Raw genomic sequence first — 144,179 nt, 5'->3', positions numbered from 1 at the left:
GTACGGATCTAGTACAGGATGCCTTGGACAAGGTTAGGATCATTCACGATAGGTTTCAGACAACTCAGTCCAAGTGAAAGAGTTATACAGATCGTAAGGTTTGTGGTATGGCATTCATGGTCAGCGAACGGGTATTGTTTTGGGTGTTGCCCATGAAGGGCGTGATGTGATTTGGGAAGAGGGGCAAGCTTAGCCCTAGGTTCATTTGTCTTTTCGAGATTCTTGATCGAGTGGGAGAAGTGGCTTAGACTTGCGTTGCCGCCGAGCTTATCAGCCGTGTATCCAGTGTTTCATGTGTCCATGATTCGAAAGTATCACGGCGATCCATCCCACGTAATAGACTTCAATACTATCCAGTTGGACAAGGACTTGTCCTATAAGGAGGAGCCGATAGCTATTCTAGATCGGCAGGTTCGTCAGTTGAGATCGAAGAGTTTTTCTTATTTCGTGTTCAGTGGAGAGGTCAGCTTGTTGAGGTAGCAACCTGGGAGTCCAAGTCCGATATGTGGAGCCGTTGTCCCCATCTTTTTTCCGACTCAGGTACTTCCTTCTTATGTCCGTTCAAAGACGAACGATTGTTTTGGAGGTGGATAATGTGATGACCCAAAATGTCATCACTTGTTTTAGAACTAAATTTTATGTTCTGAGGATTTAAAACCTCTTTTTTGTCTTTCCTCGATTTGCGTGCACATTTGGGCATGTATCCGGAAAGCCATTATGTGAAAATTTGTGGAAATTGATGAATATATCTTTAAAAATGAATACAGGTTGACTTCGGTCAACATTTTGGGTAAACAGACCTGAACCTATGATTTGACGGTCCCGGAGGGTCCGTAGGAAAATATGGGACTTGGCGTATGCCCGAAATCGAATTTCAAGGTCCCAAGCCCGATAAATGAATTTTTGAAGAAAATTGTTTAACTGAAAATTTTAGAGTTTTTGGAAATTTAAATGTAATTGAATTTGATGATATCGGGCTCGTATTTTGGTTCCGGAGCTCGGTATAGGTCTTATAAGGTATTTTAGTTGAGCCTGCAAGTTTTGTAAGAAACGGACTTGAGATGGCATGAATCGGACATTCGGTTGTTAAAATTTAAACTTAAGAATTCATGAGATTTTTCTTTGATTTTGATGCTAAATTCATAGTTATTGATGTTATTTTGATGATTTGATCGCACGAGCAAGTCCGTATGATATTTTTTGACATGTGTGCATGTTTGGTTTGGTTCGCCGAGGGCTCGGGTGAGTTTTGGATAGGCCATAGAGTGAAATTTGGACTTAGGAAATTATTGGTATGTTGCAGGTCTGCAAGCTTAGCAATTGCGAAGCTTGACTTGCAAATGCGAGAATTATGTCACAAATGCGAAGAGCCCAGGGCCAGTATTACCTCGCAAATGCGAAGTCTTCAGTAGGTGCCAATTCTCACAAATGCGACATTCTCATTGCAAATGCGAGTTTGCAATTGCAAACATCCAATCACAAATGCGAAAAAAACAGGGTTCTTAAGGCTTCGCAATTGCGAACCCTGATCGCAATTGCGACATCTGCAACTTGATAAATTATAACTTAGACGCATTTTCAGCCATTTTTCAAACCTTTTCAAAACCTAAACATCTTTGGGCGATTTTTCAAAGACCTGTACTCTTCCAAATCGATTGTAAGTCATTTCTAACTTGTTTTCATTAATCTTTAATATCTTTTTACATGATTTCAAATCAAAATCAGGGGTTTTCATGTGGGAATTTGGGTGTTTTGAGTAGAACTTAGATTTTTCAAATTTTGGGGATTTGGACCTCAATTTGAGGTCCGATTTCAAAATAAATTATATTTTTGGGTTGGTGGGTGAATGGATAATCGGGTTTTGGTTCGAACCTCATGTTTTGACTATGTGGGCTCGGGTTCAATTTTTGATTTTTTGGGAAATCATTGGAAAACTTATTTTAATGCATTAGAATTGATTAATTTAGCATTTATTGATATAGTTAAGTAACTTGTGGCTAGATACAAGCGAATTGGTGGTGAAAACAAGAGGTAAAGCGGTAGTTGAGGCTTGAATTGTGTTCGTGGCATCGAGGTAAATGTTTGGTCTAACCTTAGCTTGAGGTATTAAAAGTTGCGTCTTAATTGTTATGTGTTAAATGTGGAGTACGATGTATAGGCATGGTGAAGAGTATCTATACGTCAGTGTCAAGCATGCCCATAAGTCTCGTATTGTAATTGTTGTGATTCCATTATGATTTATTCATGCTTACTATGATGATCATCATTGTTGGTTCCCTTGCCAGGATGTTATTATTTATGATATTTTCTCCCTTGATAGGAGATTATTGCTATGACATTGTCTCCCTTGCTGGGATGTTATTGTTTACGGTATTGTCTCCCTTGCCAGATGTTATTGTGATACTCTTATTCCCTTGTTGGGATCCTTTTATGACTGATGTTGAATTGAAATGAGAGCGGGTTGCACACCTGCAATGAGATATATGAAATAGGAGCAAGTTTCACGCCTGTAACGAGATATATGAAATAGGAGCGGGTTGCATGCTTGCAAGGAGATATATGAAATGGGAGCAAGTTGCACGCCTGCAACGAGATATATGAAATGGGAGCAGGTTGCATGCCTAGAACGAGATATATGAAATGGGAACGGGTTGCACGCCTGCAACAAGAATATATATATATATGGGATCGGGTTGCACGCCTGCAACAAGGAAGAAATGAAAGTGAATTTTGTGTTTGTTTTCCTTATCCTTGTTAGCAATTGGATTTTGGTTTCTTTACATTCCGCTTTGGTATTCTGTTGTTACCTTTTACTCCCTGCAGCATGTTTTCCCCATCCCATTTTTAGTTGTAATTATTTGCTTTTATTTTTCTGCTATATATGATATAACACCACAGATTTATTTAGTAGTCTGGTCCTAGCCTCATCACTACTTCGCTGAGGTTAGGCTAGACACTTACCAGCACATGGGATCGGTTGTGCTGATACTACACTTTGAATTGTGTGCAGATCCCGGTGCAGCAACCTTTGGACCATAGTGAGGGTGTTGTCTTCAGTCCATTCAGGTGACCCGAGGTAGTCCTGCAGGCATCCGCAGACCTTGGCGTCTCCTTCTATATTTCCATACTATTTCTTCTATGTATTTCTGAAACAGTTTATATTTATCTTTCGGACCTTTATATGTAGTACTCTTAGACAGTTTGTGAGATTGTGACACCAGATCTGGGTAGTTTCAGTTTATGTTGAGGATTTGTATCGTTAATATTAAACTTGTTATATGTCAGTCTTCCGCTTTATTATTTCCGTTGTTTGTATGATATCTATTCACCACTGTTAAGGGCTTAAAACTGAAAAAGGTTAAGTAATTAGAATAATTGGGCTTGCCTAGCTTTCACTAGTAGGCGCCATCACGACTCCCCAGGGTTGGTAATCCGGGTCGTGATAGTATGTGAGTATGGAACTGACTTGGAAAAGTCCGAAGGTAGTCTGGCAAGAGCCCCGACAAAGTGGACGAAGAATGCAGAAGCACGGACAAAGTTTGTTCAACAATTAAAAGGGAAATATGATAGAGAGGTCGCAAAAAAGGTAACTACCCTCGAGAATGAAATGGCTAAACAAACAACGAACTTAAAGGCAGAGAGGGAACATTGTTATGCATTGATGTCCCGACTGGAAGAGGACATGCAACAATTGCAGGAGCAAATCCATAATGACACCCAAGTTCTGGAAGCTATATCTCAACAAATCAGGATCCTGCTCCAAGAGAAATGCATCATTAGAGAGAGGATTAGATGGATTGCTGACTATATTGTCATGAAATGCCATGAGTTTGAGGATATGACTAGATCCACTTTCTTTGCTGCAGTGATGACTTTTGTTCGCCAGATAATGGATGACCTGGATTGTCTCCAAGGAGATCTGGCACGTAGGCCCGCGACATGACCGACTGAGGTCCCGCGGGCCCCTGGAGTAGTTTTGAAGGTGCTTATGTACTCTTGATTTTTTCTTTTTCGAGTCTATATTTCAGTTTTCTTCTACAGTCTGTTAGTCTATTTTGAGTTTTTTGTCTTTGCTTTTTAGTTCTGAAGTTCGTATGATGGAGTCGTAGTAATAGAGAAAAATTAGAAGTTTTTATTTTAATGAAAACTTGAAAAACCCCAAAATTGTTTCTTTCTTTTTATTTTGCATTTATCCCTTGAACTACGTGATGATCTCATCCACGCGGCATCGTGATACGTAGGCAATCCCCATAGGATCCGGTCATGGTTTTAGATAACACAAACAAGAGAGAAAATGACGAAAAAAGGGCACAAGAAAAAGAGAGAAAACAAGAATAAGAGAGAAAAAAATGCAAGAGAGAGTGCAAAGAAAAGAGAGCAAATAATAAAAATCGCAAAAAGAAAAGAAAGATGCAAAGATCTGGGCGATAAAAAAAATCCGGGATGAGACACGCAACCGTTGCAAAACATCCAGAAAAATATTTAACTATTTAGGTGCATTCCATTCCCAACGTGCGATTCCTTATGTGTTAATTGTCCTAAACTAACCGATTTGTTGTGTATGCTTTGAGACCAGGTTCTACTTTTAAGGTGGTTGGTTTTGTGGTAACCTAGCTTCGCATCGTTACTTTACAAGATCACAGGGAAGTGTCGAAATGTCGTCAGAGAGTCATCTACCAACAATTCCCATCCTATAGGACAACCCGTTGTCGGTTATCCCAACGTTAAAGTCAGCAACTGCTGAAGAGAACAAGGCAGTGCACCTTCGCATGTTAGAAATGTGGGACGCTTGGTCTAATGGTAGAGAGCCGCCTAGTGCAATACTTGGTTTCCTCGAGCTGATTACCAGAACAAGTAGAACCTCGAACATACCTATAAATTACCCGAACACCCCACTCGGATACCCTACCATGTCAGCCCATTTCACCGAAACGCCTTCTGAGGTTCTCCCCCAGGCACTAATTTAGGGAGTGGCCTCTAACATAATCACCGCACCACCAACCTTGGACACGACACAACCAACATTACCCAGGCCAAGCTTTGAGCCATCATCATTTACTTTCCAAATACCACCATTTCCATCGGACACGGCTTATTTCACTACAAATTTTTACCTTCAACAACCTTGGTGTGAGTTTACTACGGGATAAGAGAGAACTGTAAAGAATCCCGAGAAAGAGGAGATCACTCGGAAATGAAGAGCATAGAACAAAGTCTCAAGAACATACAAGGTCTGAATGGCCAGAAGAGTGTCTCTTATGCTGACTTGTGTATGTTCCTGCACGTTCATCTGCCCATCGGTTTCAAGACTCCCAAGTTTGAAAAGTATGACGGACATGGAGACCCCATAGCTTACCTGAAGAGATATTGCAATCAGTTGAGGGGAGCGGGGGGGGGGGAGAAGAACTCTTGATGGCTTACTTCGAGGGGGTTTAGCCGAAATCGCATCCAAATGGTATATGGATCAAGACATCTCCCGCTGGCACATATGGGATGACTTGGCTCGAGACTTTGTTAGACAGTTCCAGTAAAATGTGGACATAGCTCCAAATCAAAACTCTTTATCCAATTTCAAAAAGAAGTCTTCAGAGAGCTTCCGAGAGTACGCTATCAAGTGGCATGAGCAAGATGACAGTGTAAAACCCCCAATGGATGAGACCGAGATGGACTGTGTCTTCTTGCAAGCCCGAGAGGCTAATTACTTCCAAAACATGATGCCTGCTATGGAAAAGCCATTTGCTGAGGCTATCAAAATTAGGGAGAAGTTAGAAAATGGTTTGAAAATGGGTCGCATCCTGAGCCAGTCAGCTATAAGAGCTACTTCTCAAGCAATTCAGAGCGGATCGGGGGGTATATATAACCAAAAGAACAAAGAAGAAGTGGCAATGATGGCCTCAGGTTTGAGAAATCCCCGTCAACCCCAAGGTTACTTCGGTTCCTCTTCAAACACCCCGCAACATTATTAGCCTCACCAAGATGCAGCATATGCCATGAATCCTCAGCCTTATATAGTGATGAATGCCCAGCCATACGCTTGACCACAATAGCAGTATAACCAGAACCGAGCTCCACCTCATAGAAATAAACCTCCTCACCAAGCTCCATCCAATCCCCATCCCCCACAGATTAATTTTCCATATAACGCCCATGCCCGTGAGCCACCCAGAAAGACCAACTTTACACCCATTGGTGAATCATATTCTAGCCTCTTCCCAAAGTTAGTCCAAATGGGTTTGTTGCAGCCCGTACCTCCAAACATCCAAAACCCAGGGTCACTTTCCTACAAACCTAGTACCCGATATGCTTATCATTGAAGGGAAGAAGGGCACGACACTGAGGATTGTTGGACCCTTAAAAGGGCGGTTGAAAACTTAATAGAACAAAAACGGGTAGTGGTGAGAGATGAAGAGGTCCCCAATGTAACCAATAACCCATTGCCATCTCACAACACCGGGCAAGTTATCGGGATGATTTGTGAGGACAAATAGTTTGACCCGGCTTTGAAGGCTATTATTGCTATCGCCGATGTTGAAAAGAAGCCCAAGGCAGCAGCAAAACAAACTAAGGATGAGAAGAAGAGAAACTCCATTCCTCAAAGCATATAAAAGGTTGTGGAAACCAAGACAGGCGGAGTACCTCCTAAAGATGTCATTCTTTATGTTCCTAGCCCCCCCAAAAAGGAACAGTTTGTGTTGAGTCCTCCCAAAAGGTTTGAGCAAAATAAGGTCACGCTTACGGTACCAAAGATGTACATACCAAAGGGTACTTATGTGGCGCGGGGCCCGGTAATTTCACCCAGGCTGACTGAGCATGTGGTTATCAGTTGCGCACCACAGAAGCCCATGAAGGACCCCACTACCATCCCTTTGAACTAAAACAACGCATTAGTGACATACAAGGGCAAAGAAATCACGGGGGAAGTGAATGAAACAAACCCGTCTGGGAAGTATCTCAATCTGAAAAATTGAACAAGACCAAATAAAAGCGTTTTCCCCTTAAAAAGCTAGTCAGTGCTGAAGAGGCAGAAGAATTCTTCCGAAAGATGAAAACCATGGACTAAAACGTAATTGACCAACTCCGGAAGTCTCCCTCCCAGGTCTCACTTTTGTCTCTACTAATAAGCTCGAATAAGCATCAGAAAGTGCTGACAAAAACTCTTAATGAGGCATATGTTCTGGTCGAGATCACTATTTAGCAATTGGAAAGAATGGCAGAACGATTTTTTGAAGTCAACCGAATCTCATTCAGCCGAAATGACTTGCCTCAGGAAAGAGCTGCCCACAACAAAGCTCTTCATTTAACTGTTAAGTGTGAAGGATACTACGTTAAAAGAGTTATGTTGGATGGCATATCCGGGGTTGACATCTGCCCTCTCTCGGCCTTATAGAGAATGGAAATTGGGATTGAAAGAATTAGATCCAACAATGTTTGCGTACGTGCTTTTGATGGCATCAAGAGATATACGATCGGGGAGATTGATTTGATCTTAACCATCGGCCCTATGGATTTTGAAGTAACATTTCAAGTTTTGGACATGGACACCTCCTACAATTTTCTCTTAGGAAGGCCTTAGATCCATGTTGAAGGGGCTGTACCATCTATCTCCACCAAATGGCTAAGTTTGAACATGAAAACTAGGAAATCGTGGTCCATGGAGAAGATGAGCAATCCATTTATAGGGACCCGTCAGTCCCATGTTTGGAAGCTAAGGAAGGTTGTGAGCACATAGTCTACCGAGCTTTTAAGATCGTGGTCGCTGACCAGTGTGAGGAAGGAACCCCGTGTCCTCAACCCTTCTTGTCAAACGCGTCAATCATGGTTGCCAATGAAATGATCAAATATGGCTACAAGCCCAGGAAAGGGGTCGGGGCATCTTTGCAAGGATTACAGAGCCTATTACTTTGACTGCCAATAAGAAATTTTCGGTGTGGGTTTCCAGGCCACAGAAGCTGACGTAACATGGGCTAATGAACGTAAGAACAATGGGTGGGTCTTTTCTCAGCCGGTCCTGCATCTCTCCAAAATGTTTCTCAAGCCAAGATACATAGAGGAAGAATATGAGGCCTTCACAGCCAAAGAAATTGAGGACATATGTGAGGAAATAAGGAAAATGTTATATGAGGATCATGTGGTCCAGTCGGGTAAAGGCTCAAGCACTGCTAAGGTGCAATATATGGGGCCTAATGCCAAGCTTCAAAATTGGAAGGCTACTCCGTTTCCAGTCAGGCGGGAATCCTGGTAGTTTATTCTTGCCATCTTTTCTGCATTCCGAGTTATTTCAGGGTTTAACTCAAATGTCTTTAGTTTATTATCTTTAAAATTCCAATGTAAACCCTTTTATCTTCAAAGTTAATGAAATGAAATCAATATTTCATTGTCTATGAATCTTTTTCTTTATTCTTTCAGATTTTTGTTATTTTTCTTATTTCTTCTTTTAGATCTAATAATGCAGACTTAAATAACATGACATGCTTGCAATCTTCATGCCTAGATCCTAACACATTGTCTAACTGTGAAACAATGAACCACGAACCAGAATACGATGAAGATGAGGCTTTTATGGAAATAAATCGAGAACTAGAACAATTTGAGAATAAGCCTAAGCCAAACTTAAATGAAACTGAGCCAGTTAATTTGGGTAGTTCGGAAGAGGTCCAAGAAACCATGATAAGCATTAACACTGATGAAAGAACTAGGGATGCATTGATCCAACTTTTGTTCGAATTCTAAAGTTGCCTGGTGTGGTGTACAAATTGCCAACTTAACTAAGAAACCAGGCGTGTTTGCCTGGTCCTATGATGATACAGTCTTTCGTGGATTGTTATGCCGGGTATCATCAAGTTCTGGTGGATAAAGAAGTTGCAGAAAAGATAGATTTTACCACACCTTGAGGTAATTACTGTTACAGGATCATGCCGTTTGGTTTGAAGAACGTCGGGGCAACTTACATGAGAGCTATGACTATCATCTTTCACGACATGATGCACCAGGAAATTGAGGTGTATGTGGGTGATGTGATCATTAAATCAAGAACGCAGGACGACCATGTGCGAGATCTGAGGAAGTTCATTCAGCATCTGCGTAAGTATGACTTGAAATTAAATCCAGCTAAATGCGCATTCAAAGTTCCGTCTAGAAAAATTTTGGGGTTTATAATCAGTCGGAGGGGCATTGAGCTACATCCAACAAAGATAAAGTCTATTCGGGATTTGCCTCCTCCGAAAACCAGGAAAGAGGTTATGAGTCTGCTGGATAGGTTGAATTATATCAGCAGGTTCATTGATCAGTTGACTTCCACGTGTGATCCCATATTTAAGTTGTTTAAGAAAGCTGCGGCGATTAGATGGACATATGAGTGTCAGGAAGCGTTCGATAAAATCAAAGAATATTTGTCGAATCTGCTAGTGTTGGTCCCACCCAAGTCTGGAAGGCCTTTGTTCTTATACTTGACAGTGTTGGAAAACCCTTTTGGATGTGTTCTTAGACAACATGATGTTACCGGGAAGAAAGAACAAGTCATATACTATTTGAGTAAGAAGTTCACTAGTTATGAAGCCAAATACACTTTGTTGGAAAGAACTTGATGTGCCCTAACTTGGGTCGCTAAGAAGCTTAGGCATTACTTGTTGGCGTACACCACCTATCTCATCACCAGATTAGATCCTTTGAAGTACATATTCCAAAAGCCGATGCCTATATGAAAGTTAGCGAAATGTCAAATCCTGCTCACCGGGTTTGACATAGTCTATGTCACCTACACGATAATGAAAGATCCAGCATTGGCGGATCACCTAGCTAAAAATCCTATTGATGAGGAATATCATCCTTTGAGTACTTACTTTCAGGACGAGGAAGTAAATTCAGTTGAGGTAATTCTAGAAGAGATCAATGCTTGGAAAATGTTCTTCGATGGAGCTGTGAATGCAAAAGGTGTCTGGATTGGGGCAATTTTGATTTCACCCACTAGTTAGTACTATCCGGCTGCAGCCCAGCTTTGATTTTTCTATATGAACAACACTGTCAAGTATGAAGCCTGCATAATGGGCATGAACATGGCAATCGATCAGGATGTGGAAGAATTGTTAATCATGGGAGATTTCGATTTGATTATTCAACAAGATCAAGGTGAATGGAAACTCGGGATGTCAAACTTATTCCATACATGCAACATGTCGAAGATCTTAGCAAGTGGTTAAAATCCGTCAAGTATAGGTACATTCCTCGGTTTCACAATGAGTTAGCCGATGCACTAGCTACTTTGGCCTCGATGCTGCCATATCCAGGCAATGTCCACATTGACTCATTGGAAATTCACATTCGAGAAAGACATGTTTATTGAAACACAGTTGAGATAGAACCAGATGTTCCGCCATGGTATCATGATATCAAAAGATTCTTGAAGACAAAGGAATATCCCGAACAAGCTAGTGGAGACCAAAAGAGAACCATTAGAAGGCTCTCTAGTAGTTCCTTTTTGAGCGGAGAAGTCTTGTAAAAAGGGTCTCCAGATTTGAACCTTTTAAGATGTGTAGATGCCTAAGAGGCAGGAAGAATCATGAATGAAGTGCACACAGGAGTGTGTGGACCCCATATGAATGGATACGTCCTTGCAAAGAAAATCCTTCGAGTAGGTTATTACTGGATAACCATGGAAAAGCATTGTTTCAGTTTTGTCCGAAAGTGTCATTAGTGTCAGGTACACAGTGACCTGATTCATGCACCGCCTTCGGAATTACACCCTATATCAGCACCATGGTCGTTTGTTGCTTGGGGTATGGATGTCATTGGGCCGATTGAGCATAAAGCTTCAAATGGGCACAGATTTATCTTAGTTTCCATTGACTATTTCACAAAGTGGGTTGAAGTAGTCACTCTCAAAGCCGTCACCAAGAAAGCGGTGGTGGACTTCGTGCATTCCAACATTATCTGTCGTTTTGGTATTCCTAAAACTATCATTATAGACAATGCTGCAAATTTTAATAGTCATTTGATGAGGGAGGTATGTGAACAATTTAAGATCACTCATCGGAATTCTACCTCTTATTGGCCCAAAGCTAATGGTGTTGTTGAAGCAGCGAACAAAAACAACATGAAGATTCTTAGGAAAATGATTCAAAGTTATAGACAATGGCATGAAAAGCTACCTTTTGCATTGTTGGGATATCGCACAACTGTGAGCACATCAGTTGGGGCAATACCTTATCTATTGGTTTATGTTACTGAAGTCGTAATACGTGCAGAAGTTGAAATTACATCTCTTCGAGTCATCGTTGAAGCCGAGATTGAGGATAATGAGTGGGTCAAAACTAGGGCTGTGCATGGATCGAATCAAATCGGATTTAGCATATTTCGGATTGAAATTTTGGATTTCGGATTCCACAAAATACAATCTGAATCTAATCTGATTTATATCCCATTGGATCGGATTTTAATGTTCGGATCAGTTTGATGATCAAATTGTACGTATTATTACTACTTTACTTCATCATCTTTTATAGTAAAAATTCAAATGAACAAATAGACTTTTGCTATGAAAATTAAAGCATTGCCTGTATTGGAATTGGCGAATTGTAATAAAAATTAATACCTTCTAGTGTTTGAAGGTATTATTGAAAGCATCAAATATCAAATACTATCACATTTACAAAAACACATGTATGCAAAGTTCAAATATCAAAATAGAATAATACACAAAACTAGGCAGAACATAGTAATGAAGTCTTCAAACTTCAAAGACACTACAACTATACAACAGAACATTGATAAAAGAAGAAGAACATTGAAGCACCACTTTCACCACATTTTACAAGAGCTTGAACTTCATTCACCATCTCTACCTCATCTACGAAACAAACAAAAAATTAAAAGTAAAATCAGATTCAAAATAGTAGTATAGTATGGACTATTTTTGTTTAAGAAAGTCAAGAGTGAAATCCCCCAATTTATTTTATCAATTTCATCAAAGAAATAAAAGAGAACAAACACTTCCTTTAAGTTGTAAGAAAGGGGAGAAAAAGAGAGAGAGAAGGAGTAAGCCTTAGTGTCTTACCGTCGTCACTCGTCACTCGTCCGGTTGCCGGAACACAGAGAAGCGACAGAGGAAGTGACGAGCAGCTATCTCTAGAAATGAGCAGCAGTCTATGGACTCTGAAACAATGAGAGAAGAGAACAAGAAAATGAAATAACATTATACATAACCCTAAAACTAAAATTAGTATTTATACTTCCCATAATAAATTCGAATTTCGGATCGGATCGGGTTCAAGCTATAACAATCCGAATCCAATCCGAAAATCCAAAATTTTAACAAACCAAATCCAAATCCGATCCAAATATCCGAAATCTAAAATTCGAAATGAGAAATTGAGAGGATCGGTTCGGATTTCGGATATCCGATCCAAATGCACAACCCTAGTCAAAACCCGTCTAGAACAATTAACCCTGATTGATGAAAAACGGATGGCCGAAGTTTGCCACGGGCAGTTGTATCAACAAAGAATGGCCCGTGCCTACAATAAGAAAGTGCGGCCTAGGAACTTTGAAGTAGGGCAACTAGTTTTGAGATGTATTCTCCCGCATCACATGGAAGCAAAAGGAAAGTTTGCTCCAAACTGAAAGGGTCCGTATAGTATAAGAAAATTGTTGCTAAAAGGGGCATTATAGTTTGGAGACATTGAAGGGAATTACCCTATAACAGCTGTCAATGCAGACACAGTCAAAAGGTATTACATTTAACCCATCTAGGCACAGATATTCGCCGATTGGGATGACAAAGACTTTTATTCTCGCTACCCAAACACTATTAACCCTTTGCAAACCCTTTGAGCTGATTACCTTTCTTTGACTACTCTTTGGAAACCGAAAATGTTTGTGTAAAAAAAATTCAAAAACAAAGTTCCCTAAACTACGTTCGACTTAATTCTGAAAGAATACGTAGGCAGCCTCTCTCTGGGGTTCAGACACTCCTAAATAAAAATTCACATTTCCCCAAAAGTGAAACTACGACAGAAGTTATAATGGTTTGGCGATGGCTTGCCTGAAAGGTTCCAAAGTTGTAATTCAATCCAAATTCTTTTACCCCAAATCCTTTTCAAGTCCTTCCGATCAATCGTTAAAGATGTTCAGAATTGGATGATGTTGGTTATGTGAAATGATACAATCAAATTAGAGAAATAAATGAGAGAGTCTTGTTAGTGAAAACCCTTAAAGAGCACTATAAGGCAACGGTGAGAAGAGAAATAAGAGAGGTCGGTTGGCAAAAACCCGCAAAGGGTGCCACTGATCGAAAAAGGATCCTTTACAACCATCGGCACTGATAAAGTCCTAGCAAGGTTTCTCAGTTTCGAGGTATGGGTTATGATGTGTTTATGACAGTCTAGATGGTTTGCAAAGATCAGGTATCCATTCAAAGAAGCATGTCATGTCTATTGAAGTCTGCATACACTCCAGATAAGTCTTTCTTTCCTTTCCCCGAAAGGGAAACTTCTCGTTTAAATTCATTATCCCGTTCGTTGTTTACTTTTCTTTGAATCCCTTTCGATCTAATTCTCCTCCGAAACTTATACAAAGAAAAGATGGCAAGATTGGTTTTACAGGGTTTTGTTTGACAAAAGCTAAAATTCAAGAAAAGCACCCAGCCTCAGCAGGTGCATCAAGTCGACCTCGACTGTCCATGATGATTGATGCTCCAGAGTCAAAAACTCTCGAAAATAAAGAAAATCAAAGTCAAGTGCCCATAAAGGCAAAATAAGAAGTAAAAGGCCAAGCCCCACACGGGTTAATCATTAGGTGGAATTTCGGAAAGTCAAGTCCCCCGGGGTTTAGAAATGAAAGCAATTTCCAGAGAGCCAGCGAGCAATGGAGATTTTTATTGAAAGAGCTTGGCCGAGATCAAGTGATTGAAACAATCAAGGCTACAAAACTAACCCCCGTTTCAAACTGACAAGTTGTTCTTGATTTAAAAATAGGAAAATAGTTGCAGTCCAAAATAACCTTGCAAGTAGCAGGTGCAATAAAAGCAAGGTATGCAGAAACCAAAACGGATCTGCAGCATAAGTTAACCAAAAAGGGAAGTCCCTTTTTAAACTCTTCATTCAATCTCCTAAAATAAAATGAAAAGTGAAATAAAAAAAATTATTAAAAAAAGAAGAAGAAAAATTCAAAACCATGGTAGCTAGGATCTCCAATCTCTAGCTACGTTTTTCAAACATAGGGTCTCATTCCCTAGCTGATGCCAACATAACCTAGTAATCTTTTCCAGCATAGGGTCTCACTCCCTAGTTAATGCCGGCATAACCCAAGGACATTTCCGGCATAACCCAAGGACATTTCCGGCATAACCCGAGGACCTTTTCGACATAACTCGATGACTTTTCCGGCATACCACGATGACTTTCCCGGCATAACCCGAGGACCTTTCCAGCATAACCCAATGACTTTCCCGGCATTACCCAAGGACCCTTTCCAGCATAACCCGATGCCTTTCCCGGCATAACCCGAGGACCTTTTCCGGCATAATCTGATGACTTTCCCGGCATAACCTGAGGACCTTTCCGACATAACCAGATGAATTTTCCGGCATAACCTAAGGACCTTTCCGGCATAACCCTATGACTTTTCTGACATAACCCAAGGACCTTTCCGACATAACCCGATGACTTTCCTAGCATAACTTAAGGACCTTTCCGGCATAACCCGATGACTTTCCCGGCATAACCCGAGGACCTTTCCGGCATAATTCTATGACTTTCCTGGCATAACCGGAGGACCTTTCCGGCATAATTCAATGACTTTCCCGACATAACCCAAAGACCGCTCCGGCATAACCCGAGGACCCTTTCCGCCATAACCCGATGACTATCCCGGCATAACCTGAGGACCTTTTTCGGCATAACCCCAGGACTTACCGGCATAACCCGAGGACCTTTTCGACATAACCCGATGACTTTTCCGGCATAACCCGAGGACCTTTCCAGCATAACCTGATGACTTTCCAAGTATAACCCGATGACTTTCCCGGCATAACTCGAGGACCTTTCCGGCATAACCCGATTAAATTTTCGGCATAACCCGAGAACATTTTTGGCATAACCCGATGGATTTTATGTCATAACCCGAGGACCTTTCTGGTATAACCCGATGACCTTTCCGGCATAACTCAATGACTTTTCCTGCATAACCCGATGACTTTCCCGGCATAACCCGAGGACCTTTTCGGCATAACCCAGTAATTTTTCCAGTGTAACCTGGTAATGTTTTCTAATATAGGGTCCCACTCCATAATTGATGCCAGCATAACCTCGTAATCTTTCCAACTTAGGGCCTCCAATCCCCATTTGATTTCATTTTTAAATATAGGGTTTCCGCTTCCTAATCTCTTTTTCTCAAGGATATACAATCCTAATTTTATTGCTTTTAATAAAGAAATAACTTAGATTTTGTTGCAATAACTCACGAAATTTTCCTAATGAAAATTGGGGCACAAAATTTTTATTTGTTTGTTTGTTTTTGGTGCCTGAACAGGTTTTTACCATAAGGCACGAGGTTGAGATGACCAGAAGAAGAAGACTCAATCCAAATAAAAGAAAAGAAGAACAAGAAAAGAAACTGAACTCTAAGTATAGAAGTGGAGAAGAGATGCAGACTGCTAAAGATATGATTGAAGTCACAAGCTTTGAACATCCCGCTTTGATCCGAAAAGGTGAAGAAGAATGAACCAGCGATTGCAGCTAACGAGCATCAAGATTCAGATCAGGGTCTGCAAGAAGAACCAGTCAAGACTCAAGATCAAGCTTTAGAAGGTTTATAAATTGGGATCTTGTAACTCATAGTTGGTAGGCTTATCTAGTTTAGCTTTTCATATTTCATTTAGGTGTAATAAAGAGCTCAGCAAGCAGAAACATCAGCAACAACAATGAAATCACAATTTCTCGGTAGTCCCCAACTACCAAAACTTCCAGAACTACACTAACCTGATTCCTTTATAGTCAAGGATATGTAGTCAACCTCCGAAGCAAGGTTCGGTAAGACGTTTTCCAAACACTTCCTGTGGAGTTTCAAACGGGAAAAAATTTCTCGTAGTTGCTCATTTTATCTTTGCCCGAAAACTCTTTATGTTTCCGAGCAAAGAGGGGCAGCTGTGAGCATGTGATTTTTGCCCAATTCAAAATACTCCTATAAAATTAAAGAAATAATTTTTTCCCCAATTATTTGTAATTTTAGATGATTTTTTGTAGGGTTTTATTAATTGTCTGCATTTTTGTGCACGTTTAATTTTTATTAATAATCATGAAAATCTCCCTAAAATGTCCAAAAGACATCATGCATTGCATATTAGACTTTGCATGCCCATATTTTAGGATTAATTAGCTAATTAATTGCTTTATTAAAATAAAAATCACAAAAAATATCATTCATTTATATTTTTTAGCTTTAAATGCTAGAATAGTATCTTTCTCTGCACTAATTTTGGATTAACTAATTTTTGTAAAATTATAATAGATAACTAGTTTAGTTTTACAAATTAGATTTATTTAAGATTTAATTTAGGATTTTAACTAAACAACAACAACAACAACAACAACAAATCTAGTTTCATCCCAGCAGGTGGGGTCTAGGGAGGGTAGTCTGTACGCAGACCTTACCCCTACCTAATACAGGTAGAGAGGCTATTTCCAATAGACTCTCGGCTCAGGAAGGGAAAGAATAAGAAGAGGAAAGCAAGGAAAGAAGAAAGATGGAAGATAAAAGAAAAAAGGAGAGATAAAGGATAAGTGGTACCAAATAATAGCAATAGGGAATATAATACCTGAGGCGAACAAAACCACATAACGTAATAAAATTCTAACAATATGAAGGGACATGCATTCTACTAAGACTATGGGTGAACAACTATAAACTACCTACTAGCCTTCTACCTTAATCCTTGACCTCCACACCCTCCTATCAGGGGTCATGTTCTCAATGAGCTGAAGCAACGTCATGTCCTGCCTAATCATTTCTCCCCAATACTTCTGAGGCCTACCTCGACCTCTTCTCAAACTCTCCATGGCCAACATCTCACCCCTTCTAACAGGTGCATCAATGCTTTTTCTCTTAACATGTCCGAACAATATCAGCCTCGACTCCCACATCTTGTCCTCCACAGAGGCTACTCCCACTCTGTCCCGGATAGCTTCATTCTTATTCCTACCTCTCCTACTACACCCACACATTCATCTCAACATCCTCATCTCTGCTACTCTCATCTTCTGCACGTGGGAGTTCTTGATTGACCAACACTCAGCCTCATACAACATAGCCGGTCGAACCACCACTCGATAAAACTTACCCTTAAGTCTTAGCGGCACATTTCTATCACATAAAATAGTGGAAGCGAGCTTCCACTTCATCCATCCTGCTCTAATGTGATACACGACATCTTCGTCAATCTCTCTGTTACCCTGGATAATCGACTCGAGAAAAAAGGAAATAAGAAAAAAAATTGGAAAAAAAGTTTAATTTGAAATTGGAAAAGAGGTATAACACTGTCCGAACAACCCCCCAAACCCTAATTTCATTTTCACTCTTCATCTCTTTGTATCTAAACCATCAAACCCTAGCCGTCCCCTTGTCCCACACCGGCTCTACCCATCTCCGCCGCTCAAAAATTGCCTTACGGTAGTGGAGCCTCTCCAAACTACTATAAGTTAACACCATGCAATCACCTTTACCTCTCCTTTCCAAATCCCCAAACCATTTCCCTCGAATCCTTATCAAACTGCTCGAATCTCGGATCTGAGACTCCAACCCAAACCTTAAACCACCTGAAAAAACCACAAAATTATGCCAAATGATCCCTAGCCTTCCCTTACAATAGTTCTACCGCCGATTCCCCAAAAAACCCCTTTATATTCCTCAAATTTTAGATCTGGAAATCCGGAACCCTTTACCCACTCACTGATTTTCTTCTGACTCTTCGAGTTTCAAGGCTCTTGATTGGCTTGAAATTTATGCTAGTTGATTGTTTTTGGCAAGAACAACCGATTAGCGTTAATTTCGGGTCATTACGGAGGGATTCAGACCCATGTTTGACCCAATGCTATTTGGAAGATTTTCTTTTGCTTTTAGGTAATAACCGTCCTTTTTGTTCATCTTTTCTTTAATTTCTGTGTATCAACCTGTTCAGGTTTCAAATTTTTTTCTTTGCATGGTTAAAAACTGTTGGAATTATCACTTTGTTTCTTTATTTTTGTTTTCTTTATTTTGTTGTCTTTGGCTAGATTAATACCTAAGTTTCTTTTAAAAATGATTATATACTTGCATGACTATCCTGTTTCTACTTCCACTTTTGATTAATTGTTCCTCTCTGGTAATCTATAATTAGTTAGTTTTAGTGAGATTTCCAAATGTTAATTTAGTTGATTAATTTGTTTTGAGTCATAAAGTGAGTAGTTTAATTTCTAGGATTTCTTTGCAGTTTTTTTTTTAATTCTGGTTTGATTACTGTTTAGATGATTAGTCATTTAAATCTAGTTATGTTTAGGTTTAATTACATGAATACTTTTATTTACTGATTAGGTTAGCATTTAGGTTTAATTTGCATCCTCTCGATTCTATTTGCCATTTTGATTTGGGTTCTGATCCTTTGTTGGCTTTGCCTCTGTTTTGCTTGATTTGTAAATTAGTAGAAGCTTGTAGGGGCCTAGTTAAACTAAAAGGAAACTTATGAGAATTTCATAAACTTTAGAAAATAAATATCTAAAAGAAAAAAGTTCTAGAAGTGTACCAGCTGTCCAAAATTGGTTTTAAAAGATGCTGAAAATTGGACAGCTGGACATTATTCTCTGTCACATCAGTTGTACTATCCAACAAATTAGGGTAGAATATTCTTTGATGCTATTTTTGGATATACACTATAGAAAGAAAAGCATTCACTCATTCTCACACACACATCAGATTTTTAGAACCCTAAAAAGGCAATCAAAAGTTCATCTACTATTCCATTGATAGCTGATTAATTTCTTTTCTAATTTCGACCTAAGTTTAGAATAAATTTTCTTTCAAAATTTCAGGGTTTCTTGAGTTTCAAGATGGTTTGAGTTTGAAGCTGTGATACTGCTGGCCATTGCTATTGTTTCATTGATTTCCTGTCTTGTTTTTGTTGTTTTCCTTGAAGATTCACGGCCTTGTTTCTTATTCTTTGTAACCAGGTATATCTTGAGCCTTGACTGATGAATGAAATGCAAGCCTATTTTGAAGGGTGTACTACTGTTGTGAAGTTTAAGGTTCATGTTTAAATTTTAGCTTCTCTTGATGTTTTTTCAAGTCATTTGACTCTTGTTCTTTAGCTTCTTCCTCTCTTGCTTCTACTTAAATACATTAAAGTTGTTGTGTTGTTCCATGAACCAGCTAGGAGGCTTGGTATTGAAAGTGCTGAATAGTATCTCTTTCATGTGTTAAGTTTCAGTTTAAATAGTTTAGCTTAAAATGTTAAATTTCATTTTTTTACTTTTCATATGATTCTTTCGAGTTATTTAGCTTTATTGTTTGTAATGTATGAGTTCCCATGTTTAAGAATTTGGGATCTACCTGATAGTTAAAAGTTTAGTGGGGATCCCTTTATGTGTGAATGTTTAGATTAGTTCACCTTTTTATGTATTGTCCATAATAGCTTCAGCAACTTATTTGGGTTATTTATTAGAGGATATTGATTAACATGGCATATAGATGCATTGTCTGATTGCTAAGTATATCTAATTTAATAGTTAGAGTTCAAGCGTTACTAAAAGTAATTATGTATTTGATATTAGTATGATTAATGAGAAGCTTAAGGTAGTTTAGACCTATGTTTGTTGCTAATGGAATTTAAAAATCCATAATGAGGTTATTCAGCATATTTGAGTTTCAGAGTTTAATATACTTTCTTTTCTTTGTTTTGTTACATGTACATTTTTTTTGAAAATTGGTTTTATTTGGGGCCTCTTGTACGTTAATAATTTTTCTGTTGAATTGTTGGGCTTGATTAGCCCCCAAAATGAAAGAAAGCTCGGTTGAAACATGACCTGGCATAATCTCAGGCCTACACTCCCCCTGTTTTCCACTCCTGCGCTTAATTGTAGGACCAAGCAGCATTAGCAATATTTTCTTCATTGGGTTCTTTTTTTTAGATAACCTGACAGTCTCGCTACTGACCTAACCTTATCCAAAACTATTAAAATTCAAGCATATCTACCTAATGCATATCTTTAATTAGTAGCCTTATATTGAAATATCAAATTAGTTTTAAATATGAACATCCTTAGTTTACTATAGTCGAGGACAATTTTTTCTTGAATAAATTGAGGTGTGCCATCCACAAATGAATCCCATAATCTATGGCCCTCATATTAATACCAAAAGTAGTGTGAAAAATACATTGGAACATTCAAAGCTAGTATAGAAAATACTTTGAACATTCGTAGTTTGCTTTAGGCACATTTATAATAAATTATCGTGACTATGAGTACGATTCCCGTGACATAGTTACGATACCTAATTCTAAAATTCGGGTGTGCATTTCATGTGACCCGATCATAACAACATTGAACAATAATAAAATAAACATGTCGTGAATCGCGGGTGTATTTTATGTAGCGTGGTTTGCGGTGTGTTCCAAAAACGGCAAGTGTACAACAACCGTAACTTGTTCAAGAAATAATTCCATAAATCCTAAAAGTGGTTAAAATAATTAAAAGCGGTTATAAAGCTAAAAATACACAATAGGTTTTAAAACGTGTAGTAAATCAGATAATAGGCCAATTATTAATAGTTAAGTGACCATACTCGAACCACGGAACCCAGAAATGCCTAACACCTTCTCCCGGATTAACAAAATTCCTTATCTAGAATTTCTGGTTTCGCAGACTTTTAAATAAAGTCAAAATTCTCCTTGATTTGGGATTTAAAATAAACCGGTGACTTGGGAAACCACAACAAATATACCAAGTGGCAACTCTAAATAAATAAAATAATTTTATTTCGAATAATGTCACTTTAATTGGAAAAAACCCCTTATATATCCCTCAGGTGTAAAAAGGTGGTTTGACAATTATGACTAGTGTGTATTGTTGGTTTTGGTTTTTTTCCCCAGGTGTTTCGGGATTAGTTTGGAAGAATGAATTTCTTGTTTAAAATCTTAAATGAAAAGAGTTGACCGGAGTTTAACTTTTGTGCAAACGACTCCGGAATGGAGTTTTGACGGTTCCAATAACTCTGTATGATAATTTCAGACATAGGAGTGTGTTCGAATATTTATTTTGAAGTCCATAGAATAAATTGAAGCATTTTGGCAATAGTTGGAAAAATGGAATTCAGAAGGTTGATCGAGAGTTGACTTTTTGATATCGGGATCGAAATTTGATTCCGAAAATTGGAATAGCTCTGTTGTGTCATTATGACTTGTGTGCAAAATTTAAAGTCATTCTGGATTGATTTGATAGGTTTCAGCATCAAATGTAGAAGTTGGAATTCGTTAGTTTCATTTAAGCTTGAATTGGGGATGATTCGTGTTTTTAGTATTGTTTGATGTGATTTGAGGTATCGACTAAGTTCATATGATATTTTAGGACTGTTGGTATATTGGTTGAGGTCCCGAGGGCCTTGGGTGGATTTTGGATTATTAACCGAATGTAATTTAGAATGTTTCAAATTTTAGCTACTGGAAACAGCGCCACAAGTAGCGCCCCACGCCACCTATGGCGCCCGAATAGTAAGGCTTTATAAAACGGGGGTTTCGGCCATTTTTACACATTTAGAGCTATGGAACTTGGTTTGGGCAATTTTCAGAGGCTGTTTCACCACACAACTTGGGGTAGGTGTTGTTGACTCCTTCGTGATTATATTTCATGAATTAATCTTTGTTTTTGGTGTTAGATTATTGATTTTTCAAGAGAAATTTGAGGAATTCTCTAAAATTCCATAAAATGATTTTCAGAGATTTGAACATTGATTCAAAGTCAGATTTGTGTAAAATTAGTATGGTTGGAATCGTAATTGAATGGGTTGTCGGATTTTGTGAGTTTCATCGGATTCTGAGACGTGGACCCCATTGTCGAATTTTTGAGTGGAGTTGGAAAGTTTCATAAATTGTTAAATTGTAAGAATTTGATTATGTTTTGATGAATTTGCACGTTGTTTGACTAGTTTCGAATCCTTTGGCTTGGAATTGAGGAGATTGGAAGGAATTCGAAGATTGATACGTGCATAATGGAATTTTTGGAGTATTGTTAGTTTGCTCGGTATTGGAGTCGGCTTGTTCAATGTAAGTAACTCTTCTAAACTTAGTGTTGAGGGTATGAAACCCCGAAATACATGTTGTGTGATTGGTATTGAGGTGATGTACATGCTAGGTGATGGGTATAATGCACATTTAACTTAGGAACCTCTAAGTACCAATGCACATATAGCATGATCAATGTTATGTATAATACTTCCACTCACACTGCTCAACCACTCGGTACTGTATATGGCCCATTTGGCCCAGGGAATTCGAATCCTTTGGCTTGGAATTGAGGAGATTGGAAGGCATTCGAAGATTGATACGTGAATAATGGAATTTTTGGAGTATTGTTAGTTTGCTCGGTGTTGGAGTCGGCTTGTTCAAGGTAAGTAACTCTTCTAAACTTAGTGATGAGGGTATGAAATCCCGAAATACATGTTGTGTGATTGGTATTGAGGTGATGTACTTGCTAGGTGGCGGGTATAATGCACATATAACTTAGGAACCTCTAAGTCCCAATGCACATATAGCATGATCAATGTTACGTATAATACTTCCACTCACACTGCTCAACCACTCGGTACTGTATATGGCCCATTTGGCCCAGGGAAGATCCATCCCTAAATATATATATATATCACAGACTATAAGTCACCCAGTACCGAGGAAACAGGCCAATCCAGCCTCATGGAGAAGCTCCATCTCCATACAAATACTTCGGACAAGATCCACCCCTCAATATCATCAACTCCGCTCACTGGGGTGTCAAGACTTTGGAGTGGCTTCTTTGAGCCCAAGCGCTATATCAATGCCAGGGAAGGCATGATCAATATCTCGCTACGGCATGCATCCCGATCCCATACTGTCAATCAATATCAGGCTCTCGGCCTTACTTAGTCAATACTCTCCAGTCTCACACACACGGGCTAAAAATGTCATGATACAAGCCCGAACAATGATATGATATGTGAAGTAGCAATAATCAATACTGAGGCATGATATAATATGCATGAACAGGATTGAGTAAAGATTATGAATGAAGCTAATGACATAACAGCAAGAAACGACCTCTCGGGTCTCAACAACGTTGTCGTGAACCCTTAAAATGATAATTAGCATGATTTGCATCTTATTAACTTAATATCATAATTACGATGCAGATATCAATATAAAAGAGTTACTAGGCGGTGCCATGGAATGATCCACGATGCATTTCTCACGGTGCACGCCACACGCCTATCACTTGGCATTGCGTCATCTTAATAGTATTCATAGAACACATAATTCGGGGTTTCGAACCCTCAGAACCAAGTTTGGAAGTGTTACTTACCTCAAGCCAAGACAAACTCTAGCCTGTGATGTCTTTTCCTCTCGATTCGTCCTCCAAATGCCCCGAATCTAATTAAAATCAGAACCATAACATCAATATATGCTAAGGAAACAAAGCCCACACAAAAATAATCAAATTACATCAAAAATTCTGAAATTGGTCAAACCCAACCCCCGGGACCACGTCTTAGATTCCGATACAAATCACAAAACTAGAATTCTCACTCTCTCACGAGTTCATACATACCAAATACACCAAACTCCGACCACAAATGGCCCCTCAAATCCCCAAATCAAAGTCTCCAATTCCAAGCCCTAATCTCCCAACATTCCTCCTTAATTTTCCACTAATACCATGGTTAGAAAATGGTAAAATGGCCATAAACACAAATAATAAGGCTTAAGAAGGTTACCCAATTGAAACACCTCGATTTCCTTGAAAAATCACAGCCCTAGCTCTCTTTCCGTCTTCAAAATTTGTGAAACTTAGCAAAATTTCGCGAAGGCATCTATTTATATGTTCTGCCAGTGATACCGCATCTGTGGTCTAATTCCCGCACTTGTGGGACCAAATTTGTGCATAACCAACCGTTTCTATAATTTTTTATTTAATTGCCCTTACCGCACCTACGCTCAAATATCTGCACCTGCGCCTTCGCAGGTGCGCTCCACTCTCCGCATCTACGACTTCTGCCTTCCTTACCTGTGGACGCATCTATGGCATGATCTCGCTTTTGCGTTCATTGTACCTGCGGCCCCCTAACCGCAGGTGCGGTTATGACAGAATTTTAGTAGCTTCAATTGCAAACTCCAACTCCCATACTTCCCGATAACCATCCAAAATCACCCCGAGGCCCGCGGGACCTCAACCAAAAAAAGGAACAAGTCAAATTACCCTATTCAAACTTATACCAACCTTCGGAACACTCCAAAAAATATCAAATAGTCAAAACACCCTCGGATTCAAGCCTAAGATTGCCAAAACTTCCAAATTTTGCAAACGATCAAAAAGTCTATCAAACCACCTCTGAATGACCTGAAATTTTGCAAACATGTCACAAATGCCACAATGGACCAACTAAAACTTCCGGAATTCCATTCCGACCCCTGTATCAAAATCTCCCCTATCAACCAGAAAACGCCATAATTTTACTTTCTCCAATTCAAGCCTAAATCTACTATAGACCTCCAAAATACATTCTGATCACACTCCTAAGTTCTAAATCACCTACCGAAGCTATCTAAACCGTTAGAATTCACATCCGAGCACATTTTCACATAATTCAACATCCGATTGACTTTTCCAACCTAAGCTTACTCAAAAGAGACTAGGTTTCTCATTCCTTTCCAAGACCTATCCGAACCTGATATCACATAATACATCTGAATAAGACAATAAGAAGCAAAATAGGGGAAACAGAGTGGTAACTCATGAAACGACCAGCCGGGTCATTACAGTTGTTTCCATGGCATTGTATAGTGGTCCTATTTAGTTGATATCTATGTTTTCACCATGTGCTAAAGTAAATGAGCTGTCATTCATGCTAGATATCATGCTTAGGCTTTATGTTGATATTGTTGGGACCCATAGTGGTCGTTTCTTGCTATTATGTCACTGATTTCATTGATATTTCATACTCAGACATATTCATGCATTCATATCATATCTTAGTCTCAGTTGTTATTTATTGATACATCATATTATTGTTGACGGTATAGTTTCATGACATTGTGAGCCAGTGAGTGAGACTACAGAGATTGATGACTGAGTGAGGCTGAGAGCTTGATTATGAGTGACAGTTATGGATCAGGTTGCACGCCGCAGCGGTTATAGTGATTTTTATGATAGCACTTGGGATGTAGGAACCCCTCTGGAGTCTGCACACACCTCCAATAAGAGAGGTTGATTAGATTGAGGGATGGATCTTTTATGGACATGGATCTTGTCAATAGCATTTATATATTGACAGATGGATCTTCCCTAGACATGTATCTTGTCCGAAGCGTTTATATACCTGCGGATGGATCTTCCCCACGGCTTGAATTGGGCCCCACCTAGTACTGAGCGACTATTGGTTAGTTGATGTATATATTATGGGATGGATCTTCCCTAGGCCGGATTGGCCATATATAGTTCCAACTCGTCACCACTTCCAACCTAAGGTTAGATTTGTTAGTTATTGAGTACATGGAGTCAATTGTACTCATACTACACTTCTGCACCTTGGGTGCAGATATTGGTTGTTGATATTGCGGTGTCTAACGGGAGCTGGATTTGAAGATGTACTATTTTCCGGTTGTAGCTGCCTCTTGTTCATGGTAGCCTTAGAATCATAAAACTTTGTTTATGTACTTTTCAAACGGATGATGAATTTATTTAATACCAGCTTTGTAAACTATATTCTTAGAAGTTCATGATTTGTACTACCAGTCCTTGGGAAGTGTATACAAGTTAAGTTATTTCATCATTTCATTTTCTCAAAAAAATCTCATTGAATTGAATTGTTGTTAATTGGCTTACCTAGCGGGTTGGGTTAGGTGTCATCATGACTAGTTAGATTTTGGGTCGTGATAGAACCGTACTCATAAGATCTCTATTTAATATATTTTCTTTTGCTAAATATTCTTCCATGCCTGTATTGATTCTTCATCCTTCGTATATTTCAGCAACTCAATGGACTCCACCGATCGTGGAAGGCCTAGACCAGTGGGTTCAAAAGATCTTGGATGTTACAACGCTCATAACTCGTTTGTGGAAAGAACTGGCCCTTAAGTACGGGTGGAAGGCCAAAAATCATCGTAATTCAAACTCACTTTATTTTAATTTTTCATGTGAAGAACTTGACTAATCTATTCTACCTTTTTCTTGAAATCAGGTCTACCTGCAGGCTCAGTTGTTGTGCCTCGAGAGGACATTTTGGTTGATCCTGCTGATATGGTGAGGCTGCTTTTGGAGGCGCTTACTCGAGCAAGTGTCTCCGAGCCTACTTCGGGCACATGTGTTTCATTACGTAGTCCCTAGTCGGACAATAAGCAACCAAAAAGAAGGTGTTCTTCTATGGTCGGGGAAAAGAATAAGAGGGCAAAGACTATTGCCCCCGAGTCATCTCCGAAAGTCATGATCACTAGCCCACCTCCCAGGCCGATCATTGACACCATGGTGGTCGACGATGATGGAGAATCAAGTGATGATGTGGCTTCTCTACACAGAAGGCAATATTCATCATCAACTCAACAGAATGCTCTATCTGCTTAGTTAACTATTCTAACAGAGGGCGACATCTCGGTGCTCTCGGGGGAGTTTGATTTGGTAGAAAATGCTAACTCCCTCTACGGGGTTCCTATTAGTTAGTTAACTATTCTCACCCTTCGACTCCATCAACTTCATCTTCCTCTTCACCAACACCAACAACCATCGCATCACTTCCATCTCTATTAACTCTTCCACCAGAAAATGCTACATCATCTTTACTGGCCGCACATGACCATGAAGAGGGTGTCTGATAACTATGTATTACGGTTCATTTTACACTCCTTTTTACTTGAGTTTTGATTAAAAATATATACAAAATAGTCCCAAAGGATCACATATTGTACTTGTTTGCAGGGTTTGGTCAAAAAGGTAACAATTAGTCAAAACCAGCTCAAGAAGGAGTGAAACATGCATAAGTACCAAGAACAAGTCCAAGCATAGTGCAACAGATCCACTGCGGTCGCATTCCATTTATTGCGGTCTGCAGTGAGGAGATTCAAAGAGGTGCTTATTTTGGAAACTTAAGCAATGCGGCCGCAAAGCATTTTGTGCGGACCGCATTGGCCTCACCGCGGTTGCATTCAAGATTGTGCAGTTCGCAATGATGGGGTTCAGAGAGTTGGGAATTTTTGAGACAATGCCAATGCGCTCCGCGGTCCTTTTTGTGCGTACCGCAGTAGAAGACACCGCGGCCACGGTGCATTTTATGCAGCATGCGGTGGACAAGTTCAGAGAGCAGATATCTAAAGCCAAGAAGCTTCACCGCGTCCGCACTCAATTTCTTGCAGTCCGCGGTACCCCCATAGGGGTATTTTTTTCCAGAAAATTCAGTCCAGTATAAATACTTTCTTTTCCCATTTTTAGGTTATCTTTTGTAATCTGACTTTGGGCTGAGCACGTGAACGACTGTTCTTAACCATTTTGAGTAATTTTATAGTGGTTTTATCATTGAATCTTCATTTATTAGCTTGTAATTAAATCTTATGGGTTTTTCTTCATCTATTTATCAGTTTTCTTCTATTATTATGAGTAGCTAGACCCATTAGCTAGGGTTGTGGCTCAACCCTAGTGTGGGTATTTGATGGGTCTTGACTTTTAAGGCTTGAATGCCTATGGGTGTTTGATATTTGGATTAATTTGTGTTTTCCATGTTGAATTAGTGGTTGCAAACACTAATTTGTGCCTATTTGACTTGGGCTCTTCTTGAGAAAGAGAGCTTGAGTCTAGGAAAATTAGTCCAACAAGGGATTAGGGCATATTCAAGAGATTGATAGCCCCAATTAAAGGGTTAGACCTAAAGATAGTAATATCTGACTTGAACCGAAATTGCTTGTGCAAATTATCATACCCAATTGGTCTTGAGAAAGTCAATTAGGGAAAAATTACTCAAACTACCGAGAGGTATAGAGTGAGAAGTTGCGTGCATTGGTTATACCGTAATCCCCAACATGACAACCTTCCCTTAGATTCAAGAACCCGTCAAGTATTCACCTAGGAGAAAGTCACTTTCCTAGTGCCTCTTTAACTAATTAGTCACCCTTTCAAGTATCTTACTCTTAGCTTAATTTAGCATCTTATTACCATAATATTAGAAGTAATCAAAAGACAAACTATGATTGGAAGTGAAATTAAGAGAACTACACATCTCTAGTTTAGATAGGAATCCAATTCCCACTTCTAGCTCCCTATGGATTCGATCCCGACCATCTCGGGTAAAAGCTGCTTCGACCACTCTCGTTACTTGGTAGTGGTGTAGGGTTGGCTCCTATCACTTTTTGGCGTCGTTGTCGGGGAGCTAACGATTTTGGCTATCTATCTAAATAGTTTTGTGTATTGTTCTTCTTTCCTTATGTGTTACTAATTTGTGTGTGTCGCAACTTCAGGTACAAAATGGCAGCAAACAATGTACCTCTTGGAGATCTTCCGCCGGGGGAGGAGGTAGATGACAATATTGATGATAAGGTGCCTATAGTACCTCAAGCTCAAATTAGAGGCTGCCAGGCCAATGATAATATTCCAGACCCTCCCCCACCACATCCAATAGTGGCTCCTTGAGTGCTTCCCAACCAAGGATATACTAGTGCAATTGTCCCACCCCAGATCCGGGCGGGCAATTTTCAAATTACTAATGTGATGCTCACATTATTGGAGCAGCGAGGGTATTTCACGGGTGCTCCGACTCAGAATGCTTACCAATATCTCAAGGGTTTCGTGGATACCTATTGGGGAAGCAAGCAAACTAATGTGTCAGAGGATGCACTTTGGTTGAGACTATTCCCTTTCTCACTTAGAGGGAAGGCATTGGATTGGCTAGAACGACTTCCCAACCATTCCATCACTACTTGGGATGAGTTGGCAGATAAATGCATTGCAAAGTTTTTCTCGTCGGGGCACATGGCAACATTGAGGGATGAGATCTTAGATTTCAAGCAGAAGCCCATAGAACCATTACATGAGATTTGGGAGAGATATAGAACCATGGTAAATGAATGCCCCAACAATGATATCACTGAGGCAATGATACAATAAACTTTCTACCGGGGCATTAATACAATAAATCAGTGCATAGTGAACCAACTTGCTGGGGGTAATTTCATGAACTATCTTGTGATGAGGCTTGTGACATTCTTGACGAGATGGCTGACACTTCCTCCGCTTGGCAAATTAGAGACAATGTGCCACAAGGTGACCCCACGGTCACTCACTTGCACAAAGAGCTACATGATCATGAGCAGGATATAACAGAGCTAACAACAACAATGAACCAGCTAGCAAAGGCACAGTTACAGCAGGTTCAAAATCCACACCAAGTAAATGCTATGGAGGGTGTCAACATGCTAGTGAACAAAAGAAGACAAAAAGGTCAACAGAACCAAGGGAGTTCGGATCAATTTAACAATTATTGTGGTGGATTCCAAGATGATGGTTATGATGGGCAGAATGAAGAATTGCAATATGTGAACAATTATCAGGGCCAAAGGGGCAATTCTTCTAACCAACAACAATGGAGATCACAAGGCAACTGAGGCAATCAACAACAACAAGGGAGTAGTAATTGGGGGAACAACAACCAAAATTCTAATTGGGGCAATCAGAACAATAATCAGAACAATCAGGGTAATTGGAATGGCAACAACAACAACTGGGGTGGTTGGAACAATGGCAATCAAGGAAATCGAGGGCAAGACTTTCAAAGACCCCAATGTATCAAAAATCGAACAATCCACCCCCATTTCCATCCCAAGGTCCTAGTTCTTCCAATAATGAAATGGGAAGAATTGAAATGATGTTTGAATAGATGATGAAAAAGAATGCAGACTTTGATGCTCAGTTGTCTTCCCATATACTTTAATCAGAAACTTGGAGGTTCAATTAGGCCAAATCTCACAGTCCTTGAATACTCACCCTAAGGGGGCTCTACCAAGTGATACGGTAGTTAACCCGAAGGCTGGGAACAATCATGTTATGGCAGTAACTATAAGGAGTGGATGAGGCGGTGATGTGAATGCCTCTAAACAAAAAGAAATATTGAGTGAAGAAGTTGAGTTACAAGAAGATGAGGTTCCTTTGTTGGTTGAAAATGTGATTGATTAGAATGTAAATGAGGAAATGAGGATTGATATTCAAGATGCAGAGGTGGAGACTCAGAATGACATGAACCCATCTAGGGAACACGTAATAGACATGCCAGAAACAGTTGTGCCTAAAGGCAAGGCTTCTTTGCGAAGGCCACCTCCACCTTATCCTCAAAGACACGCGAAGCAGAAAAATGAGAATCAGTTTAAGAAGTTTATCGACATGATGAAGAGATTATCCATTAATGTGCCTTTGGTGGAGGCTCTAGAGCAAATGTCGGGGTATACTAAATTCATGAAGGACTTGGTGACAAAGAAAAGATCCATGGATTGCAAAACTATCAAGACGACCCACCAAGTGAGTGCAATAGTGCACTCAATGGCCCCGAAGCTAGAAGATCTCGGTGCTTTCATCATTCCTTGCACCATTGGGAGTGCGGACTTTGCAAAAGCTCTATGTGATTTGGGGTAAAGTATCAACTTGATGCCCTACTTAGTTTTTAAGACTTTGGGTATTGAGAAACCGAGGCCGACTTCCATGATATTGCAAATGGCGGATATAACAATGAAAAGACCATTGGGTATTATTGATGATGTCCTTGTCTGGGTGAACAAATTTATCTTGCTAGTTAATTTTGTGATCTTGGATTGTGAGGTAGATTATGAGCTTCCAATCATATTGGGAAGACCTTTCCTTGATACTGGGAAGGCCTTAGTTGATGTGGAAGTAGGGGAACTCACCTTCCGGGTGGGTGATGAGAAAGTGGTCTTTCATGTGTGCAAGTCAATGAAGCAGCCCAATAGTTCTGAGGTGTACTCCTTTGTGGACCTTGTCACGGCAGTGATAGTTGATGATAATAGTGCAATGATCAATGTGGAGGACCCTCTAGAGGCAGTATTGTTGAATCTTGATGTAAATAATGGTGAAGGCCGAGTGGAGTGTGTGAATGCTTTACATGGAATAGTCTCTTACTCTTATGAGCCTAGGAAACTTTCCTTTGATCTTGAAAATAGGAAGACTCCACCAACAAAACATCTAATCGAGAACCTCCGGTGTTGGATTTAAAGTCGTTGCCTACACACCTTAGGTATGAGTTCTTAGGCACTAGTTCAATTTTACCAGTTATTCTTTCCTCTTGTCTTACTAACATGCAGGTTGAACGAAGCAATGGAAGAAGTTTTTAAAAAGGAGGTGATAAAGTGGTTGAATGTCGGGGTTGTGTGCCCCATCTCTGATAGCTCTTGGACTTCGCCGATGCAATGAGTGTCGAAGAAGGGTGGTATGACTGTGGTTACAAATTTACAGAATGAGTTGATTCCAACAAGGGTTGTCACCGGGTGGAGGGTATGCATGGACTACTGCAAGTTGAATAAAGTGACCCGCAAGGATCACTTTCTATTGCCTTTTCTTGATCAGATGTTAGATTGACTTGCTGGGCGTGCTTTCTTCTGTTTCTTCGATGGGTATTCTGGGTACAACCAAATCTTGATTGCTCCAGAAGATCAGGAGAAAACCACCTTCACTTGTCCATATGGCACCTTAGCCTTTTCTAGGATGCCTTTTGGGTTGTGTAATGCACCGGCTACATTCTAGCAGTGTATGATGGCCATTTTCACCGATATGGTGGAAAATATTTGGAGGTGTTCATGGACGACTTTAGTGTTGTGGGTGACTCATTTGATGAATGTTTGAAAAATCTTGATAGAGTGTTGGCTTGTTGTGAATAAACCAATCTTGTTCTTAATTGGGAGAAATACCACTTCATAGTGGAAGAGGGCATAGTTCTTGGGCATAAAATTTCAAAGAATGGTATAGAGGTGGACAAAGCAAAAATTGATGTGATTTCAAGGCTCCCTCCCCTACCTTTCTTAGGCATGCGGGGTTCTACCAGAGATTTATCGAAGACTTTTCGAAGGTAGTGAATCCCTTATGCAAGTTATTAGAAAAAGATACCAAGTTCGTGTTTGATGAGAGATGTATGCAAGCCTTTGAACTTCTCAAGCACAAGTTGACCACCACTCCTATTATCACCACACCCAATTAGAGCTTTCCTTTTGAGCTCATGTGTGATGTGAGCGATATTGCGGTTGGGGTGGTTTTGGGCCAAAGAGTGAATAAAATGTTTCATTAGGTATACTATGCAAGCAAGACAATGAATGATGCTCAAGTTAACTACATAGTGACTGAGAAAGAGCTTTTGGCTATTGTGTTCGCAATGGAGAAATTTTGACTGTATCTCATGGGTTCCAAGTTCATAGTTCAAACCGATCATGCCGCACTCTGGTACTTGATGATGAAGAAGGATTCCAAAGCTAGACTGATGTGATGAGTCTTGTTACTTCAAGAGTTTGATTTGGAGATTGTGGACTAAAAGGGTAGTGAAAACCAAGTGGCGGACCACTTGTCTCACTTGGATGAGGAGTGGAGGCCTCGTGATGGCCTAGAGATCAATGATTCATTTCCCAACGAACAACTCCTTTCTATGTCAGTGAATAGTATGCCATTGTATGCGGGCGTTGCTAATTTCCTTGTGACTGGTATAATCTCATATAAGCTCTCTTCTAACCAAAGGAGAAGCTCAAACGGGGTAGTTTGGATATCTATTGGGATGAGCCGTACTTGTTCAAGATTTGCATGGATGGTGTGATCCGAAGGCGTGTCCCCGAGAAGGAGCAATTGAGTATCTTAAAGGCTTTTCATTCCTCTCCGTATGGTGGCCATCATGGTGGGGCGAGGACGACTTCAAAACTTCTTAGTTGCGGGTTTTATTGGCCAACTTTGTACAAAGATGCAAGTAAACTTGTCAAGAGATGCGATGAATGTCAAAGAGCGGGTGGAATTTCGAAGAAAGATGAGATACCTCTCAATACCATTCTTGAAGTTGATATTTTTGATGTATGGGGCATTGATTTCATGGGCTCGTTTGTTAGCTTGTGTGGGAACACATACATTCTTGTGGCGGTTGACTATATTTCAATGTGGGTTGAAGCCGTGGCTTTACCCAACAATGAGGCACGTAGTGTTGTTGCGTTTCTCAAGAAGAGCATTATTACAAAGTTTGGCACTCCTCGTGCAATCATAAGTGATTGGGGTCTCATTTTTGTAATAGAGCTTTTGACACTTTACTTGCAAAGTATGGTGTTAATCACAAAGTTTCTACTCTTTATCATCCTCAGGCGAGTGGCCAAGTTGAAGTCTCAAACTGGGAAATCAAGAGTATATTATCAAAGATGGTCAATGCAAATAGGACCGATTAGTCAAAGAATTTGGATGATACTTATGGGCTTATAAGACTGATTACAAGTCTCCGATTGGTATGTCTCCGTATCGGTTGGTGTTTGGGAAAGCTTGACATCTACCGGTTGAGTTAGAGCACACTTTGTGGAAGTTGAATCTTGAATGGGATGTGGCAGAAAATCTTCGTGTGGAGCAGCTTAATGAACTTGATGAATTCCGATTCCATGCCTACTCCAGTTCTTCCTTGTACAATGACAAGATGAAGTACCTTCATGATAAATATGCTCGTGGCAAGGAGTTCAAAGTGAATGATTTGGTTCTCTTGTTCAATTCTCGGTTACGTCTATTTCCGGGAAAGCATAAGTCAAAATGGAGTGGACCTTTTGAAGTGGTGTTTGTGACTCTGTTTGGTGCACTTGACTTGAAGAACAAAAATGGGGAGGTGTTTAGAGTTAATAGGCACAGGGTCAAGAACTACCTAGGCAAGATTGATGACAGCCACGTGGTGGCACTGCTCCATCTAAAGTGATTTGATGGCAACCTGCATCGTGCAGCGACGTTAAATCAGGCGCTTCTTGGGAGACAACCCATGTGTCTTTCTTTTTGTTTATCTTTGATTCTCTTCTTAGTGTAGGATTTATTTTTGGACTAACTGGTTGTGAGATATTGTAGGATTATTTTGATGCAATGCAGGACCAAGTTGGAAAAAATGCACACTCTCTGAAGTTTGCACTGTGGCCGAATTATATTTTGTGCGGCCGCAAGGGAATTAGTGCGGGGGAAACAATTCAATGTGGACCGCAGAGTTAACTGGTCAAAAATAAGGAGTCTCTGAAGTTTTCTACCGCGGCCGCAATGCATTTTGTGCGGTCCACGGTGGACCACCGTAGCCGTATTGCATTTCTTACAGTCTATAGTGGACATCCCCCATTGCCTCTTGTTTTTGAGTACCGCGGACCGTGGTGCCATTTTGTGCGGTCCACAGTGGGTAGGTGAGATGGGCCCCAATTCCTTTTTCTATAAATAGGACTTGAGGCCCTCATTTCAAGTTTTTCGCTCCTTTGCTTTCCATATTAAAAAAATGATTGTTCATCACTCATACCTGCTCGAATTCAACTGCTGAGTCTCATTAATCTACAGTACATCTCATTTCTCATATTTTTAATATTTACTTAGCTTTTAAATGTGTTTATTGTTTTTTTAAAATTGTTAGTTCTTTGATTCTTCTCCCCTTTTTCTTTAATTTTTTAGCTTAGGGTTTCATAAGTTGTTTATATTAGGAATAATTAATTAAAAACACTGATTGAACACCTAGGGGAACAATTATATGTGAACAATCGGGCTAAAAATGTAACAAATTGAAACCCTAGGTGGGTGTTGCTGGGTATAACTTACTGCAGACCACGATGGATTTTGTGCGGTCTGCGGTGCTTCAATGGGGTCCGCAATGCTATTTTGTGCGGACCGCGGTGGTGAAACCTCTGAATGCTGATAATTGAGGACCGCGGTCGCGATGGATTTTGTGCGGTCCACGGTGCCTCAATGCAGACCGCAACATATTTTGTGCGGTGCGCGGTGCCTGGAATCAGAGAGTGGGTATTCTGAACCCCACCTCAATGCGGACCACAATGCATTTTGTGCAGTCCGTGGTAGCTTCTTTGAGGCCACACTTCATTTTGTGCGGTCCTCAGTCTGCAATTCTGCTCTTCATTTAACTGTCTGCAATTTTATTCTGCACTACTTCATGTGATACTGGGATTCAAACAAGAACAGAATGCATTCTCCTTGCAGATAATGGTGAAATCACGAGGCAGGGGTGATAAACAGAAAGGGAAAGGAGAGTCCTCCTGGGGTAGGGGACGAGGCATGATTAGATTGACTCTGCAAGCATAGCAAGCCATCAGAAATACCGGAAGGATCATAAGGGCAGCTGATAGAGCTATTTCCCATTCGGGGAGTGAGTATGTGCCCTATCGAGAGGCGTCCGACTCTGAATCCATGGCAGAATATGTTCCTAACAGGCCATAGAGGAATAGATTGAGGGATACACCTCTGGGCTCTCCTACTGCCCAAGCATCAGTGCATATATCTTCTGAGTCATCTGAGGGCTCAGTTGCGGGTAGTGACAATGCCTATTCTACCTCACCTATAGCTTCATTATCCGGTGATGATACCGTAGAAGAAGAAGGAGTGGGTGATCCCCAAGTAGGAGGGGTGGAGAGAACCAGGAATCCGAAAGCATGGCAAGATAGATTTGTAAGTGAAGTGGCCTACCACAAGTTCAGAGAATGGTGTCCCGAGAGGAAGTTGATACCTGAGCGGAAATTCATCACACGGGGCCTTTTGCCTCACAACCCCAATGTGCTGAGGCAATTCAGAGATAGAGAGCAGGCTAGGACTATTTCATAGGCCATGTGGAGAATTCCAGTGAGCACTTACTCAAGGAGTTTTACGCCAATGTTGCCCACATCAAAAAGGACACTACAGTGACTAATGTGCGAAACTTGAAAGTAAAGTTTGATGGTAAAACGATTAATGACTACCTGGGCTTCCCGGAGGAGGATGAGACATTGTACATAGACAAGGTAGCTTTGGCGGAGGATGCCCGTCCGTGGATAGCTGAGTACTTGGTAATCCCAGGTACCACCCCAGCATGGTTGACAGTAGGGGTAAAAATTCTGAGGAGAACCCTGAACTTTTAAGCAAAAGGGTGGGAGACATTTTTTGTACCAGTATAGACCCCACCACTCATGACAAATCTCTTTCTATCCCCCAGGCTATACTGGTGGCATCTATCATGGCGAGGTACCAGATCAACATTGGGAATGTGATGTCCAGGGTGATTACACGGGTGGTGAACGAAGGTGATAGATCCTACCCCTTCCCAAATTTCCTGACCATGTATTTTGAGGATCTGGATGTGTAAAAGAGAAGATTTAATGTGAAAGTGAAAGCCAAAGCTCCTTTCTCCTGGTACAACACCAAGGGTCCTGACAACCCCACGGATCCTAAAGGCAAAGCCACTATTTCTACTAGCCAGTCTGAAGAGCCAGTAGTAGGAGTGGCTCCTACTCAACCTCTTTCAGCCACACCAGACATGACCCCAGGACCCTCCACTTCTACAGTTCTAGATATACCCTCATCCGCAGCATATCCTTTGACTACCCATCGCTTGAGCCAGACCCTTGCCATTATTAACAACTGGATGCAGACAACTACTTCTAAGCTGTATGTACTTTGTACTTTGGTGGCAGCCCAGTCTGCACCTCCTCAGCCACAGGTCCCACAGTCAGTGGAGGACATTCTCAAGGAGCTTCTAGAGAACTAGAAAAAGCTCCTAGAGAACCAGCAATTAATGACGTTGTGGGTTCACACGGAAAAGAATTGAAGGAGTTGACCAAAGAAACAAAGAAATTGAGGAATACTCGGGCATCGAAGGAGTTTGTGAAGGAGTTGAGGGTGGAGGTGGAGAGATTGAAGGCTGATCACTTGCCTCTGGATCTTTTATTACATGACCTAGATCTAGCAGCCCAACCTAAGCCTGAGCAGGAGACAGGGAGGTCAGTCAAGAGGAAAAGGGTGATTCCCCGTACTGATTATGCTATTATAAAGTTGGAGGACCCGCAGGGAGGTTCTGTTACGCCCTCTAGTATTACGTCGATGTTATGCTTTGCAGTATTAAGCTACAATGATGTTGCATCCTATAGTATTGTACGTTGAATTTGTCGTAAGGTAATTGATATCAGTCCAAGTAAAAGATTATTTGGAGATTATAAGGATTATTCCATTCCACAAGTGATGAGTAATTTCGTGAAGGTGAAAGGGGAAGCAAGTCAAAGAAAAAAAAAATTGTCCAAGTTTGACATGTTGGGATAAAATACGGGCCAAGCGTTAATACCCGATATTTATGGACTAGTACCATACAAGGTACCACATGGCCATGATAGTAAGGTGTACAAGGTAAGTTAAAAGCGAGTAATATTTTAAGTAAGTTGAGATAATTCTTAATTATTGGGTAATAGGACATTACCTAGTTAATTAATAATTAGTGGTGGATTAATTGAAGTCCTTGGATAAAGATTAAATAACACAACGTGGAAGCACCCCCTTTACCATTTTAATGACTCTTAAATAAAATTGGTAGGTGGCACACTTATATAAAATATATGACACCAAGAAAATAAAAAAAGTATTAAAATCTCTTTCGGCCAAGAATTTAACTTTGGCCAAGACATGTTATCCAAGACTTTACTTTGGCCAAGAAATTTCATCCAAGAATCTTACTTGGGATAAGAAACGTTATCCACTTAAGAAAGGAACCCTTATTATGAAGCTAATTTTGGCCATGGTTTAAATCAATTGAAGAAGCTTAAATGTTTGTTCCACATATAGTCAAGGCCATTGTAAAAGGCATTAAACAGATGATGAAATATGGGAGTGGTTCCTGGGATTTATCCTAATGGTTGTTTCAAACCTTACTAAGTTCTCAAGCTTGGATTATAAAAATTACGATGAGTTTGGATTTTTGAAATCCTACAATAAGTTCGCCATATATCATAATGATTACTTGAGCTTCTGTCAATATCACATATGAAATATTATTTTGGGGATGGAAAGGTTTTGGCCGAGACTTTCTTTGCTTAAGCAACGTGATTGCGTTGAGCTTTTCATACGATTTGTTCCATGTTTGGTCGCAATTTACGGGTATTAGAGGAATTGTCATGATAATCGACTCAGATATGTTAAGGTCCTTCCTTCTTTTTTTTGGCATGGTCCAAATTATACTGAAGAAACGAGCAAACACTCAGTTTCAATAAATTACTCTATTCATAGAAATAGTAGGGGTGTCTATATTCTTGACTCCCCATGAGAATTATTATTATTTTCTATTAATGGGTCTCATAATAATACGCAGTTGAAAGAGTTTATCCAGAAGAAATGTTGAGATTTTTACATATTTTTCCTGCATTTCACTCATTTATACATGTGCATTTACCCATGACTAGATGGCATTATATACGCGTATATATGTAAATATATATATATGGGATATGGAAAAAGGTTACGGCATTATATACGCACTACCACCTGATCAGCTGGTGTATGATGATGATGTTGCCCATAGTGGCTAAAATATGATTCAAACGGCATTATATACGCGTATATATGTATGTATACGGGATGTGGGAAAGCTTATGGCGTTATATACGCACCACCTCCTGATCAGCTGGTATACGATTATGATTTTGCCCACAGTGGCCGATATGATATGATGGGATGCCCTCAGAGGCTGATGATGTTATGAAACATGTACCTATGCGCGACATGATATTCATATGCATATGCGTGATGCTAAAAGTAATTTATGATTTACAAAGTTATTCAGACTTACAGGTTGAGTCATGTACTCTATATTTCTTCCATGTCTCTTATGTATTTATTTATGTGCCTTACATACTCGGTACATTATTTGTATTGACGTCCCTTTTCCCTGGGGATGCTGCGTTTCATGCCCGCAAATCCCGATAGACAGGTCGAGAGCCCTTCAAGTAGGCTATCAGCTCAGCGTAAGATGTTGGTGCGCTCCATTTGCTTCCGAGTTGCTCATTTGGTTAGTGTGATTTAGATGTGTATTGTTTGGTATGGCAGGACTTTATCCCGACCTTTATGACATTTATGTACTCTTAGAGGTTTGTAGACATATATCGTGTATGTGAAAGATTGTACGGCCTTGTTGGCCTATATTTGAGTTTATAAATGATCATGTTGGCCTATTAGGCTCGTATTCCATATGTATATGATGATGTAATAAGAAGTAGACGTTACATTAGTACTCGGTCGAGTAGGGTACTGGGCGCCTGTTGCGGCCCATCGGTTTGGGTCGTGACAAAAGTGGTATCGGAGCAGTTCTATCCTAGGGAGTCTATAAGCCGTGTCTAGTAGAGTCTTGTTTATGGGTGTGTTGTGCACCACACTTATAAGCAGGAGGCTACAGGGCATTTAGGATTGTCACTCTTTCTTCTTACTCTAGATCGTTTGGTAGAGCTCACTTATAAGAATTCAAATTTCAAAAAAAAAATTATTCGTAATAAGACGATACCTACATCTGAAATTAAGTTTGGAAAGAGAGATGGTTGTGGACGAGCTGAGTCAGAGGAATTAGATTTTTGTATGATGCCTACGATAAGTAAATGCGAGGTCTTTAGCATATCATGGGTGTACTGAAAGGTGTAAGCTTCCTGATAAGAAGCCTTAAGGCAAAAATGTCTATCCATCTTTATAGTGAAAGACAATGAGAGATTAAGAAGGTAAATACAAGTTTCAACAAGCAAAAGAAGCAAGATGAAGAAGGGTACGAGGCGCCCAGTTAATGAAGGTTAACAACGTTTATAATTGAGGCAGAGGAACATAAGCTTTTTGAGTTATATTCAATAGTAACAGAGGTATATACAATTGGTCACACCTATTTCAGATATGACCTATGGGGGTTAACAGAAGTTGTATAAGAAGATATGATGGATGAATTGTTTGCGTCAGTTGACATTTCCGAAGGATATTGCAAATCTGATAATAGATCTCTTTATGAGACACCTAGATGTTGCACTCTAAAATAGTACAGCTAGATATAAGTACTACAAAGATAGGAAGTGGAAGCCTTGAAGGGATAAATATTACCTTAGTATAGCTCTCATCCCTAGTAGAACGAAAATGCTTGGCAACCCGAAGAACCAATGGATGAAGCAAGGGGAGCTAAAAGCAAAAGAATGTCATGTTGAAGTTTTCGAAAGAAAGTGATAGGCAGAAATATTAATAGGGAAATAAGAAGAGAGATAAGGAAGCATTATGAATAAGGAGTGATACAAGAATAATGACGGTAGGAAAAAAATGATGACAATATTACAAAGTCTATAGTCAGGTAAAGGAAGGGACGAGGGGTGACAAGCCTTGAGACAACAAATGAGTATATGCCATAAAGTTATATCCTCATTTCAATAAATGGGCTCATGACTTCAACGCGACTACCAAAAGGAAAAGCTAGACCCCGGAATAATAGAGATCAGTATGGGCTGGTGAATAAGACAAAGTAAACATGAGTTAGGGATTAAGTGATTTGATAATGGCCGACATCATGAGAATTTCAAATTTCGTGCCGGTAATGATAGAATGGACAAAAAAGAAGATTCATGAGAAATTCAGAGAATGGTCATTCAGGAAGAAGCTTACCTAAAGCAAGCAATATGTGCAAAGTTAAGCTTAAGTGACTGTATGTGTCAGCTACACTACGTGACATCCTTGAGAGTAAGGGTCATCGATGATGTGAAAAGACGCCAAAAAGGAAGAAGTAAAACATATATAAATAGATCTTCATAGCACTAAATCCTAGTACTCCCCTAAAGGGGGGAATATGGAGGGATGTGATATTAGGTCAGAATTAAATGGTTCTAGTAACTATGGAATGGTAAAAGAAGAATGCGATAAAAATGAAAGGGATGAGATTGCACTTATTTAAATCCCACATATATGATAAAATTCCAGAATATTGTGCTAGCATGACATCAAGGAGAGGAAGTAAATGTTTCTGCCCGAGCTGTTATTAATAATTAAAGAGCCATTGCGAGGAGTATGTTAAGACAAAGGAAATAACCCAAGAAAGATTACGAGGAATATTGATATGAGAATGGGCCAACGAGTAGTTAGTAATTAGTCAGGAAGATCCCATTTATGGCTAAACACGAGGTTATAGAAGAGTCATCAGATCGTGTAAGATAAAAATATTAGAACCCACCGTGGAGAATTCAGCCTCAAAGAAAATCATTATAATACTTGAGACATATTCAAACAAGAGTCAGGGTAGTTAAAGGTACCATATGAGTGTTACAGGGATAAAAGAAAGTGCCACTAGGAAGGTAGTGAAAATATCAGTTCGGAAGCAACCATACAAGCACAATGGCATGGAAGTAAGCAATTGTGGATGATTATAGGCAAGTAAGGATATCAAAAGGGTCCGTAATAAGCACACAACTTTATGAGAGTCAAGGGTTCTCTCTAAGTACTACAACGAAAGAATAGATTAGGAAATAAGGAAGAAGGCTTCAACCTAAGCACAACGACCTAAAGAGAAAATGCTCGTGTAATAACAGTCTCGCAACATCATTGTAAGCACTCCAAAGGAAAATGTCACCCACCGTGGCTAATGAATGGGAAGTAAAGTTAAAAGTAATATTCGAGATCATATGAGTTATATGAAAACTCTAGCATGTGTGGACACAGAGATAAGCTAAGTATGGACGCAACAAGGGGCAGAAAGTCCAGGAAAAGTAATAGCTTACATTGAAAGAAATCTAAGATGGAACGAAAACAATTATTCGATCAATGATCCAGAGTTGGTTGTGTTAAGAACTCACTTAAGGGTTTGGAGTTTTATACATGTAGCATATACAACCGTAGAAGATTCTAGTATAAGTTAAAAGAAAGAAAGTCCAGGTCATAAATAAAGGATAAAATTATTACAGGATTGTATCATGCATATTTCTAAAGCCCATTAAAGGCAAGACAGGATAACTAATACCATGAACCATAGATCGGAAGATAGCTTAAGCCTACATAAAGGTTGATCGGAGGGAAGAGGAAACTAAAGAGTGACATCACCTAAGTAATCAGGAGTGTGATTACTAGACCCAGAAGTCATAGGAATCATGATTGAGAACATAGCAGAATCACTCTTAATATTAGAGGTGCAAGAGAGATAGCACAACAACCATAATCTATAACGGCTCTACAAGGAATCCGGATAGAAAAAGTACCAGCCTCACAAGAAGTCAGTACGAAGCTTCCACATGATTGTGTATGTACCACAGGTGCGAGTATTATAATAGATCTTGAAGTTATGGACGTGAATTACACCTTGGTGGAAGGGAGGTCAGGAAAGAGATAGAAGATACGATGCGAGAGTTTAAGGTAAATAAAGTAAAGGTGAACAACCTACGAGATACTCAAAGGCATAAGATCGTTAATAGTCCATACTTTGGATAGAAGGCTATAAGCACAGGGATCCAATAACCAGGAATGATAGAGGCATCGTCGATGGCATATCTTCTAGCCTATGGTTTCTAAGTACTAAGAGATCTAGTTAAGAGAGTAGAGAAAAGTTGGAGGATATGATGTCTCGCTTGACGTTCCAAAATAACATAAGGAAATCTATGGTGCAAGCAAGTTGAAAGAAAGTTGCGAGTAGTATAAATGGATATGTCTAGGTCGCAAGTTTTGTAAAGCGACAAAGTTTTAAAGAAACATGAGTAAGGATGAGGAAAGGCAAGTCAAAAGTTGACGACAATGGATAAGTCTTTAGGATTAAGCCGATGAAAACAAGAAGAGCACACAGTTTCTCTATGTTATAGTAAGCTCAGTATAGCCTGAATGGACTCAAAGGAGTTACTCTTCATAAGTAGCATTTAGAAGAGATGAAATATTACCCTAATAGTAGAATAAAGGTGTAATTGTGATAGATAAAGGATGACGTTTGGGCTTTTGATTGAGTAATAATTTTAAATAAATAAAAAAGAGAAAAAGAAAAGGGATTCATGAAATGTACGGGATTAAAATACCCACCTTGGGATGCTATAGAATACAGTTATTGCATTACAGTATCGGCACTAAGTGGATCAGGAAAATTACTTCGAATATTCCTTGATGTAACGTAAGCCCTAGAGGCAAAGTATTACGTAAGAAGTTTCAAGTTATCAGTGGTATATTATAGATCAATATTGAGGTGAATCAGCAATGGATAGACAAAAGTCACAAAGTATGAGATGAGATTAGGCCATCATTCTAAAGATGAGCAGTAACGAGGAAGCATTAAAGGACATAATTTATACATATGGAATAAACAACGAGAGTAAGCTGGGATTTGGTAGCAGACCTTAACAATGATAAATTAAAAGAAGAGTTATGGCAGTAAATTCATACGGATGGCTAAACGGACTTATGCAATAAGATATAGCAATATTCGTGAATTCAACAAAGTACCGAGCGAAGAACTTCGGTATACTCATAGAAGACCGAAGGGACATCTTATCAAGCTCTACATATGAAGCCTAGAGATTGGACACACTTACAAGGTCAAAATTGTACAGGCTTCATGATGAAAGGTAGCAACAGTTACGAGATTGGAAGGATTCCGACTACAAGTTGTGGTGAGAGAAGTAGGCCTAATGGGGGAATGCCCTGGACTTTGGACTAATTCACAGAACAATCACCTAGATTGCAAGGGAAGTTCTAAAATATTAGAAAGACATAAGTTATGAAAATGATAAGTGCATCAGTCAGCATTCGAGGACGAATGTTCCAAATGGGGAATAATGTTACGCCCCGTAGTATTACGTCTATGTTATGCTTTGCAGTATTAAGTTACGATGATGTTGCATCCTGTAGTATTGTACGTTGAATTTGTCATAAGGTAATTGACATCAGTCCAAGTAAAAGATTATTTGGAGATTATAAGGATTATTCCATTCCACAAGTGATGAGTAAATTCGTGAAGGTGAAAGGGGAAGCAAGTCAAAGAAAAAAAATTTCGTCCAAGTTTGACATGTTGGGATAAAATACGGGCCAAGCGTTAATACCCGATATTTATGGACTAGTACCATACAAGGTACTACATGGCCATGATAGTAAGGTGTACAAGGTATGTTAAAAGCGAGTAGTATTTTAAATAAGTTGAGATAATTCTTAATTATTGGGTAATAGGACATTACCTAGTTAATTAATAATTAGTGGTGAATTAATTGAAGTCCTTGGATAAAGATTAAATAACACAACGTGGAAGCACCCCCTTTACCATTTTAGTGACTCTTAAATAAAATTGGTAGGTAGCACACTTATATGACATATATGACACCAAGAAAATAAAAAAAGTATTAAAATCTCTTTCGGCCAAGAATTTAACTTTGGCCAAGACATGTTATCCAAGACTTTACTTTGGCCAAGAAATTTCATCCAAGAATCTTACTTGGGATAAGAAACGTTATCCACTTAAGAAAGGAACCCTTATTATGAAGCTAATTTTGGCCATGGTTTAAATCAATTGAAGAAGCTTAAATGTTTGTTCCACATATAGTCAAGGCCATTGTAAAAGGCATTAAACAGATGATGAAATATGGGAGTGGTTCCTGGGATTTATCCTAATGGTTGTTTCAAACCTTACTAAGTTCTCACGCTTGGATTATAAAGATTATGATGAGTTTGGAATTTTGAAATCCTACAATGAGTTCGCCAGGCATCATAATGATTACTTGAGCTTCTGTCAACATCACATAAGAAATATTAGTTTCGGGATGGAAAGGTTTCGGCCGAGACTTTCTTTGCATAAGCAACGTGATTGCGTTGAGCTTTTCATACGATTTGTTCCATGTTTGGTCACAATTTACGGGTATTAGAGGGATTGTCAAGAGAATCGACTCAGGTATGTTAAGGCCCTCCATTCTTTCTTTTGGCATGGTCTAAATTATACCGAAGAAACAAGCAAATGCATAGTTTCCATAAATTACTCTATTCATAGAAATAGTAGGGGTGTCTATATTCTTGATTCCCTATGAGAATTATTATTATTTTCTTCCATGGGTCTCAGAATAATACATAGTTGAAAGAGTTTATCCGGAAGGAATGTAGAGATTTTTACATGTTTTCCTGCATTTCACTCATTTATGCATATGCATTGACCTATGACCAGATGGCGTTATATACGCGTATATATGTAAGTATATGTCTATGGGATATGGGAAAAGGTTACGGCGTTACATATGCACTACGACCTGATAAGCTGGTATATGTTGATGATGTTGCCCATAGTGGCTGAAATATGATTCAAACGGTGTTATATACATGTATATATGTATGTATATGTATGTATATGGGATATGGGAAAGGTTATGGCATTATATACGCACGACCACCTGATCAGCTGATATACGATAATGATTTTGCTCACAGTGGCCAATATGATATGATGGGATGCCCTCAGAGGCTGATGATGCTATGAAACATGTACCTATGCAAGACATGACATTCATACGCATATTCCTGTCGCTAAACGTAATTTATGATTTACAAACTTATTCAGACTTACAGGTTGAGTCATGTACTCTATATTTCTTCCATGTCTCTTATGTATTTATTTATGTGCCTTACATACTCGGTACATTATTCGTACTGACGTCCCTTTTGCCTGAGGACGCTATGTTTCATGCCTGTAGGTCCTAATGGACAGGTCGAGAGCCCTTCAAGTAGGCTATCAGCTCAGCGGACGATGTTGGTGTGCTCCATTTGCTTCGGAGTTGTTCGTTTGGTTAGTATGATTTAGATGTGTATTGTTTGGTATGGCGGGACTCTGTCCCAATCTTTATGACATTTATGAACTCTTAGAGGCTTGTAGACATATGTTGTGTACGTGAAAGATCGTACGGCCTTGTTGGCCTATGTTTTGAGTTTATAAATGATCATGTTATCCTATTAGGCCTGTATGCCGCGTTTATGTGATGATATAATAAGAAGTATACGTTATGTTGGCACTCGGTCGAGTAAGATACCGGGCGCCCGTCGCGGCCCATCAGTTTGGGTCGTGACAGGTTCCTCTAGCCAGCCCAGATTCCAGTACATGCCCAGGACTCAGTACAGGCCCAAGTCCTAGTGGAGACACAGGTTACAGGGATCCTGTCACAGGTTCCCGAGCAGTCCGATGACCTAGGGACCCAGACTCATGATCCTATACAGACGGAGGGTCAATATGGAGTTTCTTTTTACTCTATCTTTTCTTGGGCTTATTTTGGTTAGTTAGCATTAAGGACAATGCTAGCTTTCATTTGAGGGGGTAGCCCTATTTGGATGATTTGGGTTGTATATATGACATTACTTTCTTTTTATGCTTTCTTTTTTCTTTTTACTTTTGGTATGTACATAATTTTATCATTTTATCGCACTTTTCGTACTTTTTACTTTTGGCCTGTATATAAAGTTACGTTCTAATGTATATATTCATTTTTCCTTATGTATATTCATCTAAATCCCCTCTTGTATTTATTCATTTTACTTTCCTCATTTTTCCTTTCATAGCTTCTTATTTTATTTTCGTAGCTTCTTATTTAGAGCTTTTGCGTGCAATATGCCTTTGGTTTTCCTAATGCCACGGTTCTTTCCAAAGGTGGAATTTGTGTGAACCTGGTGGTTCTTCCCGATGATGGATGGCATGACAACCTTCTTAATGGTTTATGTCTATTTGCTTTTTGCTTTTTGTATAGATAGTATCTAGTGAGTAATGGTGCCTCAAGAAAATCTTCACTTGGGCCTAACACATTTGCCTTTGATCCTATGGTCAAAAAAAATTATTGTGTATAGGATGGTGAAAGTTGTGACCTTGAGACTTTTGTGTTGGTCGATAATCATCAAGTGGTTTTTCTGGACCATTGTGTTGCTCAAGTATTAGCTAAGGTTGTTGTGGGCCCCTGACTCTGTCTCTTTAGCAATCCCATAGCTTTTGTGGTGAGAATTTGAATGTTAAGTCTATGTCCCGAGCCATTAGTCTAGAACTTTCCCTGAATATTTGTCTAGGCAAATTCCTAAGTGTAATTTGACTTGCGATGTGATTATAGGCTCTTCTTGATCCAAATAATATCTTGAAAACTTGCATACCCTACCAATGATAATATCCCTACTCAAGCTTTTTGAAACATAAACCTTTTTCTTTCAAGAACCACGATACAAGCCTTTACCCATTCTAAAAATACCCTCTTTTGGCACTCGATCTTTCCTTTAGCACAAGGAAAAAGCATAAGTTTAGGGGGAGAGACGAGGAATACAATAAAGTGGTATAAGGTACAAAATGAAGAAAAGGAAAGGTAATGAAAAAGAAAGAAAATCAAAAAGAATGATCAATATAGAAAAAATTAAAGGGATTCAATAAAAGTAAAGAGATGAAAGGTATGAAAAGTTGAGAAAGGAGAAAAAGGTTTGAAATGAACAAGAAAGAGTGACAGTGTATCTCTCTAGCCCGTAAGAAAGAAGTAAATGACTTAAAAAATCAAGAGAATATGTGCCAAAATAAAGCAAATGAAATGCTAAAGGGAAGATGGAACCTACTTAGACCAAATATTTCCTACCATGAAGCAAAAGCCTTCACTAATTCTCCAAAAAAGGTCTATATAATCTTGAGTTGAATGAAGCTTACATTAGTGGTGACTCACATAAGGGGCAAGCTTATGGTACTTAGAGCCAGACTTCTGACTTTTTTTTGACAGAGATGAGTGTGTTTCCACTATCCTCATTCTGAGTGCTACAATCTAAAAGAGAGGTTTGCTTAATAATAGTTGAGGATATATGAGTTTGGGTTCCACAATGATCAAAGTAGTAGAAAAAGTTCCCTTGATGGGTTGAGTCAATTCTTGATGCTCTGGTGTCGCACTAAAACCTTGGTGCTTAAAAGAGTGAATGTTGTTAATGATTCTTTTGAATTGTGGGTAATTGTTAGTTCCAATTGATGCTAGATGAGGTCACTTTAGGTCAGCTGTATTTTCTTGAATTTACTCTTAAGGAGGTGGCTCTTATTTTGTTTGCTTGAGGACAAGAAAAAGCTTAAAATTGGGGGAGTTGATAACTAGGTATTATGGTTTATTTTATACTCCTTCTTACTTGAGTTTTGATTAAAAATATATACAAAATAGTACCAAAGGCTTACATGTTGTACTTGTTTGTAGGGTTTGGTAAAAAAAGGTGACAATTAGTCAAAACCCGCTCAAGAAGGAGTGAAACATGCACAAGTACCAAGAACAAGTCCAAGCATAGTGCAACAGATCCACTACGGCCGCATTCCATTTAGTGTGGTCCGTAGTGAGGAGATTCAGAGAGGTGCTTATTTTGGAAACTCAAGCAATGTGGCCGTAAAGCATTTTGTGGGGACCACATTGGACTCACCGCAGCTACAATCAAGATTGTTTGGTCCGCAATGATGGGGTTCAGAGAGTTGGGAATTTTGGGGACAATGCAAATGCAGTTCGCGGTCCTTTTTGTGCGGACTGCAGTAGAAGCCACAGCAGCCGCGGTGCATTTTTTGCGGCTTACGGTGGCCAAGTTCAGAGAGTAGATATCTAAATCCAAGAAGCCTCACCGCGACCGCACTCGGTTTCTTGCGGTCCGCGGTACCCCCATAGGGGTATTTTTGTCCAGAATATTTGGCCTAATATAAATACTTTCTTTTCCCATTTTTAGGTAATCTTTTGCAATCTGACTTTAGGCTGAGCGCGTGAACGGCTGTTCTTAACCATTTTGAGTAATTTTATAGTGGTTTATTATTGAATCTTCAATTATTAGATTGTAATTAAATCTTATGGGTTTTGCCTTATCTATTTATCAGTTTTCTTCTATTATTATGAGCAGCAGACCCATTAGCTAGGGTTGTGGCTCAACCCTAGTGTAGGTATTTGATGGGTCTTGAGTTTTAAGGCTTGAATGTCTATGGGTGTTTAATATTTGGACTAATTTGTGTTTTTCATATTGAATTAGTGGTTGCAAACACTAATTTGTGCCTATTTGATTTGGGCTCTTCTTGAGAAAGAGAGCTTGAGTCTAGGAAAATTAGTCCAACAAGGAATTGGGGTGTATTTAAGAGGTTGATATCCCCAATTAAAGGGTTAAACCTAAAGATAGTAATACCTGACTTGAACCCAAATTGCTTGTGCAAATTATCATACCCAATTGGTCTTGAGAAAGTCAATTAGGGCAAAATCACTCAAACTACCGAGAGGTATAGATAGAGAAGTTGTGTGCATTGGTTATATCATAATCCCATCATGACAAACTTGCCTTAGATTCGAGAACCCGTAAAGTATTTACCTAGGAGAAAGTCACTTCCCTAGTGCCTCTTTAACCTATTAGTCAACCTTTCGAGTATCTTACTCTTAGCTTAATTTAGCATCTTATTAGCATAATATTAGAAGTAATCAAAAGACCAACTATGATTGGAAGTGAAATTAAGAGCACTACACATCTCTAGTTTAGATAGGAATCCAATTCCCACTTCTAGCTCCCTGTGGATTCGATCCTGACCATATCGGGTAAAAGCTATTTCGACCACTCTCGCTACTTGGTAGTGGTGTAGGGTTGGGTCCGATCAGTGTCGCTCTTCCCCAGTCCCCAGTTCATGGAAATTTTGTGCAAACTTATGATGCCCCTCATGAAGATCCACAAAGGAGGAGGAATGTTACCATTTCGGTCTCTACAGGGTGCAACCTGCTTTCCCAGTCGGTGGAGCTTGCCAACTATCTGAAACCTTTGGATTCAGAGAAAGATTGGTAAAATTTTCATGCATTCCCGAGAGAGTGTCTTTTAGATAATGTCATCCATAATGCCGCAGTGGTACGTTCCTTTCTTCCTTCATAATTTCTTCTACTTTTGAATGAATATATTTTAAGTTTCACTTCTCTTGCCTTGTAGGAAAATTTTGTTTCTTTCGAGTGCCTTAAGAAGTTGATTTGCTAGAAAGAGGAACTTACTTCTGAACAGAATCAGGTTTTGGCGGAACCGGACCATACTGTCCGCCGCCTCTTGGAACTGGAAATCGAAGCTACTGAGGTAGTTATTTTGGAGGTTTTCTTGCAGCAAAGTGAGCAAGAGGTGATAACCCTTAACTAAAAAATTGTCCTGCTAAGGTTTAGATTTTACGAGGCTAAGGACAAATGGGGTGAGGTCCATGACGTCGTTCTTGCTGCAACCGAGCGCGAGGTTGCCACTGATGAAAACGTGATTGAATTAGAAGTACCCTTGGACTCCAAAATCAAAGAGCTTGCTGCTATGGAGATGAAGCGTGCCCAATTGGAAGAGAAGTACAGAAAAAGTATTGAGCATAATAGTCTCTTTAGTTCAACTATCTGCGACCTTGATATTAGCCTTCAATCCGTTAGGTCCACCAGGAAAGCCTCTTTAAGTAGGTAACCCAACTCAAGAAAAAACTCAAACCCCAAGCATCTTCCCTCATTGTTGAAAAAACTTATGCCATGTATAATATGAGGATAAAAACCTTTGAAGAGGCCAAAGCAGGCATCCTTTACTTTGATGCCAAAATTTCTAGGGCCCGAGAGCTTGAGTTGGCTACTAAAAATGGACTCCAGGCGCAGTCTAATGCTTCTGGTTATTCTAATTTCGAATTTGAGTATTCGGGAACTGAAGAGGAATTGGAGGATGATGATGCTGAAGACCATACTGGGGAAAATGTTGAGCTATCAACAGATCCACCTACTTCTCTCGGAGGCACAGACACTTCTCTTCCTCCTAGTTCCGGAGATGCTGCATTTTAGCTTTTCTTTCTTTTTCCCATACTTGTATCTTTGCCATTTTTGGCACGTTTTTGTAAATAAAGACATGTTTTTGCTCAAGTATTGTTTGATTCTTATTTTCATTTGAATATCTATGCAAGTCTTTAATCTTTTCATTTGCTAAAGAATTTTTTGTACGTTTTCATTTTGTGCTTTGCTATGCATAGTTTTGGATGCACTTTCTTTGAAGTACTTTGATTCCGAGCATTATTCCTTTTACATGAGGGTTTCAATAAGTGTTTTCACAAGTTTACTTTTTTGCGACTTTTTTTATATGTATTCGGGTGTATTCTTTCCCTGAAGGCATTTTTATTTCGGGCATAAATTCTTTCGAAACCTACCCTTTTAACCTGAGAGTTTTCATAAGAGATTACCCTCTTATATTTACTGTGCTCTTGAAGAGAACATCTCCTATTCATTACGGTACTAGCATCTGAAGTAATCATTTAACTTTCAAATGACAAAATTAGTTCATCGTTCAGACAAGAAACAAGATAAAAAAAGGATTTCATTTAATTTAATTCCTTATATTTTCAAACGTACATAAGTATTTGTTATGCTAAAAAGAAATTGCAATTGTGTGTGGCTATCTTGTACAACTTGTTTCTTTGGGCCTGGCTGTGCAGTCCTCGATCCCGATGACACATTTATATTTCTAGATTTTTGTTCCCGGTCGATGTGGCAGTAATTGATGTCATATCCTCATATCATTCCCCCAGTGTCCGAATGTGAATAATGTGAATTGGAACACTAGAAGTTTTGTGCCTTCAAATGATTCCACCATTGAACTCGCTAACACATCTTACAGCCCCTTAGGAATCCATGCTATCGAGCAAAAGATTTTCTAACAAAAGGGTAACTTCTGTCCGATAGCAAACATAACTTCCCAGTAGGAATTTTCTATCTGTCCAAATATTATCTAACCATCCCCGAGTGGAAACTTGCTTGTTTGCCTTTGTATCGAAGGTCTTATTTTGTTGTCTTCGTAGTATGCTCTCTATCGCTGCCTCATTAAAAACATTTCCAGAAAAAACCCAATTGGGACAAAAATTGAATGAAGGGAAAAAGAGTCCAACATATACATTTGGATTGGATATAGTTCATCAGCAATAATATCTCTTGAGGTGTGCCACGTTCCAATTGCTGGACAATTTGTCTCCATTTTGGTTCTCTAACTTGTATGAACCATTTCCAGTGATAGCTAAAATTCGGTAAGGACCTTTCCACGTGGGCCCTAGCTTTTTCGCGTTGAGTTCCCGAGTATTTTGAGTTACTTTCCTCAAAACCAAATCTCCTATTTTGAAATAATAGAAATTGGCTTTCCGATTACAATATCACTGCCTTCTCTGCTTTTGAGTTGTCATTCTTAAATGCACCAAGTCCCTGCGTTCCTCGAGCAGCTCCAAGTTGATTAACATTGCTTCATTGTTCGACTCGCCATCTGACTGGAAATATCTCAAGGTAGGATACCCTACTTCCATTGGTATTAGAACTTTTCACAAAGGAAAAAGGAGTCTCTCCTATGCTCAACTTGGCTGTTGTTCGGTAGGCCCATAGAACTCCGGGTAGTTCTTTGGGCCAATTGACTTTTGCTGCTTCCAAACATTTCTTGAGGTTCTGAATAATTACTTTATTTGTTGACTCCGCTTGACTGTTTGCACTCGGATGATAACGTGAAGAGGTAATCCTCTTTATCTTCAAATCTTCAAGAAACTTTGTAATTTTTGCATCGATAAACTGCGGTCCATTGTTGCATGCTATCTCTTTTGATATTTTGAATTTACAAATTATATTTTCCCACAAAAAGTCAACCACTTCACATTCTCTGATCTTCTGATAAGGACTTACTTCCACCCATTTAGAAAAATAGTCAGTCAAAAGTATAAGAAATCTTACCTTTCCAAGAGTCGGCAACAGCGGTCCGACGATGTTCTTCCCCCATTTAATGAACATCCATGGGGATAGAATCGAATGTAAGGGTTCTGTCGGTTGATGTACTAGTGGTGCATAGTGTTGGCAATTATCACATTTTTTATGAAGTCTTTGGCATATCCCTTCATGTACTTTTCTCGTGACATAATTAGCTTCTGACGCTCCTAAGCACCGGGCCAACAGGCCATGGAAGGATTTTCTATACAATTGCCCTTTCTTTAAGCTATAACATGAAGCTTTGGCGCGTAATTCTCATGATGTTTTGGGATCTTCGGGAAACTTCCCATGCTCGATATAGTCGAGAATTCATTTCTCCATTCCCAGACCAAACTATCCGAATTCACCTCATAGTATCCAGGACTGAATTCACCAGTTGTACTACCGTTGTTGATTCTGATCCCTTGATTCTTGTCAATAAGACAAAGTTTGCCAATGCATCTGCTTTCGTGTTATCTTCCCTTGGGACATGAGTTATTTACCACTCCAAAAATTGCTCCAACAAAGCCTAGACCTTTACCACGTATTGTTACATATGTTCTTTTTTTATGCCAAAGATATCATAGATATGATTTACTACTAGTTAGGAATCATACTTGATTTCTATGACCTCAGAGTCCAGTCCCCTATCCAATTCGATCCCTGTGATCAAAGCTTCATACTCTACTTCATTGTTAGTTAAATGGATCGTTCTGATTGCTTGCCATAAGATTTCCCCCAATGGCATGATTAAGACTATACCAACCCTGCACCCTTTTGGAAGCTCCGTACATAAATAAGGTACAAACTCCATATGTCAATTCTGACACCACTGCTACCTCTTTGGTTTCCAGAGGCAAAAGTCCTGGACTGAAGTCGGTCACGAAGTCAGCCAAGACTTTTGACTTAATTGCAGTCCTTAGTTTATTTTCTATGTCGCACTCGCTCATTTCGACGGACCATTTGGCCAACTTACCCGAGAGCTCGGGTTTATGAAAGATTTCTAGCAAAAGAAAAGTAATCACCACAACTATCGGGTAACACTAGAAGTAAGGACTTAGCTTCCGAGCGGCAATTATGAGAGCTAAGGCCAGTGGGTAGCGAGTTTCTGCTCCCATTAAAATTTTGCTAATGTAATAAATGGGAGATAGTGTACCTTCATCCTCTCAAACTAAAATTTCACTTACCACACCTTCTTTTGGTTTTGAGAGAAAAGGAGGGATTGACAAATACTTCTTCAAGTCCTTCAAGGATTGCTGACATTCTGGTGTCCATTTGCTCAAGTTCTTCTTTCTGAACAGTGCGAAGAAACGATGACATTTTTCCGACGATCGGGAAATAAACCTGCTCAATGCTTCTAATCTCCCAGTGAGCCTCACGACTTCTTTTATGTTGGACAATTGATCTGAGATATCCTATATGGCCTTGATTTTGTCGGGGTTTACCTCAATTCCTCTTTGTGAGATCAGGAATCCTAGGAACTTACCATAGTTGACCCCGAACGGGCACTTCTCGGGGTTAAGTTTCATGTTATGCTTTCTTAGGATGTCGAATGTTTCTTGCAAATGCTTAAGGTGGTCACTTGCATTCAAAGACTTAACGAGCATATTATCTATATATACTTCTATAATATTTCCTATTTGTTTCTCGAACATCTTATTCACGAGCGGTTGATAAATGGCTCCAACATTGTTCAACCCGAAGAGCATCACATTGCAGCAATATATACCGAAATTCATTATAAACGAAGTCTTTTCCTGATCTTCTTCGTTCATCTTGATTTGATTGTACCCAGAATAAGCATCGAGGAAACTCATTAACTCGTGCCCGGCCATGGCTATCAATCATTTGATCAATATTTTACAATAGGAGTGAGTCTTTAGGCATGCCTTATTAATATTATTATAGTCTATGCACATGCGAAAATTATTATTTTTTCTTAGGAACTACTACTACATTAGCTATCCAGTCTGAGTATCTTACTTCTTGGATTGAACTGGTATTAAGTAAGTAGGTTACCTCTTCTTTGATGAATGTATTCCTTGCTTCAACAATAGGGAACTTCTTTTGTCTTACAAGAGGTATGTTAGGATCCAAGCTTAACTTGTGCACAACAACCTCCGTCGGGATACCTGTCATATCCCCGCGTGACTATGCAAAACAATCGACATTAATTTTAATAAATTGAATAAAAGCATACCTGAGTTCTAGGTGCAGTCCTATTCCCAAATGGAATTTCCTTTCAAGGAATTCTTCTAACAATGCAACTTGCTCTATTTATTCTGTCGTGGACTACATCGCATCTATCTCTTCTGAAGCTTGAAAATATCTTGGCACCTGATACTGTTCCGACTCTTCTATCCCCGAGCTAACTTCCTCTAGTTCGGGGGCAGGAGCCGGTTCTGCTAGAGATCGAAATCGCATTAATATCCTTTCTTTCCAGTTGATCACCTCTTAGTTGCTTCATCCTCTTCGGTGTAGGAATCATCTCCCTTGATGCTAGTTGATCACCTCTTATCGGTTTAATCCCCCCCGTTATTGGAAATTTCAACAATTGATGATATGTTGAAGGCACAACTTTCACCTCGTGTAACCATGGCCTTCCTAAGATAATATTGTATCTCATGTCTCTATCTACTACTTCGAAGAGGGTTGTTTTTATTACCACTTCAGCGATTGTGAGCAACAAAATTTCTCCCCAGGTTGTTACGCTCATGATGTTGAATCTAGTAAGGAGGTTTGTTGTTGGAATAATGCTTCCGGTGAGTTTAGCTTGCTCCAGGACTCTATATTGTATAATATTAGCCGAACTTCTTGATCCACTAGAACACGTTTAATCTTAAAATCTAGTACATTTAAAGAAATTACTAGTGAATCATTGTGTAGTAGCAGTAATCCGTCTGTATTTTCCTCCGTGAAAGGGATATCGTATTCCCGGAGCATTTACTATGAGTTATTGATACTTTTGTCTTCTTTTCTGCCAAAAAAGTGACCCTATTATTCTCATTCCCTCCGAAGATCATGTTGATCCTTTGGCGCATGGGTTCTTCCCCTACTTTCGAGGGTTCCGAATTGTCTCAGTTACGACCATAGTTGTTCTTAGCTTGGTCACTTAAGAATTCTCTGAGGTGACCATTCTTCAACAGCGTTGTCATCTATTCTCGTAGGTGTCAGCAATCCCCTGTTTGGAGGCCGTTTATCCCATGGTATTCACACCATAGGTTGGGATCCCTCTAGCTGGAATCAGATCTCATAGGTCTCACGAATCATGCCTCTTAGAAGTTTTTCATGGCTGATACCAACTCCGCTATACTGACGTTGAAGATGTACTCTGATAACTTGGGATAAGAAGGATCCTACGACCCTGACGTTTCTTTATCCTGCAGTGATATGTTGTTCCGACCACGATTGGTCCTTCTGTCAACAACGAACTTATCTGCTGTCTGGAAGCCTTTGCCATGACCTTCGATCTTATCGTAGAGCAAAACCCGGCCCCTCGATGTCAGGTTGTCCGTGTCGTAATCATCCTTTGACTTTTGTTTGATCTTGTCCCATCCTTTGACTCATAATAGAAAACCAACTTGATCAACTTGACTTATTTTTGTAAAGACCAAGTTTGAGTAGGTGCTTGCAGCTATTGGTAGGTAGTCAATGGTACCAGAGAAAAATTCAGTGGTATTCATTTTTTATATAATATAATAATATAGTATATTATTCAAAGATGCAAAATATTCGTATATGATACTATTCCATTCTTTACTTTTAGTGCCCATAATATTCTTGTAATATATATAATAATGAAATTATTTTCTCATTTTCAACACAAGCAACAGGATAATGATCCTTACTTTGGTGAGATACATAATGATTATGACCAGTTTGAAAGGGGAAATAGTGGAAATGATCCTGTAGTTATTGGAGATAGAACGCCCTAAGCTTCTTCTAGTATGTAAATCACAGATTTGGTTTTTTTCTTGCTGCTATTTTTTGAAAATAGTACTCTTGATTATTCCTTTATACGTTTAGTGTATGGTTTTGCTGCGGTTGGTCGAGAGGGTGGTTCCAGTGGTGACAATGTAAAGAACATCATAGTAAGGCATGGGGTAGTTACTAATGATTTGCGTTCTGGTAAAATGTTGAATATGCAATTTTTTTATTCTTTTTTTATTTATTTAACTTTATGTATTTGTTCGTTTGTTTACCGGTAAATTAGTACAATTGAATTTATACGTAGTTTCAAGAAAAGGAAATTAATTTGATCCCGAAATAATAAAATAATCAAAGAAATATATGATACTTATCCTTATATTGTAAATGAAATAGCAGAATTGACGAATTAGGGAACAATATTTCCAAGCACAACAATGATGAGATCAAAATCAAGAATGTAATATTGTATTTAAGCTATGTATAGAATGTAGTGTAAGTTACCAGAGCGGACTAGGAATCCCAGGAATTTACCAGAGTTGACCCCGAACGCACACTTCTCAAGGGTAAGTTTCAGCTTATGCTTTCTTTGGATGTCGAATGTTTCTTGCAAATGCTTAAGGTGATCACCTGCATTCAAAGACTTAACGAATATATCATCTATATATACTTCCATAGTCTTTCCTATTTGTTTCTCGAACATCTTATTCACGGGTCATTGATAAGTGGCTCTGACATTTTTCAACCAGAAGGGCATCACATTGTAACAATATATATCGAAATTCATTATAAACGAAGTCTTTTCCTGATCTTCTTTGTTCATCTTGATTTGATTCTACCCAGAATAAGCATCGAGGAAACTCATTAACTCATGCCCGACTGTGGCATCAATTATTTGATCGATATTTGGCAATGGGAATGAGTCTTTTGGGCATGCCTTATTACTATCCTTATATTATACGCACATGCGGAACTTATTATTTTTCTTAGGAACTACTACTACATTATCTAGACAATCCGGGTATCTTACCTCTCGCATTGAACCGATATTGAGTAAGCGGGTTACCTCTTCTTTGAAGAATTAATTCCTTTCTTTAGCAATAGGGCACTTCTTTTGTCTTATCAGAGATATGTTGGGATCCAAGCTTAACTTTTGTGCGTCTCCCTCCGTCGGGATACCTGTCATATCCTCGTGCGACCTTACAAAACAATCGACATTAATTTTAATAAATTGAATAAAAGCAGACCTGAGCTCCAGGGGCAGTCTTGTTCCCAAATGGAATTTCCTTTCTATTAATTCTTCGAACAATGCAACTTGCTCTAGTTCTTCTGTCGTGGAATTCATCGCATCCATCTCTTCTGGAGCTTGAAAATATCTTGGCATCTGATACTGTTCCGACTCTTCTATCCCCATGCTAACTTCCTCTTGTTCGAGGGTAGGAGCTGATTCCTGTAATTGCTATGTCGCGTGCTACTTTCCTTTGTTACTAGAGACCGAAATCCCATTCATCTCCCTTGTTTCCAGTTGGTCACCTTTTATCTGCTTGATCCCCTCTAGTGTCGGGAGTATAAAAATTGGTGATATGTTGAACGCACAACTTTCATATCGTGTAACCATGGCCTTCCTAAAATAATATTGTATCCCATGTCTCTATCTACTACTTCGAAGAGGGTTGTTTTTACTACCCCTTCAACATTCGTGAGCAGTAAAATTTCTCCTGGGTTGTTATGCTCGCGAGATTGAATCCAGCGAGGAGGTTTGTTGTTGGAATAATGCTTCCGATAAGTTTATCTTGCTCCAGGACTCTCCATTGTATAATATTAGCTTAACATCCTGGATCTACTAGAACAAGTTTAATCTTAAAATCTAGTATATTTAAAAAAAAATAGTAGTGCATCGTTGTGTGGCAGCAGTAATCTGCCTGCATCTTCCTCCGTGAAAGTGATATCGTCTTCCCGGAGCCTTTACTTTCGTCCTCTTTTCTTCCAAAAAGGTGACCTTTTAGTCTCATTCCCTCTGAATATAATGTTGACCATAGTCTCCTGCTTTCGAGTGTTTCGCATTGTCTCTGTTACGACCATAGTTGTTCGTAGCTCGGGCACTTGAGTTGACCATTTTCAACAGCATTGTCATCTCTTCTTGGATGTGCCAGCAGTCCCCTATTTGGTGGCCATTTGTCCCATGGTATTCACACCATAGGTTGGGATCCCTCTATCTGGAATCAGATCTCATAGGTCTCGCTAATTGTGCCCTATTGATGTTTCTCATGGCTGATACCAACTCCACTATACTGACATTGAAGTTGTACTCCAATAACTTGGGATAAGAAGTATCTCGCAACCCTGATGTTTCTTTATCCCGTGATCTGTTGTTCCGGCCACGATCGGTCCTTATGTCAACATCGAACCTATCTGCTGTCCGGAAGCCTCTGCCACGACCTTCGGTCCGTTCGTAGGGAAAAAATTGGCCCCTCAAAGTCCATCTATCCGTGTCGTAATCATCCCTTGACTTTTCTTTGGCCTTCTCCCCGTCCTTTGACTCATAATGGAAAACCAACTTGATCATCTTCGATCCTTGTTTTAGTATCATATCGATTGTGGATGTTCGCCCATGTCATTGCTTGAAGCTCAAGCAGGCTTTTCTTCAGCTTCCAGGAAGCATCTGAACAACACTCGGCTTGTGAGTACTCGGGTAATAATGAATACCACATCAAAGCTCCCCTTGTGAGAGTTTCTTCAAATTTCTTTAACAACACAAATTCAATTTTATGAGGAGCTAGATCATTACCTTTTTCAACCGTTGTGTAGGTGGTAATATGCTCCTGAGGGTATGAAGTTCCATCGTACTTTGGCACTTCTATCATTTTAAACTGCTTTAGGATTAACTTCGGTGCCACACTCAGCTTATACGGGAATTAAGTATACTTCTTTGAGTCTGGGCATTACAGTATTGGTGGCACGCGCAGGATTTGGTCCATACAGAAGTTTAATACCCTCATAATCCGTAAAAGTTCATTCTTGAAAGGATCGTTCTTATTATTGAGACTAGATCCGCTCCCCCTAGCTCTGTCAGAGCCAACTTCAACCCTGGAGGGTTGTTGTCGACGCACTGCATTGTTTGGTTTGTGGGAACCCCAGGAGGAATTGGATCTCACATGTTCACATTATTCGAAGCCCATGACAGTGCCTGCTTTAACTCCATCATAACTTTATCCTGCCGCGTGAGATGGCCTAGAATAATCATTTTTTGCTATTTCAAGACATTTACTGCATCGACGACATGTTCTTCATTAGCATCATCAGGAATTGCCTCCCGAACATGTTGAGGATATTGCTTGGCATGCACCCGTGTGGCGCCATTCCCCTCGTTGTGGGTGTAACTGATTGAATCCTCGAAATGATATTGATCCCCTCAAATTTCAGGATTGTACGTGTTGTTAACAGTTTTATCTACTATTTTTTGTGATTTTTTCTAAGACAAAATATTTAAAGTTCATTAGTAAAAAAGGCAAGGATCAATTTTATTGCACAGCCTAGGCCCCAAAAAATAGCAGGCGCCAAATTGTTTACCCGTAAAATGGTACAATTGAATTTATACGTGGTTTCTAGACAAGTGAATATTTGATCCTGAAATAATAAAATAATTGAAAAAATATATAATAATTAGCCTTATATTGTATATGAAATAGTATAACTGACGTATTCTGGAACAACAAGATTTTCGGTCACAACAATGATGAGATCAAAAGCAAGAAAGTAAAATTATATTTAAGCTTTGTATAGAATGTAGTGTAAATTAGCTAGAAAATTCCTCTCCTTTATAATGGTAACTAAGCTTTCTATTTATAGTTTTGTCTGGGGAAGGAGGTCCTAGGATTGTGCCCTCCTTTAATGTCAATTATGAGGCCATTGATGAAGGTTTAACGGTGGAAATAAATGCCAAATTCCCTTTAATGGCCTATCTTTCTTAATGTTGCAGAATATTTTCTATTAAATGTTATCGGGAGCAAAGCATTTAATACACCTTTATGAACATTCCCTTCTAGTAACAAGCGGAGTTTCTGCGTTCGGTAACAGTCTTCATCTTGGGTTCAACACGTCCTTCCTTTAGATGACCATGTGTCATATCATATTTTTCCCTATATGACATTCACTAACCTTTTTTTTAACTTTTTTCAGACCCCTTTGTAAATAAGCATGATCTTGGCTTGGATTCTAACTTTGAATTTTCTGCATCTGCAATTGATTAAATCACTGCCATTACACAACATGCAAAATATAAGTAGCCATCACATGAAGTTAAAAGTCTGGACCTGCTCTGTTGCCATCAGGAACCCCTGCACAAACACATGACCAGATGTTGTTATTGAGTCTAAATGTCATAAACCAAAATGTCACATGTCGTGATGGCGACTATCTCGATACTAGGCAAGCCAACAACCTCAATAAACCAAAATTTCCTTTTAAGTTTGAAAATATAATATTTAAAGTCAATACAAAAATCTCATTAATACTGATATAAATACTCCCAAAATCTGGTGTCACTGAGTACAAGGGCATCTAAATGATAACAAAGTCTGACTGATAAAAACACTATCTGAAAATATAGAACAGTACAATAACTAAAAGAAATAGAATCAAGGTCAGCGGATGCCAAGCAGCTACCTTGATAGTCTTCAACTGATAACAGTTTGGGTTCTAACAGTCGTTGTATCTGGAAGCACCTGGATTTGCACACGAGGTGAAGGGTGTAGTATGAGTACAATCAATTCAGTAAGTAACAATACTAAATAAGGAGGTAAATATGGTGATAAAACTCATAGGTAAGTCTAATTACAGTAATTTCCAACATAAGAAGGTAGGCATGCTTTCAAGTTCAACATTTAAAACTTAAACAATAACTTCATATCAAGTTCGGTTGAAACAAAATATAATATCTTTCTGAAGTTTCCAAAATAGCTATATATGACAGCTAAAGTGCAACAATAATGAAACCAATGCATCCTCTCCGAGCAACAGTCCCTCAATCCTCACATTCACTCAAACCTCACAATCACTCTCAATCACTCAACACTTGGCACTCAATAGGCACTTGTGCTCACTGGGGTTGTGTACAGACTCTGGAGGGGATCTTTCAGCCCAAACGCTATATCACGTGCTGCATGGACAACTCACGTGCTATAGTATAATATCTGAATCTGTACGGGCAACTCACATGTTATAGTATCAATATCTGACATTCAGCACTCAGCCTCACTCAGTCATAAATCTCACCAGTCACTCGGGCTCTCATTAATCATGAAAATCAACCCCAACAGAAATGATATAATGTATCAACAAGGAATAATGAATACTAAGATAAAATAAACAAGTAAACTGTGACTGAGTACAAACAACAATTTAGTAGATAATTCAACATGTTCACATCTTTTGTGGTTTCCTATAGTGCTAACACATAATCTAAACATGATTTGTGGTTCAATTTCTCTACTACATAGACAGTATACAGATAATAACAGATTATTCAACTACACATTTCCATGGAATTTGACCAAGTCCCAATTCCTACGGGGCATGCCCATATGCCCGTTGTCATGCCCACTTTTTCCTCGCGGAGTCCAAGTTTCAACATTCATTGGGAACAACTCATTTTCTTTTGGGAATTGGGTATTTTAATTAGAAGAGTCGTCACCTAATGGATATAAGGTACATTAGGGAACCTAGAGAAAATAACTCATGAAACCGGTTTGCATTACCAGAGACATGGGTAAGGGCTCGAAATAACCTTGAGGGGAAGGTGTTAGGCACCCCTCGAAGTCCACAACGGTCGGTCCTAGCCAAACTCATTTTGTGAATTAGCTATTTAACAGAAAGGCAGTCTAAGCACACATATAAGATAAAGGAAATTTAATAGATAAGCAGTCTAAGCACACATATGTAAGGGAAGTCCTAGGTTTGTTAGCCTATAGGATCACATCTGTACAATACCCCAGTAAACCTTCCTCAACTAGATGGGTTACACGTGGCATTAGCGCACAGGTCATCATATCCTTTTACTACCAAATTACCCTCCCCTTAGTGGTTATATAAGCGCTTTTAATTGAACGAACTCTATGCGTGCATTACCCGTTCCTTCCTTGTGGACCTGGAGGTATTTAGGACCTCTAATTTAGGCAGTTCTAGACTTTCCTAAGGTACTTAAAGGAGAAAAATCTATGCGACAATTAAAATAATTAGTACTGTCAAGTAAAGAACAATTAAGGGGCTACATTTACCTCCACAAATAAACAGACAATTAGCATGTTTCAGAAAGGTCCTAGAACAGGATATCTAGGTGAGCATGACAAGCAGAGAATATGCAGCATTGCATTAAAGCGAAGCGATAGAGACCTAATCAGTTTGCATACTGATTTTTTAGAAGCTGTTGAATCTGGGTAGTCACAAATAAGCAAAGCATAGTTTCAATTTGCTGGATTTTAGTCGTCCTATAGGCTTGCCTAGGCGCGTAACAGTGATATCCTATAAACACGGTATCTGGTTATTAACCAGGAGTGCAGTAGACCAGTATATTTAATCAAGTAGTTTAGATCCTATAGGTAGGCTGTCTAGGTGTAATAACTGATTTTAGACTTATGGATACTGACAGCTAAATGCAGAAATTGGTTTTAGAATCCTATAGGCATGACATCTAAATGCAGTAATTGATTTTAAAACTTATGACATGCAGAAAACCGATTTAAACCATGTTAGTATGTAGAAACTGATCTTTTCATACTTATAGACAGGACGGATTAATTTTGAAACCCCTTATAGCCATGGTATCTAAATAAACAGTATTGTAATCAACCTATAGGCATGGTATCTAAGCAAACATCACAGCAAACTCACAGACATGTTATCTTGAATATATGATCGATTTTTGAATCATATACGCATGATGTCTAAATGAACAAATATTGTAACAACTTATAGGCATAATATCTAAATAAACAAATATTGTAACAACCTATGGGCATGGTATCTACCCTTTCCCAACAGGATATGTATAAGAATCCCTCCCTTTTACTAATTTTCCCAATATCTGTTTACAAGAAATTATTATTACAAACCAATATTAATAATGAATTACAGAAGTGAAATTGCTACAACTATAAGGAGCCTGAATATAGGCCCAAACGATGAACCTGGCAGACCAGGCCTTTATCTAGTCCAAAAATGCCATAACCTCATAGTGCATCCAATTGTATCCCGGTGTGTCAAAGTTCCCACGGGCCTCAGGGACCCCGGGCAATGCTCACACCATAAAATTTTCAAAGTAACCCTTTGTAAGCAGGTTTTGAAAAGCCAACTCCAGTGTGTCAAAGTTCAGAGGAGCCTCATGGACTCCCAAGCAATGCTACACTAGAGGGACAAGACCCTAGGTGTTCTCAGAATAGGAGTTTTAAACACGAGGTAGTTTTTATGAAAATAGTTTTGGATTCTCATGAAATAAGGAGCAAACATGGGCATTCAATCATTGTAACTCAAACAAAGGTCCCAATAGTCAAATAGTACAAAGAAACAGGGTAACTTAGAGTTTCAACTTAGTTAATTAACTGTCACTAGGTGAGCATTCAGTCTCATACATAGGGGTAGTAGGGTTGGGGAGTCATATTGTGAGAGGTGAACATTTTAGGAGTATGATAGTAGACATAGATCCACTTTTAGACATAAGCAAATACACAGACTTGCTGAAAGTAGAAGTACATAGGTCTGGCTAAAACAGGGGTAAACAAGACACATAGGTTCAATCAAATAGAAGTAGGAATGCTATTGCAGTAATCATATGGGTAGACATATTATTGCAACAGACACATCAGTTTGATTAAGTAGAAGGAAGTCATGTTAATTATAAGGAAGCACATTGAATAGCAGGAAGTATATAGTCTAATTGAATGGTAGTACACATGCTGATTAAGAACAATAAACATGGAGCACATAGGTTTAATTAAAGATAGGCAAGTTGCTATACAAATCGTACTGGTTTAATAATAGGAAAGTGAACATGCTGATAAAAGGGCACATAGTTGAATTAAAATAGCAGTAGACATGCTGGGCAGGAAAACAACCAGGTCCAGAAGAAGGCATACTAATTGTAAGAGAAACACATAGCTTTACTGGAATGGCAATAGTGAGAGCATACCAGTTAAGGAAACAAAAACAGAAGGTAGCAGGCGGGATTCAACAGTCTAGTCTTAGATTTCAGCTGACTAGACAAGCAATGAACACAAGTAGTAGAGATAGATGAGAGCAATGTTTATGAGTGTGTTTGTGAACTGTTATTCGTGTTTGAAGAATCAGAATGAGAGGATATATATAGCACTTAGTGTGGTAAAACAAGTAAGGTAAAGTATAAATCATAGTCTATAAAACAATCAAATAAAATCAATAAGCCAATTAGGGGATCAATTCCTGTGGAAAACCCGGAAGAGACCCCTTAAATTGGGGAGAGTCAATTACCAGTACAGGACTAGGGCTCATATAAGGCAAGTAATCAATCTCATACCATATAGGAAGTTAGTAAAATCCCCAAACCGTACTGATAATTAATTAAGGCAAGTATAATTAATCAATGTCACAAATAAGGAAACATATAAAAATCCCAGAAAATATAAATTATAACAGGAAAATTATTCGAATCCCATCAATTAGTAAAAATCCCAACGAATGCTGAAATAGAATCAGTCAATATAACTTGTTCACAGAAATAAACACAATAATGAAAGACTGAAGAAATCAGTGACACAAAACATCTAGGGTTTGATAATATACACAAAAATTAATCAAACATGTAAAGATATAGTCAGATTCAACAATTGAAAGTTAAAAACCTTTTGAAGAAACTCGGGACAAACCCTAGTTTTAGAAGAAAGTAAATGAAATCGAAGCAGTTAACCAAAACAAAAGATTTTCGAGGGAAAACACCAAATAATGATCGAATCATATCAGATCTACAAAAATCTGAACAGATTCAAGAATTTGTATGACTAGGGTTTCAAAACAACAAAGATGGAAGAAACTCGGTCAAAAACCATAGATTTAAAGTGAACATAGGAGAAAATCAGTACTCACAAACGAAAATAGCCCTAGACATGCCAGTAAATAAATTTCGCACAAAGAACCAGGTTGAATAACCTTGAGATTCTTTTAAGGATCGATGTAATCAAACAACCATGAGGTATAGAAGGCCGTAATGGCCGAAGAACACATAGAAACTCCATGGAAAGGAGGTCTCCGCCGGTGACGGCGATTAGGGTTAGGTTGAGTTGAGAGAGAATTGAAGAGATGAGGGAACGAAGGCGGCGGAGTGTAATGAGAAATGTGCTAGGTTAAGGGGGTCGTTTGAGATTAATATGTTAAGAAAGAATAAGGAACGTTGATCTCTGAGATCAATGACCAGGATTAAAAAGGGGTTTGGGTCGGGTTAGGTTTAATTGGGTTGGGTCTAATTTGAATTGGGCTTGGGTTATATAAGTTGGATTAGGGAGGTCCTATTTTGGGTGTGAATTAGGGGCTATTATTCAAACACCCATTTTACTAAATAAAAACAATTTTAAAAATAGCTAAATAAATGATAAAAATGAGTTTCAAGCATGAAAGTGATTTAAAATAATTATTCAATATTATAAAAATATAAAAATCATTTTCTGTATAGATAATATAGTTATGCATATGTATGGGCTATTTTTGTAAAATATGCAATTATAGTCTTAAAAAATACGAATGTAATTATAAAAAATGTAATTAAAATATTTGAACACTCATATAACCATAAATGATGAATTTAGATGATTAAATCACCATAGAATAATATGAGGGATAATTTTGAACATTTATGTGATTAAAAATACAGAAATAAATGGATTTAGGGCCTTGAAAAATTGAAGAAAAAATTGAAAAAATACTTGTGCATGTTTGCAAATGCATGTACAACATTTTGAAAGTGTGTGTGCACATTTTAAAATATATGAGGGAAAAATTGGGTATTAACAGCTGCCTTTCTTTACCCGGGAAGGATGAAAGAGTTTTCGGGTAAAGAAATAATGATCAATTTTGACCGAATGGATGTTTTGAAAAAATGGAGGAACGGTGTCAGGAATCAGGCCATGTGTATCCCTGGTTTTACAGGAATCAGGCCATGTGTAGTTCTGGACGCAACGGTGAATGAAGCCGATAGAAAAGATTCTTTTGTGAAGGGCAATATCTGATGGGGTTATGATTTGTGAGTTTGGAGTGTGACGGATGTATTATAGGGAAGATATCTGAATGGTTACAGAGTAAGGTGGGTAATTGATGGGAATCAGTTATAATGGCAAAGTGAAAATGGTATGAGCAGAAACCGGAGCGAAGGCTGCTCCTGTTTGAAGAACGGTTACTTCTTGGATTTCATGCAAAACTTAAAACACAATTCATGTGAGTATATAGATGATGCAAATTCCCTTTGGACAATGAAAGATTGTCTTTAGACAGTGCGGATGACGTCCTCAGACTATGATGTCCTGGGTCATAAATTGCAAGATAGGATATTTGCAGGCCCTGAAATGATGTTCTCAGGCCATGAGAATGGTGCCTCTGAACCATGAAGCCTTTGAATAATGATGTTCAAGTATCGAGAGATCCTCAAGCCATGACATGGTATCTTCAGGCTATGAGGATGATGCCTTCGGACTATGATGCCTTTGACAGGTTGGCTATATGTCAGCCCATGATGTGCAATAATATGATGCTAAAATCAACAAGACAAGGCTTAGTCTTGTGAGGTTGAGGGTAGAGTTTATCCCAAAAGAGAAGCAAATAGATGGTGCCAGAGAGACAGTGCTTAGTCTTGGAAAATAAAAGCGATGATTGGACTTATGCAAATAGGAGGCAGAGCTTAGCCTCATGCAAGATTCAGGACAAGGTTTAGTCCCATACAAATGGAAGGTAGAGATTAGGCTTATGCTGATATGGAGGAAGTGCTTAGCCTCATGCAGATGGAGATAGAGCTTAGTCTCATGCAAGATTCGGGACAGGGCTTAGTCCCATGTAAATGGACAACAGTGCTTGGCCTTATGCAAAATGGATGCAGGCTTAGCCTCATGCAAGATTCAGGACATGGCTTAGTCCCATGCAAATGGAGGCAATACTTAGACTTATGCAAATATGGAGGCAGGGCTTAACCATATGCAAAGATTTGAGATAGGGCTTAGTCTCATGCAAAGAAAAGGCAATGCTTAGCCTTATGCAGATACGGAGGTAGGGCTTAGCCTCATGTAAGATTTGAGACAGGGCTTAGTCTCATGAAAAGAGAAGGTAATGCTTAGCCTTATACAGATATGGAGGCAGGGCTTAGCCTCATGCCAAATTTGAGATAGGGCTTAGTCTCATGCAAAGAGAAGGCAATGCTTGGCCTTATGCAAAATGGAGGCAGCTCTTAGCCTCATGCAGGATTCAGGACATGGCTTAGTCCCATGCAAATGGAGGTAAGGTTTAGCATTATGAAAATATGGAGGCAGGGCTTAGCCTCATTCAACGATTTGAGACAGGGCTTAGTCTCATGCAAAGATAAGGCAATGCTTAGCCTTATGTAGTGAATGAGTAGCAAATAGGAGTAGAGTATTTCTTAGTTGGAGATATATTTGCATCTGGCGGTTTGATTGATAGTGACTTTGATATGTGTATGTTTTTGAATACTTCTGTTATGTTCACCATGCCTGCATCCAAAGGAAAATTGTGAGTTTTGTAAGGGGAGGTTGGTTCATGCCTCTATATGCCATCTTTGCTCTGCTTTGTTCTGGAGGCCTTGTTTGAGTTGCCCTAGGTAACACCTGGTTGTCGCAGAAATAGAGTTTTCGAAAATATGCACTTATTGATTAAAGTAGAGTTATTTTAGAAAACATAGTGAAATATCAAGTAATTTTAGATGAACTAGTGACTGTAACACATTTCAGAGATATTGCAGCTTTCTCGTATTAGAATTTTGAGGGTCCTTCTCAAAATTCTGCTCAGTTTGGTAAATGATCATTCGGCCATTTGCGTGCAATGAAATTTGTTGACCTTTCTCTGGAATTTGAGAATCCTTCTCAAAATTCTGCTCCTGTTTCTTAATCAATTTCTAACTTTCTAGCCTATGAAGGCATTGGCTGGACTTGCTCCGGAATTTTGAGGGTCCTCCTCAAAATTCTGCCCCAGTTTATTAATCAATTTCTGACTTTCTAGCCTTTGAAGGCATTGGCTGGACTTGTTCCAGAATTTTGAGGGTCCTCTTCAAAAGTCTGCCCCAGTTTCTGGTTCTGGGGAAAAAAATGAAAATTTTATTATGATATGACCGAACCCATAGGGCTTCCTACATGTCCCCTCTTAAATAGGAATCAAGTCAAGCATAGTTCAATTACATCAGATGAAGAAATGTAAACAGTCTAAACATAGTATTTCTTCACTGCGTCTGAATTGATTGATTTTGGCCAGACTTCTCTGTCCATTTCTGCAAGTATGAGTGCTCCTCCTATTAGCACCCTGTGATCCATGTAGGAACCTTGCCAGTTGGGAGAGAATTTTCCTTTGCTTTGGCTTCATCTTGATGTGGGAAGATCTTTTTCAGCTTCAGCTGTCCCGGTGCAAACTGTCATGGTTTGACCCATCTGTTGAAAGCTATGGACATTCTATTTTGATAAAGCCGAACGTGACATATTGCACTAATTCTTTTTCCGTCTATAAGGGTCAATTGCTCATAGCAGCTTCTTACCCATTTTGCATTGTTGAGTTCGGCTTCTTGTATGATTCTTAAAGAAAGGATTTCTACCTCGGCTGGAATCATAGCTTCGGTACCATAACCCAGTAAGTAGGGAGTTTCCCCAGTTGATGTGCGGACTATAGTGTGGTAACCTAATAGGGGGAAGGGTAATTTCTCATGCCATTGTTTGTGGTTCTCTACCATCTTCCTTATTATCATCTTGATATTCTTGTTAGCAGCTTCCACAGCTCCATTCATTTGAGGCATGTATGATGTAGAGTTTGTGTGCTTGATTTTGAAGGTTTCACACATGGCTTTCATCAGGTCACTGTTGAGATTGACGGCATTATCAGTGATAATGGACTCGGGAACTCCGAATCGGCAAACAATACGATCATTGACAAAGTCTGTGATGACTTTCTTGGTTACAGATTTGTAGGATACAGCCTCTGCCCATTTTGTGAAGTAGTCAATGGCCACTAAAATAAACATGTGCCCATTTGAAGTAGTGGGCTCGATCGGACCGATGACATCCATTCCCCAGGCAGCAAAAGGCCAAGGTGAACTTGTTGCGTTGAGCTCATTAAGTGGTACCCTTATCAAGTCTGCATGCACCTGACATTGGTGACATTTCTGTACGTACTGGATGCAATCCGTCTCCATGGTCATCCAAAAATATCCATCTATGAGTATTTTCTTGGCTAGAACTAAATCATTCATATGTGGTCCACAAGTTCCGGCGTATATTTCCTCAAGCAATATGGAAGCTTCCTTTGCATCAACACACCTTAACAACCCTAGATCAGGGGTTCTTCTATAAAGGGTCCCCCCGCTTTGGAAGAAGTGATTGGATAACCTCCGCAACATGCATTTCTGAGTGTGGTTTGCATATTCCGGGTATTCTCCTTTGGCCAAATATTCCTTGATGTCGTGGAACCAAAGTTTTACATCCGTTTCTTCTTCAACATGAGCATAATAAGCCGGTTGATTGTGGATCCTCACCGGGACGGAACCAATGAATTTCTTGTCTGGATATTGTATCATTGATGACAAAGTGGCCAGTGCGTCTACAAACTCATTTTGAATTCTGGGTACATGTTTGAATTCTTTCTTTGTGAATATTTTCATCAATTCCTACACATGATACAAGTATGGTAGTATATTGGTGTTCTTCGTAGCCCACTCTCCTTGAACCTGATGTACCAGAAGATCCGAATCTCCAATCACCAGTAACTCCTATATATTCATATTGATGGCCAGATTGAGCCCCATGATGCAAGACTCATATTCCGCCATGTCATTGGTGCATGGAAACCTATGCTTCGCAGATACAGGATAGTGTTGACCTATTTTTGATACCAAAACTGCTCAAATGCCCACTCCTTTGAAGTTTGCAGCACTATCAAAGAACATCCTCCAACCATCATAAGCTTCAGTAATGTCCTTTCAACAAATAATACTTCTTCGTTGGGAAAATACGTTTTCAAAGGTTCGTATTCTCCTCCCACAGGATTTTCAGCAAGATGGTCTGCCAATGCTTGTCCTTTGACCGCTTTCTGGGTTACATAGACGATGTCGAACTCATTTAATAGTATTTTCCACTTGGCTAATTTTTCGGTTGGCATGGGCTTCTAAAATTTGTAATTTAGAGGGTCTATCCTGGATATGAGGTATGTGGTATAGGCTTAGAAGTAATGCCACAATTTCTGAGTTGTCCATGTCAAAGAACAACAAGTGCATTCTAGCAGAGAGTATCGTGCTTCATAGTGTGTGAACTTCTTACTCAAGTAGTATATGGCTTGCTCCTTTCTCCCTGTCTCGTCATGTTGTCCAAAAACACATCCGAAAGCTCTATCTAACACAGATAGATAGAGTAGCAAAGGTCTCACAGGTTCTAGAGGGACAAGGACTAGTGGTGTGGACAGGTACTCCTTGATTTTGTCGAAAGCTTTCTGACAATCTTCGGTCCAACTCGTTTCAGCATCTTTCCTTAACATTTTGAAGATCGGTTCACATAGAACTGTGGACTGTTCAATGAAGCGACTGATATAATTGAGATGTCTTAGGAAGCTTATCACGTCCTTCTTGCTCTTTGGTGGCGGTAATTCTTGAATAGCCTTAACTTTAGATGAGTCCAACTCAATTCCTCGACGACTGACAATGAATCCCAGCAGCTTGCCTATGGGAAACCCGAATGCATATTTTGTGGGGTTCAGTTTTAAATTGTACCTCCTTAACCTGTCAAAGAACATTCTCAAGTCTATTATGTGACCTGCAGCCCTCTTGGATTTGATGATGACGTCATCAACATATACCTCTATTTCCTAGTGTATCATATCATGGAAGATGGTCTTTATGGCTCTCATGTAAGTAGCCACAGCGTTCTTTAGACCGAATGGCATCATCTTATAGTAGTATACCCCTACGGTGTGATGAAAGCTGTTTTCTCCATGTCTTCTTCATCCATCCAGATCTGGTGATAACCCGTGAAGCAATCTACAAAAGATTGGAGTTCATGCTTGGCGCAATTGTCGGTCAGGATATGTATGTTTGGTAGTGGAAAATCGTCCTTGGGACTTGCTCTGTTTAAATCTCGATAGTCGACACATACTCTGACTTTCCTATCTTTCTTCAGAACTGGTACAATATTGGCTAACCAGGTTGGGTACTCAACTACCCTGAGGACTTTGGCCTTGATCTGCTTAGTGACCTCCTTCTTGATTTTTAGGCTCATGTCTGATTTGAACTTTCTGAGTTTCTGCTTCATTAGTAGACACATTGGATAGGTAGGTAATTTGTGAGCCACTATGAACGTGCTCAAACCGGTCATGTCATCATATGACCATGCAAAGATATCCTCATACTCCTTCAAGAAATGAATGTACTTCTCCTTCTCTGACAGTGATAAGTGAATGCTTATGCGAGTCTCCTTGACGGTTTCGCCGTCTCCCAAATTTACTGCTTCGGTTTCGTCAAGGTTGGACTTAGGCTTATTCTCAAAGTTCTCAACCTCTCTGACAATTTCAGTCAAATATTCGACTTCATATTCTCTACGGGACAGACCAAGTCACAATCTCCAATGGTGCACGCCACCACGCTCATCATCTAGCGTGCATGTCACCTCAAAATAGTGAAACAATGTAAAATCCGGGGTTTCATACCCGCAGGACTAGATTTACAATCATTACTTACCTCAAACCGGATAAACTCTAACCTGTGATGCCCTTTCCTCTCGACGTAGCCTCCAAATACTCTGAATCTAACCAAAACCAGTATATTATCATCAATATACGCTAAAGGGATGAATTCCACACGAAAATAATCAAATTAGACCAAACATCCCGAATTTGACTCTAACCCTTCCCCCGGGCCCACGTCTTGGAATCTAACAAAAATCACAAAACTAGAAACTTCTTTCACTCCCGAGTCTAAACATACAAAAATCATCAAAATCGGACCTCAAATGGTCCCTCAAATCCCCAATCAAAGCTCTCCAAAGATCAAACCCTAACCCCTTCACTTCTCTCCAAATTCCCACTAAATTCCATGATTAAACAGTGGAAAAATCATCACAAACACAATTCATAAAGCCCAAGTAGCGTACCTCACTGATACCCCTTGATTCCCTTTTAAATCACTGCTCTAAACTCCAAACTTGTCCAAAAATGGTGAAGAATGGAACTAAAATTCGTGAAGGAAAAGTTATATACTTTCTGCCCAAAACTTCCGCATCTGCGGTCCTAGTCTCGCACCTGTTCAACCGCTTCTGCGGCTTAACCAATCGCACTTGTGGTATTCACTTAAATGCCCAGGACCACATCTGCGCCCCAGGAACCGTACCTGCGGTACCACAGATCGTCCAACACACTGCATCTGGGGTTCTTCCCCTAATGGACAAATTACGCATGTGCGATCTCCATATCGCATTTGTGACCTCGCACCTGCGGTCCCCAATCTGCAGGGGTAGAAATGACAGAAACAACAAATTCAATAGCATCAACTGAATGTCAATCTTTCTGTCAACCATCCAAACTCATCTCGAGGCCCTCGGGACCTCAACCAAACATTCGAACAAGTCACATAACACCATTCAAACTTATTCAAACCTCCAGAACACTCAAAACAACATCAAAACACCCAATCACCCTCGGATTCAAGCCTAAGGATTTCCAAACTTCTAAATTTCACAAACGATGTTGAAACCTATCAAACCTCTCCCAAATGGTCTGTAATTTTGCACACACATCACAAATGACGTAACGGACCTGTTGCAATTTACAGAATTCCATTCTGACCCCTATATAAGGATTTCCACTGCCGATCGTAAAATGCCAAATTTTTAATTTTGTCAATTCAAGCCTAAATCCACCACGGACCTCCAAATTACATTCCGAACACGCATCTAAGTCCAAAATCACCTAACAAAGCTATCCCAACTATCAGAATTCACATCTGAGATCTTCTACACATAAGCCAACATTCGGTTGACTTTTCTATCTTAAGCTTCCAAATAAGAGACTAAGTGTCTCATTCCACTCTAAGACCACTTCGAACACAATATAACCAACACGATATGATGAAATACAGCTGAACAACACAAAAGGAAGTAGAAATGGGGCAAGCAGGGTTGTAACTCATGAAACAACTGGCCGGGTCGTTACATCCTCCCCCTCTTAAACAAACGTTCGTCCTCGAACGAGTCAAAAAACACACTTGAAGCCTCAAACAGTTGTGGATATCTGCTCTGCATCTCCAACTCAGTCTCCTAAGTAGCCTCATCCACGGGCTGACCTCTCCACTGCACTTTCACTGAAGCTATATCCTTAGATCTCAATTTTCGGGCCTGCCGTTCCAGAATAGACACTAGCTCCAAATCATAAGTCAAATCACCGGCTAACTGAACCGTGCTGAAATCCAAAACATGAGACAGATCGCCAATATACTTTCGGAGCATAGAAACATGAAATACCAGATGTACACCCGACAAGCTAAGTGGCAATGCCAACTCATAAGCTACCTCCCTAATCCTCTGAAGCACCTCAAAAGGCCCAATGAACCGAGGACTCAATTTACCCTTCTTCCCAAATCTCATAACACCTTTCACAGGTGAAATCTTCATTAGAACCTTCTCCCCAACCATGTAAGACACATCACGAACCTTTCTATCAGTATAACTCTCGATGTACCAAACCGCTCTTGAATCACCTTCACCTTGTCCAAAGCATCCTGCACCAAGTCTGTACTCAAAAGTCTAGCCTCACCCTGCTCAAACAAACTTACTAGAGATCTACACCGTCTCCCATCTAAAACCTCATATGGAGCCACTAAATACTCGACTGATAACTATTGTTATATGCAAACTTTGCGAGAGGTAGAAATTGATCCCATGAACCTCCAAAATCAATGAAACAAGCGCGTAACATGTCCTTCAATATCTGAATAGTACGCTCGGACTGTATATCCGTCTGAGGGTGAAAAGGTGTGCTCAACTCAACCTAAGTACCCAACTCTCACTGCACGGCTCTCCAAACTGCGATATAAATTGAGTACCTCTTCTGAAATGATGGAAACTGGGACACCATGCAGGCGAACAATCTCTCGGATATAAATCTCAGCTAACCGCTCTGAAGAATAGGTAGTACACATAGGAATGAAGTGCACGGACTTGGTCAGCCGATCCATAATCACCCAAATAGCATCGAACTTCCCCAAAGTCTGTGGGAGTTCAACTACGAAATCCATGGTGATTCGCTCCCACTTCCACTTTGGAATATCTATCTGCTGAACAAGCCACCCGGTCTCTGATGCTCATATTTCACCTGCTGATAATTGAGACACCGAGCTACAAATCCCACTATATCTTTCTTCATTATTCTCCACTACTAGTGTTATCTCAAATCCTGATACATCTTTGCGGCACACGGATGGATGAAATACCGCGATCTATGGACCTCTTCCAGAATCAACTCCCGAAGCCCATCTACATTGGGCACGCATATCCGACCCTACATCCTCAATACCCTATTACCACCAATAGTCACATCTCTGGCATCGTCATGCTGGACTCTGTAGGACAAGCAAATGAGGATCATCATAATGGCGCTCTCTGATGCAATCAAACAAGGAAGACTGAGAAACCACACAAGCTAAGACCCGACTAGGCTCCGAAATATGAAACATCACAAACCGATTGGCCAAAGCCTGAACATAAACTGCAAGAGGTCTCTCCCCAACAGGAATAAATGCAAGACTGCCAATACTCACCGCCTTCCTACTCAAGGCATCGGCCATTACATAGGCCTTCCTCGGATGGTACAAGATAGTAATATCTTAGTCCTTTGGTAGCTCCAACCATCTCCGCTGCCTCAAATTGAGATCCTTCTATTTGAACAAGTGCTAGAGGCTGTGATGATAAGCAAACACCTCACAAGACACACCATAGAGATAATGCCTCCAAATCTTCAACGCGTGAACAATGACAGCCAACTCCAAATCATGAATAGGGTAGTTCTTCTCATGGACTTCAACTGATGAGAAGCATAAGTAATCACTATACCCTCCTGCATCAACACACACCCAATACCAACTCTAGAAGCATCACAATATACTGTATATGAACCTGAAGCTGATGGCAAAACTAACATTAGAGTTGTGGTCATGGAAGTCTTGAGCTTCTAAAAGCTCACCTCATACTCATCCGACCAGCTGAAAGGGGTACCCTTTTGAGTCAATTTGGTCAAGGGTGATGCTATAGATGAAAATCCCTGAACGAACCGACGGTAATAACCCACCAAACCAAGAAAGTTGTGAATCTCTGTGGCTGAGGACAGCCTGGGCCAACTTTGAACTGCCTTTATCTTCTTCGAATCCACCTGAATACCCTCACTGGACACCACGTGCCCCAAGAAAGCCACTAAACTAAGCCAAAACTCACACTTGGAGAACTTTGCATAAAGCTACCTCTCCTTCAATTAACCCCTTATCAAGGAGTTCATGAAGCTACTCCTTCAACTTTGTCGGTGCCATATGATACGGTGGAATAGAAATGGGTTGAGTGCCCGGCGCCAAATCAATACCAAAGTCAATATCCCTCTCCGGTGGCATGCCCAAAAGGTCTGCATGAAACACATCTAGAAAGTCCCTCACTACCGGGACTGAATTAATAGTAGGAGTCTCTGCACTAACATCCCTCACAAAGGCCAAATAAGAAAGACAACCCTTCCCAACCATCTGGGGCCTTCAAAAATGAAATCACTCTACTGGGAGCATAATCCGATGAACCTCGCCACTCAATCTGTGGCACACCCGGCATGACCAATGTCACTATCTTAGCATGACAATCCAAAATAGCATGACAAAGAGATAACCAATCCATGCCCAATATCACATCAAAATCAACCATACAAGTCCACTCGGGTCTCCAAAACCCCAATAGTTACCACACACGACCGATATATGCGGTCCACAACAATAGTATCGCCCACCTAAATAGATACACTAACAGATGAAACAAGAGACTCATGGGGCATATCTAAATAACAAACAAAATATGATGACACATATGAAAAAGTGGAACCAGGATAAAATAACACAAAGGCATCTTTGTGGCAGACTGAGATAATACATGTAATCACAGCATCTGAAGTAATAGCATTTGGTCTGGCTGGGAGTACATAGAAAGGGGTTGACCACCATCTAATCGACCTCCCTCTTTGGGGAGACCCCTAGCTGACTGTCCTCCACCTCTAGCTGACTAGGTGGGTGGTGAGGTAACTGGTGCTAAAGTCGATAGCTGACTCCTCTGCTGAGGCAGACCCCCATGACAACGAGGACACTCCCTCCACATATTCCCCAACTCTCCACACTCAAAATAACCCCCTAGTACTAGAGTCGGGGACTAAAGGGAACCCCTAGCACTAAGATGACTTGCAGAAGAACCTGGCATGGAAGAGCCCTAAACTGATGGAGCATGGGACGAACTCTGAGCTGGGAGGGCAGTAAGTGATGAAATGCACTGATAAGAACTGTGAGAACTATGGTCGATGATGCCCCATGATAAACTGGGCTAGCTGACTGACCATGCCTGAATGGACGGCCTTTATCGTGCTAAAACTGACCCTTATGAGGAGCACCACTGAATCCACCCTGACCATGAGGCCTTTTGGCCTCCTTCTAAAACTTCTCCTGACCACAAACCATCGCAATCTAATGAGCTATGTCAACAACCTCATCAAAAGTAGCACCAAATACTCTCTCTCTGGTCATAAGCAACCAAAGCTGAAAATCGAGGCCATCTATAAACCTATTAATCCTCTCTTGGTATGTAAAACCAACTAGACCATATAACAAGCCAACTCGAAAAATCGCTTCTCATACTGTGTAACAGACATATCACCCTAACGAAGCTGCTCGAACTGCCTACGCAGCTTCTCTCGGTGAGACTCAGGTACAAACTTCTCCAGAAAGAGAACGAAGAATTGCTTTCAAGAAAGGGGCGCTGAGCCAACCAGCCTACACCCCTTGTAAGCCTCCTACCAACTAAGTGCAGCCCTAAAAAACTAGAAAGTAGTGAATGAGACCCCACTGGTCTCCAGAATACATGCGGTCCGAAGCATCCTCTGACACTTATTCAAGAAACCATATGCATCCTCACCCTCAACACCACTAAATGACGGAGGCTGGGGTCTCCCAAACCTCTCCAATCTGTGTTGATCGTCCTCTAGCATAAAAGGAGTTACATAGTCCTAAGCAGCTACAAGTCCTGAGCAGCCGCAATCGGCTAGGCTGGAGGTGGCCCAGTGTCTGAAGTCCCTGTGCAACCTGCTTAGATGTGCGAGCGGTGGGAGTCTGAGTGCCTCCCCCGGCCTGATAAGTAGATGTGGTAGTATTAATTGAGACCACCTAAGTCAGGCCAGTGCACACAGATAGAATCTGGGCTAGGGCCTCCTGAAGGCCTGGGATAACAATAGGCACAGCCGGTGCCTGAGTTGGTCCACTGGAGCGTCCACAACTAGGACCTGATCATGAACTGGGGAGGCTGGTGGATCTGTAGGTGCTGCCCTAGCTATTGTGCGGGCTACACCCCCGCCCCTACCACAGCCTCGACTATGACCTCGCCTTCTAGTGGCCATAACTAGTGGTACTGGTGGTCGTTCGTCCTGTTCGATAGCATGTGTCCTCACCATCTCTGAGAGAATAGAATAACAGAAGTTTAGTTACCAGAATTAACAGATTCGCACGACAGGAATTCAAGAGTGTGCAGTTTTTCCTAAATGTTCTGCAGCCTCTCGAAGATAAGTACAGACGTCTCTGTACCGATCCGCAAGACTCTACTATACCCGCTCATGAATCGCAAGACCTATGTAACCTAGGCTCTAATACAAACTTATCACGACCCCAAAACCAGCCCGGTCGTGATGGCGGCATCATGAAACTAGGCCAGCCGACACGATCCCAAAACAATTCGATATTTCATAATAAAGATATTTTCAAGCCATTAACTTAATAATACTTCATAGCACGAGACTAAATAACAAATGCGGAAAGAAACATAATCCCGACATCGTGGTGTCACAAATCACGAGCATCTACTGAGGACTGTCTGAATACAACTAAGATTATCACAGTTTGGAAAATACTAATATAGTCTAAGGAATATAGGAGTGAGAAGAGCAAGGTTGCGATCGCCATGCAGCTACCTCGCCGACTCCGAATATCTGCAACGGATAAAAGAATCAGTGCTCGCTATCACGTCCAGCAACCCCTGGATCTTCACACAAGGTACAGGGAGTAATGTGAGTATGCCAACTCAGTAAGTAATAAAAGTAAATAAAGACTGAACAAAAAGAAGCACATAAATCCACGTCATGAAATCACAATAAGTAGCCTGCCTTCAAAACATAATATAGACAAATCATCTCGTTTAATATCCATTTTCAGTAAAAATCAATTGAAGATATTTTTACAACAGTTTCAATAGGGGTTCAATGAAGTTTAGAGTAAAAGTCATGAAAATCATAAATAGCCCCTCGGGCAAAACATGTATTATAAATTGCCCATCGGGCATCACATCACTCAAAATCAGCCCCTGGCAACCTCGCAATCACTCGTAATTATCCCATTGGGTATAACATAAATCAAGAACAGCCCCTCGGGCAACATCATATCACTCTCTCAGGGTACCCGCACTCATTGGGGGTGTATAGACTCCTGAGGGACTCCTACAGCCCAAGCGCTATAACAAGCCATCTCGTGGAATAATAAAATAGGCCCTCGGCCTCTCATATATCACAAATCAGTACAGCATATTGCGGCGCGCAGCCCGATCCAATGATATCCTCACAATACAGGCCCTTGTCCTCACTCAATCAGAAACCTCTCAAGCCACTCGAGCTATCAATAAAACAAGGTGCTTAAGCCAAAATATTATTTTATGCATCAAAATAGAGTAAATTAGACTGAGTTATGAAATCAGTAAAATATAGCATGATTGAGTATAGATCTTAAACAAAAATAGTGAGAAAATAGTAGTAAAAAGCCCCTAAGGGTACAACAGCTTGGCACGAAGCCCAAATATGGCATTTAGCCCAAAACATAGTAATACTTTCCCAAGCACATAGTATCAAATAGTTTTCAGTCAAATACACAACTTAATAGTCGCTACGAGATGGACCATGTCACAGTCCCCAACGATGCACGCCCTCACGCTCATCATCTAGCGTGTGCGTCACCTCAAAATAGTGAAACGATATAAAATCCGGCTTTTATACCGTCAGGACTAAATTTACAATCATTACTTACCTCAAACCGGATAAACTCTAACCTGAGATGCCCTTGCCTCTCCACTCAGCCTCCAAATGCTCTGAATCTAACCAAAATCAGTATATTATCATCAATATATGCTAAAGGAATGAATTCCACATGAAAATAATCAAATTAGACCAAAAATCCCGAATTTGACTCTAACCCAGCCCCACGTCCCGAATTTTATTTCAAAGATTGTAGAGTATATGTTGCATGCTTTGCTGAGTATATTATTGAAGATTCTAATCCATGTTGCCAATTTTAATATGGATGGTCTTTGACCTAGGTTTGGTATATTGTTGTGACACTATGGGAGAAACAAGCAGTTGCATGGTGAATCAAGTGAATCTGAGGCTCCAGTAGTAACAAAAACGACTCGTGTAAAGAAGTGCAAGAAGTAATGTTGGTCTCTTTTTGATTTTAGTTAATCGTAGCACGAAAGCTTTGTAGGATTTTAATTGTTTTTGGTGAAGTATAGTATTTTGCGTTATTAGATTGTAAAAACGCTAGCTTTTAAAAGTGTTTTCTAGGAAAACAATTGTAATAGTATAATATGTTCCGATAAATATTTTAATGTTGGAATCTATCTTCGGTTTGTTTTAATAGACTTTTCTTAGGCTTCTTCAATAAAGTTGTTAGTTTATTAGAAGTTCCTTTCAGGGACAAAATTTTCTCAACACTTGAAGTCAACCCATTAGTACAGTACAGGGTTGTTATAGCAACACTGGTAGTTCCTACTCCTACTGCCATTTGTAGGAGGAGGAGCACAGTTTGTCTCTGCAATACAGCAATAGAAGTTGTTTTTGGAGGTATATTTTTAAGGGAGTTACGGTATTCAAAAAGAAGAACTATGTTGCTATTTGGTTGAAAAATATGGCGACTATTGATTTGAATGAAAAGAAATATTTTTAGAATGCGAATTGGTTTTGAATTTGTATTGAGAGTAGCTTTTAGTTATACTTGAATCTAAGAAATTCTGTGTAGATTTTGCATTGCCGCACTAGTTGTATTCTGCAAAGATTTTGGTTCATGTATATTAACGCAGTAGAACTATATACCAATCAGGTATATATATATATATACCATTTGGGTATCACGTCGTATTTGAGTACCTTTATTTCCTGTAGCAACTAAATGTAAATACTGGCATGAGTTGCAAAGTGTACCATTTTTGTTGAGGAAGTATGTGCAAATGTTGTATTTTTTTGGTGCACCACTTGTATTTCTGCAAATATATTGGTTTAGCCATATTAATGCAATACAATTATATACCAATAAGGTATACAAAGATAGTATTCGGGTATCACATTGTATTTGAGTACCTTTTTGTTATACTTCAATATTGTCATTTGTAGGAGGAGGAGCATTATTTGTTCGTTGTAATACAACAACATAAGTTATTTTTAGATGTATATTTTTAAGGGAGTTACAACATTCAAAAAGAAGAGCTATGTTGCTATTTGGTTGAAAAACATGGCGACTATTGATTTGAATAAGAAGAAATATTTTTAGAAAGCGAATTATTTTTGAATTTGTATTGAGAGTGGGCTTTAGTTGTAGTTGAATCTAAGAAATTTTGTGCAGATTTTGCATTGCTGCACAAGTTGTATTCTGCAAAGATTTTGGTTCATGTATATTAAATAAATAGAACTATATACCAATCAGATATACATATATACCATTTGGGTATTTGTATTTGAGTACCTTTTTTCCTGTAGCAACTAGATGTAAATACTGGCATGAGTTGCAAAGTGTACCAATTTTGTTGAGGAAGTATGTACAAATGTTGTATTTTTTTGGTGCACTACTTGTGTTTCTGCACATATTTTGGTTTAGCCATATTAGTTCAATACAATTATATACCAATAAGGTATACAAATATACAATTCGGGTATTACATTGTATTTGAGTACCTTTTGATTATACTTCAATATTGTCATTTGTAGGAAGAGGAGCACTTTTCGCTGTAATACAACAACAGAAGTTGTTGTTGGAGGTGTCTTTTTAAGGGAGTTACGCCATTCAAAAAGAAGAACTATGTTGCTATTTGGTTGAAAAACATGGTGACTAATGATTTGAATGAAAAGAAATATTTTTAGAAAGCGAATTGTTTTTGAATTTGTATTGGGAGTATTTTTTTTTTAGTTGTAATTGAATCTAAGAAATTCTGTAAAGATTTTGCATTATTGCACCAGTTGTATTCTGCAAAGATTTTGGTTCATGTATATTAAAGCAGTAGAACTATATACCAATCAGGTATACATAGATATCATTTGGTCATCACGTTGTATTTGAGTACCTTTTTTCCTATAGCAACTAGATGTAAATACTGGCATGAGGTACAAAGTGTACCAATTTTGTTGGGGAAGTATGTACAAATGTTGTATTTTTTTGGGTGCACCACTTGTATTTCTGCATATATTTTGGTTTAGCCATATTAGTGCAATATAATTATAAACCAATAAGGTATAAAAATATACCATTCGGGTATCACATTGTATTTGAGTACCTTTTTTTACACTTCAATATTGCCATTTGTAGGAGGAGGAGCATTGTTTCTTCGCTGTAATACAACAACATAAGTTATTTCTGGAGGTGTATTTTTAAGAGAGTTACAACATTCAAAAAGAAGAGCTATGTTGTTATTTGGTTGAAAACTTGGTGATTATTGATTTGAATGAGAAGAAATATTTTTAAAAAGAAAATTGGTTTTGAATTTGTATTGAGAGTAGTTTTTTGTTGTAGTTGAATCTAAGAAATTTTGGGTAGATTTTGCATTGCTGCAACAGTTATATTCTGCAAGGATTTTGGTTCATGTATATTAAAGTAATATAACTATATAAAAATTAGGTGTACATATATACCATTTGGGTATCACGTTGTATTTGAGTACCTTTTTTTCCTGTAGCAACTAGATGTAAATACTGGCATGAGTTGCAAAGTGTACCAATTTTGTTGAGGAAGTATGTACAAATGTTGTATTATTTTGGTGAATCACTTGTATTTCTGCACATATTTTGGTTTAGCCATATTAGTGCAATATAATTATATACCAATAAGTTATACAAATATACCATTGGAGTATCACATTGTTTTTGAGTACCTTTTTGTTATACTTCAATATTGGCATGAGTTGCAAAGTGTGCCCATTTTGTTGAGGAAGTATGTAGAGATGTTAGATTCTTTTTGGTGGACCACTTGTATTTCTGCACATATTTTGGTTTAACCACATTAGTGCAATACAACTATATACCAATAAAGTATACAAATATGTCATTCAGGTATCACATTGTATTTGAGTACCTTATACTTCAATATTGACATGAGTTGCAAAGTGTGCCCGTTTTATTAAGGAAGTATGTACAGATGTTGCTTTTTTGGTGGACCACTTGTATTTCTACGCATATTTTGATTTAACCATATTAGTGCAATATAACTATATACCAATAACGTATACAAATATACCATTCGGGTATCACATTGTATTTAAGTACCTTTTTTCCCTGCAATAACTGCATGTAATTGGCTTCCAATTTGTTATACTTCAATACTGATAGGACCTGCAAAGCATGCCTATTTTGTTAATGATGTATATACAGTTGTTGCCTTTAGAGCACCACTTCTATTTCTGCACATATTTTCATATCAATAAGGTACACATATATACCACTTGGGTATCACATTATATTTTAGCGCCTTTTCTCCTGTAGCAACTAGATGTAAATGGATCCAACTTTTATATACTAAAATAGCAAATAAACTAATTTTTATTGAAAACACAAGTGGCCATATAAAATATTTGCCAAAAAGTAATTTAGCAAAGAATCACCATACCAAATATATGTCTAGTGCAAGATATGCATTTTATTTCTTTGCAATTCAAGTGATATGATTCTACGATATATGAGTTCTATAAAAATATTGAAGCATTATATCAATCTCTCTTTGGAATTGTCATGACCCAAAATTTCATATGTCGTGATGGTGCATATCTTAATACTAGGCAAGCCGATAACCTCAATAAACCACAAATATAAGGCCAATCCTGCCCAAATATCAAAAAAATATAAATAAATAAGGCAACTCCATACCTTGGGAAGATCCATCCCGAATATAAATCTCAACTGCGCTCACTTAGGGGGGAGGGAGGTGTAGATTCTAGAGGGGCTCCTTCAGCCCAAGCACTATATAAAGCTAATATGGCCTAATGCGGCGTGCAGTTCGATATCATAATAATAAAGCCTATAAGTCCTATTGCGGCATGCAACCCCGATCCATAATATATATATATATATATATATATGGCTTGTTGCGGCGTGCAACACCGATCCATAAATATTCTCCCAATCCACACAATGAGTAAACGTGATTGGATATGAAATTACAATTTTAAAATAATTAATTCAACAACAATATGAACTTTGTGGATCCCAAAATATTTGTACATGGCCTAAGCATGATTTCAACATGATACTCATCTCAAGTTCTTAAACACATGAAAAGACATGGAAAATGCCGAGATTATTTGAATTCACAATTCTATATAATCAATTACGTTATAATTTCTACGGTGCATGCCCACACGCCCATCACATATCATGTGAGTTACTTCCAAACAAATCATATAACACATAATTTGGAAATTTATACCCACAGAATAAATTTTAGAAGTGTTACTTACCTTAAATCGTGTAATTCTTTATTCCAGTAAGCCTTTTCCTTGTGATTCGGCCTCTGAACTCCTTGAATCTAGTCACAAATAATTTAATACAGTCAACACAAATTTAAGGAATCAATTTCATATGATAACACTAAATTTTCCAACAAAAATCAGAAATGCAACTCAAATATTACCAGTAGGCCCACATCTCGGAACCCGAAAAAAGTTATGAAATATGAATGGCCATTCAACTACGAGTCCAACTATATCAATTTTACCAAATTCTGACACCAACTCGACTTCCAAATCCTTAAATCTTATTTTTAAATCCCTAGACTTAAATTCTTGATTTACATCTCAAAAACACGTAATCTAGTCGGAATATTCGATGATAATTCAATATTTTTTACTAAAATTGATCACAAGTGACTTGCCTCAACATTTGTTGTGAATTCTCGCTCTAACATCGCTCCAAGCCATGCTTGAAATGTCCAAAAATGAAAAACAAAAGTCTCAGGCCCTTCGACTTATAACTACCTACCATTTTTGCTTCTGCAGCACACTTGACCATATCTGGGGTCTTGTTACGACCCCGGTTCACCCTCCGTGAACCATCGTGACGACATCTAGTCTCTACGACTAGGTAAGCCTAAACTTGCGGAAGATAACCAAAACTTGCGGAAGTAAAACAATTTAAAAACAGAAATAAGGCAATAATAGTATTAAATGTGTCGCTCTACATACACCATATTATATAGATCTCAAAACCAATATCTAAATCTAAAACTCGGAAACCCACGAATCACAAGCTAAGAAAAGGAAATACTACATAGCTCTAACTTCGGAATTTGTCTAATAAGAACACAAAGTACAAAAGGGCTAAATACTAAAAGGCAGGAATAGAAAGAGACTACTCGATCTGCGGGCGCGGCAGATGTACCTCGAAGTCTCTAAGTAGTCGCCTCCCTCAAGAATGGTAGGCTTGATCAGCGGTACCTGGATCTGCACATGAACGACATGTGCGGAAGGGGCATGAGTATACCGCAGTGGTACTCAGTAAGTGCCAAGCCTAACCTCGGTTGGGTAGTGACGAAGAAGGCCAGGGACCTACTGAGGTTAAACAAATATAAAGATCAACAGTATAGGGCAGAACAGTATAAATAAGTACGGCAGTAAAATAACATAGGATATACAGAACAACAACAATTATAAAGAACATGGTAAACATAGAAAGGAAATACAGCTCAACACTAATAGTAACAATCAGGGATCTCCTAGGATACCGTCCCGTAGTCCATCATATATATGTCTGAAGGATCTCCCGGGATCCCGTCCCATAGTCCAACTCATAGTGTGTGGGGATCTACTGAAATCCCGTTCCGTAGTACCAAATGTAAATGCCCAGTACTAGGGAATCTACCAGGTGCATTCTCGTAGTTCTATATAACTGTGCAGGGAGATCTACCGGGAATCCAACTCGTAGTCCCAAAGTAAATGTGCAGGGGGATCTACTGGGAATTTAACGCGTAGTCCCAAAGTAAACAGACAAGGACGAGCTACCGGAATCCCACATCCGTAGTCCCAAAATAAAAACACAGCAGCAGCAGGAGGAAGATAAACAGAAATAGCAAAATTCATATTAAGGCAATAAGTGATTCTAGTCTAGCATGCTGCAGATAATTCAAGTAAGGAAGGTTAAATCAAATGAAGCAATTAAGTCGCTTAGACATGCTTTCCTATGCTAGCAACATGCTTAATAGTGCAAGTAATAGAAACAGGAAAGGAAACATACTAGTAAGTGCTTAAAGAAAACCGGATTTCCAATAAATTAGCACAAGTACGCTCTCGTCACCTCACGTACAAGGCATTTCAATTACCAAATATACCAATCATAAGGGGAAGGTCCCCCACACAAGGTTAGACAAGCCACTTACCTCGAACCGGCTCAAAGTCAACCTGAAACCACGCTTTTGCCACGAGTACTCGACTCCAAATGGCCCAAATCTATTCAATTTAACTGTATAATGTAAATAACACTTCAAGTAACTGATTCTATAATTAAATTCTAAGCTAATACGCGAAATTATGTAAAATGACCAAAATGCCCCTCGGGCCCATGACTCTGAATCGGGTGAAATTTATATTTTCAGAAACCTCGTACTCTCACAAGTCTATACATAACAAGAACACTGAAATTGGAGTCCAAATGACCCCTCAAATCCTCATTTAAAGGCCTCTTAAACTCAAGCCCTAATTACCCATTTTACCCAAATTTTTCACCAATAATTAGGTCTTTAATCACACAAAAATGAGTTATGAAGTCAACGATGTTACCTCCAAGCGTTTCCCCTTTGTTTTCCTCAAAAATCTCTCTCAAAAGCTTCAAACCCAGATGAAAATGGTGAAAGAATCCCTCAAATTCGCGAAGGCAACTATTTATATGTTTTGCCCAGCGATTTCCGCATTTGCTTCCTTGAGACCGCATCTGCGGTCCCGCTTCTGCAGACACAATGTCGTATCTGTGACTTTCATTGAAATGCCACCTTGCGCATCTATGGACCTCTAACCGCAGGAGCAGTTCCGCTACTGCGAGTTCTTCACCGCATTTGCGGTTCCTGAGGAATTGACACAAAGCCGCTTCTGTGGCACCGTATCTGCGGTCCCCAAACCGCAAATGCGAAAATACCAGAAGACCAGCTACTGCACAACTTCAACTCCAAAATTTCCTCCATTAACCATCTGAATTCATCCCGAGACCGCCGAGACCTCAACCAAAGGCATCAACATATCCTAAAACCTTATTCAAACTTGTACAAATCTTCAAAACACTTCAAACAACATCAAAATAAACAAAACACATCGGATTCAAGCCTAAGTTTCTAAAATCTTCCAAATTCCTCTTTCGATAAAAAATCCAACCAAAACATGTCAGAATGACCTGAAATTTTGCACACACATCCCAAATGACATAACAGAACTACTGCAACTCTCAGAATTCCATTCCGACCCTCGGAACAATATCTCGCTATCGAACCGGAAACTTCAAAAATTCAACCTTCGGCGTTTCAAGCCTAAATTAGCTACGGACCTCTAAAACATAATCCAAACATGCTCCTAACCCCAAAATCACCCAATGGAGCCATCAGATTTCCATTCCAAGGCCATCTTTACACTGTTCCGACTACAGTCAACTTTCCAATACTTAAGCTCTCATTTTGGGGACTAAGTGTCCTAAAACTCCCCGAAACTCAAAAATGAACATCCCGGCAAATCACATTAGCATAAATAAAATTGGGGAAAGCAGTTAATAGGGGATCAGGGCGTTAATTCTTAAGACGACCGGCCGGGTCGTCACATCCTCCTACACTTAAACATTCGTTCGTCCTCGAAAGAGCATAGAGACATACCTGTAGTAGTGAAAAGATGAGGGTAACAGCTGCGCATATCCTGCTCGTTCTCCCAGGTCGCCTCCTCGACTGGCTGACCCCGCCATTGGACCTTCACTGATACAATGTTCTTTGACCTCAACTTTCTAACCTGCCTATCCAATATTGCCACTGGCTCCTCAATATAAGATAGATCCTTGTCCAACTGGACTGAACTGAAATCCAACACATGCGACGGATCACCATGATACCTCCGGAGCATCGAAATATGAAACACCAGATGAACTCCTGCCAAGCTGGGAGCTAAGGCAAGCTCATAAGCAACCTCCCCAACACGCCTCAATATCTCAAAAGGGCTAATAAACCTCGGACTCAACTTCCCTTTCTTCCTGAATCTCATAACGCCCTTCATAGGCGAAACCCGAAGCAGAACCCGCTCTCAAACCATATAGGAAACATCATGAACCTTCCGGTCTGCGTAACTCTTCTGTTTGGACTGGGCTATACGGAGCCTATCCTGAATCACCTTAACCTTCTTCAAAGTATCCTGAACTAAGTCTATGCCCAATAGTCTGGCCTCACCCGGCTCAAACCAACCCACCGGGGATCTACATCGTCTTCTATATAAAGCCTCATACGGTGCCAATTGAATGCTGGACTTATAGCTGTTGTTATTAGCAAACTCCGCCAATGGAAAGAACTGATCCCAAGACCCTTCAAACTCAATCACACACGCACAGAGCATATCCTCAAGAATCTGAATAGTGCGCTCGGAATATACGTCTATCTAAGGGTGAAATGTTGTACTCAGCTCCACCCGAGTACCCAACTCATACTGAATGGATCTCTAGAACCGTGATGTGAACTGAGTACCTCTATTTGAAATGATGGAAACCGGAATACCATGCAGACGAACAATCTCCCAGATATAGGTCTCCGCCAGCCGCTCTGAAGAATAAGTAGTACATACAGGAATAAAGTGAGCGGACTTGGTCAGTCAATCCACAATCACCCAAATAGCATCAAACTTCCTCAACATTCTTGGGAGACCAACTACAAAGTCCATGGTGATCCCCTCCAACTTCCACTCCAGTATCTCTATCTGATGAAGCAACCCACCCCATCTCTGGTGCTCATACTTCACCTGCAGATAGTTGAGGCACCGAGCTACAAATCCAATTATATCCTTCTTCATCCTCCTCCACCAGTAGTGCTGCCTCAAATCCAAATACATCTTTACGACATCCGGATGAATGGAATACCGCGAGCTATGGGCCTCCTCCAGAATCAACTCCTGAAGCCCATCAACATTGGGTACACAAATTCGACCCTGTATCCTCAATACCCAATCTGCACCAATAGTTACCTCTCTGGCATCGCCGTGCTGAACCTTGTCCTTGAGGACAAGGAAATGAGGGTCGTCATACTGCCGCTCCCTGATACGATCAAATTAAGACGACCGAGAAACCACGTAAGCTAGAACCCGACTAGGCTCCAAAAGACCAATCTCACAATTTGGCTGGCTAAGGCCTGGACATCCATCGCCATAGGCCTCTCCGATGCTGGTAAATAAGCCAAACTTCACAAACTCTTTGGGTGGCGACTCAAAGCATCGGCCACCACATTGTCCTTGCCCGGGTGATACAAAATAATGATATCATAGTCCTTTAGCAACTCTAAACACCTCCTTTGACACAAATTTAGATCCTTTTGCTTGATCAAGTGCTGCAAGCTCTGATGGTTAGTATAAATCTCATAGGGAACACCGTATAAGTAATGGAGCCAAATCTTCAGAGCGTGAACAATGGCAGCTAACTCAAGGTCATGAACAGGGTAGTTCTTCTCATGTATTTTCAACTGTCTAGATGCGTAGGCAATCACCCTACCGTCCTGCATTAACACCGCTCTGAGGCCAACCTTCAAGGCATCACAATAGACTGTATAAGACCCCAAAACTGTAGGCAGTATCAAAATTGGGGCTGTGGTCAAAGCTGTCTTTAGCTTCTGAAAACTCGCCTCATACTTATCCGTCCACTGAAACAGATCACCCTTCTGGGTCAACCTGGTCATAGTGGCTGCAATCGATGAAAACCCCTCTACAAAACGACGGTAGTAGACGGCCAAACCAAGGAAACTACAAATCTCGATAGCTGAGGATGGTCTGGGCCAACTTTGCACGATCTCTATCTTCTTCAGATCCACTTGAATACCCTCAATCGATACCACATGACCTAAGAATGCCACTGAATCCAACCAAAACTCACATTTTGAGAATTTAGCATATAACTTCTTCTCTCTCAAAGTTTGAAGCACAATCCTCAGGTGCTGCTCATGATCTTCCCGACTCCGGGAATACACAAGAATATCATCAATAAAGACAATGATGAACGAGTCAAGATACGGGCGGAACACACTGTGCATCAAATGCATAAAGGTTGATAGGGCATTGGTCAGCCCAAATGACATAATAAGGAACTCGTAATGACCATACCGAGTCCTGAAAGCAGTCTTCGGGATATCTGGCTCCCGAATCTTCAACTGATGGTAACGTGAGCGCAAATCAATCTTAGAAAACACCCGTGTGCCCTAAAGATGGTCAAACAGATCATCAATACGAGCCAAAGTATAACAGTTCTTCATTGTAACCTTGTTCAACTGGCGATAATCAATACACATACGCATAGAACCATGTTTTTCCTTCACAAACAAGATAGGAGCACCCCAAGGTGATACACTGGGCCAAATAAAACCCTTATCAAGCAATTCCTGTAATTGATCCTTCAACTCCTTCAAATCAGGAGGAGCCATACGATATGGAGGAATAGAAATGGGCTGAGTGCCCGGCAACAGATCAATGCCAAAATCAATATCTCTATCAAGTGGCATGCCTGGAAGATCAGCTGGAAACACATCAGGAAAATCCCGTACTATTAGAACTGAATCAACTAAAGGGGTATCAATACTGACATCTCTCACATAAGCTAAATACGCATCACACCCCTTTTCAACTATACGTTGAGCTTTAAGAAAAGAAATAACTCTACTTTGAGTGTGATCTAAAGTACCCCTCCACTCAACACGCGGTACACCTGACATAGCCAGCGTCACTTTTTTGGCGTGACAATCAAGAATAGAATAATGGGGCGACAACTAGTCCATGCCCAAGAACTCTGCGGGGCATGCTGTGGCTGAGAAGTCTGTGGAGGTGCACTCCTCCCAAGTCTAGGGCAATCCCTTACTATATGGCATATGTCACCACACTCAAAACAAGTTCTGAGAGGACGTGGCAGTGGGAACTATGTGGTACGGCTAACCCAAGACCCTTGAACACCTGAAACACTGTGTGAAATCTGAGATACAAACGGAGTTGGCTGACCCACAAAACCTCTACCATGCCATACTCTTCCTCCAAAGTAAGGACCAGTGGGTCTCTCCAGTCTACGAGGTCTCCTTACTTCCATATACTCTTTCTCCTGACCTCATCTGTCCTTTCTTTCTTAGACCCACTTGCCCTCTACTCGGCGAGAGGTCCTTACCACCCGCTGAACTAGGACCACAAGTTATGTCTCCATGACACCTAGAACTTGAACAATGGGACTCGCTACTCTGGAGTGGGGGTGATTGAGGTTTGGGTCCCTTCCCCGATCTATGAAGTAGTTGGTTCAACCTGAATTAACCCCGCTGAATAAACGTACCAAACATGCTCAGAACTATGCAAATGTTTCCTGAAAGGCTGTAGCAGTAGTAGCAGTAGGCACATCCGGTGCCTGGGATCTTGCTGGAACTGCTGTTGGATCCTTGGTGGCAACTCGTGCAGGTGCTCTTGCTTCATCGCATGCGCGTGCGCGTCCTCGGCCTCTACCCCGGCCCCGACTTCTGGCAATTATCGTAGGGGCGCGGGTGCCTGATCATTTTAGGTAGCGCATGTCCTCACCATCGGTGATAGAATAGAAGATAGAAGTTCATAATTCGTGATGTTAAAAATCTCACATGACAGGGAAATCAAATGAAGTGGAATTTTCCTAACGGTTACATAGTCTCTCGTAGATAAGTACAAACGTCTCTGTACCGATCAGCATGACTCTAATAAACCAGCTTGTGATACGTGATTCCTATGAACCTAGAGCTCTGATACCAACTTATCACGACCCCGGTTCTCCCTCCGTGAACCATCGTGACGGCACCTAGTCTCAACGACTAGGTAAGCCTAAACTTGCGAAAGATAACCAAAACTTGCGGAAGTAAAACAATTTAAAAATAGAAATAAAGCAATAACAGTGATAAATGTGTCGCTCGGCATACACCATATTTATATAGATCTCAAAACCAATATCTAAATCCAAGACCCAGAAACCCATGAATCACAAGCTAAGAAAAGGAAATACTACATAACTCTAACTCCGGAATTTGTCAAATAAGAACAGAAAGTACAGAAGGGCTAAATACTAAAAGGCAGGAATAGAAAGGGACTCCTCGGTGTGCGGACGCGATAGATGTACCTCGAAGTCTCTAAGTAGTCGCCTCCCTCAAGGATGGTAGGCATGATCAGCAGTATCTGGATCTGCACATAAAAGACATGCACAGAAGAGGCATGAGTACACCACAACAGTACTCAGTAAGTGCCAAGCCTAACCTCGGTTGGGTAGTGACGAGGAAGGTCAGGGATGTACTGAGGTTAAAATAATATAAAGATCAACAGTATAAGACAGAATAGTATAAATACATACTGCAGTAAAAATAACACAGGATATATAGAACAACAACAATTATACAGAACACGGTAAACATGGAAAGGAAATACATCTCAGCACCAATAGTAACAATCGGGGATCTCCCAGGATATCGTCCTGTAGTCCCATCTTTACATATCTAGTGAATCTCCCGAGATACCGACCCGTAGACCATTATATACATGTCCGAAGGATCTCCCGGGAACCCGTCCCATAGTCCAACTCATAGTGCTCGGGGATCTACTGGAATCCCGTTCCGTAGTCCTAAATGTAAATACCCAGTATTAGGGAATCTACCGTGTGTATTCTCGTAGTTCCATATAACTGTGAAGGGAGATCTACCGAAAATCTAACCCGTAGTCCCAAAGTAAATGTGCAGGGGGGTCTACCAGGAATCTAACCAGTTGTCCCAAAGTAAACAGACAAGGGGGAGCTACCAGAATCCCACATCCATAGTGTCAAAATAAATACACAGCAGCAGCAAGAAGATAAACAGAAATAGCAAAATTCATATTAAGGCAATAAGTGATTCTAGCCTAGCATGTTGCACATAATTCAAGTAAGGTAGGTTAAATCAAATGAAGCAATTAAGTCACTTAGACATGCTTTCCTAAGCTAATAACAGGCTTAATAGTGCAAGTAATAGAAACAGGAAAGGAAACATACTAGTAAGTACTTAAAGAAAACCGAATTTCCAATAATTAGCACAAGTACGCACTCGTCACCTCACGTACAAGGCATTTCGATTACCAAATATACCAATCCTAAGGGGAAGGTCCCCCACACAAGGTTAGACAAGCCACTTACCTCGAATCGGCTCAAAGTCAATCCGAAACCACGCTCTTGCCATGAGTACTCGACTCCGAATGACCCAAATCTATTCAATTCAACCGCATAATAAAAATAACACTTCAAGTAACTGATTCTACAATTAAATTCAAAGATAATACGCAAAATTATGTAAAATGACCAAAATGCCCCTCGGGTCCACGACTCGGAATCAGGTGAAATTTACATTTTTAGAAACCTCGTACTCTCATGAGTCTATACATAATAAAAACACTGAAATCGAAGTCCAAATGGCCCCTCAAATATTCATTTAAAGGCCTCTTAAACTCAAGCACTAATTATGCATTTTCCCCAAATTTCTCACCAATAATTAGGTCTTTAATCACATAAAAACGAGTTATGAAGTCAAGGATGTTACCTCCAAGCGATTCCCCTTTGTTTTCCTTAAAAATTTCTCTCAAAAGCTTCAAACCCGGATGAAAATGGTGAATGAATCCCTCAAATTCACGAAGGCAACTATTTATATGTTTTGCCCAGCGATTTCCGCATTTGCGGCCCAGGGACCGCATCTGCAGTCCCGCTTCTGCGGACATAACGACGCATCTGCGAATCTGCGGACCTCTAACCACAGGAGCGGTTCCGCTTCTGCGAGCTCTTCACCACATTTGCAGTTCCTGAGGAATTGACACAAAGCCGTTTCTGCGGTGCCGCATATGCGGTCCCCAAACCATAGATGCGAAAATACTAGAAGACCAACTGTTGCACAACTTCAACTCCAAAATTTCTTCCGTTAACCATCCGAATTCATCCCAAGACCCCTAGGACCTTAACCAAAGGCATCAACATATCTTAAAACCTTATTCAAACTTGTAAAAAAATTCAAAACACTTCAAACAACATCAAAACAACCAAAACACATCGGATTCAAGCCTAAGTTTCTAAAATCTTCTGAATTCCGCTTTCGATCAAAAACCCAACCAAAACACGTCCGAATGACCTGAAATTTTGTGCACACAACCCAAATGACACATCGGAACTACTACAACTCTCGAAATTCAATTCCGACCCTCAGATCAAAATCTCGCTATCGTACCGGAAACTTCAAAAATTCAACCTTCGGCGTTTCAAGCCCAAATTAGCTACGGACCTCAAAAACACAATCCGAACACGCTCCTAACCCTAAAATCACCCAACAGAGCTAACAAAACCATCGGATTTCCATTCCGAGTCCGTCTTTACACTGTTCCGACTACAGTCAACCTTCCAACACTTAAGCTTTCATTTAGGGATTAGTGTCTCCCCGAAACTCAAAACCGAACATCCTGGAAAATCACATTAGCAGAAATAATCTTGGGTAAAGTAGTTAATAGGGGATCGGAGAGTTAATTCTTAAGATGACCCGCCGGGTCATCACAGGTCTCGTAGATGCGACGATTAGTTTCTCTTCTGCGGTTGATCTCGCTTCTAGGGACAAGAGTCCGCTTCTACGATCACTCCTTTGCTTCTGCGACACTGGCTTCCCTTCCAAAATTCCACATCTGCGGAGCTTGGCTCGCAGATACGAAGTTCTTCATGTACTTGTGATGAAACCCCAGCCCAGCACCCGCCCGCCCGCTTCTGCGAGCAAATTTTCGCAGGTGTGATTACATTAGAAAGCCAAAATTTCCAGATTTTGCCTAAGTCTAATTTATGATCCATTAACCATCCGAAATCCACTTGAAACCCTCCGAACCTTAATCAAAAATACCAAAAAGTCATAAAACATCATGCGAACTTAGTTGAGGAGTCAAATCACATCAAGAAAATGCTAAAAATACGAATCACACCCCAATTCAAACCTAATGAAAACTAAGGAATTCAAACTTCTACATTGGATGTCGAAACCTATCAAATCAACTCCGATTGACCTCAAATTTTGCACACTAGTCATAAATAACATAATGGACCTATTCAAATATTTAGAATCGAATTCCGATATCGATATCAAAAATTCAACTCTGGATCAAACTTCCCACTTTCAATTTCTTATTTTCATCATTTCAAGCCAAATTTAACTACAAACTTCAAAATAAATATCCGAACACACTCCTAAGTGCGAAATCACCATATGGAGATGTTGGAACCATCAAAATTCTATTCCGGGGTTGTTTACACATAATTCATTATTCGGTCAATTATTTCAACTTAAGCTTTAAATCTTGGAACTAAGTGTTCCAATTCATTTCGAAATATCCCCAACAAGTCACATAATCACAACTGAACATAGAGTAAGAAATAAATGGGAGAATAAGGCTGTAATACTCAAAATGGCCGGCCGGATCGTTACATTCTCTCCATCTAAGACAAACGTTTGTCTACGAACGGGTTTAGAAATATAACTAGAGTCTCAAATAAGTGCGGATATCTGCTCTGCATCTCCTGCTCGTCTCCTAGGTAGCTTCTCCGACTAGATGACCTCTCCACTGCAATTTTACTGAGGCTATGTTCTTTGACCTCAACTTTTGAACTTGCAGATCCAAAATAGTCACCAGCTCCACATTATAAGTCAAATTACTATCCAACTAAATTTTGATGAAGTCCAATACATGAGATGAATCTCTGACATACTTCCAGAGCATAGATACATGAAATACTGGATGAACAACCGATAAACTAGGTAGAAATGCAAGTTTATAAGCCATCTCTCCAATCCTCTCAAGTACCTCAAAAGGCCAAATATACCGAGGGCTCAACTTGCCCTTCTTACCGAACCTCACAACATCCTTCATAGGCAAAATTCGAAGTAATACCTTCTCTCCTACCATGTAAGCAACATCGCGAACCTTTCGGCCAGCATAACTCTTCTGTCTTGATTACATCGTGTGAATTCGATCCTGAATCAATTTAACTTTTTCCAAAGCATCTTGAACTAAGTCAGTACCAAATAGTCTAGCCTCAACCGACTCAAACTAACCCACTAGATACCGATATTATATCCCATACAAAGCCTCATGTGGAGCCATTTGAATGCTCGATTGCCAGCTATTTCTATAGGCAAACTCTGCTAGCGGCAGTAACTGATCCCAAGAACCCCCAAAATTAATAACACAAGCGTGTAACATATCTTCCAATATCTGAATAATGTGCTCGGACTGCCCGTCAGTTTGAGGGTGAATGATGTTTGCAACTGAACCTGTATGCCTAACTCTCGCAGCACTGCTCTCCAAAACTATAAGGTAAACTGTGTGCCCCGATCTAAAATGATATACATTGGCATACCATGAGGGCAAACAATCTAGCGAATAGAGATCTCCACTAACTACTCCGAAGAATAAGTAGTACTAACTGGAGTAAAATGCGCGGACTTGATTAACCGATCCTCAATTAGCCAAATTGCATTAAAATTCCTCGAAGTCCGTGGGAGTCCAACTATGAAGTCCATGGTGTCCGCTCCCACTTCCACTCTGGAATTTCACGTCTCTGAAGCAATTCACTCGGTCTTTGATGCTCGTACATCACCTATTGACAATTTAAACACCAAGCTACAAATCCCATTATATCTTTCTTTATCCTTCTCCACCTATAATGTTGCCTCAAGTCCTGATACATCTTTGCGGCACCCGGAAGAATGGAATACTGTGAATTGTGGGCCTCCTCAAGAATCAACTCATATAGCCCATATACATTGAGTACACAAATCCGACCCTGAATCCTCAACACCACATCCTCTATAGTAGTAATATCTTTGGAATCGCCGTGCTGAATTGTGTCCTTAAGGACAAGTAAATTGTGGTCATCATACTAATGCTCTCTGATGCGGTCATATAAGGAAGACCGAGAAACCACGCAAGCTAAACCCGACTGGGATCCGAAAAATCTAATCTCACAAACTGATTGGCTAAGGCCTGAACATTTGTTGCAAGCGGACTCTCACCGACAAGAATAAATGTAAGGTTACCCATACTTACTGCCTTCCTACTCAAGGCATCAACCACTACATTGGCCTTCCCGGGGTGAGCCAAAATAGTAATATCATAGTCCTTTAGTAGCTCCAACCATCTATGCTGCCTCAAATTTAGATCCTTCTATTTGAATAAATGCTGAAACTCTAATGATCTGTCAATACTTCACAAGACACACCATAGAGATAGTGCCTCCAAATCATTAATGCAAGAACAATGGCTGCCAACTTTAAATCATGAACAGGGTAGTTCTTTACATGTGGCTTAAACTGGCACGAAACATAAGCAATTATTCCACTCTCCTGCATTAAGACAGATCGAATACCAATACGAGAAGCATCATAATACACAACATAAGAACCCGATGCTGAAGGTAAAACTAGAACTGGAGTTGTGGTCAAGGCAGTCTTGAGCTTCTGCAAGCTCTTTTCACACTCATCTAACCACCTGAATGGAGCACCTTTCTGGGTCAATTTAGTCATAGGCACTACAATGTATGAGAAACCCTCAACAAATTGATGATAATATCTGACCAAGCTGAGAAAACTCTAAATCTCTGTAGCTAAAGATGGCCTGAGCCAACTCTGAACTATCTCTTCTTCCTTGGATCTACACAAATCCCCTATCTAGACATTACGTGTCCCATGAATGCCACTAAACTAAGCTAGAACTCACGCTTGGAGAATTTAGCATACAATTTTTTCTCTCTCAGCCTCTATAGTATAATCCTAAAATGTTGTGCATGCTCCTCCTGGGTACGTGAGTACACCAAGATATCATCAATAAATACTATGGCAAACAAATCAAAATACACTTGGAATACACTATTCATTAGGTGCATAAATGTTGTTGGGACATTGGTTATCCCAAAAGACATCACAAGGAACTTATAGTGACCGTAGCAGGTCCTGAATGCCATCTTTAGAATGTCTGAATCCCGAATTTTCAACTGATGATACCCAGACCTCAAATTACTTTTGGAGAATAGCCTCCCTCCCTGAAGCTGCTCAAATAAATCATTAATGCACGGCAAAGGATACCTGTTTTTTATTGTAACTTTGTTCAACTGCTTGTAGCTGATGCATATTCGCATAGCACCATTTTTGTTTTTCACAAAACAGAATTGGTGCACCCATGGTGACACACTAGGCCTAATAAACCCCTTATTAAGAAGTTCCTAAAGCTGCTCTTTCAATTCTTTGAATTCAGCTTGTGCCATACGATACTGAGGAATATAAATGGGTTGAGTGACAAACACCAAGTCAATACCAAAATCAATATCCCTATATGGTAACATGCCCGATAGATCTACAGAAAATACAACCAAAAATTCTAGAACTACTAGAACAGAATCAATAAGAGGAGTGTCAACATCGACATCCCTCACAAAGACCAAAATAAGACAAACACCCCTTCCCAACCATTTGTTGTGCCTTTAAATATGAAATTACTCTACTAGGAACATAATATGGATAACCTCTCCACTCAATCCTTGGCAACCCTAGCATCGCCAACGTCATGGTCTTACCGTTAAAGTCCAGAATAACATGACACAAAGACAGTCAATCCATACTTAAGATTACATCGAAATATACCATACTAAGCAATAAGAGATCAACTATAGTAACCAATCCCCCAAAAGTTACCACACACGGTCCATAATAATAGTATCGCCCACCGACGTAGATACATGAACAAGTGAGACTAAAGACTCATATGGCATATCCAGATAATGAGAAAAGTATAATAAGACATACGAATATGTGTAACCAGGGTCAAATAATATAGAAACATCCCGGTAACATACTAAGACAATACCTGTGATTATTGTGTCTAAGGCAACAACATCTGGCCTGGCAGGAATAGCATAGAATATAGCCTGGCCGCCACCTGATTTGCCTCCCCCTCTAGGGAAACCTCTAGCTGTCTATGCCCCACCCCGTGCTAGCTGAGCGGGTGGTGAAATAACTGGTGTGGGAGTCGTAGCCTAACTCATCTGCTTAACTGGACCTCGCAAAAGGTGGGGACAATACTTTCTCACATGACTCGGATCACCACACTCGTAATAATCTCTCTCAAAAAATGGCTACGAGTGTTGAGACGAACTCCGAGAACTAGAATAACTACCGGAAGAACCTGGTACATATGAACCTAATATTGATGGTACACGAGATGAGCTCTGAGCTGGATGTGCACTAAAAGATAACTAACTCGGTCGAGCACTATATGAACCATGGCTAGCTGATGTGCCACGATGAGTTGAATGAGCCATCTGAGTGGGCTTATAAGGTCGACCCCTACTGTGATAGGACTGTCCCCCAGAAGGAACACCGCTGCAACTACCCAAACCATGAGACCTTTTGTCCTCCATCACTTCATGCTCTTTGAGTACAAACCATTTCTAGTCATAGAGCACTGTCAACTACCTCCTCGAACTTAGCACCTGCTATATTCCCCAAAGTCATGGCGAAATGAAACTACTAGTTGAGGTTATTGATCAACCGCCTAATATTTTCTCTCTCAGTAGGAACCAACCAAATTGCATGACGAGCCAAATCTGAAAACCTCATCTCATACTAGGTAACCGACATGTCCTCCTGATAGAGTTTCTCGAACTTCCTATGTAGTTCTGCTCTGCATGTATTTGGCACAAACTTCTCGGAAAAGAGAACGGAGGACTCATTCCATGAAAGTGGTGCTGCACTTGCTGGACTGCTCCTCTCATAAGTCTCCCACCCTCTGAAGGCTGCCCTCGTCAATTGGAAATAGTAAATGAGACCCCATTGGTCTCTATAATACCCATTGTGCAAAGAATCTACTGGCATCTATCCAAGAAATCATATGCATTCTCTGACTCAGCTCCACTAAATAATGGAGGCTTAAGCCTCTCAAATCTCTCTAGTCTCCTCTACTCATCATCAGCCATAATGGGACCCACCTAGGCCTGAGCAACTACTACCAGCTAGACTGGTAATATCCCCGGTATCTAAATTACCTGCACTACCTGCTCTGGAGTACAGGCGATGGGGGTATGAGTGCCTCCCCTAGCTTAAAAAGTGGTTGGTGCAGCCTGAGCCGGAACTACCTGAGCAAGGACAATGCAAACAGTCAATGTTTGGGCCAAGGCCTCCGGAAGGTCTGGAATCACAATGGGCATAGATGGTGCCTGAGCTAGTCCCACCAGGTCAACTATATCTGGAATTTGCTCCTGAACTGGAGCAACTGATAGATCTACAGGTGCTGCTCTAGCTGTTGTACTAGTTGGGGCCTCTACTACGGCCTCAGCCTCTCGTGGCTCTAATTGGTGGTACTGGTTACTGTCAACCCAATCTGGTCGCACGTATCCTCACCATCTGTAAGAGAATCAAATAATAGAGATGTAGTTCCCAAAATCAACAAGTCGCATGACTAGAATACAATTTCTTAAAATTTTCCTAAGGGTTCTGTAGCATCTCGAAGATAAGTACAGACGTCTTATCCGCAAGACTCTACTAAACCTGCTTATGCCTCATGAGACCTATGTAACCTAGGCTTTGATACCAACTTGTGACGACCCAAAATCTCACATGTCATGATGGCGCCTATCTCAATACTAGGCAAGCCGATAACGTCAATAAACCACAAATTCCTTTAGGTTTGAAAACATAATAAATAATTTTAAGGGAAAATCCGTAGTTTATGATATAAAATACTGAGTCTTTATAAAATACACTCCCAACATCCGGCATCACTGAGTACATGAGCTTATAAATGCTAACATAGTCTGTCTGATAAAACACTGTCTGGAAATATAGAACAATATAAATAACAAAAATAAAAGAGAATCAAGGTCGCCAAATCTGAAATCTAGCAGCTGCCATATCCGGAAGTATATGGATCTGTACATAAAGTGAAAAATATAGTATGAGTACAACCGACCCCATGTACTCAATAAGTATTAAGACTAACCTTTGGGATGAAAGTAGTGATGAGCTCAAAAGGTACAATCCAATATAGAAATAACAGTACAGAAAAGTAGGCATGTTTTCAAGTTCAATAGTAACTTAATATAAGTAAGATGGATCAATTCTGCATGATATGATTAATATGACATCTCTATATCTACATGCCAAAATACATGTTGTATGTGATGTACCACAATGGAAACCTCATGTACTCACTCTCAGAATACTCAATCACTCAGTACTCTATATGTCCAATCCAGCCCAAGGATGATCCATCCCCAAAATATATCACTAATAGTTAGTCACTCAATACTATGTAAGGCCAATTCAGCCCAAATAAAAATAAATAAGGCAACTCCATGCCCTGGGAAGATCCATCTCGCATATAAATATCAATTGCGCTCATTGTGGGAGGGCAGACTCCGGAGGGACTCCTTTAGCCCAAGCGCTATATAAAGCCAATATGGCCTACTGCGGCATGTATGTGTATATATATATATATCAATGTTATAAATATCCTCACAATTAGTAAACATTATTGAGTATGAAATTATATTATTAAAATAATTAATTCAACAGCAATATGACCTCTGTGGGTCCCAAAATATCGGTACATAGCCTAAGCATGATTTTCAACATGATCCTCTATAGTGAACGCCCACATGACTGTCACCTAGCATGTGCGTTACCTCCCAAAAAATCATATAACACGTAATTTGAGAATTTATACCCTCAGAACCAAGTTTAGAAGTGTTACTTACCTCAAACCGTACAATTCTTTATTCTAGTACGCCTTTTCCTTGTGATTCGGCCTCCGAACGCCTTGAATCTAATCATAAATAATTTGATATAGTCAACACAATTTTTAGGAATCAATTCCATATGATAATACTAAATTCTCCAACAAAAATCCAAAATTCAACTCAAAAATCAATAGTGGGACCCACGTCTCGGAATCTAACAAAAGTTATGAAATATGAACGCCTATTCAACCACGAGTCCAACCATATCAATTTTACTGAATTTTGACATCAACTCTACCTCCAATTCCTCAAATCTTATTTTCAAATCCCTAGGCCCCAATTCTCGATTTACACCACAAAAATATGTAATCTAGTCAGAATATTCAATGATAATTCAATATTAATGACTAAAAATGATCATAAGTGATTTACCTCAAGATTTTCCGTGAATTTTTGCTCAAAAATTGCTCCAAGCCGTGCTTGAAATGTCAAAAAATGAGAAAAAGTCTCGGACCCTTCGACTTATACACTGCCCAACATTTTTGCTTATGCGAGACACTTGATCGCATATGCGGTCTCGTATATGCGATGTCTTTCCCTTCTACAGCTAATCTTGCTTTTCCGGACAAGAATCTGCTTTTGCGGTTCCTCCTTTGCTTCTGAGACACTGGTTGCCCTTCCAAAATTCCGCATCTGCGGAGCCTAGCTTGCACCTGCGGGCTCACAGATGTTGAGGTCTTTACGCACCTACAACAAAACCCCAGTCCAACCCCTGTATGCTTTTGCTATGGCATGCGAGCTCGCCAGTTCTATGAGCTCACACCTGCGAGCAAAATTCCACAGGTACGATTGCACCAGAAGGCCAAAAATTCCAAATTTTGCCTAAGTCCAATTTGTGATCCGTTAACCATCCAGAATCCACCCGAGGACCTCGGGACCTTAATTAAAAACACAAACAAGTCCTAAAACATCATACAAACTTATCCTATGCTTCAAATAAAATCAAACAATTCTAAAAATATGAATACACCCCCAATTCAAGCCTAATGAAAGCTAAGAAATTCTAATAAAAACTAAGAAATTCTAACTTCTACATTCGATGTCGTCGAAACCTATCAAATCAAGTCTGATTAACCTCAAATTTTGCACACAAGGCATAAATGATATAAAGGGCCTATTTAAATTTTCAAAATTGGATTCCGACTATGATATCAAAAAGTCAACCCCGGTCAAACTTCCAAACTTTCAATTTTCTATTTTTGCCATTTCAAACCAAATTTAACTACGGACTTCAGAATAAATATTCTAACACACTCCTAAGTCCAAAAATACCATACGGAACTATTGGAACCATTAAAATTCTATTTTGTGGTTGTTTACACATAATTCATTGTCCGGTAAATTATTTCAACTTAAGCTTTAAATCTTGGAACTAAATGTTCCAATTCATTTGTAACGACCCAGCCGGTCATTTTAAGAATTTACATCCCGATCCATTATTAACTGCTTTTTCCGAGTTTTTTACTGCTATTTTGAGTTGTCGGGAGGATTCGTTTTGTGTTTTGGACTGTTTTGGGGCACTTAGTCCCTCAACGAGAGCTTAAGCATCAAAATTTGGACCGTAGTGGGAGCAATGTGAAGAATGCCTCGGAATTGAATTACGACAATCCATTAGCTCCGTTGGGTGATTTTGGGCTTAGGGACGTGTTCGGATTGTGTTTTAGAGGTCCGTAGCTTAATTAGGCTTGAAATGCTGAAAGTCAAATTTTTGAAGTCTCCGGTTCGATAGTGAGATACTGATATCGGGGTTGGAATGGAACTCTGAAAGTTGGAGTATGTCCGTGTGTCATTTGGGACGTAGGTGCATAATTTCAGGTCATTCGGATGAGGTTTAATAGACTTTTTGATCGAAAGAGGAAATTAGAAGTTTTGGAATCCTTAAACTTGAATCTGAGGTGATTGTGATGATTCGATGTTGTTTTGAGTGCTCCGAAGATTGGAACAAGTTTGAATAGTGTTATAGGGCTTGTTCGTATTTTTGGTTGAGGTCCTAGGGGCCTCGGGATGATTTCGGAAGATTGTCGAAAGAATTGGGAGTTTGTTGGAGCAGCTTCAGCTGCTGAACTTCTGTCATAACTGCACCTTTGAATTGGAGACCGCATGTGCGTGATCACAGAAGTGTGGAAGAAGCCACAAATGCCGCCATGCGCTAGAGGACCAGAAGTTGCAGGTGCGAGAGGTTGAGCGCACGTGCGAGATCGCAGGCACGGTAAGTGAGGCCCCGGTGCAATAAGTGAATTCCGTAGATGCGCACCTGGGACCGCAGGTGCGAGGAAAAAGTCGCAGGTGCGGAAACCCTAGGCCAGAACCTATATAAGGGTTCCTTCGCGATTTTCAACTCTATTTCACCAATTTTATCCAGGATTAAAGCTTTTTGGGAGATTTTTGAGAGAGAATTCAAGGGAGCTTCAAGGAGGTATGATTTTTGGAACCAAAAGTCATTTATATGGTGTTATTTCACTGATTTGACAAGGAATTTATGGAAAATGATGGTTAAAATTGGGGGTTTAGGGTTTGAAATTGGAGACTTCGATTTAGGGGTTTGAGGGGTTGTTTGTGGTCCGATTTTGATGTATTTGGTATGTATAAACTCGTGAGAGTGTAAGGATTCTAGTTTTGCAAATTTTATCCAATTTTGAGATGTGGGCTTGGGGAATTTTTGGGTAATTTTCTTAATTTCGCGTGTTAGCTTCGAATTAATTAGTTAAATTAGTTACTTGAAGATATAATTATGTACTTACTTTGAATAGATTTGGGCTATTTGGAGTCGGGTACTCGTGGCAAGAACGTGATGTCGAGTTGATTTAGCTGGTTTGAGGTAAGTGGCTTGCCTAACCTTGTGTGGGGAAACGCCCCTTAGGATTTGGTATTGTTGTTATATGAGTGTCGTGTACGTGAGGTAACTAGTGCATACACGTGCTAATTGTTGGAAATCCCATTTTCATTAAGCTAATACCATGTTTTTTTGTAGTTTAGCAAATACTTGTACTTGAAGACTCTTATTTAGATTAGGAAAAACATGCTTACGTGACTTAATTGTGTTTCATGTTCAATTGCCTACTTGTACTCTGTGCAGCATGTTAGAGTAGAAATTCCTATCTAATTCTTGAATAGAACTGTATATTTTTCTAAGATGGTTATGTGTTTACTTTGGGGACTACGAGACGATATCCCGGGAGATCCCCCCTCCCCTGCTTATTTACTTTAGGACTACGGATCGGTATTCCAGTAGATCCCCATGCACATTTATGATTGGGACTACGGGACAGCACTCGGTAGATTCCCCCGTACTAGATATTTACTTTAGGACTACAGATCTGTATTCCAGTAGATCCCCTTACACATTTATATTTGGAACTACGGGACAGCACCCGGTAGATTTTCCTTTACTGGATATTTACTTTGGGACTACGGATCGGTATTCCGGTAGATCCCCCTGCACATTTATGTTTGGGACTACGGGAAGATATCCCGGTAGATCCCCCTGTTGCTATTTCTGTATACTGAGTTATATTCTTTCTGTGTTCTTAATTCCTTATCAATTGTTAGTACTTTAATCATACTGCTTCATTTCATACTGCTTACCCTATCATTTATATATAACCGGTACGACCCTGACCTTCCTCGTCACTACTCGACCGAGGTTGGGGTTGGCACTTACTGAGTACCGTTGTGGTGTACTCATGCCCTTCTAGCGCATGTTTTTCGTGTGTAAATCCAGGTTCTTCGGCTCAGCCCTATTCCTAGTGAGGCAAGGCAATCTTCAGAGACTTCGAGGTATATCTGTCGCGTCAGCAAACCGAGGAGTTCCTCTCTATTCTCCCCTCTAGCTTAAGCTCTCCTGTATTTACTTTTGCTTAGACATTCTAGAGTTAGAACACTTGTAGTTATTTAACAGCTTGTGATTTCATGAGATTCCAGGCTTTGGGAGTTGTTTCAGTTCGGGAGTTTGTATTGTATATGCCGAGCGACATCTTAATTATTTTATTTATATTTTATCTGTAATATTTGGCTAGTTTATCTTTAATTTTCTTTTTCTACAAATTGTTAGGCTTACCTCGTCATAAAGACTAGGTGTTGTCACGATAGTTTATGGAAGGTGAATTCGGGTCGTGATAAGGGGGTATCAGATCTCTAGGTTCATAGGAGTCATGAATCACAAGACAGTTTATTAGAGTCTCACAGATCAGTACGGAGACGTCTGTACTTATCTACGAGAGGCTATGTAACTGTTAGGAAAATTCCACTTCATTTGATTTCCTTATCGTGCGAGATTTTTGATATCACAATTCTAAACTTCTGTCTTTTATTCTCTCATAGATGGCAAGGACACATTCTATTCTCTCAGAGATTGGGGCCGGGGTAGAGGCTGAGGATGCACACGTGGTGCAGCTAGAGCACTCGTGCGAGCTGCCTCTGAGGAGCCACCAATAGCTCCAGCCGGAGCCCAGGAACATGATACGCCTACTACTTCTACTCTATCACTTCAAGAGACATTAGCACACTTCCTGAGCATGTTTGGTACATTGGTTAAGGTGGTGTTTATTCAGGTTGTACCAACCACTTCACAGATTAGGGGAGGGACCCAGACTCTCTCCACCCCCACACCATAGCAGCTAGTTCACATTGGTTAGGTTCCAGGTGTCATGACGACACAACCTATGGTCCCATTTTAGCAGGTGGAAAAGGTAGCTCGCCGGGTTGAGGACAGGTTGGTCCGAAAGAGAGAGGACAGATGAGGTCAAGAGAGAGAGTACAGGGAGGCGAGGAGACCTCGTAGACCAAAGAGATCCACTAGTCCTTATTTTGGAGGCAGGGTACGATATGGTAAAGGTTTTGTGGGTCAGCCAGTTCAGTTTGTGTTTCAAGCTTCGCACAGTGTTCAGGTGTTCAAGGGTCTCAGAATACTCTACTGCACAGTTCCCACATCCATGTCGGCAGCAAGGTTGTTTTGAGTATAGCGACACATGCAATGTGGTGAGAGATTGCCCTAGACTAGGGAGGGGTGCACCTCCTCAGACTTCTCATCCACAGCGTGCTCCGCAGAGTTCCCAGGCTATGATTTCAGCACCAGTTGCTACCCCACCTATTCATCCAGCTAGAGGTGGAGGTATGTGAGGTAGAGGTCGCCCTAGAGGGGGAGGCCAAGCCAGATATTATGCCCTTGCTGCCCGTACTGAGATTGTCGCCTTCGATTCTGTCATCATAGGTATTGTCCTGGTTTGTCATAGAGATGCATCGGTTCTGTTCAACCCAGGCTCCACTTATTCTTATGTGTCCTCGTATTTTGCCCCGCATTTGGGCGTATCTCGGGATTCCTTGAGTTCCCCTGTTTATGTTTCAATTTCTATAGGATATTCTCTTATTGTGGACCGTGTTTTTCGGTCGTGTTTGATTTCTCTTAGTGGTTTTGAGACTAGAGCCAATTTATTATTGCTCAGCATGGTAGATTTTGATGTTATCTTAGGCATGGACTGGTTGTTGCCCCATTATGCTATTCTTGATTGTCACACAAAAATCGTGATGCTGGATATGCCAGGTATACTGCGAGTAGAGTGGAAGGGTACTTTAGATCACACTCCCAATAGAGTTATTTCTTTCCTTAAAGCTCAGCGAATGGTTGAGAAGGGGTGTGACGCGTATCTAGCCTATGTGAGAGATGTTAGTGTTGATATCCCTACAGTTGATTCAGTCCCAGTAGTACGAGACTTCTCTGATATGTTTCCATCTGATCTTCGGGGTATGCCACCCGATAGAGATATTGATTTTTGGCATTTATCTGTTGCAGGGTACTGAGCCTATTTCTATTCCTCCATATCGTATGGACCCTCCTTAGTTGAAGGAGTTGAAGGATCAGTTACAAGAATGCTTGATAAGGGTTTTATCCAGCCTAGTGAATCACCTTAGGGTGCTCCTATCTTGTTTGTGAACAAAAAGGATGTTTCTATGCATATGTGCATTGATTATCGCCAATTGACCAAAGTTACAGTGAAGAACCGGTATCATTTGCCTCATATTGATGATCTGTTTGACTAGCTGCAGGGTGCACGAGTGTTTTCTAAGATTGACTTGCATTCAGGTTACCATCAGTTAAAGATTCGGGATCTAGACATCCCGAAGACTACTTTCAGGACTCGGTATGGTCATTACGAGTCCCTTGTTATGTCATTTGGGCTGACCAATGCCCCAGCAGCCTTCATGCATTTGATGCACAATGTGTTCTGACCATATCTTGACTCGTTTGTCATTGTCTTTATTAATGATATTCTGGTATACTCCCGGAGTCAGGAAGATTATGAGCAGCTAAGGACAGTGCTTCAGACTTTGAGAGAAAAGAAGTTGTATGTCAAGTTCTCTAAATGTGAGTTTTGGATGAATTCCGTAGCATTCTTGGGTCACGTAGTGTCAAGTGAGGGGATACAGGTGGATCCGAAGAAAGTGGAAGCAGTGCAGAGTTGGCCCAGACCATCCTCAGCTACAGAGATCCACAGGTTTCTTGGCTTGGAGGGTTATTACCATCGATTTGTTGAGGGGTTTTCATCTATTGCAGCACCTATAACCAGGCTGACCTAGAAGGGGGCTCCGTTCCAGTGGATAGAAGAGTGTGATGCGAGCTTCCAGAAGCTCAAGACAGCTTTGACTTCAGCCCAGTATTGATAGTACCTACAGGTTTGGGGTCTTATACTATCTATTGTGATACCTCGAGGATTGGCCTTGGAGTGGTATTGATGCAGGACGGTATAGTGATTGCCTACGCGTCCAGATAATTGAAGGTACATGAGAAGAATCATCATGTTCATGATCTCGAGTTAGCTGCTATTGTTCACGCCTTGAAGATCTAGCGTCATTATTTGTATGGTGTTCCTTGTGAGATCTATACTGATCACCGGAGTTGGTAGTATCTATTCAAGCAGAAGGATCTTAATTTGCGCCAGAGAAGATGTTAGAGCTACCGAAGGACTATGATATCACTATCTTGTATCACTTGGGCAAGGCCAATATGGTGGCCGATGCCTTGAGTCGTCGTGTGGAGAGTTTGGGGAGTTTGGCTTATCTACCAGCAACGGAGAGGCCCATGGCGATGGATGTTCAGGCCTTAGCCAGTCAGTTTGTGTGATTGGACCTTTTAGATCCCAGTCGGGTTCTAGCTTGCGTGGTTTCTCGGTCTTCCTTATTTGATCGTATCTGGGAGTGTCAGTATGATGACCCTCATTTTCTCATCCTCAAGGACAAGGTTCTACACGGTGATGCTAGAGATGTGACTATTGGTGATGATGGGGTATTGAGGTTACATGGCCGGGTATGTGTACCCAATGTTGATGGGCTTCGGGAGTTGATTCTAGAGAAGGCCCATAGTTCTTGGTATTTCATCCATTCGGGTGCCGCGAAGATGTACCAGGACTTGAGACAAGACTATTGGTGGAGGCGAATGAAAAAGGATATAGTTGGGTTCGTAGCTCGGCGCCTCAATTGTCAGCAGGTAAAGTATGAGCACCAGAGATCGAGTGGGTTGCTTCAGCAGATAGAGATTCCGGAGTGGAAGTGGGAGCGGATCACCATGGACTTCGTAGTTGGACTCCCATAGACTTTGAAGAAGTTCGATCCCATTTGGGTGATTGTGGATCAGCTAACCAAGTCTCCACATTTCAATCCTGTGTGTACTACCTATTATTCGAAGTTGTTGGCGGACATTTATATCCGGGAGATTGTTTGTCTACATGGTATTCCAATTTCCAGAATTTTAGACATAGGTACTAAGTTTACATCACGGTTCTGGAGAGCCGTACAACCTAATTTAGGTACTTAGGTGGAGTTGAGCACAATATTTCACCCCCAAATGGACAGACAGTCCGAGCGCACCATTCAGATTCTTGAGGATATGCTCCGTGCGTGTGTGATGGAGTTTGGAGGTTCTTGGGATCAATTCTTGCCACTGGCAAAATTTGCCTACAATAATAGTTATCAGTCTAGCATTCAGATGGCACCGTATGAGTTGTGGTATGGTAGGCGGTGTAGATCCCCCGGTGGGTTAGTTCGAGCCAGGTGAGGCTAGATTATTGGGCACAGACTTGGTTCAGGATTCCTTGGAAAAGGTTAAGGTGATTCAGGATAGACTCCGTACAACTCAGTCCAGACAGAAGAGTTACACGGACTGGAAGGTTCGTGATATTTCCTATATGGTTGGAGAGCGGGTCTTGCTTTGGGTTTTGCCTATGAAGGGTGTTATGAGATTTGGGAAGAAATGGAAGTTAAGTCCAAGTTTTATTTGTCCTTTTGAGATATTGAGACATGCTAGGGAGGTATCTTATGAGCTTTCCTTACCTCCTAGCTTGGTAGGAGTTCATTCAGTATTTCATGTTTCGACACTTTAGAAATATCATGGTGATCCGTCACACGTATTGGATTTCAGTTCAGTCCAGTTGGACATGGATCTATCTTGTGTTGAGGAGCTAGTGGCGATATAGGATAGGCAGGTTTGAAAGCTAAGGTCAAAAAACACTAGATCAGTAAAGGTTCAGTGGCGGGGTCAACCGGTCAATGAGGCGACTTGGGAGAGCGAGTAGGATATGCGCAGCTGTTACCATCATCTTTTCACTACTTTAGGTATGTCTCTATGCTTATTTGAGGATGAATGAATGTTTTAAGAGGGGGAGGATGTAACAACCCGGCCGGTTATTTTAAGAATTAACGCCTCGATCCACTATTAACTGCTTTCCCCGAGTTTGTTTCTGCTATTTTGAGTTGCCGGGAGGATTCATTTTGTATATTGGGACACTTTGTCCCTCAACGAGAGCATAAGCTTTAGAATTTGGACCATAGTAGGAGCAATGCGAAGACGGCCTCGGAATGGAATTTCGACAATTCAGTTAGCTCTGTTGGGTGATTTCGGGCTTAGGGACGTGTTCGGATTGTGTTTTGGATGTCCGTAGCTTAATTAGGCTTGAAATGCTGAAACTCAAATTTTTGAAGTCTCCGGTTCGATAGTGAGATTTTGATATCGGGGTCGGAATGGAATTCCGGAAGTTGGTGTAGGTCTGTTGTGTCATATGGGATGTGTGTGCAAAATTTCAGGTTATTCGGAGGAGGTTTGATAGACTTTTTGATCGAAAGCGGAAATTGGAAGTTTTGGTATCCTTAGGCTTGAATCTGAGGCTATTTTGATGATTCGATGTTGTTTTGAGTGTTCCAAAGATTGGTACAAGTTTGAATAGTGGTATAGGACTTGTTCGTATTTTTAGTTAAGCCCCCGGGGGCCTCGGGATGATTTTGGAAGAATTGGGAGTTTGTTGGAGCAGCTTCAGCTACTGAACTTCTGTCATAACCGCACCTGCGGATTGGGGACCGTAGGTGAGTGGTTGCAGAAGCATGGAAGAAGCCGTAGATGTGGCCACGTGCTAGAGGACCAAAAGTTGCAGGTGCGAGAGGTTGAGCGCACCTGGGAGACCGTAGGTACGGTAAGTGAAGCGTAGGTGCGGCCCCAGTGCAATAAGTGAATTCCGCATATGAGCACCCAGGACCGCAGGTGCGGGTCCACAGGTTCTAGGAAAATGCCGCAGGTGCAGAAACCTTGGGCCAGAACCTATATGAGGGTTCCTTCGTTATTTTCATATCTATTTCACCATTTTTATCTGGGATTGAAGCTTTTTGGGAGAAAGAGAGAATTCAAGGGAGCTTCGAGGAGGTAAGATTTTTGGAACCAAAACGTGTTTATATGGTGTTATTTCACTGATTTGACAAGGAATTTATGGAAAATGATGGTTAAAATTGGGGGTTTAGGGTTTGAAATTGGAGAATTCGATTTAGGGATTTGAGGGGTTGTTTGTGGTCCGATTTTGATGTATTTGGTATGTATGAACTCATGAGAGTGTAAGAATTCTAGTTTTGCGAATTTTATCTGATTTCGAGATGTGGGCCCGGGGGACTTTTTGGGCAATTTTCTTAATTTTGCATGTTAGCTTCAAATTAATTAGTTAAATAAGTTACTTGAAAATATATTTACATTATGCACTTACTTTGATTAGATTTGGGCCATTTGGAGTCGAGTACTCGTGGTAAGAACGTGATTTCGAGTTGATTGAACTGGTTCGACGTAAGTGGCTTGCCTAACCTTGTGTGGGGGAACTCCCCTTGGGATTTGGTATTGTTGTTATATGAGTGTCGTGTACGTGAGGTGACGAGTGTGTACACATGCTAATTGTTGAAAATCCTATTTTCATTAAGCTAATACCATGTTTTCTTGTTGTTTAGCAAATACTTGTACTTGAAGACTCTTGTTTAGATTAGGAAAAGCATGCTTACGTGACTTAATTGTCTTTCCTGCTTTAATTTCCTACTTGTACTCTGCGCAGCATGTTAGAGTAGAAATTCCTATCTACTTCTTGAATAGAACTGTATATTTTTCTAAGATGGTTGTGTGTTTACTTTGGGGACTATGGGACGATATCCCGGGAGATCCCCCCTCCCCTGCTTGTTTACTTTGGGACTACGGATCGGTATTTCGGTAGACCCCCCCCCCCTCGCACATTTATGATTGGGACTACGGGACAGCACCCGGTAGATTCCCATGTACTGGATATTTACTTTGGGACTACGGATCGGTATTCCGGTAGATTTCCCTGCACATTTATATTTGAAACTACGGGATAGCACCCGATAGATTCCCTTGTACTAGATATTTACTTTGGGACTACGGATCGATATTCCGGTAGATCCCCCTACACATTTACATTTGGGACTACGGGACGATATCCCGATAGATCCCCTTGTTGCTATTTATGTGTACTGAGTTATATTCTTTCTATCTTCTTAATTTCTTATCGGCTGTTAGTACTTTAATCATACTGCTTCATTTCATACTGCTTGCCCTGTCATTTATATATAACCAATATGACCCTGACCTTCTCTCGTCACTACTCAACCGAAGATAGGCTTGGCACTTACTGAGTACCACTGCAGTGTACTCATGCCCTTCCTGCAAATGTTTTTCGTGTGCAGATCCAGGTTCTTCGGCTCAGCCCAATTCCCAGTGAGGCGAGGCGATATTCAGCGACTTCGAGGTATATCTGTCGCATCCGCAGACCGAGGAGTCCCTCTCTATTCTCCCCTCTAGCTTTAGCTCTCCTGTATTTTCTTTTGCTTAGACATTCTGGAGTTAGAACACATGTAGTTATTCAACAGCTTGTGATTTCATGAGATTCCGGGTTTTGGGAGTTATTCAGTTCGAGAGCTTGTCTTCTATATGCCAAGCGGCAACTTAAACATTTTATTTATGTTTTTTCTGCAGTTTTTGGCTAGTTTATCTTTCATTTCCTTTTTTCGAAATTGTTAGACTTACCTAGTCGTAGAGACTAGGTGCCGTCACGATAGTTCAAGGAGGGCGAACTCGGGTCGTGACATCATTCCAAAATCTATCGACAAGTCACAGAATCACAATTGAACACAGAATAAGTAGTGAATGAGGGAATAGGGCTGCAGTACTCAAAATTACCGGCCAGTTTATTACATGAATATTTTGGTTGTGTCCTTTCTCCCCACATAGTGCACATGTAAATGTATTTCCTTCCCAAACTCCTATTCCTCTCTTCTTTTTATGTCTTCCTGGTTTGATTTTACCTTTTGGCGGCAGTACCACCTGCAAAGAGACATGTTCTGGGATTTGTCATGTTGTTTTATCCGGCAGAGGGTTTACTGATATCTCATATGTTTTTAGTAAGTAGTCTATGTTGTAGTAATCCGAACGTTGCTTGTATCTATCCATATGGAATTATTATATAACTGCTATTGCATATGGATAGGGAATATCGTCTAGCTGAAACCTTCCACAAGTGCAGTTTTTTTATGTAGGCGCACCACATTTCTTGTATGGCCATCAATTACTAAATGTAATACTTGAGTTGATGGCACTACATAATATAATTTTAATTAAGAAAAGTCATTAGTTTTATGAAGTAATAGTATTTTTTAATAACAATATGCAGTTCTTTAGTGAAATCTCTAAAGTACAGAAGTAAAACTCTAATACATGTAGTGTTTTTATGATTCTAAAAATGCATAGCGTCATCATCTGTGATAAGATAGTATTATCTACCAATATTTTTTCATAATTTACATCGATCTTCATAAATGATTCCACATCATCCTTCTGATTGGTGTAATTCCATTTTTGAATCAACATCGTCATAAAGTCAAGCAAATTCACAACTTGGAGGTCTATTGTGTCCTTATTTGTTGCATTTACTGATTCTGTAATATTCAACGTGATGGTTATGGTTCTATTTGCCTTGAAATGTGCCTGGGACCATTTATTATATCCAATATACATTAGGTATGTTTTCACTCTACTATCAATCGCTTCTAACTATGTCATATGCCTGTTGAATTCTTCAACAATGTATGCTCTTGCTAACGCAAAGTATACTTCTTTGATTTGTTTTGGCTCTTCCTGAAGTTCGTCTTTATGTTGTTCGACATATGGAACATACATGCACAATGTGGAACTTCTGGATAAACAATTGAATTTGCTCTCCATATACCATCATGCATGTCTGATACAATGCACATTCCCTCTCTTTGTCCATAGGTTTCTCTAAACTACACAAAGAACCATTCCCACTATGCATCGTTTTCCGAATCAATATTTGCATATGCAAGGGGTAGAATTTGTCCTGTAAAACCAAAGGAAAAAATAATAGTTACAACCCACAATATTAATATATCATTTTATACAGTAAAATATCATAGGTAGGTGCAGGTATGTAGCAAAATAATTATATACTATATTGGTAAACTTGAATACCATATTGGTACCATATGATATTTGAATATCTTTTTTGTTGCTTTAAATGAATGTAATTGTATTGCATTTTTTAAAAAGTAAAGTACATCAATTATTCAATACTGATTTTGAGACAACTTTTTTTCTTACCCTATGCGTCTTGCATGGAAGCTGTGAGTAGGGCCCATCTATATGTTGACTTTAAAAAACTTTCATCAACTATAACTATTGGCCTACAATAGATACAGCCTCTAATCATTGCATATATAGCAATGAATGCATACAAGAAGTTCCCATCTACTTCAGTGTGTAGTCGTGTCATTGATCCTGGGTTAGCGTACTCTAACATGTACAGATATGTTGGTATTTTCTTGTATGACTCACTTGGTGTTCCTCTTAACAATTGCATTGCTTTTTATTTTGATCTTCATGCTTGCATGTAGCTTAAGTACATACCATATGCTTTTTGGATGTCTCTCTGGATATCTGTTGGTGTATATATAGTTTTCGCGTTAACAAGTTTATCTTGTACCACAGCTGCAACAAAAGTTAAGACAACTTGCTTTTGTGAACAAAATCTCTTATCATTTCAACAACTACAGACAAAATTGAAATCTGTTACTTTGAAATGATTTGATGCTCGTAGGCTAGATGCTTTAAGTCTCCAAGTGCACCTTTCATCCACGCAATCAAGGGTATACTTGTTTATAATACAAATATATTTATGTATCATGTTTTACTGATAAAACACACATACACAAACCAGTACAAATCTATACTCACATAGTATATTCATATAGTATACTCTTATACCATATTTATATACTATATCAATATCATCTTTTACAGATAAAAAATACAAATAAACCAGTACAATTCTATATATATATATATATATATATGATATTATATCAGTATCATATTTTACTGATAAAAAACACACATACAAACCAATACAATTCTATACTCGCATAGTATACTCATAGAGCATACTTATATACTATATAGGTATCACATAATTCTTTACTTGAAAAAAATGCAGACAAACCTTCTTGGTCATGATTTATTAACCCGATATTGATATTTTTCTCTAACGGTATACTGTTTCATAACGAGAGCTAGCAGGTTCTTATCTTTGTAAATTGCAGGTTATTGTCTTTGTAAATTTATCCTTTTTTAACTTTATAATGAAATTGATGAGTTATAATGTTTGCATCATCAAGTTGTATATCGATGATTATAAATTGCAGGTTCTTGTCTTTGTAAATTTGTCGAGTTAAAGTGACATTATTCGAAAAGAAATTATTTATTTCATTTAGAGTCGCTACTTGGGATAATTATTATGGTGTCCCAAGTCACCGGTTTATTTTAAAATCCAAAATCGAGGAAGTTGACTCTATTTATGGTCTGCGAACATAGAAGACGGGGTAAGGAATTATGTTAACCTGGAAGAAGGTGTGAGGCACTCCCGAGTTTCTGTTACAACCCATATTCGCGTACCTTAATTCACGCTGTAAGTTAGTCAAGGTAAATCCGAGAAGATATTATATTTGAGATGATAAGAAGTCAGTTCTCCAAATGATACAAGGGTGTATAAGGGTGGTTAACAAGTATTAGAAGTTAAACGAATCAAGGATGTTGTAACCCATATTTTTGGGTAAAACTAGAGGTGCTTAATATTATCAAGAGGTCTTGTTTTAAGGTATTTGAATCATATAATATCCGTATCATAAGTCTTGAAGTCGAAAAAGTCATGAAACAAAAGTCGACAAAAGTTGCCGCAACTTACATTCATAATTTACTTAATCTTTAGGTCAAATGTTACTAACCTTTTCTCCAAATTTACTTGGAATTACGGGGTGATCTGCCCAAAAAATAGAATATATATGAATTTAGTTTCCAATGCATTAAACCATTTGCCGATACAATCTTGGAGTAGAGAGATGTTCGCATTTTCGCGAGACTGCACCAAGCAGCTCTCTATGGGGCCCACATAGGCGGTTGAGACATATGGATATATATAAGATGCTTCAAACCCGTTTTAAGTCATTATTTTTTAGGACATTCAGAACTTAGAACCCTAAAAACACTCTCTCAAGGTTCTCTCATGATCCAAGACCTAAACAAAGGGCAAACAACACAAATCAAGTATCGGGAATCCTGTGGCACTAATAAGTTTCTTGTTCTTCTTGTTGTTACTGATTTTTTTGTTATTCCAGCACATGTGGGAGGTTGTTTTAAGTGGTTTGTTTTCTGTGAATAACTCCCTCAATCTTTGAATATCAACCCTAGTTTATTTCAAGTCCCCAAAAGTGATTCCAGTGTCGAAAACCCTAATTGATTGCTAGTTTCGCTTCCTTGTTCTTGTGGCAGAATTAAAGGGATATTCATGGTCAATTAAGGTCAAATTGGAGTTATGCTTTCAATTTAAAGGTAAGGAACTGCTTACTCTACATGTATTTAAGATTATCCAAGTTGTTACTAAGTCGTTGAAGCTGGAACTTGTGAGATATATATTGAAAGGCTTGTTAGTAATGTTGTTGGTTGGTGGACTGTTTTAGGAGGCTCAATATGATTATTATTTATGTTGTTTGGGCTGTTTGGTGATTGTTTTAACTTGTGGGAACTCATATTAATAGGGGAGGTGTTGTCCGTTTCATCGTAAAATTGGCAGTCGATACATAATTGTTACAACGGTTAAACAATAACGATAATGTCATTTTTCTTATTGTAGACTAAGGAGTCGTGACATTTTCATAGCTTGAGGTTGGGAAGTATATAAAAGGTATGTGAGGCTATATCTTTACTTCTTTTGCACGACTCCGATTGTACATAATATAATAAACTTGCTTCCAAAGATACTCTACTCTTAGAAGCTAACAGTACTTACATTGTTTCCCTTCTTATGTAATAATTGTGTAGGTTGCTTCTCTTATTCTTATGTTATCAATGTTGTTAGTACTTCCTAATTCTTATAAGATTTATGATGAAGAGTTAGTCCTAATAAAGTGTACGAAGGATACCGACCTTATGTCACTCTGAAAGGTTCAGAATGTGATTCCAATGAGTCCAGCCATGTATTATATATATATATATATATATCTATTTTACTCTACCAAGTTGTGCTATAGTCAACCGGGTACGGCACCTATTGTGCCACCACTGATCAATTGGGTTTTACCGATCTCCACGTGGAGGGGTACAATTTTACCAAGTCTTATGATGGTTGGGTACATTTTTACCGGGCTTATTATAGCCGGGTACGATATAATGATGATGATGATGATGCCCACAGAGGCGTATGTTTTAAAAGTTTATGTATATATATGTATGTATCATGCATTTCATATCAGTAGCCCTCAGAGATACCTAGATGTTACAAGTTGTATAAACTTTATCCCTATTTACATTACTATTCTTACTTATGCTTTTCTGCCTTACATACTCAGTACTTTATTTGTACTGACGTCCTTTTTATTTATGGATATTGCATGTCATGTTATAGGTCCTGATAGACATGTAGATACAACTCCCCTACCACATTAGGCTGCCTAGTTCAGTGGTTATTAGCGAGATCCCTTTCTCCGAACTTGTAGTGGTCTTGGTATACATTTTTGTTATAGACATTATGAGTGTCGGGGCCCTGTTCCAGCAATGTTGCAGCACTTATATTTCTTTAGAGGCTCATATATAGGTGTCGACTCATGTATATTTTAGATTTCCTTGTCAACTTATTTTTGTTGTATAGTCTCTCATGGTAGCTTGTCAGCTCATACCTTTTGTATAGCTTCATGACATCCTTATTGGCCCATATTATATATGTTCATGCCATTATTTTTTATTGTTGGTTGTTTAGGATTCATGTATACCATTTATATTGATATCATCGTCCCTTATAGATAATAAAAAAGGTTAGATAAAATGTACGTTGGTTCTATGCAAGTATGGCCCGGGTGCTAATTATGACCCTCCAGTTTGGGTCGTGACAAACTTGGTATAAGAGCAAGTCTGTCCTAGGGGTTGTTTATGAGACGTGTCTATTAGTGTCTTGATTATAGATATGTAGCGTGCCACATTTATAATCAAAAGGCTACATGACATCTAGGGTTGTTACCTTCTTTTTGAATCTAGATTATGTAAAGTTGAGTCATAAGTATTTATCTCTAATATTCACCTTGTTTTCTTTTAGCGATGCCTTCGACTAGGAAGCAAGCAATTAGTAGAAGACTTAATACAGTTGTGAGAGAGGGTACCAATCAGGTGCCTCCAGCCAAAGTGAGGCTCAAAGTGAGATGTCATCTTATACCTCATCTACTTCGTCTCCTTCAGAGGATATTAGAAGGCACCCAGCACCTCCATTTCTTCCATCTGGCACTGTAGGCCAGGATATGTAGAGTGTGGTGCAGTTGTTGGAAAGCTTAGTAGTTGCTCAGACTCAGAGGCATAATACTGGTTCTGTTGATAAACTGATTAATGCGAGAGTTTGCAATTTTGTTAATCTAGACCCTCCAGTGTTTACCGGATCAGACCCCAAGGAAGACCCACAGACTTTTATTGATCGGGTTCATCGTACATTGCGGGTTATGTATGCTAGTGATACGGAGATAGTAAAGTTGTCTTCTTATCGGTTATAGGATTTAGCGATTTTCTAGTATAATAGTTAGTAGTGATCCAGGGGTCTGAATGCTCCTCCAGCTGTGAGGAAGGAATTTCCTGAGGCCTTTCTACGTCACTACTTGATAGTTGAGATACGATGATCTAGAGCTGATAAGTTCTTGAACCTGTGATTGGGTAATATGAGTGTGCGAGAGTATAGTATGTAGTTTGATTCTTTAGAAAGGTATGCTGCCCATATGGTGGTCGAGATGAGCGATAGGGTGCACCTATTTGTGAATGGGTTAGGACCACATCTAATAAATGAGTGAGCGACAGCCTCCTTTGTGGAGGGCATGGATATTTCCCATATTTAGGCTTATGACCAGACCTTAGAGGATCATAAGTGCCAGGAAAGGGCAGACATGGAGCATGATAGGGGCTAGCATAAGAAGGCAAGATTTCCAGGGTTTTCTGATGACTTCAAAAACAGTATCAGGCCCCAGTATTCGAGGAGATCGGCACCACCTATAGCTAGTGCTCCTCCACAGCTTCAGAGGCCTCAGTATGATTGATTTACCTATTTTTCTCCAGGTCAGAGTTCGTGGGCATTAGGCTCGCAATATCATAGGGATACTAGTAAGATGAGACCCCCAATGCCCCGTTGTGATCACTGCGGCAAGGCTCACATTGGACTTTGCCGTCGAGGTTCTGATGCGTGCTAGTCTTGCGGATAGCCTGACCATATGATTCGAGATTGTCCTAATAAAGGAGGTGGTGGTATGACTCAACCGACTTGATCTGTATCTGGTTCTTCCTCATCAGTTCGACCTCCTGCACTATGTTTTTAGCAGTTGATAGGTCGTGCTAGAGGTAGAGGTGCAGTGCCGAGTTCAAGTGGTTCTCAAAATTGAATCTATGCTCTAGTAGGTCAACAGGATCTCGTGTCATCTCTGGATATTGCTACAGGTATATTGTCTGTGTTTTCTTACAATGTATATGTGTTGATTGATCCGGGATCTATATTATCATATGTTACACCCTTTGTGGTTAATAAGTTTGGCATTGAACTTGAATTGATAAGTAAACCACTTGCGGTATCTACCCCGATAGGAGATTCTATGATTGCTAGAAGGGTATATAGAGGTTGCACAGTGATAATTTGTAGTCGTCAAACCTCGGCAAATTTATTTGAGTTAGAAATGGTTGATTTCGATGTCATAATGGGAATGCACTAGTTGGCCTCAACGTATGCAAATGTTGACTGTTGTACGAAGGTGTTTAGGTTTCAACTTCCTAGTGAACCCATTATTGAATGGAAGGGGAACATTGCTACGTCGAAAGGTAGGTTTATTTTCAATCTTAAGTCAAAGAAGATGATCTCAAAAGGTTACATTTATCATCTTGTTTGTGTTAGGGATGCGGAGGCGAAGTCGCCTACTCTACAATCATTCCCTATTGTCAATGAATTTCTAGATGTTTTCTCAGATGAACTCCCAGGCCTTCTTCCTAAAAGGGAGATTGAGTTTAGCATAGATGTGTCTCCTGACACTCAATCGATCTTTATCCCTCCATACAGGATGGCCCTGGTAGAGTTGCGAGAGTTGAAGACGCAGTTGAAGGAATTGTTGGATAAAGGCTTCATTAAGCCTAACACTTCACCTTGGGGTGTGCCAATCTTGTTCGTGCGGAAGAACGATGGGTAGTTAAGGATGTGTATTGATTATCGATGGTTGAATAAGTTTACTATAAAGAACAAGTATCCACTTCTAAGGATTGACGACCTGTTTAACCAACTTCAGGGTGCCAATTATTTCTCCAAGATTGACTTATATTTAGGGTATCATCAGGTGAGGGTTAAGGAGAAGGATATTCCAAAGACGGCCTTACGGACAAGATATGAGCACTTTTGAGTTCTTGGTGATGTCATTCGGGCTAACAAATTCCCTAGCAACTTTTATGGATCTCATAAATAGTGTATTCAGGCCCTATCTTGATGTGTTTGTGATGGTATTCATTAATGACATTCTGGTGTATTCTCATTCGGAGGCGGAACATGCGGGCCACTTGCAGATAGTATTACAGACCTTTCAGGATCGTAAGTTATATGTTAAGCTCTCCAAATGTAAATTCTGTCTAAACTCAGTATTCTTGGCCATGTGATATCCGAAGAGGGTATTAGTGTCGACACTCAGAAGATCGATGCAGTAAAAAATTGGCCGAGACCTACAACACCATCAGAAGTCTGTAGTTTCCTGGGGCTAGCAGGATATTATAGGCTGTTTGTCAAAGGGTTTTCCTCTATATCAGCACCATTGACTATGTTAACATGAAAAGATACAAAGTTTTAGTGGTCTGAATATTATGAACGTAGTTTTAAGGAGCTAAAGAATCGATTGAAATCCACGTCAGTGCTCACTCTCCCAGAAGGAACAGAAGGTTATGTGGTATATTATGATGCCTCACGTATAGGTTTGGGGTGCGTATTGATGCAACGTGGTAAGTTGATTGCTTATGCATCAAGACAATTAAAGAAGCATGGAATGAATTACCCGACTCACGATTTGGAATTGGCTGTAGTAATATATGCTTTGAAGATATGGCGGCACTACTTATACGGTGTCCATGTTGACATCTACACAAATTACAAGAGCTTACAATGCATCTTCAAGCAGAAGGAGTTGAATTTGAGGCAGCGTAGGCGGCTTGAATTACTGAAAGATTATGATGCTAAGATATTGTACCATCCCGGTAAAGCCAATATTATGGAAGACGCTCTCAGTCATAAGTCAATGGGAAGCTTAGTACACATTGAGGCAGGTAGACAGAGGTAGACTAAAGAGCTTCATTATCTAGCCAATATGAGAATTAGATTGTTAGACTTTGATGATGGAGGTGTTACTATACATAATACATCAGAATCGTCTTTGGTAGCCAAGGTAAAAGCATGGCAATATGAAGATCCTACCTTAGTACGATTGAGAGAGAGCATTTATGTTATATCTCGTGTTTTCGTACATTAAAATTTCATCTTCAGTTAGTCGACGTAGACTCGAGGACGAGATTATCTTGAGGTTAACGTGTTTATGTTATTTATAATAAGCGATAAGTAAGGTGCCGTGAAGGATAAAGGGTAGACGAATTAAAGAAAATGTGTTTCGTTGAAGGTTGTCGACTTGGGATATAATAACCGATACTTATGGACTAGTACCATACAAGGTACCATATGACCGTGATAGTATGATGTATAAAAATGAGTAGAATTTTAAGTAATTTGAGATAATTCATAATTATGCAACTAATTGGTTAATTGCCGGGTAACGGGACATTACCTAATAAGTGTATAAAAAAATTTCCACCACACCCCCACGTGGTAGCAAGACCATAATCAAAAAAATGACTCTTGGTTATTTGTGGTTAGGTGGCAACCTAATATAGTGATTTCAAGACACCTCATCCTAGGATTTTACAATACAAGCCATATTTCATTCTCAACCACTAATACTTTCAATGCCAGCAAAACATTACAATCAGATGTGAGAGTTCAACGTGATTGCTTACCAATTTCCCACAAAAAAACGTGAATTCCTGCAACCAAAATAAATCCAACGAGAATCGTTAGAACCATAGCAACATAAAATTTTGCGTTCCTAATGTAGTACGGTGCAATCTTTTTCAAGAATATTATACGGATTTTTCCCTGCTCCAGGTATGTTAAGGCTATCCCTTCTTTCCTTTTGGCATGATCTACATGACACAAACGAAATGAGCAAATGTACAACTCCCATAAATTACATTATTTGTAGAAATACTAGAGATGTGTATATTCTTGTTTTCTTATAAGTCTTATTATTCTATCGTCTGTTCAAGGGTCTCAGAAAATACGTCAGTTAATAAAATCTATTTCATGATATTAATCAGAGGCATAATGGTTATATGACACTCCGAAAGATTAATTGACTCACTTCTCATGCATTACATTCATTTACATTGACCCATGACCAGATAGCATTACATACATGTATATATGTATAATATATGTATATGGGATATGGAAAAAAGTTGCGGCATAATATACGCACCACCACCTGATCAGCTGGTACATGTTGATGATTTTGCCCACAGTGGCCGAGATGATATGATGGGTTGCCCTCAAAGGCTTGATGATATTATGTACAACTATACCTATGCATGACACGATATTTATACACACATGCATGACATTATAAATGTTTCATGATTTACAAAGTTATTTAGAATTACATGTGGAATTCTTTATTCCATGTTTCATCTATGTCATTTATGTACTAATATTTATGCCTTACATACTCAGTATATTATTCGTACCGAGACCCTATTTCCTGGGGCCTGCATTTCTTACCCGTAGGTGCAGGTAGACAAGTTGATGGTCCCCCTTCTTAGGATCCTTGATCAGCGAGAGTTGGCATTCTCCACTTGATCCGGAGTTGCTTTGGATTTTGGTACGATATGCTTACATACATATATAGGTATGACGTGGCCCAATCCCGTCATTGTACATTTGTATATTGTGATAGAGGTCGATAGACAATATGTATAGCTGGATAGTATGTGGCATTGCCGACTTCCAGTTTTGGATATGTAGTTGTCTATAGCAGCCTTGTCGGCTTGCCCCACGTATTCCGCACATATATGTATGTATGCCTTTTGGGCAGGTTTCCTTCATGTATATTATTCTCGTAATTTAGAAGATGTTATTCAGGTTTATATCTTAGATGCATACTTAGGGGTGTTTGACAAGTAGGACTCGGGCACCCGTCGCGGCCCATTGGTTTGGGTCGTGACAATTTAGCACTGTAAAATTACGGATTTTGAGATCGGAGGAGATGGGGAACTGAGATACCAGGGCCAATTATATATGCCTAATGTGGTAGGGTTGCAAGAGAAGATTATGATTGAGATTCATCAATCCCGATATTCTATTCATCCCGGCTCGACAAAGATTTATCATGACGTTAAGGAACAGTATTGGTGGGATAGCATAAAGAAGTCTATTGCAGAATTTGTAGCCTAGTGTCCTAATTGTGAACAAGTAAAGATCCAACATCAAAAACCCGGTGGATTGATTCAAAATATAGAGATTCCATCCTGGAAATGGAAGGTGATTAATATGGACTTAATTATTAGATTACCCCGCTCTTATCATAAGTTTGACTCCATCTGGGTGATAGTCGATCGACTTACAAAATCTGTTGATTTTTTGCCAGTTAAGACAACTTACATGGCTAAAGATTATGTGAGGTTGTATATCAAGAAGATTGTTAGGCTTCATGGTGTGCCAGTTTCTATTATATTATATCGAGGAGTTCAATTTACGACTAACTTTTGGAGGTCTTTTCAAAAGGGTTTAGGCACACAAGTGAATCTCAGCACTGCATTCCATCCACATACTGACGGGCGGGATGAATGCACCATTCATACACTTGAAGATTTGTTACGAGCATGTGTTATAAATTTCAAGGGGAATTGGGATGACCATCTTCCACTCATACAATTCTCCTACAATAATAGCTACCATTCCAGTATTAAAATGGCCCCGTACGAACCACTATACGGGAGGATATGTAGATCACCAGTTGAATGGTTTGAAGTTAGTAAAACATAATTATATGGGTCAGATTTGATCCACTAAGCCATTGATAAGGTGAAAGCGATACAAGAGCGATTGAGGATGGCGCAAAGCAGGAAAAAGTATTCCGGTGTCCGATGTCGTGATTTGTAGTTTAAGGTTGGTGATTGGATTTTCCTGAGGATCTTGCCGATGAAGGGTGTTATGTGTTTTGGGAAGAAGGGTGAGATGAGTTTGCGGTATATCAGTCCGTACAGAATTCTTCGACGAATTGGACAGGTTGCTTGTGAGTAAGAATTGTCATCCGAATTAGAATTTGTCCACCCAGTATTTCATGTATCTATGTTGAGGGAATGTATTAGAGACCCTTCTTGGGTTGTCCCTATCAAAGATGTACAAGTTACAGAAGATCTATCATATAAAGAAGTGCCAGTGGCTATATTATATCGACAAGTCTGCAAACTGAGAACAAAGGATGTACCTTCCGTCAAAGTATTGTGGAGGAATAAGAACATGGAAGAAATGACTAAGAAAAGGCGATGAAGTGTATATACCTTTACCTATTTAAAATTGAAGACAACGAGGATGCCAGGGGAATGCAGGACGCATTAGAAGGTGAAACGACTCTATGAGGTAAGCAACAGCTTGAAAATACTATTCCTTAATACAAAATGGTGATATGAAGATAATGTACATATCCATAATGCTTTGTATAGCCTTTTGAGGCAATACGTTTAGTTTAACTTCTTACAAGTTTGACTAGTGTCCATTTTATAAGGAAAACTCGGCCGAAAATTTCTGTTGGAATCCACGATGAGTTAGACACCCCATAAACCCCTACATTCAAGAACGAATGTTCCAAGAAGAGATTATGCTTGAGATGATAATAAGCTAGCCCTATTGGTCTTAAATGATACAAGGGTGTATAAGAGGGGTTAACAAGTATTAGAAGTTAAACGAATCAAGGAGGTTGTAACCCGTATTTTTCAGTAAAACTATAGGTGCTTAATATTCTCAAGAGGTCATGTTTTAAGGTATTTGAATCATATAATATCCGTATCATAAGTCTTGAAGTCAAACGATTTATGAAACAAAAGTTGACAAAAGTTGTCGCAATTTTCGTTCATAATTTTCCTTAAACTTTAGATCAAATGTTACTAAGCTCTTCTCCAAATTTACTTGGAATTATGGGGTGATCTACCCGTCAAATTGAAGATCCATGACTCTATTTTCCAACACAATAAATCATTTTCCGATACGATCTCTGAGTAGAGAGATATTTGTGTTTTTCCGAGACTGCGCCAAGCAGCTCTTTATGGGGCCCACATAGGCGGTGGAGACATATGGATATATATATATATATATATATATATATATATATATATATATATATATATTTAAGATGACTCAAACCCGTTTTAAGTCATTATTTTTCAGTATATTTAGACCTTAGAACCGTAAAAATACTCTCTCAAGGTTCTCTCATGATCCAAGACCCAAACAAAGGGAAAACAACACAAATCAAGTGTTGGGAATCTCGTGGCACTAGTAAGTTTCTTGTTCTTCTTGTTTTTGCTGATCTTTTTGTTGTCCCATCTCATGTAGGAGGTTGTTTTAAGTTGTTTATGTTCTGTGAATAACTCCCTCAAGTTTATAATATCAACCCTAGGTTAATTCAAGTCCTCTAAAGTGATTCTGGTGTCGAAAAACCCTAATTGATTGCTAGTTTCACTTCATTATTCTTGTGGGAGCATTGGAGGGATATTTCATGATCAATTAAGGTCAAATTGTAGTTTTTATTTCTATTTAAAGGTAAGGAAACTCTTACTCTACATGTATTTAAGATTATCCAAGTTGCTGCTAAGTTATTAAAGCTGGAACATGTGAGATAAATATCGAAAGGCTTGTTAGTAATGTTGTTGGTTGGTGGACTATTTTGGGAGGCTCAATATGATGATTATTGATGTCATTTGGACTGTTTGATGATTATTGCCAGTGTGAGCTACGCGTTCGTGAGTGGACCTCGCGTTCATGAAAGAGTAAGTTGGCCAGTAGATTTTTTTGTGCATCGCGTTCGCGAAGAAGAATGCGTCTGGGTATAATATAAAATTTCAAAGCCGAGGGTTAGCCATTTTTTGTGAAAAACTAAAGCTTGGGAGCTCGGATTTGAGTGAGGTTTTGAGGGATTTTTAGAGATATCGATTGGGTAACGATTCTTAACTCCTTTTTGCTTGTAACCCATTAATCTAAACATGAATTCATCATTTAATTTCGGAATTTGTATGAAAATTGGTGGAAAGTTCTTAGACCAAGAATTTGAGTTTGATTGGGAATTTGACATTGGATACGGATAATTTTGGTAAGGTTAGACTCGTGAGAGTGTGAGGATTCTGGAAATGTAAATTTTACCGATTCCGAGACGTGGGCCTGAGGGGCATTTTGGTCATTTTACCTAATTTCGCGTATTAGCTTTGAATTTCTTTGTAGAATCAGTTACTTAAAGTGTTATTTACATGATGCAATTGAATTGAATAGATTTGGGCCATTTGAAGTCGAGTACTCTTGGCAAGAGCGTGGTTTCGGGTTGATTTTGAGCTGGTTCGAGGTAAGTGGCTTGTCTAACCTTGTGTGGGGGACTTTCCCCTTAGGATTTGGTATATTTGGTAACTGAAATGCCTTGTACGTGAGGTGACAAGTGCGTACTTGTGCTAATTGTTGGAAATTCGGTTTTCTTTAAGTAATTACTAGTATGTTTCCTTTCCTGTTTTTATTACTTGCACTATTAAGCATGTTGTTAGCTTAGGAAACATTGTCTAAGTGACTTAATTGCTTTACTTGTTCAAGATGCCTTACTTGAATTCTGTGCGGCATGATATACTAGAATTACCTATTTGCCTTAATATGAAACTGACATTTGTTGAATATATTTCCATGTTGTTGTTGTGTATTTACATTTGGACTACGGATGTGAGATTATGGTAGATCCCCCTTCCCTGTTAATTTGGAACTACGGATGTGGGATTCCGGTAGATCCCCCTTGTCTGTTTATTTTAGGACTACGGATATGTGATTCCGGTAGATCCTCCTACACAGTTATATGGAACTACGAGAATGCACCCGGTAGATTCCCCCAGTACTGGGTATTTATATTTGGGACTGCGGAATGGGATTCCGGTAGACCCCCGCGCACTATGAGTTGGACTACGAGACGGGATCCCGAAAGATCCATTGGATATGTATATTTGGGACTACAGGATGGTATCCTCGGAGATCCCCGATTGTTATTTTGGTATTGAACCGTATTTCTTTCTATGTTTACCTTGTCTCTATAATAGTTGTTGTTGCCCTTTATATCTTGTGTTACTTTTATTGTTGTACTTAATTATATTGTTCTGTTCTACACTGTTGAACTTTATATTTTATTTCACCTCGGTAGGGCCTTAACCTTCCTCGTCATTACCCGACCGAGGTTAGGCTTGGAACTTACTGAGTACTGTTGTGGTGTACTCATGCCCCTTCTACGCATGTTTTATCAAGTGCAGATCCAAGTACTGCGACTCGGTCCTATCACCCTTGAGGCGAGGCGACTACTCCAGCGACTTCGAGGTATATCTGTCGCGTCCGCAGACCGAGGAGTCCCTTTCTATTCTAGCTTATAACCATTTTCCCTTCTGTATTTCTTTTCCTTGTTAGATATTCTAGAGTTAGAGTACTGTCTAGTGATCCTTAGCTTGTGATTCATGGGTTTCCGGGTTTTGGGAAAATTTATTGGTTTTCAGAGTTAATATTGTGTATGTCGAGCGACACTTTTAAACGTTGTTTTATTACTCTATTTCTATTTTAAATTGTTTTCTTCCGCAAATTTGGTTATCTTCCGCAATTTAGGATTACATAGTCGTAAAGGACTAGGTTTCATCACGATGGTTCACGGAGAGCGAACCAGGGTCATGATAAGTTGGTAATAGAGTTCTAGGTTCATAGGAGACATGGAACACAAGCCGATTTATTAGAGTCTCATTGATCGGTACATAGACATCTATACTTATCTACGAGAGGCTATGTAACTGTTAGGAAAATTTCCACTTCATTTGATTTCCTTGTCGTGTGATATTTTGACATTACAATTCTAAACTTCTGTCATCTATTCTCTCACCGATGGTGAGGACACGTGGTACCCAAGATGATCAGGCACTCGTGCGCCCTACTGTAGCCGTCAGAGACCGGGGCTGGGGTAGAGTCCGAGGATGCGCACATGGTTGTGATGACCCGGCTAGTCGTCTCATGAGTTACCGCTCCATTTTCCCCATTTCAGCTTCATTACGCTTCATTATTCGTGTTTTATGTGATCGGGTTGATTAGTTTGAGTTCGGAGAGGATTTGGTAAGAAACGAGACACTTAGTCTCTTTTAAGAAGGCTTAAGTTGGAAAAGTCAACCGAAAGTTGACTTATGTGTTAGAAGGCTCGGAAGTGAGTTCTGATGGTTCGGTTAGCTTCGGGAGGTGATTTGTGACTTAGGAGCGCGATCAAAATGGGTTTTGGAGTTGTAGAGAAGATTTAGGCTTGAATTGGCGAAAGTGATATTTTTGGCAAATTCCGGTTGATAGGCGAGATTTTGATATAGGGGTCGGAATGGAATTCTGAGAGTTGTAGTAGCTTCGTTGTGTCATTTGGGACGTCTGTGCAAAATTTCAGGTCATTCGGACGAGATTTGATACACTTTTTGATTGAAAGCATAATTTAAGAGTTCTTGGAGTTCTTAGACTTGAATCCTATGTTAATTGGTGATATGATGTTGTTGTGAGCGTTTCGAAGTTTTGAGAAAGTTTGAACGATGTCGTGGGATGTGTTGGTACAATTAGTTTGAAGTTCTAGGGGTTCCGGGATGTTTTAGTGCGAAAATCATAGCCGTAGCAGGTACAGAAGGGTTGTAGGCCCCGGAACTCACCCACGTGGTCCGTACAAAAATGAGTGCGCCCGCGGTGAGTGCTGCACGGACTGCACAAAAGCGGACACGGCCGTGGTAGGCGTTGCGCGAACCGCACAAAAGTGGTCGCGGCCGCGGTGAAGAACCTTCTCGTTGGTCCTATTTTGGAAGCTCATATTTTTTGATCTACAAGGAATTTTGAGGTGATTCAAAAATAAAAGTTGTAACCCTTCGTGTCTAGTTTCCAGAAATGTAAAGATATCACAATTTGTACATATGTAGCAAACGTTATGGCCAAAAAACTAAAGTCTGTCACTGCAGAGGAATGCCTGCGCGGCCGCAGTTGTTTTTGCACGGACCGCACTGGCTTGTGCGGCCTGCGGTCATTTTGGTGCGGCCCGCGGAGGCTGAAATCTGGGGGGTACCCTATAAATATGAGGTTTTGCGTTTTATTTAATATGTTGACCTACAAAGCTCGGAATTTGGCAATTTTTCGAAGGTTTTTCAAGAAATTCATCAGGGTAAGTGATTTTAACTCAGATTTGGCTAGAATACATGAATTTATTACTGAATTCATCATTTAATTCGTGATTTGGGATAGAATTTGGGAAGAAAATTGTGAAACCTTTCAAAAATGTAAAATTATGATTCGAAGGACCAAATGGTATCGGAATTGGATAATTTTGGTATGGTTAGACTCATTAGGGTATGAGGATTCTGAAAATGTAAATTTTACTCGATTCCAAGATGTGGGCTCGGGACTGGGGTTTTGCTAATTTCGGGATTTTTGATATTTTTCGAATGTTTTCGCTTGGGTTTTGTTCCCTTAGCATATTGTGACGTATTCGTTCTGATTTTGGATAGATTCGACGCGCGTGGAGGCTAATTCAAGGGGCAAAGGCATCGCGAGCTAGAGAATTATCCAGTTCGAGGTGAGTAATGGTTGTAAATGATGCCCTGAGGGTTTGAAACCCCGGATTTGCACATCGTAGTGTTATATTGAGGTGAGACACGCACTGGATGATGAGCGTGGGATCTTTTACTACTGGGTATTGTGACTTGGTCCGTCCCGATTGATGATTTTACCGCGTATTTGACTGAAATTCATTTGTTATCATCATGATTTGGGCTGATTGCCATATTTGGGCTTCGTGCCAACTATTTGAACCCTTCGGGGATTTTTATCACTGTTTCCTCACTGCTTGACTTATTATTTGAACTCAGTCCTGTTGATATCTATTGTTTTACAAACTCAGCCACTTTTACTCAGATTTGAAACTTAAATGATATTTCTACATCATGTTTTGGGCTGAGAACTACTGTTTTACTAATGCCCAAGGGGCTTGTGATGATTTTTGGACTGAGTGAGGCCGAGGGCCATATGTGAGGATATGCTGAGTGATATGAGGTCGAGGGCCTGAAATACTTTATATGTCACGAGGTGGCTTGAGTGATGTGAGGCCGAGTGCCGAGTGATGTGAGGCCAAGTGTCGAGTGATGATGCCACGAGGTGGCTTGATATAGCGCTTGGGCAATAAGGTACCCCTCCAGAGTCTGCACACCCACAGTTAGCGCGGGTACCCATTGTTCTGAGTGATTGATACTATGCCCGAGGGGCGGATTTCTACTTGTTATTTACCTGTTAAATTACCTGTTTTACTTGTTTTAAAAAGGAATATCATTTGATTTGTTCATTGATTTACTTCTTTAAGTGATTTTACTGCTTGATATGGAATTGCCTTGTGCCTTTACGTGTTTTCATACTTTCAGCCATTATTTATAATTATTACTCACTAAGTCGGAGTACTCACATTACTCTCTACATCGGGTGTGTAGATTCAGGCATAGCAGAGTCTGCACCTGAGTGTTGATTCCTTCCAGGCTAGACAGTGATTTGGAGTTACGAGGTAGTTGTTGACGTCCGCAGCCCCTTGTCTCTCTTATCCTCTATCATTTATGTTTTATTCAAACTTTTGTATCGGATTTCGTACTTTGTAGACCTATAGCAGATTCTGTAGTAGCTCATGACTTGGGACACCCTGGTTTGGGCTGTGTCGGGATGGTTTTCACTATTGTTATTGTTAAAGTTTTCGCAACCTATGGATATTATATTACGTTTATTACTGTTTATGATAATTAACTGCTTAAAGAGGTGTCCCGTTTTGGTCTGGCTGGCCTTGTCTTCATGAGAGGCGCCATCACCACCGGGTTCGAGAATTGGGTCATGATAGTGGTGCAGCCAGAGCACCTGCGTGAGCTGCCGCCGAGGTACCACCAGCAGTTCTAACCGGAGTCCAGGCACCTGACACGCCTACTGCTACTACTACTCCAGCTCTTCAGGAGACTCTGGCACAGTTCATGAGCATGTACACCACTCTGGCTTAAGTAGGGTTGCTTCCCCTTACTGTAGCTACATCTCAGGCTGGGGGAGGAACACAGACTCCCGCCACCCGCACTCCTGAGAAACGAGTGCATATTGAGCAGGTCCTTGAGATTATTCATGTACGGCCTGTAGTGCTAGTTCAGCCTGAGGATAGGGCAGCGACTTCTGAGGAGGAGCAGCTGAGGATTGAGAGGTTCAAGAGGTACAAGCCTCCTATATTCAGCAGTCTAGCATTGGAGGATGCTTTGGGATTCTATATGAGAGTTACTGCATTCTCCGTACCATGGGTATATCAGGATCGAGTGGGGTTTCCTTTACTGCCTTCCAGCTTCGAGGAGTCGCCTATGAGTGGTGGTGCAGCTATGAGTTAGATAGTCCAAATGAGGCTGCTTAACTGACTTGGACTCAGTTTTCAGATCTGTTCCTGAGGGAGTATGTTCCTTAGAGCCTCAGGGGCACATGGCACGTAGAGTTTGAGCATTTATTCCAGGGTGCTACGACTGTCTCAAAGTATGTTGTATGTTACACTAGTTTGGCTAGGCATGCACCAGCCTTGGTTTCTACTGTTCGTGAGAGGGTTCGCCGGTTTATTGAGGGCCTTATTCCCAGCATCAAGTCTAGCATGGATCGTGATTTGGAGATGGATATTTCTTATCAGCAGGCATGAGCATTGCTAGGAGGATTGAGGGTATGCATGCTAGGGAGAGAGAGGAGAGGGAGGCCAAGAGGTCTCGAGAGTCGGGCCATTTCTCTGGTGCCCATGCCCTAATAGCAGGTCGTCGTGGTAGGGGTTATATGATTTGCCCTGTTCATTCAGCTCTTACAGGAGCCAGTTGTATTCCAGCTCCTCCTAGACCTCATGAGCCTTATTATGTACCACTGGTATCTAGCGCACCTCCTGCATAGGGTGCTTTCAGAGGCCAGTCCAGCAAACCTGGCTCGAGCCAGTCACAGCCACCACGTCCTCCTAGAGCTTGTTTTGAGTGTGGTGACACACATCATATGGTGAGGGAGTTCCCTAGACTTGGGAGGGATGCACCTCCACAGACTTCTCAGCCACAGCGTGCCCCACAAAGTTCTAAGGCTATGGTTACAGCTCCAGTTGCTACCCCACCTGCTCAGCCAGCTAGAGATGGAGGTCGCCCTAGAGGGGGAGGCCAAGCCAGATACTATGCCCTTCCTTCCCGTACTGAGGCTATTGCCTCTGATTCTGTCATCATAGGTATTATATTAGTTTGTCACAGAGATGCATCGGTTCTATTCGATCAAGGCTCCACTTACTCTTATGTGTCTTCTTATTTTGCTCTGCAATTGGGTGTACCTCGGGATTCTTTGAGTTCCCCTATTTATGTTTCTACTCATGTGGGAGATTCTCTTATTGTGGACCGCATTTATCGGTCATGTTTGGTTCCTCTTAGTGGTTTTGAGACCAGAGTCGATTTATTGTTGCTCAGCATGGTAGATTTTGACATTATCTTGGGCATGGACTAGTTGTCGCCCCATTATGTTATCCTTGATTGTCATGCCAAAACCGTGATGTTGGCCATGCGAGGTGTACCACGTATTGAGTGGAGGGGTACTTTAGATCACACTCCCAGTAGAGTTATTTCTTTTCTTAAAGCTCAGCGTATGGTTGAGAAGGGGTGTGATGTGTATTTAGCTTATGTGAGAGATGTCACTACTGATATCCCTTCAGTTGATTCAGTTCCAGTAGTATGGAATTTTTCTCGATGTATTTCCAGCTGATCTCCCAGGCATGCCACCTGATAGAGGTATTGATTTTGGCATAAATCTATTGTCGGGCACTTGGCCCATTTCAATGATTCTAGAGGAGGCCCATAACTTGCGGTATTCCATTCATCCTGGTGCCGCGAAGATGTATCAGGATTTGAGGCAGCACTACTAGTGGAGGCAGATGAAGAAAGATATAGTTGGATTCGTAGCTCGGTGTCTCAACTGTCAACAGGTAAAGTATGAGCACCAGAGACCGGGTGGGTTGCTTCAGCAGATAGAGATTCCGGAGTGGAAGTGGGAGCGGATCACCATGGACTTTGTAGTTGGGCTCCCATGGACTTTGAGAAAGTTTGATGCTATTTGGGTGATGGTGGATCGGCTGACCAAGTCCACTCATTTCATTCCTGTGTGTACTACTTATTCTTTGGAGCGATTGGCGGAGATTTATATCCGGGAGATTGTTCGTCTGTATGGTATTCCAGTGTCCATCATTTCAGATAGAGGTACTCAGTTCACATTGTAGTTCTGGAGGGGCGTTCAGCATAAGTTGGGTACTCGGGTGGAGTTAAGTACAACATTTCACCCTCAGACGGACGGACAATCCGAGCGCACTATTCAGATTCTTGAGGATATGCTTTGTGCATGTGTGATCGAGTTTGGAGTGTCTTGGGATCAGTTCTTGCCATTGGTGGAGTTTGCCTACAACAATAGCTATTAGTCCAACATTCAGATGGCACCGTATGAGGCTTTATATGATAGGCGGTGTATATCCCCAGTGGGTTGGTTTGAGCCGGGTGAGGCTAGACTATTGGGCACAGACTTAGTTCAGGATGCTTTGGAGAAGGTTAAGGTGATTCAGGATAGACTCCGTACAGCCCAGTCCAAACAAAAGAGTTATGCGGACCGGAAAGTTCGTGATGTTTCCTATATGGTTGGAGAGCGGGTTCTACTATGGGTTTCGCCTATGAAGGGTGTTATGAGATTCGAGAAGAAAGGAAAGTTGAGTCTGAGATTTATTGGCCCTTTTGAGATATTGAGGCGTGTTGGGGAGGTTTCTTATAATCTTACCTTACCTCCCAGCTTTGCAGGTGTTCATATGGTATTTCATGTTTCGATGCTCTGGAGGCGGTGATCCGTTGCACGTGTTGGATTTCAGTTCAGTCCAGTTAGACAAGGATATATCCTATGTTGAGGAGCTAGTGGCAATATTGTACAGGCAGGTTAGAAAGTTGAGATCAAAGAACATTGCATCAGTAAAGGTTCAGTAGTGGGGCCAGCCAGTCGAGGAGGTGACTTGAGAGACCGAGCAGGATATGCGCAGCCACTACCCTCATCTTTTCACTACTTCAGGTATGTATTTATGCTCGTTTGAGGATAAACGAATGTTTAAGTGTAGGAGGATGTGACGACCCTGCTGGTCGTCTTAAGAATTTACGCCCTGATCCCCCATTAACTGCTTTCCCCGAGTTTATTTCTGCTATTTTGATTTGCTAGGATGTTCGATTTTGAGTTTCAGAGAGTTTTGGGACACTTAGTCCCTAAATGAGAGCTTAAGTGTTGGAAAGTTGACCGCAGTTGGAATAGTGTGAAGACGGCCTCGGAATGGAAATCTGATGGTTCCATTAGCTCTATTGGGTGATTTCGGGCTTAGGGGCGAGTTCGGATTGTGTTTTGGAGGTTCGTAGCTAATTTAGGTTTGAAATGCCGAAAGTTGAATTTTAAAAGTTTCCGATTCGATAGTGAGATATTGATCCAAGGGTCGGAATGGAATTTCGGAAGTTGGAGTAGCTCCGTAGTGTTTAATATGACGTGTGTGCAAAATTTCAGGTCATTTGTACGAGGTTTGATAGGCTTTTTGATTGAAAGAGTATTTTTAGAGTTTTTGGAATTCTTAGGCTTGAATCCGATGAAAAATAGGTGTTTTGATGTTATATTGAGCGTTCTGAAGGTTGGAACAAGTTTGAATGATGTTTTAGGATTGGTTGGCAGGTTTGGTTGAGGTCTCGGGGCCTCGGGTGTGTTTCGGATTCCCAACGGACCATTTTTTGGACTTGGAAAGATTGCAGATTTTCTATTGTTGTGTTGCATAGGAAACATTCATCGGGTTCGCGAGAGGGTCTCGCATCTGCGTAGAAAATCTGGGTAAAGCAGTTGAATCATTCTTCGCGTTCGCGATGATGTCCCGCGTTCGGAAGGTATGGACCCGTTGGTCTTCGCGTTCGCGACATGGTCCTGGCATTCGCGTAGGGTCTGCCAGTGTGAGCTAAGCGTTCACGAGTGGACCTCGTGTTCGTGAAAGAGGAAGTTGGCCAGTAGATTTTTTTGTGCATCGCGTTCGCAAAGAAGAACGCGTCTGGACAGAATATAAAATTTCAAAGTCGAGGGTTAACCATTTTTGTGAAAAACTAAAGCTTGGGAGCTTGGATTTGAGCGGGGGTTTTGAGAGATTTTCAGAGATATCGATTGGGTAACGATTCTTAACTCCTTTTTGCTTGTAACCCATTAATATAAACATGAATTCATCATTTAATTTCGGAATTTGTATGAAAATTGGGGGAAACTTCTTAGACCAAGAATTTGAGTTTTGATTGAGGATTTGACATTGGATTGGGATAATTTTGGTATGGTTAGACTCGTGAGAGTGTGAGGATTCTAGAAATTTAAATTTTACAAGATTTCAAGATGTGGGCTCGAGGGGCATTTTGGTCATTTTACCTAATTTTGCGTATTAGCTTAGAATTTCTTTGTAGAATCAGTTACTTGGAGTGTTATTTACATTATGCAATTGAATTGAATAGATTTGGGCTATTTGGAGTCGAGTACTCGTGGCAAGAGCGTGGTTTCGGGTTGATTTTGAACCGGTTCGAGGTAAGTGGTTTGTCTAACATTGTGTGGGGGACTTCCCCTTAGGATTTGGTATATTAGGTAATTGAAATGCCTTGTACGTGAGGTGACGAGTGCATACTTGTGCTAATTGTTGGAAATTCGATTTTATTTAAGTAATTACTAGTATGTTTCCTTTCCTATTTTTATTACTTACACTATTAAGCCTGTTGTTAGCTTAGGAAAGCATGTCTAAGTGACTTAATTACTTTAATTATTCAAACTGCCTTTCCTGAATTCTGTGCAGCATGCTAGACTAGAGTTACTTGTTTGCCTTAATATAAAACTGACATTTGTTGAATATATTTCCATGTTGCTGCTGTGTATTTACATTTGGAACTATGGATGTAGGATTTCGGTAGATCCCCCTTGCCTGGTTATTTGGGACTACGGATGTGGTTACCGGTAGATCCCCCTTGTCTGTATATTTTGGGACTACGGATATGGGATTCCGGTAGATCCCCCTGCACAGTTATATGGAACTACGGGAATGCACCTGGTAGATTCCCCTAGTACTAGGCAATTATATTTGGGACTACGGAATGGGATTCTGGTAGATCCCCGTGCACTATGAGTTAGACTACGGGATGGGATCCCGGGAGATCCTTGGATATGTATATTTGGGACTACAGGACGGTATCCTGGGAGATCCCTGATTGTTATTTTGGTATTGAACCATATTTCTTTATGTGTTTACCTTGTCTCTGTAATAGTTGTTGTTGCCCTTTATATATTGTGTTACTTTTATTGTTGTACTTAATTATATTGTTCTGTTCTACACTATTGAACTTTATATTTTATTTAGCCTATGTAGGTCCCTAACCTTCCTCGTCAATACCCGACCGAGATTAGGCTTGGCACTTACTGAGTACCGTTGTGGTGTACTCATGCCCCTTCTGCGCATGTTTTTTCATGTGCAGATCCAGGTACTGCGACTCAGTCTTATCACCCTTGAGGCGAGGAGACTGCTCCAGTGACTTCGAGGTATATATGCTGCATCCGCAGATCGAGGAGTCCCTTTCTATTCTAGCTTTTAAACATTTGCCCTTCTGTATTTCTTTTCCTTGTTAGATTTCTGGAGTTGGAGTTTACACTATGTATTGATCCTTAGCTTGTGATTCATGGGTTTCCGGATTTTTGGAAAATGTATTGGTTTTAAGAGTTAATATTGTGTATGTCGAGCAGCACTTTTAAATGTTGTTTTATTACACTATTTCTATTTTAAATTATTTTCTTCCGCAAATTTGGTTATCTTCCGCAATTTAGTCTTACCTAGTCGTAAAGCACTAGATGCCATCACGATGGTTCACGGAGGGCGAACCGAAGTCGTGACAAGTTGGTATCAGAGCTCTAGGTTCATAGGAGTCATGGATCACAAGCCGGTTTATTAAAGGCTCGTTGATCGGTACGGAGACGTCTGTACTTATCTACGAGAGGCTATGTAACTATTAGGAAAATTTCCACTTCATTTGATTTCCTTGTTGTGCGATATTTTGACATCACAATTCTAAACTCCTGTATTCGATTCTCTCACCAATGGTGAGGACACGTACTTCCCGAGATGATCAGGCACCCGCGCCACCTACAACAGCTACCAGAGGCGGGGGCTTGGGTAGAGGCCGAGGACGCGCACGTAGTGCAGCCAGAGCACCTGCGCGTGATGCCGCCGAGGTACCACCAGCAGTTCCAGCCAGAGTCCAGGCACTTGACACGCCTACTACTACTACTCTAGTTCTTCAGGATACTCTGGCACAGTTCATGAGCATGTACACCACTCTGGCTTAGGCTGGGTTACTTCAGGTATGTTTCTTGACTCGTTCGAGAATGATAGTTTGTTTAAGAGGGGGAGGATGTAACGACCCAGCCGGTCGTTTCATGAGTTACTGCTCCGTTTCCCCCATTTCTGCTTCTTATTGCTTTGTTTATCGGTATTGTGTTATCGGGTTGGTTGGCTCGGTTCAAAAGGGTTTTGGTAAGGTTTGAGATACTTAGTCTCTTTTGAGTGAGTTTAAGTTGGAAAAGTCAATCGAATGTTGACTTATATGAGAAAGGGATCGTATGTTAATTCTGATGGTTCGGATAGCTTCAGAAGATGATTTGGGACTTAGGAGCGTGATCAGAATGTGTTTTGGAGGTACAGAGTTGATTTAGGCTTGAATTGGCGAAATTGAAATTTTGGCGTTTTCTGAATGGTAGGTGAGATTTTGATATAAAGTTCAAAATAGAATTTCGGTTGCAGTAGGTCCGTTGTGTCATTTGGGATGTGTGTGCAAAATTTTAGGTCATTCGGACATGGTTTGATAGTCTTTTTGATCGAAAACGGAATTTGGATGTTTTTGGAATTCTTAGGCTTGAATCCGATGCAATTTTGTGTTTTGATGTTGTTTTGAGCTTTACGAAGGTTGGAACAAGTTTAAATGATGTTATGGGATATGTTGGCATATTTGGCTAAGGTACAGAGGGCATCGGGTGAGTTTCGGGTGGTTAAACGGACCAAAATGCACAGTTCAGAAGTTGCAGATTTTTAGCTTCAGCTGTTGCAGGTTTTCCTTCTTCGCGATCGCGTGGGGAGGCTCGCGATCGTGTAGAGCTTTGATGAGGGCATTTCAGGTCATGCTTCGATCGCGTAACTTGAGTCGCGATTGTGTGAGGTGGGCAAGTGATGAATCGCGAACACGTGGCTTTATTCGCGATCGCGTAGGTGTAAGATCCTATACAACGCGTTTGCGTGGGTTTATTTGTGATCGCGTAGAGTGAAATTATGGGCCAGCGGAGTTTGTGCTTCGCAATCGCGATGGAATTCCCGCGATCGCGATTAAGTAAAATTTATAGCTGGACAGAATGTTTAAAAAGGCCATTTCTGCGATTGTTAGCCTAAGTTCCTCCATTTTTGGGTGATTTTGAAGCTTTTTGAAGAGGATAGAAGAGGGAATCAAGGGGGAATACTTGGAGGTAAGATTTATGGGCTTAATAATCAATCCTAATGTGTTTTCTACCTAATTAATCATGGAATTTATGGAATTTAAGCCTATATAGTGAAGAACTAGGGCTTGTAATTGAAGACCTAAAATTAGAGATTTGAGGAATCATTTGTGGTTGGATTTGGTGCTTTTGATATGAATGAGAGGGAGTGATAAGGAGTCTATTGATGTAATTTTTATCGTATTCCGAGATGTGGGCCCAGAGGTCGGGTTTGGCCAATTTCGGGATTTATGTTGTAATTTGATTTCTTTCGAGTGGGCTTTGTTCCCTTAGCATATTTTGATGGTTTTGCCCTGATTTTGGTTAGATTTGGAGCATCCGGAGGCCAATTCGAGAGGCAAAGGCATCGCAGGCTAGAGTTTGGACCGCATAGAGGTGAGTAATGATTGCAAATGTTGTCCTGAGGGTATGAAACTTTGGATTTCACATCGTTGTGATATGTTGAGGTGACGCACACGCTAGATGGCGAGCGTGGGGTCGTGCACCGTTGGGGATTGTCACTTAGTTCATCCCGAATGACTATTTTTCTGCGTATTTGATTGAAAACCATTTGTTATCATCATGTTTTGGTTTGAATGACATATTTGGGCCTCGTGCCTACTGTCTTAGACCCTTAGGGGATTTTTACTACTACTCCTCACTGTTTTGACTTTATACTTGTACTCAGTCATGCTATATTCTACTATTTTTATAACTTAGCCATGTTTACTCTATTTTGACTTCTTAAATGATATTTTGAGCTGAGTATCATATTTTACTGTGACGGAGTGGCTTTTAGAGATTTTTGATTGAGTAGGTCGAGGGCCTGTGTTATGAGGTTATTATGGGATCGGGCTGCGCGTCGCAGCGGTATTGAGCTGATTCATGATTATGAGGCCGAGGGCCTGTGTTGTACGCCACAAGATGGCTTGATATAAGGCCGAGAGCCTATTTGATTATGCCACGAGATGGCTTGATATTGCACTTGGGCCATAAGGGGCCCCTCCCGAAGTCTGTACACCCCTAGTGTGCACGAGTAGCCAGTGAGATATATGATATAGCCCGAGGGGCTGATGTTGTTCCATGTTATTGCCCGAGGGGCTGATTTCTGTTAATATTATGCCCGAGGGGCTGATTTTATGTGTTTATCTTTTCTCGCTACTTTTTATTAACTTGTTTAACTGTTAAAAGATGTTTTATAGAGGGTTTTATTGAACAGAGGTGGTTTTACAAGTTTTCACTATTTTATTGCATTGTATTGATTTTATACTGCCTCTTTATAGCATTTTGCTGTGTTTTACGTGCTTTCTTATCTCTTAGCTACTTTTACTTTTTATTACTCACTAAGTTGGACTACTCACATTACTCCCTGTACCATGTGTGCAGATACAGGAGTCTCGGGTCCTGCTAGCGAGGGCTGATTGCTTCCAGTGGGCCATTTGGAGTTTACTAGGTAGCTGCTCGGCGTTCGCAGCCCAGTCTTTCTCCCTCTCATCTTTATTTTCCCATGTATTGGATTCTGTAATAGACTGTGTAGTCCCTTTTTCCATACTCTTAGACTTATGTTAGATGCTCATGACTGGTGACACCCCGATGTCGGGCCGTGTTTATTTCCGTAAATGTTCTATCTCACTTTTATTTTGGGATTTATAGTATGTTAATGACTTAAATTATATTATTATAACTATTAAAAATGAATTGGTATTGTGTCGGCTGGCCTTGTTTCACGATAGACACCATCACGACCGGGTATGGATTTAGGGTCGTGACAACAAGTTATTCACATTTAAAAACGTTTACAACTTACTACTCTATCTTTGAAGTGCACAGTAGCTAGGGAAGCACCTATAGATCCACCAGCCACCACAGTTCAGGATCAGATCCCAATTATGGACGCTCCAGCAGCACCTGCTCAAACACCAACTATGCCTATTGTGATTCTGGGTCTTCAGGAGGCCCTCGCTCAGACTCTATCAATATGCACTCGCCTAGCTCAAGCGGTCTCAGTTACTACAGCCGTAGCTACTTCTCATGCCGGGGGAGGCACTCAAACTCCCACTGCTCACACACCTGAGCAGGTCGTGCAGGGACTTCAGACACTGAGGGCACATCCAGCCCAGCCGGTTGCAGCTGCTCAGTACTATGTAGCTCTTGCCATGCCAGATGAAGAGCAGCGCAAAGTGAAGAGGTTTGGTAGACTTCAGCCTCCAACTTTTAGTGGTGTAGAGGGCGAGGATCCCCAGGGTTTCTTGGACAAGTGTTAGAGGATTCTTTGTACAGGGGGTATTTTGGAGACCAGCGGGGTCGCTTTTACTACTTTTTAGTTTTCTGGAGCTGCCTTCACTTGGTGGGAGGCTTATGAGAGGCGTAGGCCTGTTGGTGCAGCACCTCTTACCTGGCAAAAGTTCTTCGTCCTCTTTTTGGAGAAGTATATGCCACAGTCTCGCAGAGAGAAGTTGCACAGGTAGTTCGAGTGGTTACGTTAGGGAGATTTGACTGTGATGCAGTATGAGATGAGGCTCTCAGAGTTAGCTCACCATATTGTTTGGTTGGTTCCGACAGATAGAGAGAGGATCAGGAGGTTCATTAATAGCCTCACTTATTAGCTTCATATTCTCATGACTAGGGAGAGGGTGTCTAGTGCTACCTTTGAGGAGGTTGTTGATATTGCTCATGAGATTGAGTCAGTTCGTCACCAGGAGAGAGATGAGAGGGAGGCCAAGAAGCCTCGGGGATCTAGTAGTTATGGTGGAGCTCCTTCGAGGGGTCAGTTTCAGTACGGCAGAGGTCGTCCAATCATGCATGCTCAGCCAGCTCGCCCAGGCTATCATGGGGCGTAATCGGGTCATGGTTCTCATAGTTCTCATCAGGGCCAGTCATCACTCAGTGCCCTTCCAACCCAGAGTTTCTCATGCTCCATCAGTTTAGGGCTCTTCTATGCCCGTTGCATTTGTTAGTCATTCCAGGTTCTAGGGGTTACCTTCAGTCCCTATCTCCAGCACTCGGGAGTTTTTATGAGTGTGGAGAGTTGGGCCATATGTGGAGGCAATGTCCTCGTCATCTTGGGGGTTCATCTCAATAGAAGAGTCAGTCATCGGCTTCAGCGCCAGTTACTTCACTACTGCCCACCCAACCAGCTAGGGTGGAGGTCAGTTAGCTAGGGGTCGCCCTAAAGGGGGAGGCTGATCAGGTGGTGGTCAGGCCTGTTTCTATGCACTCCCAGCTAGACCCGATGTTATTGCTTCAGACGTCGTGATCACAGGTATTGTCTCAATCTGCCACAAAGATGTCTCTGTATTATTTAATCCTGGTTCCACTTATTCTTATGTGTCATCATACTTTTCTCATTATTTGGATACGCCCCGTAAGTCTCTCGTTTCATCTGTTCATATATCTACTCCAGTGGGTGATACTGTTGTTGTAGACTAAGCGTACCGGTCATGTGTGGTGACTATTGGGGGTCTGGAGAACCGAGTGGATCTATTGTTATTATGTATGGTAGACTTTGATGTTATATTGGTCATGGATTGGCTATCTCTATGTCGTGCTATTTTGGACTATCATGCTATGATAATGACATTGGCTATACCGGGTGAGCCACAGATTGAGTGGCGAGGTTCGACTGATTATGTTCCTAGTAGGGTAATTTCATTCTTGAAGGCCCAGCGTATGGTTGGGAAGGGTTG

Source organism: Nicotiana sylvestris, chromosome 7, assembly GCF_000393655.2.
Source record: "Nicotiana sylvestris chromosome 7, ASM39365v2, whole genome shotgun sequence".
In the NCBI taxonomy this organism is placed as follows: domain Eukaryota; kingdom Viridiplantae; phylum Streptophyta; class Magnoliopsida; order Solanales; family Solanaceae; genus Nicotiana; species Nicotiana sylvestris.
The sequence above is the reverse complement of the archived record's forward strand: the minus strand, read 5'-3'. Positions refer to the sequence as shown.